The sequence below is a fragment of the Numida meleagris genome, chromosome 3, assembly GCF_002078875.1.
Source record: "Numida meleagris isolate 19003 breed g44 Domestic line chromosome 3, NumMel1.0, whole genome shotgun sequence".
NCBI lineage: Eukaryota > Metazoa > Chordata > Aves > Galliformes > Numididae > Numida > Numida meleagris.
The window spans coordinates 53,501,841-53,646,019 of NC_034411.1; the positions used below are offsets into that span (position 1 = coordinate 53,501,841).

At 41.2% G+C, this 144,179-nt stretch overlaps 3 protein-coding genes and 2 long non-coding RNA genes across 9 annotated transcripts; 2 read left to right on the plus strand and 3 right to left on the minus strand.

Moving 5' to 3' along the window:
* Window positions 49,352-65,101, plus strand: CITED2 (Cbp/p300 interacting transactivator with Glu/Asp rich carboxy-terminal domain 2). 4 transcript variants are annotated; one of them, XR_002436757.1, is made up of 4 exons: window positions 49,352-49,627; window positions 50,187-50,992; window positions 62,536-62,599; window positions 63,859-65,101. XR_002436757.1 is itself a non-coding variant. In XM_021391341.1 (2 exons), the coding sequence occupies exon 2, from the start codon at window positions 50,194-50,196 to the stop codon at window positions 50,902-50,904; it is 711 nt and encodes a 236-aa protein (XP_021247016.1). In that variant the 5' UTR covers window positions 49,352-49,627; window positions 50,187-50,193; the 3' UTR covers window positions 50,905-52,266. The 4 variants fall into 4 exon arrangements, 1 of the variants encoding a protein (XP_021247016.1); XR_002436756.1 differs by having other exon boundaries at window positions 62,539-62,599; XR_002436758.1 differs by lacking the exon at window positions 62,536-62,599.
* Window positions 64,267-97,090, minus strand: LOC110396055. The gene is made up of 3 exons (XR_002436761.1): window positions 95,374-97,090; window positions 74,656-74,743; window positions 64,267-72,520 (listed from the first exon to the last, which is right to left on the minus strand). It is a non-coding gene; the product is annotated as an uncharacterized LOC110396055 (long non-coding RNA).
* Window positions 72,848-104,852, plus strand: TXLNB (taxilin beta). The gene is made up of 9 exons (XM_021391342.1): window positions 72,848-74,635; window positions 76,495-76,586; window positions 81,194-81,364; window positions 87,679-87,873; window positions 89,484-89,603; window positions 94,596-94,670; window positions 100,183-100,275; window positions 100,489-100,584; window positions 101,687-104,852. Exons 1-9 carry the CDS (start codon window positions 74,218-74,220, stop codon window positions 102,458-102,460), a joined length of 2,034 nt encoding a protein of 677 aa, XP_021247017.1. The 5' UTR covers window positions 72,848-74,217; the 3' UTR covers window positions 102,461-104,852.
* On the minus strand, window positions 81,342-87,649 carry LOC110396054. Of its 2 annotated transcripts, XR_002436760.1 has the most exons (4): window positions 86,226-87,614; window positions 86,030-86,107; window positions 85,052-85,162; window positions 81,342-84,661 (listed from the first exon to the last, which is right to left on the minus strand). It is a non-coding gene; the product is annotated as an uncharacterized LOC110396054 (long non-coding RNA). The 2 variants fall into 2 exon arrangements; XR_002436759.1 differs by having other exon boundaries at window positions 85,052-86,107; window positions 86,226-87,649.
* HECA (hdc homolog, cell cycle regulator) lies at window positions 117,381-128,966 on the minus strand (the record flags this gene model as incomplete). The annotated part of the gene is made up of 3 exons (XM_021391990.1): window positions 117,381-121,776; window positions 124,625-124,779; window positions 127,916-128,966. Coding segments are annotated over 3 exons (1,371 nt in total), but the record flags the coding sequence as incomplete, so codon positions are not given.

Sequence of the window (144,179 nt, forward strand, 5' to 3'; positions counted from 1 at the left end):
GAAAAAGAAAAAGAAAAAGAAAAAGAAAAAGAAAAAGAAAAAGAAAAAGAAAAAGAAAAAGAAAAAGAAAAAGAAAAAGAAAATTATTGTTGAAAATCTCTCCTTTTGCTCAGAAAACAGAGAAAATGGGGAGAACCCATGAAGAAAAATACAACACTCTTCCAACCAGTGTTAAATAGGGAGAAAGTGAAACCAAGCTGCCAGCAAATAAATGAACAAATGCTTTTCAGAAGCCTTAATATTAACCTTAAATTGAGCTAATGAAATTATAAAGATGTTTCCTGCTGTTTGTCTGAGATATTTGTCCTTTTATTTGAAACATACGCTCCATAAAAGGGCATTGGTCTCAACATACCTCCTTTCAAGCTGACAACTTTTCTCAGAAGAGAAAAAAAAGAAAAAAAAAGAACAAAACAGGTACACTAGAGAAAAACTAAAACTTATGCAAAAGATCCAGTGCATCTGGTTACAATGCCATTGGGGTTTTTGTTTGTTTGCTTGCTTTTTTCTATGTTGTTAATCTTCAGGGGGGGAATAACTATGTCAAAAACATATTTCTAGATCCTTGCTTCCTGTTTCTGGCCAACCCCTCCCTTCTTTTATGTTTTGCAGTTCAGATAAGATAAATACTTTCTGATTTGTGAACTACAAGCTTGTTCCCTCCTAGTATCCCTTGTTCTTGTGAAAATAAATTCTGTATGCTTGACTTTCTTTATATGTCATGCACATTCTGAGTTGAGAGATTATTCTAATGTGAACCCTCTGGATCTGGTTGGCTGCGCAGCAGTGAAAAGAATAAGTGGATTACAAGCGGCTAAAAAATCAAACTTAAATGCTTAAGACTACATTAATGCATGCGTGCAGTGCACTTCACAGGAAAGTCCAATGTATATGCCTTCTGTAGAATGGTATATTCCACCTACGAACTTCCTAGGCTTGCTGTGTGTGTGCCAGACAATTGAAATCAGCTAGTGTGGAAAATGTTCTTGTTTTTTCATTTCCTGTGGAGGGTTTTGGGTTAGGGTTTTGGTTTTTTGTTGTGTTGTTTGCCTTTCTGAGGTGTTGGTTTGTTCTTTTTTTCCCCTCCTTGAAGGTATTAAAAATGCAAAAGAAATAAACTCACCGGTTCCAGTCCCTCAATAGACAGGGTTACTGTGCTTCATACACATCCTTGTTTTGTGTTTGTCACCATTTCTGAGCTCTGTCCGTTAGAGCATGAAGCAATCTGTTTTATCACCAACTCCTGAAAGCAGTGTGAACAGCCTGGGATCTGTTTTAAAATACATTTTCGAATTACATACACACTCATGTTGTCTCAGCTTATATGAAAAAAAGGAAAGTTCAGAGAGCTTGTAGCGGTAAAATTTAGAGTTAGTTCTTAGTTCTTCTTGATGTGCCCTTTACTGTTTTGGGCTAGCAAGCAGGAAAGCTCTGTCACTCATTAACTTATTGCTGAATGTCCTGAACAACTATGTAAGCCAGAAGTGCCTGGAAGGGTTGCTGCCAACACAAGGGACTTCATTCCTATAAATGTTTTGCAGCCTTTTTTTCCAGGCAAGGAATCTAGGAAATAAAAGCCCAGATGCCACAGCCCTGACCAAGATGAACCTTTACCCTTCTCTTATTCTTATGTGGATGGGAACAGGGAGCTTTAGAACATGTGTTTGGAGGAATGTTTCCCCTGCTACTTGCATGTCCCCAGATTTCCTCAGGAGCTGTTAGGAATCCTCACATTGGAAGATGTATGGTCACTGTGACTGCTGGCACGCTGAAAGGTTGATCAGGGCTCGCTGGGACCATGATTCTCTTCAGCCTGCAGCACTGAAGTTAGGTGACTTTGTAGCTCTCAGTGAGACTATTTTGAAGCTGCATGAAACAAATCACTCTGCAAAATAATTTCCACAGTCAAAAGTTGGAGATATTAGTCCATAAATCACGTCTGTACTGCATTCACTCCCATATTCTATTTGTCTCCTTGAAGACATTCAAGCAAACCTAGACTTCCGTAACCCAAACAGTAAAACTAATGCCAGCTATTGCCTTCTAAATTAATTTAAGAAGCCTGCTTCTTTGCAGTGGTACTAGGACAGAAGCAAAGTTGTTGTGATGATCAGATTCTTCAGTTCTGAAGGTACAGGCAACAAGACATCTGGATTTCTGATGTCTGCTGTTTCTGGTAAGCACTGATATTCTTTTGAGAAGTCTCATAGATAGGCTTGCCAATCTTCATGTTACTCCAGAAAGGATTTTGTGTTCTCAGTTACACCCTAAAACACAGGACTCTGTAGGAGTAATGGAAAATGACCTTTGCAGTGATGGTGATGATGTAAGGCAGGAATATATATAAAATTATATAGTGTGTTGACCAAAGCTAAGCTAGTACCAATACAGATCCAGGTCTTCAACAGTAGATTAATTTTAATACAGTAATAACAGAAAACTAAGTTCATAAAACACTGCAGTATATTCTTACCAAGATCCTAACAAAACCTTATGAAATACCAAAGCGATCAGTCTTATTTCATTTTTGGATAAAGTAGCAGGTCAGGTGGCTTGCATTTACTGTAAGAAAGCATTGTCTTATTAAATGCATCTGAACAGCCCTTTCACCGAGCACTGCTAGTGGCGGAGTGGCTCCAGGAAAAGTACCTGTAGTTCCCAGTGCAAACTAGTAGAGGCAAGTTCACAGCAGGTTCCCGGACACTGTTTTGTCTAAAGCTACTCAGCCATTCCATGCAGCAAAGCAGTTACATTAGACCTCCTATTTTTGCTGTCACCAGAGGTGCTGCATTGCTGGTAGAAATGGGGAGAGATGGGGAAAAATTTCAAAAAAAAAAAAAAAAAAGAAAATACAAAGGAAAACCCTAACCAGAAGCAAGGGTATGAAAGTAATGGTTCAAGACAAACAGCTCCAAAGCAGTATTACTACTCTCAGAATCCTTTAAACATGAAAAAAAAAAAAAAAAGCATGAATTCAAATTAATCAGTTGTCTTTTAAAGGAGCTAAGGTAGCTCTCTGACTATTACCTGTGATTTTAGAGTGCATCTCAAATGTGTCATTCAGGCTTCTGAAGACAGGAAAGATACAAATGAATCACCTGGTTACAAATTAATCACCGCAGGATTAGGGGTAAAAATTTCAAAAGCATCTTAAAATGACATCAAAATCTAATTCCCATTTTCTGAATTGACTTAGGCAGTTACATCCTGAGTCTAGTCAAAAGTCAATGGGATGATAGCTCCTAAATCACTTTAATGCATCCAAAAATGTAACACAACACTGAGCCCCTCTGCAGTCCTATTTGCCCTTCAGTGGAGCGTCCCAGGCTTCTGCTTTTTCATCACTGATTTCAGTCCTCATTTACCATATGTTGTCCTTTAATTTTCATTAAATATTTTGAAAGATGGAGGTTTCAAGCAGTGAGCTACTCATTCATTCATCTTTCCTCACAGAAACCTAGCATCACTAAAACAGCAATTTCAGAATATTATTTTTAACTAATGAGAAAGGAAATGTTTTTCCTGATACTGACAGCAAAATCTGTCTATCCATTTTTTACATTTTACATCATGATATAACAGGTCCCACTGGCACATTTCAGACTAAATGTATGTTTTGGTCTCCTTCCATTTACATACCCTTCTCATAAGTTATTGAGCAATTGAAGGACAGCCCAAGTATCCTCTGAATCCTAAAGAGGCAGAGCAATAGTTGAGCTATCTGGATGCTACTACTCTTCCACCAACCAGATAATGGTAATGTCGCTTTTCCACATAGGGGAAATCTTTGCATTTCTCCATGTCTGTCCCCTTCCACCTTGCATCTGTCTTGTCCATTGTTGTCTTGTCCAACATGCAACACCATGCTGGTAGAGCTTCTATCATGTCAGATGCCACTGTGATACAAGCTATAAGAAATAAACTAAGCAATACGCATGGTTAGATTACACCTATTTACAAGAGCACATGAATATAAGATCTGGCTCTCAGATACAAAAAAAAATTAACTTCTAGTGCTAGTGAATGACCAGTTAGACAAAGATATTAAGATGGGGCAGGGAAGCAGCAAACAAAAGCAAAAATCACATTCAGATGTGAAGGAAAATGATATTCACAGTAAGTCAGCAGTCATCCTGGCCTTCAATTCTTTTTATGATTTTTTTCCTTTGTATTTCTTACTTTTTAGTTCTTTTGCCCAAGACTGGATATTTTTCACTCTTTTGTCATCTTACTCAGGGAAACACAGAGGACTCAGGGAAAAGGATCAGGGGAAAGGAAGGGGAAATTCCTATCCTGACATTTATTTCTTCAGTGACCTTGACAAAAGTCACTTAATTTATTGTTTCCCTGGCTGTAACAACCCAAATGGCGATGAAAATTAAGTCTTTTTCTAACATTCATGGCTGCTCTGTGATTCAGCCCTATCTAGTGAGCCAGATTGGAAACCCTAGACGAAATCAGCACAGATGTGAGCCATAATTGTTATTGGTAATGTTCGTCCCTTTTCTGGACACACTTTCTGCAGCGGTCAATACCTGTTCAGAAGCCAGCCATGGTGGGCAAATAGCAATCACCAGAACAAATGCTGTGCCCTTTCTCCCGAGCCTGTTGCATCTCAGTAAACTGCAGCATCTCTGGCAAATGGAGAATTCAAGGGGTGGTCCCAAAACAAGGCTCTGGAGGGCTTTGCATTCAGAATAAGACACTATGGGAGTATCATGATGACAGCTGCACTTACATCACTGAAAATTATTATTCTGATCCGTGAACACAAGCTAAGCCGTAAGAATGGTCTTGTAAGCAAGGTCTGTTTTAATAGAAACGTAAGTATTATGCATTACAGTCTATTATAAATTGGTTGTAATTTTCTCCTGACACTCTGTGAATTAAACTAGTTAGGATACCAAAAAAAATAACAAATGCCACAAAGCAGAAAGCAAGCTCAGTGTCTGAAGGTTAATGATTGCTCATGAAAGCTACAGAAATAAATTATCTGCCTAGGGACACTGTCACATGATCGGCACAAAAGCTGCAACAGCCGAAAATGTTTATGTAGAGAAAAAAAACACTGTCAGCACCACAGGGCCCTTCCCCCACTGCTGAAGCGGAGTCCCAAGCCAAACAGCTGCTCCTGACTGCTTACATTAAACTAATTTGTGCTGCAACATTGCAGCTGCTTAATTTTTAGACTGAACTTTATCACCAATAAGTGTTACAATAACAAGTGATGCAGCCCTATCTCTGAAGAAATATCGAGTTCCTCAACAACAAAGGCAGTTCAACGTCCTGAAATTTGAGAAAGTGAAAAAAAGACAATGGCCAAAAATATATTTTAAATCATGATGACCTACTCTTGCTTTTACTGGGAAAGACTAAAAATGCTGCCTTGCTCCTAAATTAATCCAAGGTCACACTGTGCTCCCCAGTGCCCGAGCCTTGTCCCAAGCCACCAGCGGTGGAGAACCACATCCAAGTCTGGTGGTAGCAAAGTGGAGGCCAGCTGAGGAGCTGGGGTTTCAGGGGTCACCCAGCCCCCCAGCAGGCCTCCCCCAACATTTTGGGGTGGCACTGCAGGGCTAGGTCACCCACAGCCTCACATCAGCCTGTCCTCTTCTTTCTCTGGATGGCTACTGGGCTGCCACCCTGGGGTTGTTGCCTCAGTGCTTGCACATCACTCCCACCACAGATCCATCGGTGTCTCCTTAAAACATTTATTACACTCAACATTTAAAAAGAAGTTTATAAAAAAAAAAAAAAAGCCTCTCTCATTCATATCCTAACAGCTTGAAAGCCCTGACCTCCTCCTCACCCCTTCTTCTGCCTCCCCCCATGAAAAAATTTGTTTAAACACAGTCACATAGGAGGAAGTGTTTACAAAGAGGCAGCAGAGTGGTGTTCCTTGGGTAACAGAAGTGCTGCAATTACAGAATGTCACATGTTGTTCCTCCCGTCTTCCTCCAAATTATTTTTCTTCTGTTACATGCAGGGCTTCATCTTTTGCAGAAGCAGACACTGACCTGAACTGGTTGTAATTTCTGCCAAATATGCAGGCACTGTTTTGCTACATTTTGGAATTCAGCAAAGTCCATGTGTCAGGCATTTGCTTGCACTCAGGAAACGCCAGAGCTCAAGACCTCCCCACCCCCTTCCCGCCCCCAGTGTTTGGAATGCACAGAAACTTTGCAGTTTTTAATTAGTTTTAATATGATTAATATTTTGAACCTCATATCTTGTTACGTCCAGTATGCTTGTTAAATTAAAAAAAAAAAAAAAAAGACCATTTAAATGTACTGGTCTTAGTTATTAAGAAAACAAATTGAGATTAAAAAAAAAAATAATAATAACCAAAACACAACACCCAGAGAGCAGTTATTCAGTTTGGAAAAAACTGTGGTTGCTTGCAGTGCTGATGGGGGTCACAGATAGACTCTTTGCCTGTGTCCACGCACATGGCTTGGGAAAAGGAGCAGCAAAGGAATTTGGTAGTGCAAAGCAAGGGGTGCTCCAGCAACACACCCCATTTCCAGTCTTTCAAAAACCAGCTAGAAGGAGATGCTCAGTGAAATGATGGCTTCCTTCTTTTAAATGTAAAAGCATACAATAACTCCAGAATTCTTGGGAGAAGGCATCTAGAGGGTGGGTGTAGCTTTTTAGTTTTTATCAAAATAACGTCAGTCAGACTTCTGCCCACCAGCAGGAGTTCATGGTATCTGGATCATGGTATCTGGTATCTTTCATTCCAACCCAAATGTTTGAGTATAGGGGTGATCAGATAAACAGGTCCTGGGGGACTCTCACCGCTATTAATAGAACAAAGCTGCAAATGGAAAAATATTTTAAGAAAAAAAAAGTAAAGGAGAGAGTAACAAAGCTCTTGTGCCCTTACCAGATCTTCCTCTCAAGTTTGGCCTTTAGACCTTTAAAACTTTATGGATTTCTTAAAAGAAAACCCCTGAAAGAATAATGTAGGTGATAAGACTCAGCTACAAAACTGGAACTCTCATCCATACAACACCGTGGAGCGGCATGAGAGGACAATTGCAAGCAATGTGAAAGAAAAGGAAGGAAAAACTACAGGAAGGAGTGGTTTGGACCAGGAGTTGTAGGACAACTAAGGTCATTAGAAAAGGAGACTACCCTGTGTTTAGGGTCTCTGTGGCTGAAGCTAGAAATTAAGAGGAAAACAAAGGAGGAATCAAGGGGGAGAAAACACATCCAGAGGAATATAGCTAGAAACTTGTTAAGTTGGATTCTTCAGTAGGACAGAACTTAAATATTCAATGGGACCAAAAGAAAATATGGGGATGCAAAGATAACCTGCAGAAAAATAGAATTCTCTCTTTCTAAAATACCAGAATCTCAGAATTTCTTTTTATATTGGAAAAAAAGTAACAATAAAAAAAATTACCTACTGAGAGTGATCTGCTTTATAAAACTCATAGTGAAATCTCCCTCCTTTTGCAGTGACTGCAGGATGGGAACAGGCACTCACTACCCCTGACACAGGAGCCAGGTTCACCTCCAGCAGTGCATGTGGGCGTATGGCTCTGCACACCTCACTCACATCCACACTGCGGCCTCAGTCAGTGAATTGCTGCAAGGAAAGGTTGGTGTTCTCCTGTCCTCCAAATTCTCTCCTAAAACCTGAAAAGGTCCCCAAGCCAAACACATATGTGTCTATAAAAAAATTTGGTTTCACTGAATCAATATTTTCCAAAACTTTTCAAAAAAATTCCAGACCAGCATAATATTCATGAGAACAATGAATACTCAGTCAAATCTGAGCACATATACACATTTATACAAATCACTTATGATTATACAGAGTGACCTTTAACTCATTTCTTTAGCCTTTTCATCCAGATGCACTCACACACTGACAAACTATTTTCTTTGTAAGTCAATCAGCCAGGAAAACTGTTTTCCTCTATTTGCAGAAATTCCTATGCTCACCATCCAATAACCTTGTCATTGTGGACTGACAAGGCAAAACAGCACATTCAGTAAAAGTCATGTGAGAAATTAACTGTGTAAAAACTAACTTTATCATGCATCTTTGACCTCTGCATATTAGTCCTGCTCCCTGGGACTTAGTTTAATATTTCAGGGTCATAAGAAGTTCCAGAAATCTTTGTTTTTCTTCCTTCCCAAATTGCTTCTAAGGACCAAGACAGACAAAACCTATCCCAGAGAGAATTCACATTAATAAAAATCATAACTTAAAGCAGAAATTTTCCAGCCTTGTAAAGTAGAAAAGGTAATTGAAAGGAGAAACCCCTAGTTTCTCAACAGGTCCTTGTGCTTGCATTTAGCTCTTAAAACTTCTTAAAATATCAAATTCCAAATCCCCAATATTCAAAAATTATTTTCAAGGATATTTATGGCTCCCTCAGAGGCCTTGGATAGATATACAGGTGGAAACTAACACAGCATTTACAAGCAGAAATAAGTACTTTTATTTTTTTTAAGCTAACTACTTTGAAACTATTTTTTCTGTTGGCACAGTACGTACATCACAAGCAGTATATGAAGTGCTGTTATATAACGGTCCTATTGATATAAGCATGAGATGCCCTACTGTATTTAAATCATTAATAATGTCCCCAAACCAAATTCACACTGAATATAAACCATTCCATGATATAATGTATCCTCTCTTTAAGTATATGATAAACATACAACTCTTCTGCTTGCCACATAACAACAAGAAATTACTCTTTCCATTTAGATCCTACACAAAATGTACCATATTTATTTTCCCCTTTAGCGTGAAAATGTGCTATTTTATTTCTAATCATCACATAAGTTGAAGCAATTAATAAAGTATGCAGTAACTTCTAATTCAGAGCATCAGTGGTCATAGTTACATCGTTTACATGCATTATCTTTTAGAAAGACAAGATGAGAACTACAGTATGTGAAGAACTATTGCTGTAAAGTTCTTGTTTTGTACAAAGCTGAATGAGTTTCAGACATTAATTTTGTGCTCAAGCTACTTCAAAATGTTTAGCAATAAAGAAATAAAAATGTTTAGGAATAAAGGAGTAGTAGGTCTTGACTTCTCTTCTTTGTCTCCTAAAAGAAAGAAGTAATAAGGAATAAAATTATCCACATAGACCTGTCTGTTTCAACCCTTTGGACAGAGATGGAGAATTTCAGCTGTGGCTAAGCCATGCTAACAGATGTAGTTTTCCTTAATGGTCATAAATATTTTCTGGGTCCTTTATTCAACATCTGGGAAAGGTATGGCTCAATTTGTCCTTCCCATCTCATCTCTGCCTACCTAGCCCAAGCCAGGCTCATTTCCTGAGGCAGACCACATGGGACAGCCATTTCATTCACATCACAGTGAAGATACTTAGGTTCACATTCTTGCCTCTACATTTCTGCACTTCATCTAAGTTTACTTTTAAAAGCTCCCAAGTTGTGCAGCAGTTGTATCTTCCCTCTATTGTCAATAGGGAAAGAGAAAATGCTCCAGTGTGCAATTTGGCCCATACAAATCCATGTTATAGTCCTCCTAGATTTGCTCATCTCACTCCCTCTACTGAAGAGGAAATCTAGAAAAATTAAGCTCTGATCTTTGACAACTTAGTTAAGAAATAGATCTATTCTCTGCCTCTAAGAAAACTAGTTGGAAAGAAAACATTCAAGGAAAGTGGAAATTAATTTTGTAAGATTTTTCTTGAGACCTTGTTCCTTTTATTCAGATCATATCTAACTACAACTAGTAATGTCATCTTCAGTCAGAAGTTTTGAGCTGTCAGCAACAGGATGTCACAGAACTTGTTGAAGAAACTCCCTTCAATAATCCAAGAAACTTTGATAGGCTCCATTTTGAGACCTCAAGGTACTGCTTCATGGAGGTACATTTTGATCGGCCATTCAGAAGGTAATAGGGACGTACAGTGCTTTGGGGCAGAGATCTGAACTATATACATATATTTATCTTAACAGGGAAAGCACAAATGAGTGAATACGTGCTGCAGTAGCTTCTTGAGTAGACAGAACAAGACAAGGTCAGGCAGGAACCTTCCACAGAGGACTGCAACCTCTCAGACATAGAACCTTATTTTATACCTAAGTTGGAACTGAGAAATTTCTAAGCAAGTCATTTTTTACTCCTGTAACAAAAGTACTGGAAGTATAACATCCAAAAGTTCTTTTCAGGATCTCCCAAGAAGGAAAAAAAAAGCACCTTCTGGCAATCACTTTCACATCTGCTATGAACCAGGGTGGCTCAGCTGGGTGAACTAGGTAAAACTATGCCTGAAAGTTGAACAGACCATTCACCTGTACTTTATCAATAGCCTCTAACTCCAAAACTAATAACGAGTAATGTTTGGACAGCTGGCAACATTATTGGAGTTATGCCATTGATTCTGGAGAAACATTAGACCCACATCATAGTGGGGTAAGAAAATACCTCTTCCTAGCTGTTCTTCAGAGTGTTAACCACAGAAGTACTGCAGACAACCAGCCATGGCTTTCACTGGTCAGAAAAGACAAAAGTCTGAACATATGGTGTCTCTAAAATGGACTCAACAAGCCCAGAACCTCAGCGACTGCTAAAGATCAAAACTCAAGGAGTGAAGACACTGACTTCAGAGATGGTTACATCTTAATGCTCCTTGTCATTCTGAATGCAGTAACTGAAAATTACTAATCACGAAGATGAACTGGCAGATATTTTCAAAGTGTTTTTTCATCACAAGACCATCATTTCTAAAGAAAGATGCCTTTAGACACTTGTATGTCTTTGCTGAAGGGGACCTTCAAAAGGAAGAGGAAAAGTCAAAACAGGGATGAGGAGTGTTTTAAAAAAGCCATATCACATATATGTGCACAAACACTGAAAAATCATTTTAGAAGAATTTCAAGACACAAAACCATTACAATTTTAAATGTTTTTTTTATTATTATTATTGTATTTCTCACATGAGTGGTTATAATTTTGGGGGCTATAATAATGTCATGAAGAATGATCTATGAAGTGAGTAAGAAAAGTAAAAGATCTTCTCTCTGTTTAGAAATTCCATCAAATCACAGTAAGTCATTAAAACAAAGAATGCAAAAAAAGAGGAAATGAACACCAGAACAGTCTCAGAGTGAATGTTATCACTGTTGCACTTAGCTATTTAGAAGAAAGGGGTTATGAAAAGTGCTCTTTAATGATTTTTATGCTAGCATTTTTGAACAAAATCTGGACCTTATTCTCAAAATATTTATGAGGAAAATCTAAAAATGAAATAAATATGTATAAAACTTCAGAGGACCCCTTTTTATCTTTTATCATTTAAAATAGAAGGCACGTGTATGTCCAGGTCTGGGAGAGGACTAAGTATCATATAACAAATTATGTACATGTGAGAAAATTAAGTTTTGCCATGACTTTCGTAATGGAATCTATTTTTTCGGAAATGTTGACTCATCAAAACTGAAGTCTTGTTTGGTTACAATAAAGGCAAATGTTGGCACACTCCCAAATCAAAAATCTGTAGAAAAAAATGCTTGAATATCTGATTCCATATTTTTTTTAATTACAAACTGTATTTTATCTTTTAAAATAACACTTTATTAAAAATTATTTATCACATTTTTAAAAACTTTTTAAAGTCAAAATTCTGTTCTGTCACAATTTCCCTGCTATCCATCTTGCAATTCAGGTCTATCTAGTCCAAGATAATGTGGGCACATGACTTAAAATGATAATTTCAAGAAGAGGCTTGTGCCTTCAAAATACATTGTTTGACAAAATAAAGCATAACAAATAAATATGACCACGGTATTTAAAGACCCAGGCCCAAAACTGCTCTTTAATCCAGAAAAAATCTACTGAATCCAAAGTCCCATTTTCTGGCTGTGTACAATCCCTCACTCCCAGACTCATTTTTAACCTGTCTTACTGCACGCTTTTTCATCTGACCAAAGTATACCATGAGGAAGTAGTGTAAACATTATACATGTCCAAGCAACCAATATCTACGAGCAGGCTATGAGACTATGGCACCTGGAGTCTATGGGAACATTGAGTCTACAAGTGCCTTATGCCATCCTTATGACAACACATCAAATTCTCTCAGAAATGATGAGTATTGCCCATGAAAATGTATTTTAATACACCAGGCTATACACTGAGAAAAGCAGAAGTGGAAAAAAAAACTTGCATACAGTACATTTTTCAGAAAAAAAAAAAAGAATGGTTTACTTCAATTCCTGCAATCTCATAAGTTTTCAAAGGATAAAGCATATTCCAAGTAATATGCTTTCTCTTTGGGTCAGAATTGTTTATAAGGAGCACCTTCGTCTAAGACTGGATTGCTGACGTGGTAACACTGCTCAGAAGAAAATTCCTTCCTTTGCAAGTGCAGTAGAAAATGGCCTTCACCACAAATTGCCACCATCCCTAATGAAAGTGGCTAGCTGAATGGCTAACGAGACCTCTCATCAGGGGATGTTAATGGAGAGGAATCAACCTTATATGCAATAAGTGAACAATCAGGTAATGGAGTCAAGGAACCTTATAGGCAAGGTGAAAAATAAATGCCAGGGACTTGAGAAATCTAATCAATGCCTGATTAAGCTAATTGAAGCCTGGCCACTGAAAATTAATGATTCAGAAAATTGCTCCCAGAACAGAAAAAAAGCAAAGATTGCTGGATCTCACATAAGAAACAGAAGGTTCAAATGTGAAAGCAGTTATCAAGAGATTAATACCTGATACCCAGGGTACATAAAAGTTTGCTGTCTCACCTTTCGCCACATTAAGTATATTGCTTCCCTGCTGCTTCTTCAGCCCAGGCACCCACCAAGTCTTTGAAGTCCATTAGCTTGATTTTTTTTTAACCGTAAGAATAAAGGGAGCACTAAAACAAAATGAAGAGAGCAGTAATGTTCTAATTACTCCAAAGTGTCTTCCTTTTCAACTTCAGTGCAAACAAAGGGCCTGTGTTCAAATTGCAAAACATAAAGTAGGAGTGCTAAAAATAGCTATGGCATGAAAAGCAAAATACACTCTAGAATGTCTCTAGACACAATTGTCCTGATCCTGGCCACCAGAGTTTTCCTAAGTAAAACTAAATGTTCTTTTACATACCCTTATTGATTTGGAGGGCTTAGCTATCATATCTTATACCTATTGATAGATCTATGGTTTCCTGGATCTCACAACTACTAAGGAATCTGCAAGGGGTAATTTTTAAAGAGAAAGCCTAGTATCAGAAAACTTGCATTTATTACACAGGAGTCTGCACCTCTACTTGGGAATTTTTCAAGGCAGTACAAATAAAAAAAAAAAAAAAGGTTGAAAACTATTAGGTAGACCTTTGGCACAGAGAACTGCATGAACTAGTGGGTAGGCAAGCAGGCAGCTTTAGTTCTTTCCAGACACTAGTAATCCAGGCACTTTGCTGAGCAATGAACAGTGATACTCCAGTTTTTAAAACCATTAAGATGTAAAAATAGTTAGAAGTGTACTTTTCACTAAGTTGAGCTTTTCTTAGGCCCTGAAATCCCAAACCAAATTCTTGTGGTTTACATGGAGTTCTGCTAAGCCATGAAAAGTAGATTGTGGACAGTCTGCAGGAGCATATCAAACAGTACTACAACTCATCCATTAAAAGTCTGATGAGAAGAAAATGCATGCTTTTACTAGTAGCTGTTGCATTCTTAAACGTATTCTGAACTCTTCAGATTATATGATCTGCAGCTCATTACTCATTTGAGATTTTTCACTTCTTTGCACTTACCTTTTTAAAAGCCACCCATGACAGAACTGAAGGTGTGACTGTATCCTTTGGAAGGGAAAGATTTAAGGATCACAACTTCAAGGCAATTCTGATTTTAGTCTGCCTTTACGGCAATATTGCTGCCAGCTTTGTGAGTTCCTGCTGAAGTGCGTCCTCATTTCTTTGACCTTGATTAAATGACTTTGGAATATGATTTTATACCTCACTGGTCTTCCATTAATAGACAGACTAACTTTCTTCTGCATGTGTAATCCTGAGATACCCCAAGTGTTATTTTTCCCCCAAGAAAAAACAAAGTATTTTTTTCCATTTTGTACTCTTTTATCAACACGATGCTACTTTCTCAAAATATGACTTTGCTCAGAACATCAAAGATCCTAATGTGTTACTATGCCTAACTCAGCCATGCCCTGATGCCTAATGGTGTACTTGCATACGATTAATATGCAGCTAAAGAGATTCCCAATGCTAGCTGAAAGTGACACTGCTAAGCAAGTCAGCAGTGAAAAGGAGGAAATGGGTGGGGTTTAGGCATCAATGCAGCTCAGAGAGGCATTTTGCCAGGGACTGTAAATCCTATCAGAACAAAGGGAATGAAAAATTCACTCCTTGGAATCTTGGAAATCTACTGATTTGAACAGATATTTTGAATACAGAGAATATAAAATCTAATCTGTCTACTGTGCTGATTCAGAAGGAAGACCTGAATCTCAGACTTCTACCTCCTCTAAACATCTTTTTCAGGAAATTTACACGCTTTCGTTTTCTTAGCTCACACTTTAAAAATGGATCCGTGATTATGTATACAAACATATAAACTTGTTTTAATTGATCTTGTGTTTCATTTACACATTTAAAGAATCAGTGAGTTGCAATATTCCTTCAAGAAAATTGTGCTGAATTTTGCCTGCCATATCATCAAGTGCTGTTTTTCTGGATTTTTTCTTTTTTATAACTGCATTTTTAATTATCCTATCAGTTAAGTTGCCAAGAGCTGAAATAAGCCTTACTGGTCTGTAATTCTCCAGGATATTATCAGGACTTTTTATAAAGTACAAGATTTGCTGCCCTCCAACTTCTGCCTTTAATAAGAGAATGCATACTTTAATTAGCAGCCATTTTACCCTTAAGTTCATTAACATCTCCACTTATGCTTTGTCCAGCTGGAGCTTTGTCCAACTTATTACTTTGCTCCCTTTGGACTCTTCAGCAACTTAGACTGTCCCCTTCTTGTCTGGGTGGAAATAAATCCCACATCTCCATCTTATTAAAGATGAAATTCCTTGACCTGTCAGTTGCTAAAATGCCATCTCTTGAAAAAGGATCTTTTCGTCTGTATCTGCCTTGACTTAATCTGTCAGCTACCACTGCTCCCTCGTTTGGGACAATCACAGAATCATAGAAATAGAAACCATACATAAAAGTCATACATAAAAATCCTTCTAAACTGCAATAGCTTCTATTATGTCTCTAACATTTTATTTTATTATTTGAAGACTACTGAAGTGAGTCTGCCAAGAGAACAAGGCAGAACTGAGAACTATATCAGCCTTCCCTCCTCAATGGGTAAAGTACTGTAATTTAGAGAAGTGGAGCTCAAAGGTTATTGGAGTAGCCCAGGAAAAGCTCTTCCATCTATTTGCATCTGCACATTTGCATTCTTCATTTCCCCTAAGTTACTGCCCTGAATCAGGATATCTTCTTAATTATCAGTGCATCAGGTTTCTCTTACATAGCTGTCCAGCCTTTGCTGTTGATTTAGGAGGACATCAGGTCAAAAGCCAACTAAACATCCTGTTCCAAAGTAACTAAGAAAAGCATTGGCTGCTGAGCTGCTATCAACTCCTTCTTCCAGACTGCACAATCCTCCTTTCCAATCTGCCAAGTGCTATTGCACAAGAAACTCTTTCCTGAAAATATTGGTAATTTCAAATATAGCACTATGTCACTTTGTAACAGTTCCATGGAAAACCATCAGTTTCAATTACCAGGTATGGTTGCCTTCCCCAGCTGGCATAAGTCTGCCAAAGTTAATCAAGTAAGCCTCTTTTCCAAATCAAGTTCGACATCAACAAGCTCTCAAAAAGAACCAAAGGAATCTCACCCTAATAGCGTATTGATGATTTATTCTCATGAAGTCTTCAGTCTTAAATATTCCTGGAATAGTTTCAGCAGGAAGAATTGGCTGTTCAAAGAGAACGAGTATAAAAGGACAGTCGAAACGATCAAATTAAAATTCGCACTTGAATTCAAATGACTGCATATAATTTTTTTTCAGTGTTTAGTCAACTGTAGTGAGATTTAACATTGATGTAGCAACCTACAGAAATGTTTATATTGTGCAGGTACTGATGAAATGTAGCACAGTAAGACATTTACATGGAGATTTAAAAAAAAAAATAAATTTGGAAAAATACGATATGAATACAGCTGAGCTAAATATTTCTGTTCACTACAGTCAAAAATCAAACACTGTATCAGAACTATACAATGAATACACACATCAATGCTATGATATATAACAAATGGAAGCTTTTGTTGGTTTACAGTGAATTTCACATAGTCTTTACCCACAACTACTTTGAGTGAAGTGGACAAGAGTAAGTTGCAGATCAAGAGCTAAAACAAAAAAAACTTCTAAATTTATTATAGCTACACTTTTACTCCATGCAACAATTACAAAATGCCACTCATGCATGAAATGCCATCTTAGAACTGATAAGATCAATTCCTTATCTAATTTTAGCTCTTGTCATTCCTCTTTGCCATACTCATCACAAAAAAAAAAAAGGCCAAGGAGAGGTGGGGGGTAAGTAACATTTAATAAATCTATTTTTAAAAAAAGGCGTGTATATATATGTTAAAATAATAGGCTTGTCTAAAAACATATTCATGTTTATGTGTAAACAACTGAATAGTTAAAATGAGCCAGCTTTGCATATGTAAGCAGCCTTATCAGAGTCCAATGAGATAAGTTCCAGGGGTGGATCATATTTGGAGACAATCTTTCTGATAAGAATTTCAGGGATCTCCTAGAATATGCACAGGAACTGAAATATAAATGTAAAATAATTACTAAGAATGTGTTCCACCTGAAATAGTAAAAGATAAGTCTCCCATCTGAATTCATCTGTTCCCAACAAAGAACAGACTCTGATTCTCTTAACAATTTCATGGTGTATCCTGATGTTACTGCAAGTCTTGAGAGATAAGGGTTTTCCTCTCTTAAGGAAATCAAGTTATTAAATTGGTCAAAGATGACTCTACCAGGAATGTATTCAAGTCTCCTGTAGTAATTACCTTAGGAATTTGTTTGAGAATCACATACAAAATTTTGCTCAGTTTTCACAGATAAAATATACTATGTACTAAAATTCCTAGGATTTTAATTTAATAAAACTTAAATAGTACTTAATTGAACAAGTTATTCTCTGTGCAGAGAAGAGCTCTGCAAGATCGACTCATTCTTTTACAGTGCATTACTTAAATCACCTAGGAGATTTCTAACAGATGATGAAATCTAAACAGGAGCAGGAACTTCAGTTATCTTTGGATGAACATATTTAGTTCCACATTCTATCCTAGCACCAAGGAAAATAAAACAGTCTAAACACACTTCAGTTTCATCTGCGCAATTCATTTGACATATTTTGGATTTAAAGAAGCAGTACCAAATATTTTTTTATTAAAGCTGCAGTTATTTTCATGTTTCCCTGTTTTTAACCTGCTTAAAATAGAAGTCTGTACAATTTCTTCTTTTGCTATTTTCTGACATAAAGTAACTGCAGTTAGAATTTGTTTAGAATAGACAAATGAGTCAAAGTTATAATTACAACAAATTATAGAGCAATCTTCTGTTATACCCAATATCTTTTTTAATCATTTATTGTGTTATACAGTCTCCCAATTATCAAGAGACTCCAGAAAGACTCTCAAGATGTTGTGACAGATTTTTGTTTGAGCTGTTTACGCTGAACTCTAGCGAGACAACAAAAATCAACAAACAAAAAGGACAAAATCATATGTTTTCCTTTTCAAAGAATATTCTTTCCTTGTAAGAAAAAAAAAAAAACAAAAAAAAACCAATGGATCACACCCAAACCTTACCAAAAAAAAGAGCTGATAATAAAACGTATATGGTGACAAGTTAATAGAGAAAACGTGCATAAAAAGAGGGTGAATGTTCAGTGAAACCTTGTCTATGCCCAGTTTTTCAATGCCTTTAGCAGTTACAAATATATTTTGTTCTATAAAATTCCATATTTTTTCAAATCTTGTCCAGATTTACATATAAAAAATGACAAGATTTTTAAAAATATGGAACTTTAAAGAACATATCTTGTCCAGGTTTACATTTTAAAGATGACCTTTCTTAATTTTCTTTATTTTTTTCTGATTTGTAATGGCAGAACTTTTCATAATCTATAAGCTCAGTGGTTAAAATTATTTACTGTGTACTATCTAGTTTTAAGGTCTGAGTACATAACGAGAAACTAACATTCAGAAATATACCAAGGGGAGCTAGCATGCAAACAAACTCAGCTCACAAAAAAAGTTTTGTACTAAAGCTCAGAAAGTTCTTGACATCTAGTGGAACTTTGAAGTACTAAATGAATATCTATCTCCTACATCTTCCTTCCCATTCCATGTGATGTTAGCAGTGTCAAAAGAGACACTGTGGTGTCTTCCCGTTCTTCCTGCCTACATATCAGATGGCTCATGGGTTTTCACTGAAGTGAGGATCTTCCTCACACACATGCAGATAGGAAAATGCTTTCCTATCTGGCTGCATAAAGTGACTTGCAAAGGACATCTGAATCCAGAGGTAGTAGAAGTTATACTAACATGTGGAAAACATTTGGATGTCTTCATTTCCAAGAACAGTATACTGATTTATTCTATACAACTTTGTTAATTTGAAGTATTGCTTTTCTTTATTGGCAAGGAAAGCTTTGCCATCAATTCTTTATGGAAGTCAACCTGCAACTACCAGATATAAGGACAGAACTTCTTCTCACCCTGGTAAAAGAAGATCTATGCATGCAGAATACAAGCAGCTCTGACCTACTCTATCCTGTCAATACCTGCATGTTAAAGTCTGAATTAAGATTATGCTAGTAGCAATAATAAAGAATTGGTGCAATATTTACCAAGGTGAACTGTGAGGAAAATGGGAAAGGCATGCTTCTGTTTCAGCACATACAGTTCTTAGAAGTACCTTCGAAAACAACTGAAAAATAAATTGCTTGGTAGTGAGTATGTTCAGAATGGAACCTCCGTGTAGGAATATGAACACACTGTAAAAGGGAAGAGAGAACATGTACGACCACAAATAAAATAACAGACACATGGTAAATAAATCTCCATCTGGAGCTCTAGTTTTAGGAAATGGGTACTGAACTGTGGAAGAACAAATTACACTTACTTCCAAATATTTTCATATACAATTTTCACACTGATATAAGAACAATGTAAACAGTTGCTAAAATAAATCACCGTTACTTCATTTGCAGGCTCTCTGACGTAGATGTTTCCTTCAACTTTCTGCCATGTGCCCTGTTCATGTTGCCCATCTTATTATGTTTCACTGCAGCACTCAGTGGAAGTGGGGATCCCAGTGCATAGGTCCCTAAAATGCTCACAAATCTAAGAAATTAGACCTGTCAGAATACCTTACACAATAATTAGGCATATCAAAGTACAAGAGAAGTTAAGTAATCAAGTCAAGGATTCCTTGACATTTGTCACAGAACCATTTATCCAACCAGCAATACAGATAAGCTCTTGTATTGTGATTCTCAGTACAAAATGCAATGAGGAACAAAAAGAGGCATACACTAGAACATCCGTATAAGATCACTGTTTAGTTGAAAAGAAGTCATATTCAAAGATTAGCACCAGGAAATGAGTGCCAGGGCTAGGCAGAGGTGGGTTCCCAATCTACCTATCTACATGCACCTTTAGGTTTCTGATCCCAACATTTAAGGCACCATTTGAACATTCAGTACTTCTGCTAATAAAGTCAATAAATGTTGTTATGTAGATGCAGACACAACCAACTAAATTATGACCAAGCACAACTTAGAAAAAAAAGAAAAAAGAAAAAAATCACTGAGTTGCTATACTTCCACCTCTTCCTCTCAGGAAAACAAGTAAGTAAATAGCAATATATAAAGAATGATTCTGGTTGCCCTGATGCTTAACAGCTATGGAAGTCTTCTTTGGTTCTCAGATTTAAATTTACCTGTTACTTGTCCATCATAATTTCCAAACCAAGGTCACATCTCCATTCCTCTTACTGTTGCTCTTCTATTTAGTTACAAAATATATACATGTAAAATTTATCTGAGTAGAAACTAGAATGCTACACTCCATCTCTCCAGGTGAAAAAAATCCATTATCAGGTTCCTATGTAGTGTTTAGGCTCTCACTTCAATCATGCCCCTGAGGATAAATGAGAGAGGACAGGTCACAGGCAGATGCATTTTAAGAGCCTTATTTACATCTAAGTCCCATGTATAGAGAACTGGGCACCTGACACAGTCTCAGGGGGGACTTAAAGGACTTAAATGAGGCATAAAATACAGAGCTGCCTAGAGACAGCCAATAGGAAATATCAAGCTTGGAGCTTCAGTGGAATTCCCACTATCTAAATATGACCCACAGTCCTCCTGTACCTTCCAGCATCTTAAAAGAAGTGTCTCTATCAAGTAATGAATCTGAACTACTAGTACATCTGTGCCAAGCTAGACTGCACTACACATAGTTGCCTACTCAGGTCCCAAGATCATGTAATCAAATTAGTATAGAATGTGATTCTTGTTAACAATTCCTGTCATGCATCAGGGCAAGCATCATGTATGGAATCATATTATGACTGTTACAAAAATATAGCTATAAGACTTTAATAGGGTTATACTATTTGGGCACCTCCACATTGCATTCCATTCTGAAATGTAGATAGGCTAAGACTTATCTAACTTCTTTTTCTTCTTTGTTTATATTAACACCTCTTGGTACTCTAGCAAGAACTCACACTCTAGGGTCCACAGAACACTTCAAGAGTGAATACACTTGATTTTAAAATATTGGGGCCTGACTCCAGGAAATTTTCTCAATCCAAATACACTTTGCTGAGTTTAAATTCAAAGCTTGGAGCGAGGTCCACGGGGTAATGAACTCAGGGGCTATTAATCCACAGCCTACAATTTGTAAATGCGCAGGATACTGAGTCAGTAGAAAAAATAATTTTAAACATCTGTGGTATTCTTTCAATCCCACATTAATTACACTGCTCAGATTGTAATGTTAGACAGAAATTTCAAGTCTCTGTACTGCTATGTTGAGAATGCTGTGCTTCGTTTTGTGTTTGTCACTGCTCTGCTGCAGTAGGTTTCCCGCACAACGCAAGCTTACGTTCAATTCTGTCCTACATTAATTCCACTGCTCACCTTGCATGCTTTTTCTTTCTCTCTTTGTCTGAAGTCCTTCTGAAACTCTTTGTTACACAGCATTAATTATTATTATTACTCTTAAGACAAAGGCTGTGTATATACCCCCACATCACTCCATCAAAAGGGTGATATAAATGAAAATCTAAATAGGCTGTTTAATCCTTTTGAGAAGCTAATAATTATTTTCAATCAGCAAAGACTATTCTGCCATTTCAAAGAATGATTAATGAGAGCAAATGTGTTTGTAATTTATTAGCAGCAGTTTGTTGGGGGGAGGGAAAAACTTAGAAATGGCAGCCATAGCATCAACATCTGATGATGTGAAAGCACTTCTGCTCCATATTATAGAGTCAAACATGAGGCTGCCTCTTTTTTGATTTATGCTCTGTACAGTGATACCGAGTGCCTGGGTTTTATTCATGAATGGCTTTGTAGTTATTTTTTTGTGGAAGTGTCATGCAAAAAATGATTCTTCCACTATGTACCTCTGCCATAACACTCGTTCAGCCTTCAGTATTCATCAGAGCATGTTTTTCTAAGAACGGAAGTATATCTATCACAATAAAACTGGAGGGAAAATGCAAACAAGGAGAAGGAAAACATAAGATTGACCAGACTGAGATACAAGCAGCGTTGAATCCCTATATCATAACACTTGGTGAAGTAACTTTATGGCCTGCGCACAACACGGTGTCTGAGTACTGTGGAGATTTGAATTTGTCTCAACACCTGTGTAAGAAGAGAATATACCTGTGTCATGAGCAGGAAACAGAGGTATAGGAAGGCTAAAAATTCCTTAAATCCCATTATGTTCCTACCTGCTTGGTGAGTTACCTAAGTACTTCTAAAATATGACTTTTAAGATAAGACAGTCCTCAAAGAGGACTGTAATGACTAAAATGGAACCTAGGCAGACCTTATGTGCCTACACTGAAAATAAACTCATCTGGCAGTTTCCAGATTCAGATGTCATTTGCCATGAAAGTGCTCTCTGGCACAGAACTTCTCCCCCAGCCTAAGATGGAATGAAACCTAGAAACCAGAAAGGCAATTCCTACATCAAAATCAGCCAAGAACTGAATTTTCCAAATTAAAACATGCAGCATTTCCAAGGGCAGAAAAATTCAGCCTATGGTATTGCATACATTCTACTTAGAATATAGAGGCAATGGATTATCTGCAATATGGGAAAATACAGAAAAGCCTCAAGGTCCAAAACAATAACATTTTTGCATGCAAAGAGTGCATATTGGGAACACTGACCAGATGATCTCCAAAGATCACCTGTAACCTAGCAGGTCCTTTGCTTCTATGATTCTACGCTTCTGCTCAGACCTTCTCGTAGCCTGAAAATTAGGAAGGTGCAAGTTTGATCTGATATAAGAAGGATATGAGAGATATGACACAGAGACTGACCTTCAGTGTTCAACACAACATCCTCATTTTGAGGAAGCAGTGTCTGAGCTAATGAACTGTGTTTTTCAACTTAAGCAATAGTTACTGCACAAAGGAGAAATGAATGAAATATTATGACCGCTTTGTGAGAAATCAGAAATACATATATATATATCATTCCAAACAAATTCACCTTGCAAACCTGCCAGTTTCTGTTCAAGTCAGCCATAGCCCATATAGGCACTGAATTTGGCAGTGTTATGTGGATTATCTTTTCCTAAGAATTAACTATTCTTGTAGCATTTTGCCTGGATGTTCGACACAGATACACTTCCCTCTCCAACTAAGAGCTGGAATGCATAGATTCTTGTTCCACTTCACCTTTATTCAGCCAATTTATTTACAGTAAACAATATAAGGAACTACTCAAAATTTTTGTTTGATTGATTATGAATCACAGGTTTGGGGTCCTTCTTTTACATCACAAGGTAGTGTCCACAGCTGGAAGCAGAACACAGTCCTCCTCAGATCAATGGTCTGCTCTGATATGACAAATTCTGTGTTTTCATTCTGTTCCCTTTGATGCTTCTCTCTTTTCTCAAGCTTCATCTTGTTTTTATTCTATACATTGTATTTGGTTGAATTAGACTACAAAGTCTTGCAAAAGACATTGGATTGAACAAGACTTCAAAAAATGGCTTAGTACATCTGGATAGCTCAGGGTTTGAGTGACACTTTAATATAACTGGATTTTTTCAAAATGATGGACACCTGCTCTTTGAAAATCAGGCTTCTCTTCAGCTGTATGAAGATAAGCACCACAGAAGCAATGCACCTGAAACTAATAGACACTTCTGAAAAATCCTGTGCCTTTACCATGACTGATAGAGAACCGTGTGCAGCATTCTTTTAAGAAAGAGCCACATTTCTGATTCAAGGGTAACAGCATCCCTGGTTTCATGTGCAACTACCTCTCATAGTGCACAGCTGTATTAATCTATTCTGAATAAATGAGAAGAGTGCTAAATTTTTAATGAACAGTGTTTCTACCTGTGTCAAGATAATGAAAGAATATAAAGCTCTTCTTAGAACTTTACAGAAAGCAAGAGTAATTAGGTGCTAGCAGCACCTATAACCTTGGGCTGATTGCATCCCCACATTTTGTGCAGAGAGGGGATTTTTTGTGTGTGTGAATCTATTCTTCTGAAAGGAAAATGATTCGTCATTGTTATATTGCTCAGGGGAACAGTGTCAGGAAAAATGAAGCTCTAGCCCAAAGATAGCTCTGTACTCCCACTGTTCCATAGGAACACTGAGGTTTACAGAGCAAGGGACAACAGCTATATGCTGCAAAAGAAAGTGACCAGTTTCTGAATATTCATGTAATTACCACTTGTACTTCTGCATCTTATAACACAAAAATCTGAAGTGTTTTCCTTACCTCACTGCTAACATGTTGGCAGGGGAATGACAAACAGTATTGAGGCAGGATTCTCATGTCCACCTTGGCAAAAGCAGACTATCCTTTAGCAAGTTTCTTGCTCTGCCTTGTCGTTCCAAACACCTTGTGGTGACACGGCAACTCTTTGCTAATAAACAAAGTACGGCATCCTGTCTGTGACAGGACACTTGCATGCCTCTCTCAAGTCAACATGGTGTCAGATTTCTTTCGTCCAACTTTGAAATGCAACATCCTCCCCAAGAAAGTATGTGTGAGCAATGATCATGTAACTCACACCAGACTATGACACTAGCCTGGGACAAGTCACATTTATGAGGCAGAATGAATGTTCACCATCCTGCTGCCTAATGAAATCAAAATATGTGAATAAATCCAGTGCTAATGGAGAATACCATTTATCTGAGCATGGATTATTAAAAGACAATGTTTCCATTTCCCTGAGTTGTAAGAAAAGACCTCTACCTTGGAGGTCTGCAGGTGTCTTGGGACTGCTTAATTGATCCTTGAAAACTGCTGTGGATACTGAATTTGGAGGACTTGCTGGCAGCATCAGCACTGGCCATGATGATGTGGCTCTGACAGCTGGACAGGCCAGATGAATGTCTTTAAATGTGAAATAAAGTAATGATCTTTCTCTGCATGCTCAAAATGCTTAACTGGACTACAGTGCAGTATTTTAATGGTGAGGGAATAAAGATATGAGGGGACATATTGAAATAGGTTCTACTTATCACTCAGAGCAGGTTTATCCTGGTTTTCAAGAATGCAAGAAGGAACACAAACCAGCTATCTCAGCTTACCACGGAGACAAAAATAATGTTATCAAAAAGAAAAATTCTCTCTAAAACGTGGAAGGGTAGTGACAGAGAGGTGAAAGTATGAAAGAGAAGCTGATCTCAATTTGTTATGTAGGACATGTATAAGAAGAATCACTGAGACAAAAATGGGTAAAGGGCATAGCAGTGCAAAATACTGTGGTGTAGGAATACTTACTACCGAACTAGCAGAGACCTTGACAGAGGACATAAGAATGTCTGAAGACCTGAATTAGGTTTTTACACAATCCAGCATTAAAATAAGTAGATAATGAATATATCCTAAAATGTGGTTTAAGCATGTCAGGGAATAAGAAAAAATGATGCTGATATAGCTTCTGCCACCATCAGGCTCAAACAACAAAGACATATGTAAATTTAAATGGACAAGAGTCTGGAATACTGTTGATTCTAAATAGCTGACACGTGACAAGACTCAAAGATTACGAAAAGCAATTTGTTGAAAAATAAGGACAAAAGTGCATGCTATCATAAGGTGTGTATCATAATTATAGAAAGATTCCTGTTTTAGCCTTACCTATTTAAAAAAAAAAAAGAAGAAGAAGAAGAAAAGAAAGAAAAGAAACGGTGAAAATAGGGAGCATCAAGGCAACACAGAGGACATAAATCTTTAGCTGGTGTCAATAGATAATAAAGGTTTTTGGAAGGGTGGGGATGGCATTATTGTAGTTGTACGGTGATTTCACGCTGATAAAATCCCTCATGTTTTATCTGACAGATTTTAAATACAGAAACCCAAGACAGTTCTAGAAAGAAAAGTTATGTACATGTTCTGCTTGATTCAGAGGGAAGTTACTCTGCACATCAATCAACTATTCTAATGAATAAGGAATCAGACAAACTATACAGAAGTAATTTTCTATATTCAGAAAATCTGTTTTTATGGATAGATGCTATGGCAGCAGCTCTGGGGAAAGGTTAGTTCAACGTATATTTCATAAGAGATTTGAGTTTGACCATGTAATTCAGCACGACTTGTATTATACAGATCAACTGTGCCAACACTACCCAGTGCAGACAAACTACATTAGTGAAGACAAACAAACAAATATTATTACTGTAGTTTACTCTGAGCGTTAACTGCCTACCTTGCTGCAGTTAGATGTCCCCACTGCAGATTAAACCTGATGGGAAATACATCAGTTCATAACTCATTGCAAAAAGAGCCTGAGTCAGTCCAGGTAAAACTGTGGAGTCTTCCATAAAGGCAGAAGTGATAGGCAGGTTTATAAATAAAACAAAGACACGTTGTTTTACAAAAGCATACAATGCCAACTTAAAGAGGGAGATGGGATCAAACCACAACAGAAAGAGACTAGCAATGTACACTGCTGTCTTCTTAAAGCTTTTGTCAAAATGTGTTTTTCTTAAGCTTAGACAAGGCACGTTACCTTTAATACACTCTAAACTGACTGTTTAAAGCCTCACAGGGAACCTAGACTCTACCAGGTTATCATGGGTTAAAGTTGGTTTCACATGTTAACATCACACCTTTAAGTCTTTGTCTAGACAGAGCATTAGAATAGATAACTTGTTTGTGGGATGCAAGTACAGAATTAGATAACAAACTGTTCCGGTAGGCATAAAGAAAAAGTCAATGTTCTGACAATGGATTGCAGAAGACAGAAGTAACAAGTAGGGCTCCTTGGGGATGCCTGTCTAGCTCTCTGCTCTTTATTGACCTTGAACAGTGCTGCCTGAATGTGGCCAAAAATATGTGATAACTGGAAACATCATGAATGTCTCGTACACTTAGAGATGTTTCATTTATCCACATTTAAGTTAGAGGAGACACACTACAAAACAGCATTAAAGCACCTGCACTGACAAAGGTAATGCCATCGTGCAATGCATTTGAAAAGACTTTTGGGAGCACATCCCCTGCACCATTAGCTTGTATTAATCTGAGCTTCACTGCACATTCTTTTCCTGTGCTCAGTGAGAATGCGCAGCCAATTTGTCTAAGCATCTGTAGGAGCCAATTTACCTAAACACCATGGGAAAAGATAGAGGGAATGTATAAGACTCTGAAAGAACAGCAGCACTTGAGTGTAGCTGGATTACTAAGAAGTTGCATTTACAAATCTGATCTTCAGCCTTTCATCACCTGACATTTGTCAATCTAGTAAAGAGGATGTATTCCTAAATTACAGAATCACAGAATGGCTTGGATTGGAAGGGACATCATTCCAAGATTTCAGTCAAGAAAGCCTTATTTAAAACATATCTTTCCTGATCATGTTAATGGGCAGACAGATTCAGTAAAATGTTGTTGCATGGAAATAATTATATTCTGGCTAAATCGAATCAACCAGTGTCTGATTTGCATGCCAAAGGTAGTTTAACCATATAAAAATACATAGATGTTTTTTGCTGTGCACTGTATCCACTCTTTTTTTTTTTTTTTTTTAAAGACTGTGTAGCAATTCATCTAAGGCAACATCTAAACTTTGTCTGTTGTGCCTCAGGCATAAAATTAAACTAATCAACAAGTCAGGATTTAGGAAGATATTTCCCCCAGTGAAACGTTCTTTGCTAGCATTGCAGCAAAAGCTAACCTGTGCAGTTTGTTTCCTCTGATTCCAAACTTGCAGTTTTCCTTTTGCTAAAACTATCAGGGCTTAGTATTGGATGTGCTGGATTTTATTTTGTCTTTCAGTATAAGTGACCATTTGGGCCCTAAGTAGTTTAACCATTCCAAAGCATATCATAACAACATATTCCCCAGGCTTTCAAATCATAGTCTGTCACACCCATGGAGATGTGGCAGATAATTGGGTGTTTACCTGCTAGTTCAGTATCCTTATGTCCAGCTGAAACAACACAGGAGAGGTGAGATAAATGAATAGTGAAAGCTGATAGTCAGGTTCACATCTTTTGTCCTTGAAAAAAAAAACAAACAAACAAAAAAAAAAACACCACAAAACATTCGTATCTATTTAGAACAGTCAGGAGTGAATAAATGCACATATAATTTCTCACAGCTTGAAAATCACCTGTAGGATTCTCTGTGGTTATAACATGGGCAGAAAACCCCAGAAAACTGTTCAAACACAAAGGGAGTTTCCCATAATGATCCGTATTTGAGATCCAGCTTATTAATTGCAGCACGGTTTATCTGACGGTACCTCCCTCTGATTCTAAAAATAGGACTGTCAAAAGGCATTGCTGTATCAGCTGGTTCCTCTCTACAAGTTAATCTATTATACAAGAAAAGGACTTTACAAATGACTACATTAAAGACATCTAATGAAGTCAAAGCAGCTGTTTTAAAACATATTCAAACAAAATCCCGTCAATGAGATTTGGCCTCTGAATTTCATGTTGTACTATTAGGTATGTAAAAATGGAGCTTTTCAGGGAAATGAATTCTTCAATTTAAGTGAAAAGTCAGGCTATTTGAGCACCTCATTATACTCTGTATTGAAGATCTTTCTCATCCATATTATCCTATTAAGGATTGCAGTGATACCCACAACTGCATTCACTGGTGTAATAAAGGACATAAGCAGCACTCATACCAGTGCTTTTGATGCTTCTGTCTTTATTCAAGCTTAGTTCCTATTTATCTCAACAGAAATTTTGTTACAGGATACAGAGTTAAGCCGTGTGTTTTTAACCCAACAATATACTGCATTCTGTAAAAATGTAATTTACTGGGCCTTACAAAATATCAAAGCTTCAGATCGTTATTAATTACTGATGCATGCATATTATTCCTCCTACCTACTGACAGATCTTCTTTGAAGCAGAATGGGTGCATTTCCTTCAGGCTGTTCTGCCTTAAAAGGGTCAGCTTGAAAACCGCATCTTTGTCACGCCTATCAAGTGTGGTATCCACAACAGTAAAAATAACACTTTAGGCTACAGTAACTGAAAGAAGCAACAAAGAAATATATACCGTCTCTTTGACATCTGATTATGCGCCCATCCTAAACAAGCTGGTATAGACACGTCTTCCGTGTTCAAGCTCGCATTTCTCCTTCATTCAACACTCTTCTGCATTTCATCAGGGGATTAAAAATTTCCTTAATTTTTTTTTTTAATAACTGCGAGTATGTTACTTAAGCGCACTTCACCAGAAAGTGCATACGTCTAACCAGAAAGTTTAACGTTGCAGGAGGGTCCCTTTTGTTGTCCAGAATAAAAAAGAAAAAAAAAAATCAGTCTGGTGGTTCTGGGTAGGTTTTGCTCCAGAGTGATAAAATGGGGGTATATACATTCCATTCCAAGTTATGAAAGGGATATCCATTGCATTGAACACAAGACATAATGCTTAGGAAATCATTTCTGTAAGGGCACAAGCCTGCTTTAATTGCAGACAATTTGAAATCTGATATTAAAATCAATGGGAGTAAGTGCAAATACTTATTTATGTAGGAATTGTTTTAAGACATTGTACTTCAGCTAGCAATTCTGACACCTAAATTGCTATTGAAAGGCCTGGGAGATTATTCCGAGTTGCAAATACTTACATACCAGAAGAAAATGGGAAGTCCCCATGATTTGCCTTAATTTATCCCTTCCAATTATCACTATTGCCTTTTACGAAAGTTGCAGTACCGTATCTGGCAAGACCTGTTAACTTAGGCATGACTCACCTAGAGTAATAGTAGTTACAACATGTAAGAATGTCGGAGATGATCACTAGTAAGTATAAACAGGAGGGAAAAGTCTGCCATAAAGCAGTTAGTTACAATCTATCACAAAGTGCAACACTAACCTTATTAAATACAAAACATCAAATTAATGATGGCTAAAATACTCCATTTGTGTATTGTATAATAAATACCTATTTAAAAGTGGCATTGTCATGATGCATAAAAAACAACCAGATGGAGATATATAATGGGTGTTTTTTCAAACCATAAATGTGACACAAATTAGTACACTTTTTGTTTAATTTAGCTCCATGACTTCTTTCCATCACTTTCTGCTTTTTCTCTCATACTCCTTCCATTTCCTTTTCCTCCCACTCCCATCCCACCCTACCCTACTCTTCCTCTTCTTGATGCTCCCTGTCTACACCCGCTGTGTTCATCTTGTTCCAACTCACATTCACTGAACAAAAATACTTCCACAGTAGTAAAGCAAACAGTACACCTCATCCTCTAGCCACGGCCTTCAGAGCCTTTTATTCACTGCTTTTTTGTTTCTGTACACTGCAAAGAAGTGCGTAAGTACAAGTACCAATTTGTTTGTTCGCATGCTAAGTTGGAGAACGTAAACAACCTTTCAGGTAATCCCTTGGTGGAATGAGTTACTCACCTGACAGATACCTTAATTTCAGCACTGTGACCAAGTGGGTTGCACACAGGACTGGAAACAAAGGAACTTCTAAGTGCAAGAAATAGCTTTAATGAATTATTCTCTCAGTGGATCCTGACAATTCATTAGTCCTCTTTGCCTCAGATTATCTGCAAAGATTGGTGTAATAACGCTTTGCTTGCCTTCCTCTCAGGATTTGTGAGAGACAGTCTGACATCCATATTCTTTTCTTAGATATATACACACTTGAATTTCATTTATTTCATTGGGAGTTACACTGTTTTCATCTGAATGCAGAACTCAGCCCTTCTCATTCAAGATTATGATGTTCTCTGAAGATGTAGAACTCAAGTTTTATTATTCTTCTATTAAGAGACATATACAAAATCAAAACTTGAACAGAAGGCTGTTACTTCCATTAAGTAGAGACATGACAGGAAAAAGCAACTAAGAAAAATGAAAAGTGGTGTTCCCCTTAAATAAGAATAAATCTTTGTCCTGGAATAGAATGTGGAATCAGAAGATGCGTGCTTTCAGGGGAAAGTATGTTAAGTGCTGAAGACATTGACTAAATTGTTCAACAACACTTCATGCTTACTTAATGACTGATTACTCAGTAACATTCCCAAGGTCAGCAAAACCTTGAGTATCTGTCATCCTTATCCCAGTTCCATGAGTTAAAGTGACCAAAATTACCATAACTTTGGACAGCTGGCATTTTTAAAGGTTGTGTCCTTTTTTTATATTGTTTATTTATTTAAGCATAGTTAAAAAAAAAAAAAAAAAATCAGTATTCCACCCATTCCAAGCTAAGCTGTAATAAGCAGCACTCATCTCCACTTAGACCTAACTTTAACTTCCCAAAATTTAAAAAAAAATCTTCAAGAATCCTGTCTTCAGTCCCCTCATTTCTCCTCCCAGAGAATATGTACTGGAAGAGGCTGCATGACCCAAAGGTCAATAGATTCATGCTCAGGCAATAAATGGAGGAAGCAAATTCCATGGTAATAGATTCCTGACTTAGATGTGCCCTGCATCCAGCCCCTCATCTGACCATTAGCTCAAGCTTCTCAGGTATCTCCAGTTCAGTATTACCACAGATGGAGAGGAGATGTTCTTTTTGTTAACTAGGAAAAACATATTTATGGCTTTAGGATGTAAATCTAATTCTTTATCTCATAACCGTAAACATATCAAAAGGCAGCACAGATCGCAGAACAAGAGCTTTTCACTGTTTGGCATGGGAAACAGGAGAGCATGCACATTTTGTTCCAGCTGGAGCTCTAGACAGCCTCTAAAGCGTGGCACCATGAAGATCATTTTGCCATGAGCTAATGATGAGGTTTTAATGCACAAATCTACTGAAAGGAAAGGTTAAAAATGCCAAGTCATTTTTAAGTATTTTTCAGCTTTTGGACATTAGAATCAGCTTAAGTAAGGATCTATAATAAAAGCAGTACACGCTGCCTCAACTAACTATAATTTTAAATGGTTCGGTAAAACATAACATGAAAAAAACAAAAAACCTGTTCATACCAAAAATGCTATTCCTAGAATTACATTGGAGTGCTGTGGCATTACAGTATAAATTTATATCCTCACAGGAGTATTAGAAAAATGGGTAAATAAAAATGCCAATTTATACATACATGAAACATTTTTATTGCTAAAATGAAGTGCTTATTGTAGAAACCAATTATTTAGCTATGCCACACTTTAGATTTTATGAACTAAATCTATAAATGACTTGGGTGCCTAACTCCACCCTTAGGTACCCCAGGTTAACATTTCAGCATTTCCTTCAACCCATGAATCCCTTTCTAATTGCTGCTGATATTTGAGGGGATAGTAAGAGATGAACAGCCATCCACGAGCCAGAATGTGAAGCTGCTCACAGCCCTACCCTCATGCTCAATCCATACTGGAAATCTCACTTTCAACATTTTTGGAGAATGTAAGAGAGAGCAACAAGATCAGGGCACACACACATATGCTGGGAAATACATTCTGAAGTGTCTCTGCCCAGTTCATTGAATGAACTTGAACCCATTCTCCTGTTTTTCTGGGTAGTGGCCAAATGTCAAAGCTACTCTACTCTCATACTATTTTGAGAATATCTATCTCAATCTGTTCTGCTGTAGCTGCTCCGCTTTGTATAAACATTTGTACAGTTACTGGAACGAGTGTGAAACTGAGTTTCCTGAATGACAACTTTAACCAGTAGGTTAGTCTCACTGGCTCTCTTTCCCAATGGAATGGAACAGCCTTCAGTAGGATACACTTGCCCAAACATACTGAAAATCTATATTCACATGTTGCTCCTAATCAAACCAAACACAAACCTGAATATTGGCCTACTATTTTGTATCCTCCCCCACAACACAATACAAAAAACCTGTGATACACTATTTTCCAAGGGATTTCATGAGAAATTATATACTAGAATGACCTCTACTCAAAATTCTGAGTAGAAAAAGCAAATCATTCCAGCAGAGTGCATCCAGGGCTCCGTCAACACAAACAGGTGCAGAGCCAGAGCAGCAACTTCTTGATCTGAGCACCAAAATGCAGGGTGAAGAAATGCACAGCGAAGAAATGCACAAAGGTATTGGTCACATCCACAGTGAGCTAAGCATGGGCTATCAGCTTCTCACAGAATGGTACAGTGAAGACCTTGCATAAAAACAGCATGACAGATAATTTGGCAGCCAGCTCACTTACTGGAAAATTCCCTGAACACACCAACCAGTTTCCAGAATATTCTTGTTTCCCATCAGCCCCAACTCAGGAGACTCTCATGGTTGTAACAGGAAGAGGTTACCCTGTGGTGCGCTGAACCACCCCAATATTTAAAAGCTGCCCAGATATGCATTTGTCAACAGCCTTAAACTAACAGTATTTTGCTTTTAATCAAGAAAATTTAACTCAGATTTATCCTGAGCAAATAAAGCTATTTAGTGAAAAGTTGTTAGGTTCTGTGAGATTACCTGTTCCTATGATAAAGGAGTAAATGTACTTCCTCACACCTTTGGCCAGTAGAGCCAGTATTCAGAAATATATACGAAGACTAACATCAAACATACCAGTCAGCAACAGCAAGAGATGCCCATTTTAATGACCCACTCTTGTGTTCACAGGACTGAATATTGTTGATAATGGAAGATGACGATGGTGGTGGGGGGGGTTATACCTGGCAATGAAAAATTAAGTCATTCTCAAACATCTATTCATTCCCTGCCAGGAGGGTACTATTATCCACATGGAAATAGCAAGCAATTATTCATCTGCTCTAAGAGCCCTCTTCTATAGAGCACCATCCTGTGACCACCCTCACATTAAATTTGGGCTTGTCTACACATGGAGCTGTTCCTGATTAATTGTTCTTGATTAATGTCATGTGTGGCCAGAGCATTCACATGTGGTATTAATCAGAAATAGCTTTATGTGTGGACAAGCCCTTATACACACTAGTAGTCCTAACAAGATCAGCAGGATTGGCCCATGCTCAGCACCTCTTGGGGAAGATGGCTCTTATGTAATACAATATAATATGCTCCTCATTCAGTCTGTGGCTCCAGCTATAAGGCATTCTCCAAATATTTACCTAACACCTTGTGAAGAACAATCCCAGGTGCTTTTCTTAAAGACAATGGTACTTGCCTTTAACAGTGCTGGAGGCAGTTGCTCAATTTGGAGACAAATGTGCAAACGTTCTTTAATTGCTCTCTCTTCTGATGTACATCCTTACTCTCATGGAACTAGAGGGACAAATCAGTCTTAAGCCTGTTCAAGCTTGGATGATTTTTGCTCAGACAGCAAAGAAAGGGGAATTGAGTTCACTTAGCTGACTCCACATAAAGCAGACTAAGGGAGCACTTTTCCCACCAACAGCCTATAAACTCATTTCTTCCTAGGTAACCACCAAATGTTGCATACTCCTTCTTTCTTTGCCCTGGTGTTAAGTTCTCATTCTTTTGAGTTCTTTTTACCCACATATTTCTGATGTATGGAGACATCCTTCTTTCTCAGCAATATTTTTTTCTTTCATTTTTTTTTTCCTCCAAGCTAGTTCAATTCTGTATTGTATTATAGTGAGCCAAGCTGTTATTACTCCAAGTGCCACAATTCAAAACTACTTTCTTGAACAATTATTTACTGTTTTGGTTTTGGTTTTGGTCTGCTGGGCACCTACACTCAGTTCTGGCAGCAAACAGAATTTAAAGAATAATTCTCAGCAGAAGTTATTAAACCAATGTCATCTGAGCACTCCAGTTTTGTTATTTATATACACAAAACTAAAGCAGTACTTAAATTTACTGGCCATGATAAAACACACTTATTTTGATGGAGACTATCTCATGAATGTTTTTTTTCCTGGTTCCATACTAAGATGTTTCTGGTTTTATGATGATTCAGAAACTGAAAATCGATTTATACAAACATTAATTAAAGAGAACACTTCTGTAAACTTAAACTGTTGTGCTCTTACCCACATTTTCTTCATTTTTGTAAATCTTATTTGTAAAGTTTTGAGATCTGAGTTTTTCTGGAGGGTTGCAGGTCAGATGGGGGTTTAACAGCCTGTTTATTTCATACTGTAAATGATACGTCTGTGTGTTAGCTGTGGCTTTGGAATTCTCTTTTAACAGTATATCACTTGTTGTAGACCAGGTGTTGACTGGTCAAATTACAGGAACATGAAGTATAATTTGTACTTGTCAGGCAGGCAGCTGCTTCTTAAAGGTATTAAGTACTACCTTTTTCACCTGATTCAGTGAAAAGAGATCTAAATGTGTGGTGGGCAGTTACACCCTCCCAGTGTGCCTCCACCTGCATCACCCTGTGGATGGTGCTTTGTTATCTGAGCACTGGAATCGTGATGGGCCCAGCTGGAAAAGAAGAAAAGAAAGCAATGTGGGAGGAGCAGAGCTCTTAGAAACCATTCCTGGTTTTGTAAATAGGAAAAAACAATTTTAATCTGAGGTGATGTAGTTTCCAAGTGATTAAGCCAGAGAGAAATATTAATTTATTCTTCCACTGAATAAGAAGAGGCATGCAGAAAGTCCCTAATGCACGCAAGAGGCCAAACTGCCAGATAAGGGAGCCAAAATTATATTTCAAAAATCACTTGCTATGTTAATAATTAGCCAGTAATATGGTAATTTGGTAGGTGCAGGTCAGTTAGTCAAAGCTGTTGGTACTTAAGTCCCCTATATCTGCTATTCAAGAAGCCAGGGAGATTTCAGACTGGGTTTAGTCCTGTCCCCTGAACCAAGTCATTTAAAAGACTGCTTTCTGGCTTGAACTGTCACTTGCTGTTATTGGTGTACAAGCAGAGTGAAGCTTCTGGTTTAGTTTCTCTGAAAGGAAATAAAATTTCATTAGCACATACCAACACCACTTTGCAAACTAAAACAGAGCATGGTAAGCAGAGGCAACAAGGGAATTAACTTCAGAACTGCATTGCTGCTCCAATCTGGAACACTACACATAGCTTCAGGCACCTAAAAAAAAAAATTCTTGATTTCCAAAGAAGCCAAGTACCAAAAGTACCAATAGACCATTTATTATCAGAAACAAAGCCATGTTAAAATGACCAATTAACTAAAGAAAAAAAAAAAAAGAAACTTCATCCATTCTTTCTAATGACTCATATGATAAATCACTGAATTAGAAAGTTCCTAAGCAGTTTTTAGAGCAGAGGACTGGAGGCTAAATATTCAGGCCAAAAGCTACGAAGGTGTAAGGATCCCAGCAGCTGTGTGGATGGTCAGTGCACACTGAAATTACTCGATCTCAATGAGGTGCCTAAGTAACTTCATGCATCCTGTTTTCTTTTCCACTGAAAAAACTAGGATAAATAATTTTGTAATCTCGGGTTAGATTAATAGATCTCTGATTAGGTTGTCATATAATAATTTTGTACTTAATCACTTCAAATGCAAAAACAACTGAGAGACTTTCAGACTGTAGATAAACCAATGCTACACACACTTTTTTGTTTATTTAATGGATGCTGCATAAACAGGGATTGATTTTGCAGCTATTGCACTTGTACAGCCCTTAGCTGGGGCAATGGGTGCTTGTATGGGAAGAACTACCATACAAGCAGTCCTTATAATGCACTTATTGACAAGATTAAGCCTCAGTTTTCCTTCAAAGCCATTACAAGTTGCATCACCATTTCAGTGTTCTTGGGTGGCTTCTGTACATTTCCAAGTGTGGTGTTAACAAGAAGTTCTAAAAACGTGTATAGCAAAAGCCTAATGCTATTAAAAAATAAATAAATCCCATCAATTGTCCCCTGTACAGGATGTTGCTCTTGGTGATCTCTCCAGTATTATACAACTGCCTCCAAATTTAAATGGAAGGCAACACGATTTTAAAAATTGGTTTGGACGAAACGCTAGAGAATGTGTTACAATGCAGGGAATCATCAGGCATAAGCAGTGCAGATGCCTGTTATGAATGACGTAACTTGTTATTTGCATCTTGAATCTCTGTGATATAATCTCCACTCTAGTTTGCAATTATTAGAGAAATAAATTAATTTCTTGGCTTTGAGGAAGTTGTGAGAGGAATAGAGGAGTGAAAAGAGTAAATCAAATTTTGTAGAACCACGATTCCAAAAATAATTCAAAAATGTACGTGGGAGAAAAGGGTAAAGGGCTATGGAAAAGAAATTAAGTACAGCATTCAGTTAAAGAAAAAAAGTTTGCATTGCTAGAAAAGTGTCAACAAATTTCATTCCAGCTTGCTTGTTCTGTTTCACTATTGTTTGCCTTTTAAAAAAAATATGTATTTACTGTTCCATGCACCAATTATGAATTCTTAGCAGGCCTTCCTTCTAGAAATTTAAATTAGATAACAAAAATAACCTCAAAAGCAGAGAGAGATTTTAAATAGATCACCGAAACCAACTGCAAAATTCTTTTATAGTAGGGGGGAAGGGTAATGCTTTTTAAGAGTGCCTTAAAATTAACCTGAGTACCATTTACTTTCAGCATGTCGGATTTGGCAGTTCTAATATGAGGTTAATGTGGAAGTGAATGTAAAAAGTTTTAAAGCTTTTTATTTGCCAAACTGGAATCCCATGAACTAAAAGCTTTGGGAAGCCATCATATCAAGTACCAGACAAGGATTATGTATAATGCTCCAAGATGCATGTTATTGAGGGAATAGAGTCAGGGAAGGAGTTGCTGCATCTCTTCTTTCTGCTACCTGGAATAATGAAATAGTTTTCAGAATACGTGTTACTTGAGGAGATCAGCAATCCTGCTATGCAGCTGCTCCATTTGGTTTGAGTCAGCAAAATAAGTGATCCAACCTTGCCCCAAAAAAGAAGACTCCCATCTCTCTCCTTCCTTTGCTGGCACAATGGTCACATCTTGACCAGAATCACAGCTGGTCTTGCATATTTAAACCTCTTATCTTTTGCTAGCAAAAGCCAACAAATAGTAAACAAAACAACCTTCAAAACTGCAACATCTGCCAGTTGGGGCAGAGTGGCCTTGTCTATACAAGCGTATTTTCTGGCGTCTTGCAGGACTGACAAGGCCAGTCTAACCCCATCTGAATCAACAGTGAATGGAGTACAGAGTTAGATGAAGCTCTCTGGCTGCACATATTTTATACCTTGCCACAGAGTCTTTGCGGCCTGACACAGTGGTGCTAAATTTTCTAGTGACTGCTTTATCTCCCCCAGCACTCCCAAAGCTTCTGCTGTGAGCTGAGCCCCCACCCATTACCACCACTTAAAAACAGAAGGAAAAAAAAGGAAAACAAAAACCACCACGAATAAAAAAAAAAAAAAACCAACTCAAAATCCCATAGGAAAGGAAGATTGTCCTCTAGTGAAAAGGCCTTAATTTTGGAGCAGCTTTGCTCTTCCATTGCTGTACTGCTTCTAACACAGTGTCACAGGTTTATAATATGCTCTGCTATTACTTTTTCCTGTCTTTCTAGAAAATAATTTTCCATTCTTAATATGCATGAATGAAGAGTTTGGAAAAACAACAACAGAAAGCAGGACAAATGCAAAGTAAGTGTATAAATCCCACCACTTCTTTCAGCCAAATCCATCAGTTTAGTGAACCCAATTCCTACAGATTTGGGATTTGGGAGCAAAAGATTTGGGATTTGGATTTGGGAACTAAAGAAAGAGCATGCATTTGTTTTGCACAACACTGGTGTGAAAAAGGATCCCTCACAAATAAAACAATGATAGAATCATAGAATGGTTTGCATTGGAAGGGACCTTTAAGGTCATCCAGCTCCAACCCCCCTGCTATAGGCAGGGACACCTCCCTCTAGACCAGGTTGCTCAAGGTGCCATCCAGCCTGGCCTTGAATGCTTCCAGGGAGAGGGCATCCACAATCTCTCTGGGCAACCTGTTCCAGTGTCTCACCACCCTCACAGTAAATGATAAATGATATTGTCTGACAAAAGCAAGACTCCAAGTGGGTGCTCTGTCAAGCACCCAGTATGGAAAGGGAGTTCAACAACTCATGAGCTGCCAGTCCAGCCTGGCCAGGGGCCAGCTCAGCCCTTCTCCTGCTTCCCACAGGACACTTGCCAGCCCCAAGTATGCCTCCTCTGCCCTCTGGGCCACAGCTGCCCAGCAAGAGGAGAAGGAGCCTGTGGGCAGCCACTGTGCTGCTGAGAGAAGAAGTATGGAGTCAGGAGGTGATGCATCCTGCCTGCCCACAGAGAGCAGCAGCCGCTAGTGATAGCTGCTGAGAGGCCTGTGTCAAAACTAGCCATACAACAATGGGATCCTTGAGTTAAAAGCGAAATCTCAGACAGCCCTGGGATGTGAGTACTTGGATGCATTCTTGTTGAGAAAACGTGGCTTCTCCATTTTATTTCTGATGCTCTCAAGTGCATGAGAGAATTGCTTCTGAAGAGATTGCTGCTTGCACAGAAACAATCAGCCCTTTGGGTGAGTATGGTTTATAAAGTAGCTCCCCTTCGCAGCAGCACTGCAGTAAAATGTGCCTGGAGCTCACTTGCCTTGGTGGGACAAGGAAATAACAGCATCCTTAGCAGGAAGAACTTCTGGGTCAACAAACAATTTGTAAAAACAAAGAAGGTTTAGAATCTGAGCAATTTTGTGAATTGATAGCAAAATGCAAGATAATGGGTAACCAAAGGAGCCTACTTAAGCAGTTGAAAAGGCTTTGAATAAGACCTTTCACGGAGGGCTGCCAAGGAAAGCTATTTCTCAGAAGAAGAGGGAATAACCTGCCTGTGGTGGATGAAAATTTAGCACCTAGGGCTGGAGTAGGAGTAACGGCTCAGTTCTCTTCGAAAACTTCAGCCTCCTGGATCAATGCATACAGCAATGTTTTTCAGTATACTTCCTGAGGGCATATCAGAAAGGATGGCTGCGCAGGAGTAGCAGAGAGACGAGGCTGGTGGGTGGGGAGACACCTATGAAAGTCTTGACAAAAACAAGTAATTGAGGAATGCCATGGCAGATGGGATGCAGAGTAGATAAGTGCAGAGTAATGTGCGTTGGAAGACATGATTTAACTACTTGTATACACAGATGTGTTCTGAATTAATTGTAATCTTTCAACGGAAAGATTGAGGCATCAGTGTGGACAGCTTAATGAAAATGTCTGCTCAGTGTGCTGCAGTGGTCAAACTCAGAAAATAAGCTGTAATAAAAAAATGGAAGACAGAATATACTGCGATGGGATTATGTAAGTATTGATAAAAAAAGTTTCTCTCAAGCACACTTAAAGGGCTGTGGAAGAGAAATATGCCTACAGAGGAAATCAAATGACCTTGTGGAGAGCAGCCCTACCAAGTCCTGGGCTATTTCCCCTGTTACTGACTGCAGGGCATCTTAGGCTCTCAGCATCTTTACACAGCAAAATGAACATTTTTAAGAAAAAATACAAGAAGTTTATACACTGAGTGATGAAATAGACATAGCATGCCTATGTAAATTTTCAATTTAAAAAAAAAAACCACAAATGGACATAGCTTATCAATCTGTGGAAAACTAGTCATAAACTTTTAATATGGCAAAAAGCTTTGTTTACCACCAAAACAGAGGAGACTTAGACATACAGAAAATAAACAAAAATGCAGGAAGCAGTCTTTCAGCTTATGTAAATTGAGTTAGCCCATTAACTGCAGTAATCAGCAAAAATGATTATATGAGCCAGGGAGGTACCACACTGTCTGTTGTACAGAAAATAACACGAGTATTCAGCTTACAACGTTCAAGACTCAGCAGTAAGACAGAAGTCCTTCAGATTTACATCTCCATCAGTGATGATATGACTGCCTAGGTGCATTGCTTTAAAGGTTTGCCTCCTCAGTTATATGACCACAAGGGAATCCTTCTCAAAGTATGGTATTGTTCATTGCCGGATGCATTATATGTTCTCTAGAAGATATTGTTGTTGGCATTGCTAGTAGGCAAATACTGAACGTACTGTACCAGCAGCCTTTTTCTGTGCTCTAAGAACCTATATTCAGGCATAATATGTGTGACTGAATTTCAGATATCCTTTCAGCTATTTGTTCTTTCTCAAATCAAGTTCCCTTGTATGGTGCTAATAAAAAATGAGCCAGGGATAGCTAGCCATAATACATGAGCAGCAATGAACCTAACATTATAGTTAAAAATAGCATTAATCAGAGCTATACAATCAGTTTAAGCCAGTATTTGTCACTGAGCTGTTTGTTTTATTCTGCAAGCTACATAAATATTCCCAAGCAATCAACTAGCCTTGAGAATTTATACACTGAAGACAATGAATGAAATGTTCATAAAACATTGTAAACTGGCAGGAGTTTTATCCTCAAATATGATGACTTTTAGAAAATCTCTAAATGAAAATGCAGAGTAGGGAGTATTTCAAATACTCTTGGAGGAGCGCAAGCTACATGTACATGGTTAGTAGTATTCCTGCCATGACGCTGGACTCGCAAGGAGAGGTATGAAGAGCAGGCAATCACAGGAGATAGAATAATAGGCCAACCACTTTGAGGAAATGTTTCACCAAAGATGCTGAAGACAATTTCAGACAAAGGTAACACCTCTAACAAATACTCCTCCTATTGCTACACAGTTTCCATACCTGAGAAAACTAGGATATTTGTTTCATTTTAAGTGTATTTATATCCAGGGAAGTTGTTGGATTTAACAGTTTCTGTATGAATGGAAATTGGTTATTGGAATGTCAGAGTCTGGAAGGAAGAAAGAGGTTGTGGATGGGGTTATGCGAAGAAGTTATCAAAGGACATCGCTTCACTATAATGGATCATATGTTGTTAGACTGTTGCAACTCACTGGATGATGGTTGTTTTCAAGGGGGGGTGTTGCATATAGCTGCAGGAAATGGGCTATTTGGAAGGAAAATTGCACTGATCTTCCTGGGCAAGAGCTGTGAGGATTGAAAGTTTGTAAGAATAATTCATCCTGGAGCAGAAAGGAAGTAAGTGCCTCCAAAGAGTCTTGCAGGGGTAATTGGTAAGAGGCACTGGGAGTGGAATATTTAGGACACAGAGAAGGCATAGAAGAGAGGGGGGAGTTTTGCTTGGGCAGGAATGAGAGCTTAAGGAACTGCTGCTGGGAGGTTGTTGGAAAGCAACTTTATTTAATGTGACACTGAACGTTCCTGGGTGGGCCTTGCCTCTGTTGAAGCTGATGGTGATAACGACTTTCTAAGCGAGATCATGGTGGCCAGGGTCCCACTCGTGAACCAAAAATAAAGCAGAAAACTAGAATAGCTTTAAAGTAATTTGACATAAATTATCTATGGCCACAGTAATAATACTCATATATTCGCAGCAAAAAGATCTCTGCAAGGCATTTTTTAAGAGGGGGATATTACTTTTCCCATTTTACAGGAAGACAAACTAGGCTCTGTTTGAGACTTTCACAATGAAAAAGGAATTTGGGTGCTTAAGACAGAATTTCATTACACTACTAGATTTGGGAAGGTGGGGGAGAAGAGGGAGAACAAATACTCTGGCTCCTGATCTGCTGATGAGACTACTAACTAGGCTGTTAAAGGACTTGTTTTCTTTTCTGATTACATATCACCATTTGAATCCATCAGCTTCTCATTTAAAAGGAAAAGAGTGCATGCTCAATTCTAGAGTAATTAGGTAGTGTTGGTGTTATGCACTGGAGCTGTAAGGTGCTAATTTATGTAAAAGGCAACTACTAGTATTATTAGCGCTGGAGTGTGATATCATCAGGCTGACGCACAAGAACAGCAATGTGTGAAATATCACGCACATCTCCTGCACCGTCCTAAAAACTTCTAGCAAAATTAATCAATTGAAAAGAAAATCACTGTATCATAATTTTGCAGAACTCATATCACTATGCTTGATTGGAAAACAGCATTTATCTTTGTGTTTCCAAGTAAGGAGCTACAAAACTTGGGTTTTAACTAACTTGAGGAAATCTAAACTGTTTTGAACTGATTATATTTACTTTCTTGGGTTTTTGTTGTTTTTTAGACATCCAGATGTACACATGTCAGAGCAAAACTTGAAACATACTGAAATTAGGTCTGTCACTTGTGAATCGCACAGCCCAAAAAACAGCTACTTGCACAAGTGGAAATAGCATTGGCTGGTGCCAGCCAAAATGAAAAGCTGAGGGAAAACAAGAAGTAATCCGCATGGAAAGTGAGTAACTAATCTTGAGAGGAATAACAGCAAGCCTTGTCTGCAGCAAGCACTCAGGAAGGGAGAAGCCTAGATAGGTATCTTACACACTGAGAATGGCCTGTCTGTGCGAGATTAACCCTTGCCACAAAGAAGTGAGATAAGATATCCCCATTCCAGAGAAAGACGATGTGAAGTACTGGATTGAGATGAGGCCCAACTTGAAACATGAAGCCTCAAAATAGAGGTTTGGATTACAGGTTTTCAAATAAAGAAATGCAGTGAAAATCCACTGAAAAGATGGGTCGAACTGCAATGATTCATGGATCCTTCATGCTTGTAAAAGGAAACAAAATGGAGAGGGCATATGCGAAAGAAGTTAACTAAAATGGTGAATGCAATTGGAAGGTTTACTGCTTATAAATTCCCCATGAACCGCAGCATATTCTTAAAGGTCTGGAATGAATGCTGCTGCCATCACCACACAGTACACACATTACAATTATTTAATTTAGGAGAAAATCATAATCAAATCAAAGGAGAAAATGTAACTGAAACTGCAACTCTCTGCTGACTGTGTGTGACACATGACCAGCACCACAGCTGCCTGTAACCCTTTACCATCATCGAGAGGATTAAACTACTTCTCCATTTATTTAAGTAAAATTAAAAGTGCCAAGGATGCCAGAGAAGACTTAGCAACCATCGTGATTATATTATAGAATGAGTTTGCTACATAATACAACCCTGTTTCAGCGCATATTTGTTTGCTGTTCACTGAACCCTTGAAGAGCCCCATGGGAGTCAGTATTTCTCCTGTGATTTAGAAAGATTCTGCTGCATGAGGTCCAATGAGCATGCCTAAAGTATGTGCTTACCCATATCGAAATTGTTGCTCAGTACAGTAACAGCACATTTCCATTATAAACATTATGTTAATTTCACTAACCTTTTATTCGTATTAGAAATATTGCAACTGTAAAGGGAAAACATGGACTTAATCAATGGAATAATACAATCACATTTCAGATTGGATACTATTAAATTCCAAGCGAGACGCTCACACAGTTCAGTGTCTCAAGTGGACTGTCGTGCTGTAAAGAGGCAACCACCTGGAAACCCAGCCCCATAGTTGTCTTTAAGTTGAAGCAATTTGCTCAGTTGGTGGTCTGAGAAGTTAGATTTTGTCACCCTTACTCATACTGAGAAGTATTTTACTTCCTGCTTAGACTCACTGATTTGAAATAAAATATTTGTACACACACGCAAGAAAATAGGGTAACTGTGTGAAATGATCTGCCTAAAAAATGTGACTGTTAATCATAAGTATAAATGTATCCTGGTCTGGGACTTATATTTGTAATCATAAATCTTTCTTTTTTTTTGGAACTCCAATTCATTCTAATAACAAACTTCAATTATTCTGTGGACTTCATATAAATTACTTGTTAACTACCGGTTCAATCAATAACAGAATGTATGCAATGAACACTTTGGGTGTAATCGTCCAGGTCTAATACATACTTAGAAGTATGTACTCTACCTTCTAACAGTTTTTAATTAAATAAAGCATTTCATTCTACTTGAACATTTTTAAAAAGCCTTTGTTGTCCTAAAACAGTGTTATTATTACTTGCCTCAGTGGCCAAATGGAACAAAGTTGTGTTCATAGAGCCTAGCTGGTGACTGCTTTTAATCTCTGTGCTAAATTTGAACCTGGTGTCATTTGGCTTACTGCAAAAGCTACTACCTACCACTTTCCTGAAGCGACATGAATGTTTTCCTTTTGTTATATCTTTTTCCCACTGATGCCCAAAATAAAAGAGTCCAAAAAACTCCGTGTTTGGATTCTGTGTGATAGAATACAGTGGGATGATGCTTGATCAGTGATTTGTGTATTTATGAGTTTAATGTTCTTAGTAAGAGTTTCTGTTTTTTACAAAACTTTATTTTCAAAGAAAATACTTTGCAATAAAATTACACTCATGGATGAACCCAATAGCTGATTATGTAGTCCTGACGCCCTGCTTCGAGAGCACGTAACAGCAAAATGATGCAACTTGTCACCCTTCCCAAGACTTTCTCACACGCATAAGACAATATCGATGAAGGGTGCAAAGCCACATTCATTATCACCATTACAAAACATAGCAGCATATTACTATCTTGAGCCATCTAAACAAACAGGAAAAGGTGGGTGGAGAGAGAGAAAAACAATTTACATAGCCCATGTTCCTTAATTTAGAAGACGTTTTTTTCTACATCTTTGGCTCCTGGCACACAAAAAAGGGATGTAAGACAATGAAACCCTCTAACGCACTTCCAAACAGCTCAGAAAATTCCTTGCTCTGGGTAATTCTTTGCTTTTCATAAAGATTTATTGCTAACAAATAGACAGCTAACCACTATTGTCAGCAGAATAACCACTTCTAGTAAGCACGGCAATCAATGACATCGTGAAGCTAACAAAGAAAAAACGAGCCCTGTGCTGACTTATGGAGATCACACACACTCTGTCTCCCTACATTTCCACCCACTTTCCCACACTAGCCAGGTGCAAGGAACATAGTACAGATTTTCTTTTGCTTGGACATCTTTCCAGTAATTCCTTCAAACACAGCACCACCAGTGGGGTCATCTCCTCCACACCTGGGCTGCTGACCAGTACACTGGGTACATCACCTCACTGACCTGCAGCATTCCCAAGGAGAGAGGATTGTTGAAACAGGAGGGCTTATGCCTGAGCTCTGTGGAACACCTGGTTGGCATCTGGAACCAGCTGTGAAGAGCTGTGATGGTTTTAGGATGCTTGTATTGAATGAATTGGACCAAGTTAATTCTATGTATTCTGCCACAGTCTCGGTGCTAGTCACACAGCAGAACTTGCCAAGGTCATTCCTTCCCACCTGGATACTTGGAGGATCTCATGCCCAGGCCCATAGATAACCTTGTGTCTATCCCAAACCATTTAAGAATAATAGGTCTCTCAGTAAATACATCAGAAAAAGAAACACCTCCTCTAGTCAAAAAAAACCTGCATTTTGTCCTATAGGCAATAAACCCACTGATCTGAAAAAGGGAATACAGGGGGAAAGGCATGCTGAGACACCAAAATGGATTTCTGTGCTTCTTGGGTACCCATTTGGAACAGAGTTGCCAAGTTCATTGTTTTTCCTAGGGATGGGCTGCAAAACAGGCAGCAGCCATGCAGCTGGTGGAGCCGAGAGCTGGAGCCATCTTGCACCACAGTTGTGTCTTCCCTTCCAAGTGCCAAGTGCCCAGGGAAGGGTGGGATTGAAGGAAGCTGTGACGAGGACAGAAGTGAGAGCAGCCAGAAAATAATGGCTTGTCTTCCAATACAATAGCTTAATCATTTCTACAGAAAGGGCATTTCTTCCAGGATATCATTCCAACATAAAATTTCCTATCAGATAACCCTAGCAGATGTCATGAACTGGGTTTTCCTGACTGCTTTGTGTCAGCGTGGGAGGGAACACATAGAAACTCACCTCCAGGGGTGATGTGGGAGAAACAAGTCACAGAAAGTTACAGATTATATTTGGAATTGCAAAAAAAGAAGGATGTAGAGATTCAAATCTCCCAGAAATTCATTGTTCATTTGGTTCCAGAGGCAGATCCCTAGAACTGTAAGTATTCAGTTGACTTGAACATTTCCAGCAAATATCTGGAAAGACACCATCTGGGATTATTCTTCATAATTTTCCTTTCTGTTCCAGCAGTGTTCCAGCCTGGAAGGAGTGAGCAGGGCTGCAGCCGGAAACCAGACTATTCCCCTGTGATTTTCTCATATAAAATGTTAACACCCAAGCAAGGACCATTTTTCCTCTCTTTTCCATTGCAGTGTTTAATAGTCCTCAGTGGTTCTTCCTGAATAGGCACAGCAATTGCTTTCTGATTTCAGCTGTATTCGAGGTCCTCACTCAGGAGAATGTCTGTAAGCTCTGCTGCTCCATCCTCACCCTGCCCACCTCCTGCATTCTCCAGCTACACACTGTTTTTCCTGTTATTTGTGGATGCCTTGTCCCTGGAGGCATTCAAGGTCAGGCTGGACGTGGCTCTGGGCAGCCTGGTCTAGTGGTTGGCAGCCCTGCACTCAGCAGGGGGGTTGAAACTCGATGATCATTGTGGTCCTTTTCAACCCAGGCCATTCTATGATTCTGTGATTCTATGATTATTTGACTGAAGAGCCAACTCAGGCATGCAGATGCCTTTGTAGACTATGGGTGACAGGATAGCTTTAAATAAACCTGGCTCAAATTGGGAGTGGCATGCACGAGATCCAGCTTGCTACCAGCTCCATGATGATGGTCTCATGCTTTGTCCTGCATTCCCTTAGCTCTCTGTCACCAAGTCTTCCAGCCATTTCCTGGAAAGCAACCAATTGATTGTGTTCCTATTGTGCTACAGCCACAAACAATGTAACAATGAAAACATGTCTTGTACCACTCTGCTGAGCTTTATCTAATTCACACTGCAGCCCCTGACAAAGAAAGCTCCATCATGCCTGCTTCATTTCATATAGGCTGTAAATACCTGAAGATGCATTTTGTATGAGTGAGGTGTCACAGAGGCTGCAGCTTGCCTTCTATTGCCTCTGGCAGTCTCTTGCCAATTCTCCATAACTCACTTTGGCATCTGATACCAGCTTCCAACATCTGAAAGCTGAAAATAGGAAAGGGCATTTGCAGGGCTGTGATATGATGTGTGCTTGGCTTTAAAAAGGATCTCAAACTCAAAGCAATGGAGAGCAAAAAGGCATACCGATATCACCATGGATATGTGACATTAAACAAACCACTTGTCATGATACACAGCTGACAACTTGCCAAATGGAACAGGATCTTATTATTCATTGTTTTGCCCTGGAAAACCTACACAACTACAAGAAAGAAAAACCTCCAGAAAGGTAGTGTCACTCTTCTGACCACCCCAGGCCAGACTGGAGGTCCTGCTAAATAGTTTATCCAAAAAGCACCTACTTACATCCATCAGAAGAGCAAAACACAACTTTGTGATGGCATCCTATGTAATCCCTGCAGGAAAGAGAGCTGTGGGGTGAGGTCACTTCCTCAAGGTAACTCTGGCACTTGTGTAATTCCCTGTCCTCCCAGGGCTTTAATTCCATCTTTGCCATGCCTCTCAGCTGGGGTTTGAGTGGGGTATACTTCTGGTGTTTTGTATGTGTAAGGACTGCAACAGCCACGCAGGGAATTACTCTTCACAGAATCATGGAATCATAGAATTATAGAATATCCCAAGTTGGAAGGGATCCATAAGGATTATTGAGTCCAACTTCTTCCTCTGCCTCCATCACAGTGGAGAGAGGTGGAGCTGCCCCTCCTTTTGGTTTCACCTCCTTAATTCGCTGTGGCCAGGTAAGGGCCTCACCCACCCAAAAGGGGGCAGGAGGGCTGCCATATTGGCCCACACTTCCAAGCAACCCCTGTGCCCTTTGCCGACGTCTCCCCCTCAGAAACACTGCACCTCTCTCACCGCTGTGTCCTTGCACAGTACATGCAGGAACAGAAGCTCCAGCTCAGCCTACGCGATAGCTGCTTTGACCTCAAAAGAGGAGCAGCTGATCCCTCGTGCCTGGGGAAGGGTACTCATGTGGGCAGCCAAGAAGGGAAAGCAGAGAGGAGAAAGACAGGTGAAAGCTGAAGTCAAGGAAACCTCCAGCTCTCCCCTGCAGCAGGCCTCCCCCATCCCACAGCATCTGTGTGCTCCTCCAGCACAACCGCCCTCCAGAGCAGGGTGGATTTGGAGCGGAGGTGCCCTGTGCAGGAGTGCTGCTCTCAGGGCAGCTAGGGCACGTGTGTCCCTCTGGGATGGCACGGGGTAACCTGTGACAGGAGGAACGGGGGACATGCCCAGCCAGAACAGTCACATTCACAAAGCATTCACCCGCATTCTCTACGTTGTGTTTTCCTTTGCCATTCTAAGAACACGGATCATAAGCAAGAAAATGGGCATCACCGGACGGGCACCCGCCCTGCACACCCGGGGTGGCTGTTACATTGTAGGGCAACACGGGTACGGAGGGAAGCCCGGAGGGAGGGATGCGGCACAGGGCTGTGGAAAAAGGTGGATCTCGGATCTCGCCGCCGGGAGAGGGGCCGGCCCGGGGGAGTGCCCACGCGCGTCCGCGACCGGAGTCGGACACCTGCGCGGCGGCGGCCCGGGGGGGCGCGGAGCGGGGCCTGTTTGAGCGCGGGCGGCGCTTCCGTACCGCCCGGCCCCACGCGTGTCCGCGGCCGCGCGGTGCCGGCGGGCAGCGCCCTCCTCTGTGGCATTGCCGGGGCTGCGCTCCCCGCCGCGGAGCCCCGCTTTGTTCCCGGGGGAGCCCGCAAACACACGTGTCGGCCGGGCAGGGGGAGTGGGGCCTCTGGATGCTGTCCAGAACCGTCCTGCGTGGCTCCGCGCGTGTATGTGTCTGCGCGCGCGCGTGTGTGTGTATGTGTGTGCGCTGGGTGTTGGTTGGTTTTCGTTGTTTTTTTTTTTTTTTTTTTTTTCCCCTCGCTTGCTCCAGGTTTTACTTCTGGTTGCCTGTAAGGGTTTTGCTCCTCCCTTCTGAAATCCTATATTAGCTGTGGCCAAAGCTGGGTAAGAAACACAGCTCATTGTTGGCAAGTGCCGATGAGCCTCGCAGAGGAGTGAGGAGCGGCGCTGGGGCTGCGGCAGCGGCAGAGCCCCGCCGTCACGTCAGCCCGGCAGAGGAGGGCAGCGCGCTCTATGCGGGGTGACTGCTGCTGACTGATTCCACCGCCACCTTTGAAGGGAAAGAAGAAAGCGGCCGGGAGGTGAGTGCGGATGTTGGGCAGCTGCTGCGGTGCGTCCCTTTTGTGTGCGGCAGGAAAAATACGACCGCTCAAACACGCGAGAAAATGTGCTCCTCAGCCGCGCGGCTTAATCTCCTTATCTGTGTCTTGCGGTATCTGAATTTATTTCTTTTTAATTGGGACTTAATTCCAAAAGTTGCTGACAGCGGCGGGGTGGGACTTCCCGGTTCTTTGCTCGCTCTCCGCAAGTTGGCGGAGCGCCTTTGAGCGAACCCTGCTTCTGACACACGCCGGGCTCGGGAGGTGCGGGGCCCCCGTCCGGGAGGAGGCGGCTGCGCCGGGTGCCACGCTCCGCCGATGGTGCGCACAAGTTGGAGCGGGCGGGCGCGCGCGCCGCGCGCCGGCTCAGCGGAGGGGAGAGGGGTGTTCGCAGGGCGGGCGCCGCTCGCGTTTCTCCCTTTGTACTCCACGGTGAAGACGCGGTAGGAGATTCCCCCTGGAAGGAGGACGGCGAGCGGCGCGGCCGCTCTCCCCGGGCCGGTGGCTGAGGGACGTTCTCTTTAACACGCTCGCTTTCCAGGTGGGAGATGGCGGAACACATGATGGCCATGAACCACGGGCGATTCCCCGACGGCGCCGGCGGGCTCCACCACCACCCCGCGCACCGGCTGGGCATGGGGCAGTTCGCCGCCCCCCACCACCACCAGCAGCAGCAGCAGCAGCCGCACGCCTTCAGCGCCCTGATGGGAGACCATATACATTACGGAGCGGGCAATATGAACGCGAGCGGCGGGGTCCGGCACGCCATGGGGCCGGGCGGCGTGGGCGGGGGGCACCCGGCCGGCAGCATGCCGCCCCCCGCCCGCTTCAGCGGCTCTCAGTTCATGCCCCCCCCCGTGGGCAGCCCGGGAGGGCAGCTGAGCGCCAGCATGCAGCTGCAGAAGCTCAACAACCAGTACTTCAGCCACCACCCGTACCCGCACGGCCACTACGTGCCGGACTTGCACACCGGCGGCCACCCGCTGAGCGGCGGCGGACAGCATTTCAGGGACTGCAACCCCAAGCACGGCGGCGGAGGCAGCGGCTTGCCGCCCGCCGTGCCCCACGTCCCCGCGGCGATGCTGCCGCCCAATGTCATAGACACTGACTTCATCGACGAGGAGGTCCTCATGTCCTTAGTCATCGAAATGGGGCTGGATCGCATCAAGGAGCTGCCCGAGCTGTGGTTGGGACAGAACGAGTTTGACTTCATGACGGACTTCGTTTGCAAACAGCAGCCCAGCAGGGTGAGCTGCTGATTCATTTCCAACAAACAAAGGACTTTCTAGCGGTGCGAGTGAAAACATTCCCCCCGACGCGGTGTCTCACTTTTCGCTGCCCGAAAAGGTGAGAATCTGGAAAGCAGAGTAAACTATGCGCTTGGGTAAAGTCTTTTTCTTTCTTTTTTTTTTTTTTAATTGCTGCCACTTTTTATTTTTGTAGCCTCGACATTCACGTGTCCTCCTCTCCCGCCCCCCGCCCCCGCCCCCCATCCTTACCCGGTCCCCCAGGGGATCGTTCCCATTGAACTGTGCCTTTGGGCGCTGTTTGTCCCCCTCCCCTCTCCTTATTTCCTCGCAAGAACGTGCCCATCACTCCCACCGTGCTGAACAGATAGATGTTAATCTCGGCAAACTGCTTGATCTTGGGGATTTTGGAAACGACGGTTTCCAATGACTCGAGCTGCATTCAAATTCTGAGGGAACAGGGAAAAAGGCATTCGTTGGTTGCATGAACTTTGAAGGGCAGATACTACTGCACAAATGCTGCCATCTTGCTTAATTTTTAACTATGCATCGCAGTGCAGACTAATAAGTACATTATTATTTTTTTTTTTTCGGATATGCTAAACTGGAAGCTTAGCAGATGTGGGCCAAATCTTTCTGGATCAGAACAAGTAATACTAATACTGAGTCTGCTGCCCATTCCCCCTCCCCCATACGTACAGACAATAATATGGTGTGGATGGAATGCTGACTAGTGGCAAACGTTTCACAGGTCTTCTTTCTCTCTCTCTTTTTTTTTTTTTTAAATTTTATTTCAAGTTCTACTTATTTTCTGTCTTCAGCATTTTGACACTGTGCTAATATAGTTTATTCAGTACATGAAAAGATACTACTGTGTTGAAAGCTTTTCAGGAAATTTTGACAGTATTTTTGTACAAAACATTTTTTTGAGAAAATATTGTTAATTTATTATATTTTAATTTGCCAATGTCAATAAAAAGTTAAGAAATGCTTTAGTTTTTCTAGAAGTCATTTACCAGTATTTTTCTTCAAAACTCCCCCCACTGTCCCTGGTAAGTAGAGCATCTCTCTGTAGTACCATGTCGTTGTTCGAAAAGACATTCCAAGATATAAGGTACACTGCACCCCTATATATGTCATGGTGAACTCGGTAGGTGAGCGGGATTTAAACATACTTACAGCATACAGCCTCATACGTAGCATTGTAATATGCCTGTCAGTGTGGTTTTATGAAATACAAAGTTGCCGAGATGCGACTTTCTTGTGACTTGCCAACATACTTGCTTTAAATGTAGTAGTCCAGAGTTATGATGCATAAAGTATTTATTATATTTATCTATTAAACTTGTAATTTTATAAATCCGCTTTCATTTATATAGTAGACTTTTTTCTTTTTGTATATTTATTATCTCGTCTGAAAGAGCTACTTTAAAAGATTGAGTGTTTGACAGGTAATAACTTCCTGTAACTTGGGGAAGGAGGGTGGTGGGCTTCCTCCTTTCCCTAGAGAGGGTTAAAAGAGGCGAGCGCAGCCCAGATCTGCATCACATCAGCACCGACCTCATTCCATTCCTAGAGACTTAGGAAGGAGCTAGTGTATATTCCTAAAATATTCCACCGTGGGACATCTCTAACCCCTTTCTCCCATAGAATTTCTACTGCCTAACCCCACTGAGACAAATCCATATCCACCCACTTTAAATACTGGGGAGAAAAAAAGCCCCTTTTTGCAAGGCAGATGCCATCTTGCTCCTCCAGTGCCAACTGTTGCAGGCTTCTGCCCTCACTCCGCCTTTGGCAAAGCTGACGTGTAAATTATTGCTTCAGCGAGGACTGCAGGATCAGGCCCTGGTAGTACACGTGTTCCCAAAAAGTTCCCCATTTCGATGCAGGACCGATGCCACCATGCTTTCTTTTCACTTAACTTTTTCAACCTTTCAGCTTTGAGTTTATTAGGAAGAAGAGCAGCATGGTGGGGGTAGTTAAAGTTTAAACCTGGGCACATAGACAGGGGAGAATATCACCACACCATGGGAGTGTAAACAGTGGAGTTTTTAATCCAGTGGGGAAAATAAACTGATTACTATTGATAAAATCGTCCCAGCTGGTAAGTAAAGTGTTATTTGGCCTTTTATGTCCTATATAGACATGAAGGAGTTAATATGTTTTATGATGGTAAAAAAAAGAATACTTGTACTAAAATATTAACAAAAGTAGATATAAGGAAGTGAACACTTCTGGGGAAATATGATGATAACATGGTCCCTGCAGTTGGTAACAGTCCATTGTTAAGACAACCCAAGAGCTTAAAAATGACAGTCTGGTTTCAGCCAGTGCTTGCTCATGTTGTGTGACAGCAAATTGAACATCAAATGGGAGCATTTAAAATAACATAAAAGAGTGTTTAGAAGAATACAGGTGTACTTCTAAGAGCCATCGCCCAACTTGCCACCATATAAATCCCTTTTCCATGTTAAGGCTGTTTGTTTGATCTGCACACTGCATTGCTCTCTTCTGTAGAGCTCTGGAGGGTGGCTCTTCTGATTCTGATCAAATCCTTACAGAGCAGATTATCAAATTACGGGCATACCAAACAGCATCGATGTTTAAATCTCCTACAATCTCCCAAAACAAAAGGAGATATTCACACTTAAATTATTAAGTACTTTTGCTTCATAATGTTGATTAAGTAAAAGAATCTTCGCAGTTGAGACATCACTACTTAAGTCATAGAATCATTGAATGGCTTAGGTTAGAAGAGACCTTAAAGGTCATCCAGTGACAATCCCCTTTGCCATGGGTAGGGCTGCCACCCACCAGCTCAGGCTGCCCAGGGCCCCATCCAACCTGGCCTTGAGCACCTCCAGGGATGGGGGACCCACAGCTTCTCCGGGCAGCCTGGGCCAGTGCCTCACTGCCCTCTGAGTAAAGAATTTCTTCCTAACATCTAACCTAAATCCTTTTCCAGGAGCAGACAGTTTAATGGGCAAGCTGGCAAAGCCTATTGGTGAATAACTCTGTAAAACTCCTGAGAGCTGCTGCTTCTCAACAGCAGCAGCCACTGAAGGCTTCAGCTTTGGGCTAGGCATTGTCAAGGATTTTTGCAAATTCTTAAAAGTAGACCCTGGGGAAATTTGCAAAACAATCATATTGCCTACATTGTCCCTTAATTTCTAATGAAGAGTCACATCCCATGGGATATTACATTTCTGTATATTCTTATGCATAATACCATCTACTGAGCAATATTGGGGGCCTGACCCTCATCTTCCTGAGCTGAACCCCATGGCAATGCTCCCAATGGCTCGCACAGCCGAGGCAGCAAAAGCCTTCGAGTTGATCCTATATTGCTTATAAATAACTTAACATAATTTATTATTTGAGCCCAGTGATCAGTGAAAAACGCACAGTGACCCAGTTTTCCAGCTACCGTCAGATAGTGGCCGATGACACTGCAGCTCGGTGTCCCATTAGGTTGCTTTTAGCACAGGAAACTTGACCTCTGTACTTTGGCTGTTTTTCAAGAACTTCGAACACGGTACATGAGATCTGCTCCTCTTTAAGCCACGTCCATAAATAGCCACACTGCTTTATTCGCTACCGAGATCAGCCTTAAGCTGCCCCAACACGCAAGACACGCTGGGTGGAAAAAGAGGTGCTGATGTGTGCCCTCCTCTGCCTATTCCTCCGGGTCTGAAGAAGGTACGGACGGCCGCTGGGCACGACCGTTCCCAGTGCGGCCGCAGCAGCACGCCGGGCCCGGTGATACTGGGGGCACCAGGCCCGGCCCCGCCATGGCACCTGCGCGGGGCGGTGCGGCGCGGCGGCACCATGGCGCCCCCCTGTGGGAGACCGCCAGCCCTGAGGGGGCTGCCCGGCTTCGCGGCACCCAGACCGAGGGGATGCGGGGCCTCACTAAATTTCTTACTGTGGCTTTTAGAGAAGGAGCAAACCAACCTCGGGAAAACATGCCTGTTGGTCGCAGGTTTTATTTAAAAGCAAACAAGCAAAACAGGGGAAAAAAAAAAAAACACCACCATTATATAAACAAGGATTATCCCCCGCTTAACTTGTCTTGCAAGGGGGGTTGGAAAATTCCAACATCTGGATTTGTACAGTTCCTTTCATTTGTTTCTTCTTTTACTTTTTTCTTTTCTCCAGGAGATGTCTTACACACACCAGATCCACCAGGGAATTTGGGTACCAAAACGCTGTGGATCACTGGTGTTGGGCCAAAGGCTGTGTCATGTATTGGTGGTGCCACACGGTAACACTTCCTGATGGCACAAAACGTTTCTGTAGCTCTTTCTGGCTGTGAGGCCCAGCAGAGCCTAACATGGGGCTTGTACCAAACGGCCCAGTTCCCCTTGAACTGGAAATTTCACAGGAACTAAAGTAGGCAGGGGCATGGAGAGAGGGGAAACGGTGCCAAGAAAAAGCTCTTCTTAACCAGAAATGGTGCCAGAAAAAGCAGTTCTCATCCATGACCTTACTGCTATCCTTCTTGAAGCCTTCATTTCCTTCAAAATGCTTTACTGAGGGGTTATCATAGATCGGAATAAGAAGTGTCTGTGTTACAGATCAGGACTACGTGTACTGACCTTAACCTGATCTATTTCTGTATCATCACTCTTAGGCCTAGAAGTGTGAACAAGGTCTATGTGACATTGGCAGGAACTGTTTAAATGATAATACTTTTTTTTTTTTTAATTCAGACAAGTATATTAGATTAAGTTGCATGTGCATTAAAGCTAAGCTGAGGAACCAAAGGAATCAGGAACCCACACAGTGGCATTTCCTCAGGGTTTCCTGGATTCTAAGTGAATCGTGTTGTCAGTACAGAGGAGGTGTTTTATAACTTTTCTTCAAATATATTTACACATCTCAATATGGTGCCACTATTGTGCTCACACACAAGAGAAAGCTGAGTCTCAGTAACTGCAATGATAATGAGATACATCAAATGACTGAACAGATGAGCCACGGTTATGGTAGGTTCTCTGTTATTTGCCTCATTTTAGAAGGAAATTTGCAGCAGCAGGTTTTTAATAGAAAAGGATCAGGTATTTCAGTCCCAGTCCATCTGCTGTGCCCTCCCCCCATCCCCCTTAAAAGATTACACAGAGGCAATTTGATCACAAACCTGAAACAGACTTTTTCAGACACATCTTTAGTATACTTAAAACAAGTAAAAGTTGTTTTTCTAGCTGATCACTTCTCTCAACCTTTTCTTTCAGAAGGACATTTTGTTATTTCAGTCCATTGCAATGTTCATCTGACAACATATTCCCTGCTTTATCAAGAATAAAGTAAAATAAAATAAACTTTCAGAATTGTCAAGCTCCTAAAACTCTGGCTGAAGATAACAGAGTACAAAGCATTTCTTAATCACAGAAGCTAAATATTTAGCAGATGCTCGTCACAAGGAGATCCTGGAGCTGCACCTACTTATCTGCAGTTCTGACACTGAGCCTCCTAACAATTGCTCTGTGTGTGTGATACACACACAGAGCCTGCTTAGCAAACATGAGTACGCTGCCAGGGAGAGAGAGGGTGGAGTTGTTGAAAGTCTTTAAAACGTCTTATCTGCTTCTATTTAAACAGAAGTAACACAGAGGATTTCAGATTTCTCACTCTCTTTACCAGGATAAGTATTTAAAGGCTCGCAACTCAAAATGTTTTTTCTTCTAACAGTATTATTTAGTCTAATAATCGATATTATCTGTCTACAAACAGGTCCTCCATCAGCTTTGAATGAAGTAATATATATATTTTGAAGGCAAGAGTGCATTCTTGGAATTTTCGAAAGACAGATAATTGCACCAAGCCTCTCCACACACCTGTTTTGTACTGAAGCTTAACCGTGTTAGTTCGGGTTGCTCTTAGGCAGGCTGCCAGGCTGCTTGTCTGCAGGCTGCACTAAGGCTAGTGTGTGATCCAGCAAGGAGGTGAAGGACAAGGTGTGTACATGGCACAGAGATGAGTATACACATTTCTAAGTGGTAGGGAGGGAAGGAAGGAAGAAAAGCTACAGTCACCACAAAGAAAGTTTTAGGGATTAGGTGTCAGGGGCACAGTCCCATTCCCAGTGCATCATCACACTATAAGCTGTTTTAGCCAAAACTCAGACTTGGAGCCTGTGCTTAGTCCTCCTTCAAAAAGCCATCTTCACTATTTTAAAACTCCCTGCAATCCAATAATTTGGACTCATGTTGTAGAGCTCTTTTTCTGTGGCTAAGAGGTATCACAAACACTGTGTTTTCTCTTGTCCCCACTTGGGTTTAATCAGGGAAAAAACAAGCTATTGAAGGCGTTTTGAGGGGGTGGTGTGTTTGCCTTTGGGATGCATGCTGATCTTGTGTGGTTGCAGCTGTGCAGGGGAGGGTGACAGCTGATCCCACATGTCACCTCATGTGTGACTTTGCCCTACAAGGCCAAGAGCAGCCTCTGATGGGCATCTCACCCCATGTCCTGCTTTGTGGATGGGGAGCAGCTGCACTGCACTGGAAGCCAGCAGTGCCCATGGTGGGACTGCTCTTCCCTTGCTCTTGCCTTCTGAGACAACGTCCTCTTGCCAGACCATTTAATCAAGCACTTCATATTAAAGGCAACAACACAGAGATAGTCATACAGAATTTTCAAAGCAGCTGTTTAAATTGCTGAAATGTACTTGAAGGTGTTTAGGTTCAAATCACAATTTAAGTACTGAAACGGAGCAGGAATAATTTAACGTGACAAGTGAGTGAAGGACTGCAGAAAGGCTGCAGTACTTCGCGTTTGTCCACTAGGTGTAGCTGAAACTCTGCATTTCTTATTGATTAATGCCGAAAAGAGAAGCATTTACTTCATGGCATACATTTAAACTGAATGGAAAGTCGTCAGAATGAGAAGTGGTAGATACTTATAGAGTAGAGCCTTCATCTAATGAAAGAATTCCACCCCAAGCATGCAACGACACCATCACAAAAATAGATTAATTTGTACAGGGACTCTGTCTCCTAACTTTCTAATCCAGAAGTCTTTTTGACATGATTCCACATAAATATCACAGGTAGTGAAATGTTCTCCATAGACAGAAAGCTACTAGAAAGTCTGGTTTCATTACATGTTTTTCCCAAACACTATTACCAAAGGCTCTATTTAAATAAAGAGGTTGGCTCCACAAAACAAAAGAAACAAACAAACAAAAAAAAACCCCAACCCCACAATGGTGAAGTGAAGCACTTCTAAATCCCAAATCTAACTCTCCATTTCTATTCTGGCCTAAAGAATAGAGGTATGATACTTTGTTTCCTTGTTCCTCTTTCAGGCCTCTCTACCTTTCACTCTACGTAACAGGTTTGTCCTGAATGGTATTCTCATTGCTCTGCTTAGAGAGAAGGCAAAACAAGGGAAGTCCTGGTGTATAAGACAAATTCAGGAGGCTCATTCACCATTTGGTTGATTTCTTGTACAATGAGTTTTCAAAAGGCAATGATCTTGATTTGTGAATTGTAAAGATTACGGGAATTATCATTCCCCTGCAATTTTCACCAAGATCTAGGCAGATGATGCTCTGGGTCTAGTTCTGGTCTTGATAAATGCTTGGGCAGAGGTGTTCAAGTCAAAGATCCAGGCTTGACAGACAGATTACCCAGTAAAGCTACACTCTTGGGATCCCTTTTGGAGTGCAGGCAGTACTTCATGCCAAGACTGCACTGCACACTGAGTCTAACACAGTTATTCTGGTGTTCCCTTAAGCCACCCACCAGTGTCAGTGAGCCTGAAAGTGCTCTGAGAGCATTATTATTTAAAGATGACAATTCACAGCTTAGCCATGGCCTACTGTTTTGCTGTAAGCCAATCTCTGGTCTCATAAATCCTTCTTGAAACTCTGGAATGGTAACACTGAACCAAGTTAAAACATCCCAGAAGCACAGTATCATAGGTACAGACATTAACCATCCCTTATAACTCCAGCACCTCCTGTTAAAATCATAATTTAAGATTAGATTAAGTCAGAGTTCACAACCACTGTGATGACAAGGGGCCTACCCAAGGTCCTAATTAACTGAATTCACATATACTGTATATTTGAGTATACTCTTAACATGGCATTTGGATCAGGATGGATTCGTATATTTTTCAATCCATATTTGCATCACCCTGGTAGCAGGCAGCCTGTACCTACCAAAAAGGAAAGGAAGGTAGATGGAAAGCCATTACAATGTTTCTTGCTAAATCTGATCAACTAACTTTTTCCTAAAATGTCTGTGGCTTTGTTTATTTTTTTTCCCCTCAACAAAAGTGAAGAGCTCCAAACTGCTTTTGGCCACTGGCTTCTGCCAGCCTCTTTCGTTCTGAGGAAATTGCATATTACTTTTTAGGGAAACTTAAGTAGAGGCATGCTGAGGTCTTCATTTTCATGTATGTCACATCTTAGGGAGATAGGTACTTTTCTCTTTCTGCTTGTTCTGCTAAAATAATGAAGTATATATCTTATTTAATATTCCAACCAGTTCAAGTTTCCAGTAAAACATTCATTGTTATCAATGGGTTTCATACTCCACTTCAGAAAGGCAGGTTGCCAGCTTATACTTGCTTGTGCAGCAGTTACTGAGTTCATGATTCTTCAGCATGTGTTGCCTGAGATGGATGATCATGCTGAAATGCTGTATTTTGCTCTTCTTCCACCTTTTAGTCAAGGTTACCTGGAAAACTGATGACCTGTGCATATCCTTGACACCTGACAGTCTAGGAAGGTACAGAATGACAGAACAGGACTTTGAGATTGATAAAGTGTTAGAAGGATCCAGCTCATCAAACATCTTGTTGGTGACATAAAAGAAAAGAGAGAGCAAGCCAGCTGTAAAGCAACTGTGCATTCTCCTTGTTTGCTCACGGCTGACACACAAGTATTTGGTACTTTCTCAGCAACTTCTTGCCTGACATGCCCTGCAATAACTTTTAAGCTTTTTGTAATTGTTTGGCAAATGAGTTAGGAAGAACAGTACTAAACACAGGAATTTTCTTTTCCAAGCTCTGGTTGATGAAATAGTCCCCAGCCTTAAAACACTGGCTATTCTTCTTGCTTACTCTACTGGATGATCTTGCCGTGATCAAAGATTGCACCACTTTTCTTCCACCATATTTAGCTTGTGTAGACACTGGGAGAACTCTCATGTTCCATGTGAATTCCCTAATACCAGCAAAATTGCTCACTTGGTACTGCTGGATACTGGGAGACTTCTTTATGCTACTTATTCTGCACAAAATTTGTTCTAAGGTCTGTGTGAAACACACCAATGTAGAGAAATAGTCACCACTGATCTCTTTCCAACAGAAAGACTAGACAAAATAGCTCTGCGTAAATGTATTTCCTACCTTAAAAATCTTCTTAAATGCAACACTTAAGGTGCCTGACAGGTTTGTAGAAAAAAATACTGAGATGGAAATCCACTGTCAACTACTACGGCCAGTGTGGTCCTTCTCAGTGCACAAAAGAGATCATGAGGCATTTTGAGAGAAACAGACCTTGTCCAGGTAGCATGGAAGAAGCACTGGAGGAATGAACATAGATCCAAATGCAGTTTTTATATGATTCCAATCCCATTTCTTCATAATTTAACTGGCTTTAAGATTTAAGAATTTTACAGGACCCTCTTCCCTGAGAAATAGAAGATTCACAGGAGAGAGTGAGTCTCTTGCTTCAGTTGTTGCTATTTTGTGCTGGTGTGGTAGCTTGAGGTACAAATAGGGAGCAGGAGACCCATGCTAGCGGAGCACAAGCACAAAACAGAAAGGTGGCCCTGTCACTGGGTAACTTACTCACTGGCTATCCTATAAGGCAGGTGGGAGAACAAATGATGAGGAGAAAAAAATATGAGAAAAAGTAATATTTGCTAGTTATTAAAACAACAATACGACATCCTAGGATTTTACTTACATTGTCCTGTATACATTTTTGTGAGGTGGAATTCCCCTCCATTCTAAGCAAGCAACTCCAGTCTTCATGTAAAAAGCAAACACACCTCAATTAATGTAGAAAAGCATCTGAACACATCTTGTTTCCATCTGCATGACCTTCAGCAAGTCTTTATTTATTGAGCATTAACATCTAACATCGTATGTCTCAGTTTACTCTTTCAGGTAATGAGTATAATGTGCTTTTTGCTGCTCAAGGTTGAACTTGCTTAATAGATTACATTAGATGCTTGCAGGCAAGCTACTGCACAACTGGAAATCACTGCCACAAAAGTTTTTTCCTATAATTTCAATTCAAAACATTTGCTTTAAATATTTTAATCATAGATAACCATGATCTGTAGTAAAACACATTTTAGCCTCAGAAAACAATTACTGGCAACCAAAAAAAAAGGTGAACAGGGACTACTAACGTGTCTTCTAATGCTATAGGAACACAGATGATATTGCAGACAGCTGATGTTGATTTCAGAATATCAGCACAAAATAGAATTATTCTCTCTGGTTCTATGAAGGGTGCTGAACAGCTGATTTTTCCCTGGTTCAGCAATTCCCAATACTCCAACTGCTTTGGGAGTATCCAGTTTGCATAATCACTCTGAAGTAATTGAGAGCTGAGATCTATACCATGCTACCTTTCAGAGTGCTTTAAGAAGAAAAAAAATAAATTTGTATATTAGTGGAGTTTTGTAGACATATCTGAAGGTTTCTAAGACTGAATTTTACAAATACATCTTTCTGTACACCCCTTTTCAAACCTATGGTCCAAGTTAGGGACCAAATTTATCTCTCACAATAAATATGGCTTGCACAATTGCATTTTTTATGTACACAAAATGAAGATTTGCTATATTCTATTAAAGTCATTGACATTGGTGTCACTTCTGTCGTACTTGTCTATCAGCTCCAAATAATATAAAAGTCACTCTCATTCAATCTTTTCTTTGTTCATCCTTCTATCTATCGCGATTTATTTCTCTCCTTTGTTTTTACTCATTTGGTCTCCCAAAAGGTAGCATGTTTAAGAAGGAAATTCTTCCTGGGCTACTAGAAAAACCTTACCCACACATACAACTAAAACTGTTCAACTGTTTTAATCTGTTAATGCCAATATACCTTTCTCACCCTTTTGCATTTTCCCTGCAGTGATTCTTTTTCCAGGCATGTCTTAAAATAGGTCATTGGTGTTTACACCAGCAGCCGATTTAGACATTGCACAGTAGTACTGCCAGCTCTGCAAGTCACTGTGTGGTTCTTCCTCAACTAACAGTTCATCAGCTACTCTGTAATTATCCTATAAAATAAGGGTCTCATTACAACTCATTTCACTATTGTTGCCTCTATTATTTCTCTTTCTGCATGCCTTTAACTTCCAGCACAAATGGCACCATCGCTTCCAAGTTTCATTTAAGTATTATCTCAATCTGTGTCCTTACCATTGTATCAGCCACTGCTCTTCCAACCCGTGTTCTTAGCTAAGTTAGTCATTACCTTAGCACTGCTCAGCCCCTCATACCCTCAGCTTCCTTTGGATTGTCAGCAGAATTCAGACCTCATCTTTTTCAGAGAAAGATGTTTGGATCCTATTTGGAGATGCTTTACTGCCCGTGTGCAGCTCCTATAACTGAGAGAGCTAGTCTTCAATTTCTGATTTGCTTTGTTCTCCATTCTGCTCACCAGCAGGTGTTCCTCGTGAAATCAATGGGAGCTCCACATACAGAGCAGCTGCAGGGCCAAGCTCTTAGTAAGTCTTTTCCTTTCCTAATTTTTTGCAAGCCAGATCAAGCAGCAGTCTTAAAAAAAGAAAAAAAAAGTGTTATATATCAATAATAAAACTAGTGCAAGTGAATGTTACTAGCAAACTGAAGGGGCTAGAAAAGGGAAGGAAAGAGGAAAAGCACCTTTATACAAGTCAGTTTACACTATCTTACAGGAATAGATAACTTTCTTCTCTGTAAGTCATTCTTGACTGATGTACAGTCTGATATGTGATTTACACTGTGATTGCATCTGAATAGAGCCCAGAGATTTCCCCTGGTAGGATCACAGAATGTCCAGGGTAGATAGTTGGCTGGGCCCAACTCTACTCCCACTATCTTTTGATAAAAGGTCACTTCTAGCTGGAGGGACATCACTTTTAGATTAGATTAAAAATAAACAGTTTCAGTATGTAGTACTTTTTAAAAGTTTCAGACTAGGTTTTATGTTAGCTTAAAATGGTGTAACTCAGCAGCAACTTCACTGCAGTATAACTGGAATCAGATAACACTGCTCTTTTCCTTCCTAATAAATTATCCGAATATAGTGGAAGGTTATTTCCAAACTGCAGAGGTGCATTCAGGTGTGACTACATGCCTCACCTGAGGGATTCCTTTACCTCATGTGTCATTTTTCATGTGAATCTCTTCTCCATTTTGCCAAACTCTTCAAATAGCACATAGCATAATGTATTTATGGAGAGTCTATCTCTTGGGCAAGCTGAAGCAGTGGAAATTGCCTGTAGAAAATTGAAACCCTGATAATTGATTTTGCTTGCTCTTAAGGTTTCAAAAGACTTGAATCTTTCCAGGAATAAATCAAAAACTGTTTAGTAGCAAACCACGGGGAATTCCTCCAGATTCTTAGACTGGTTTCCTCGCCAAAACTCAGAAATTATATTCTTACTGATGTAGATTAAGAATTAAATTATTTGCTTAAATTAGTTATGTCTAATGCCTATTGGGATTTTCTGTGTCACCTAATTTGGCTGTGTTATTAACTGCCATTTGTAGCCAGGATCTTCGAGTTGTAAAGATGAAACCTGGCAAACCTTAGGTATATGATAAACCCTTCAGGCCATAAAATCTTATTAGAAGGCAAATCACAACCTCTCAACCCTTTTGAGATTGATTTGGAGCTAGGAAATCTGGAGAAAAATGATGCTGTATGGAGCACCTGCTTTGTGCATGCAAATGTAAACATCTTTTCTCCTTTTTTTTTTTTTTTTTTTTTTTTTCCACATAGGACTCAGCAGGGGAGAAATGATTCCCAAGAGGTGTCCGTGCAAAATGTCTGCTTGGTCCAGATGTTTACAACACTTCTATAGAAGTAAATTAAACCCAGCGGAGATCAGTCTTGACAGACCTGGCACTGGGACCTCATAGGATTCTTCTCACAGCACTCTGTTCCCACAGCAGGGGAACACTGCCAGACTCAACAAGCTTCTGACTTCTACACCACTGCATACGTAACACTGTGCTTTTGTGTCTCAAGACCTTTGTGAGAGCTATGTCTGAACCACATTATTCCTATACGTTATACTTTCATTATATATCCTACATATATGCATGTTACTATACGTATGGTTTATTATCATGGTATAAGTGTGTTATGCAAATGTACAGTAGCACAGGGATATTATGGTACATAATGGTTTAAACAGAATGGATCAATTTTATTTTCAGTATAATGAGGTGAAACAGTAGAAGACAGGAGACCTGGGGAGGCTCTCTCACTGTCCTGCAGGCCTAACCAGTCTATATGGCTTCCAGTGGTTGTCACGGTTCCTGCAGAAATAAAACTTTCATTTAGGAGGAAAATGAAAAACCCTTAAAGGTTTTTAAGAGACTTTAACTAACACAGTACTGTCTGGAGGCAGAGTCCGCATTTTTTTAAAAGACCTTAAACATTTAAGAGGGTTACTCTAAACTTGAACTTAGATCTTTCACCAAAACCTCCCCATGGCACACAGAAGGAATACCCCGTCCTCCCAAACAGCTGTTTCAATGCCAGAGACTTTAGTGTTGATGGGAGAGGGGAGCATCAGTGAGTAAGAGCTGAACGTTCCAAGTGAGGAAAATGGTCTTTGGAAAGAAAAAGATACAAATAAAAAGGGGGGAGGGGAAAGAAAACCAGAAGGCTTTAATAACAATGGCTTAATAGTAAATTAGTCCTTCTACTTGGTGAGGCTGAATTCACTGAATGTCACATAGAAAAAAATGAGAAATTTAGGTGAAAATGTACTCGTTATTTTCCGCCTGGTAAGCATATTTCTTCAGTAGCTTTATGCTGATGATGATTATGTTTAATCCAGAAATAAGCTACAACATGAGCAGTTTCCATGTAAAATTACCAAAGACATAGGTGAAAATGCCACAATACTGGTTGTGGATACATAATCCATCTCATGAAAGACAGTTGAAATTCAGCCTTACTACATTAGATTATCAAGAAGTGGTCTGTCATTAAAATGGGAAACATACGTTTCTTTCTTGCGGATTAGTGAAAACTTTTCTTTCTCTTTCCCTAAACAGGGACATAAAAAGCCCTAGGCATTCCAAAAGCAGAAACCTCCGAAGCAGTGCAGGTTTCATAGAGAGCACTTGCAGCATGTTCTTTCTCCAGGTTTCAACATAGCTCAGCACATGTAACCATCCCAGCATGGAGATTCAGAATGCTTGCTGTTCTCAGCATGCACACTGACTGCATGACAGGTTCAACATGCTGCTGTAATGTCTCCCTCTCTATTCTTAAGATGGTTGTTTCTATTCACAGGCCAAACTCTAGCAGATCCCTTTTACAATCATTGGGATCTGCATATACATGCTACTTACATGCTCAGGAGCAAGCATTTTATTTGCCTCTTTCCATTCCCTGTTTTCCTTATCGCATCAATGAGAATAATTCAAGACACATAGCTTTGGATTTCTTGTAGCTAATATTTATAAGGATGGCTCTGTCTAATTTCCTTATCGAGTTATCGGTGCTCTCCAACATCTTCAATACATGACAAAATGAGTGCAAAAATGAGTGAACACATAATAGTCTTACCATAGTGAAAGAACTGGTGATGCAGAACTTGTCTTGCCTTCTGCTTACCAAGGAGTGGGCAACTTTCTGCAACTCAGCTGTTGCTTAGCTCTTGGTAAATCAGTTGTTCATTTTGATCACAGAAAGGAAAATGAAGAAGGGGCTGGAGCAGAATTCTCCAGTCAAAACAGAATGAGCCCAAGAAGCCTGTACACTCTTATCTTCACTTATATTCAGTTCGCTCACTGTGCCGTATCACAAACAACCACAGAGTTTTATCTTCTCTCAAAACATGCCCAGCCAGTTTCCAATCCCTCCGAAAGATTCCCAGCATTTCAAGCACCTTTTCTTTGTCCTTAAACCTATGACTTCCTTAAGAGCACTGCTGAGCCACCACCAGTGTCTGAAGAAGGTTTAAAGAATTGTTTTTTCTTTAAGCCACGTAGTCCATGCGTCCTCAGATAATATGAGCTGCCTTTTCCAAGCAGGTAACTATCTCCACAAAGGAAGACCTTTAGTCCTCTGAAGAGAAAGACGAGGATGCTCTCAACATATCAAACATCTCCGAGCCAGTACTTCTTGATATTGAGCTGCCCAGTGCTGTACTCTCTTACATCCTCATGAATCAGATATTGTTACAAAGCATTTCCAGATCCTCCAGTGCCACACAATGGGTCAATTTAAGAAATTACTCGGAATCAGTGTAGTATATACTTATTTTTCCTCCTATTGTTGCTCTGAGCTTCATTATTTTCCACTGGAGCCAAAGTCCTATTTCTCTTCTCATAGCACTGCCTGCCACCTCCAGCACCAGCCTATCACTTCCCAGTTGTTTGCATTTTTGTGCATTAAACTGACCTACATCTCTCCCTAGAGAGTAAGCAGCAGATGGTCCTTAGGCCATCTGGCATCTCAAGATGCTGCCTGAGCGACTTGTGGGCCACAGCAGTGGGAGATGCTGGTCACTGGATAAACAGCATGCAGCTGAACTCCCTGGGGAGTGCTTGGCTGTTTATACACACAACTTCAGGCCAGAGTGAGCCTGCACGGTAACATGAAGAAAGTAGGTCAGGCAGGTTACCTTGGCAGCAACAAAAACATTTATTTGAGAGCTCCTAGATTCAAAGGGAGGACTGCATCAGCTATCTCTCCTAGCATTCCAGTGGAAGAAATGGGTCCATTCACTTGAGGGATACTGTGGTGGCTGGGGTTGGATTATTTGCCCCATGAGGTGGCTGGGGAAGGTGGGATGTTCAGCCTGGAGAAGCAAGAGCTTTGAGGGCTACAAACTGCAGCTCCACAGTACCCACAAGGAGGTTAACAAGAAGACAGATATAGGCTCTCCATAGGGGTGTAAGGTGGAAGGACAAGAAGCTGAAACAAGGAGGTTCAAACTAGATATAAGGAGAAACTTTTTCACCATGAGGACAGTCAAGAAGGAGGACAGGTTGCCCAAGAGGTCACACAGCTTAATACTAAGACTTAATACAGGCCTTGAGAGACCTGGTCTGAGCTCATAGCTTAGCTTGCTTTGAGCAAGAGGTTGGACGAGAGACCTCCAGTGGTCCTCCTGTAAGTCTATGGCCACAAATGGTTCAGGTTTATAACACATCCAGCCCAGATCCCAGGCTGTAAAGGGCAGTCACAGGTGCAAGCGCACACTGTGGAAAGCTACCCCAGTCTTCCTGGGGTAGACAGAAGACTTAGACAGAGTTTGACCAGTCCGTGCTTAATAAAGATAAATTTCACAGAGGACAACACATCAAATCCTTGACGGACTAAGTCTTAGCTTTCAAGAGTAGCAGCTGTATATGAATCCTTCCTGTATCTCTTCTTTCTAAGGGCCTGAGTCTCTGACCTCTTGTGCTATCTCTGTCAGAGAAGGGAATAGCCAACATAGCTAGGTTATGCTGCCAACTAGCAGGCAGCCTCCCTGCTCGCCTATCAGAGCCAGTCCCCTGCACAGTGTGCATTCGGGCTCTGCAGTGGTTGTTCCTGCTGTGTCACTCTGTCCTTCCTCCTTGCTTGGTCTTCTTGGTGGCAGGATTATAATCCAGTGTCCTGTTGCTGTCGTGCTCTGGTTTGAGCTTTCTGCCTGACTTCTGCCTGCACTTCTCTTTGCTCTGGTAAGTCTGACAAACAGCTTCCCTGCTGTCACTGCTGGTGGCATGGCACAAGGACTTTAATCTAAGTGCTTCCTTTTGAGACAGTCAACCCACTTTCCTTGGAATAGCCTTAAAAGCCTGGGCACTGTGTGGCACGTGCAGAAAACAGGTGAGCATGGGAGCCCATTGGTGAAAGGAAGAAATGCTCTAATGAGTGACCAAAAAAATGTAAGCTGACTTGGGAGAGCTGGCTTTTGGGTGCAAATAGGAGCTATGGCTGTGACAACAAAAACTGATGAGATGCCACATGAAACACAAGACAGTCTCTGGGTCAGAAAGACTCTGGGTCCGGGCTTTCTCTATGCCTGCAAGAAAACATGCCACCAAGCGACCTGTTTGGTTTGGTTTTGTACTAGAAAATTGTGCATAAATCACAATGCTATTCAACTGCAGCATGTAGTTGATAAAGCTGATTTTGTCATAGCATTCTGAAGTAATATTTAGAACAGCCTTTAGGCTATAAGAAGGCACTTCTGTATTTCTGGAGGGTAATTGGAGCTACACCAGTGCTGGCCATTTCAGAGTTTAATGTTTGCTTCTTTGAGGTGTTACTGTAGTTCAGTCTGGTGTTATGCTGAAGTAAAGCTTTAGGTTTTATTGGCATATGCAGTCTGGTGTAATTATACAGAATACTTTGTTTTAGGGAACTTATATGTGTATGTGAATTTTGAGCAAAAAGTGTGAAATACTATTCCCTGTTTTAGAAGTGCTTAAAATAACTCCTGGCTGCAGAGCAGGTGCCATGTGTCTTTCTGTTGGATACATGGGGAGGCAGGTGCTAAATATAGGCGAATTAGTAAACCCTCCAGAAGTTCAGGCTGCAAGAAGGGAAGGACAAAGAAATTCCTGTGAGAAGGAAGGGTAAGTGCTCTGTTCAAAAGCAATAAACAAAATTCTGTGACAGCACACAAGCCCAAGCTAAGGACCTGTGTTTTTATGCTGTCTGTGCTGGGATAGAGCCTCCTGTTGCAGCCGCAGCTTCACCCAAGCAGTGTGAGGTGGACGGGCGTGACGCACTGTGAGGGGTGGTTTGTCCAGCAGCAGCAACACACCTCGTGCATCTCTCTTAAATCAGGCATGGACTCTTGCTTGACCAGCCTTTTGCTTTGGAAGCACTGACAGATACCAAAGCGCGGTGAACACAGATTGTGACGTACCTGTGAAATACTAAGGGATATGGTCAGATCTAAACCAACTCAACACGTTACCTGACAGAACGTGCACACTTCTTTCTGTTGCCTATGCCTATGCTGTGTGGTTGCCCCATTTGTGCATCCTCTCATCCTACCTGCTGAGTGTGTCAGCCCCGGTCTCACTGCAGGACAGCAGGTCTTGCCATGACTCCTCCTACAGAAATGCATTGGCCTGTGCCTGGCATCTGTCCCCTCCCACCCGAGGCTGGGGCAGTGTTCCAAGGAGGTCCATCTTTCTCTAGGATTATGCCAAGTGTTTACTGAGGGAGGAGAGGAATGGAGAAGAGGCTCTGTGACAGCCAGCACAGAGAGGCAGTAAGCTCTCAGGGTGCTTCCTGGCGGAGGAAGACCATCCCTACAGCTAGGCCCTGGATCTTCCTGGCTAGGTAGCAGAGAGCTGCATTGCCAACACCTCCTCCCAGCTGTGACTTGCAATGCTGTCCCCACAGACTCCAGCCTGGTTTTCTCTAACTTTGCTGATGATGGGGACAAGTTTAGGGTTTCACACTCACGCTCAGAATCAAAGTGAAACACACACACACCTAGGGTCTGGGCTTGAAAGTTAGACTGGCTATCTCAAGCAGACACAGAGCTAAAAACTGCAGGGCTGATGTAGAAACAACATTGTATGGTTGTATTATTTTCCCAATCAAAGGAATATCTGTAGGCAGCAACTACAACTGTCAGGGATCAAACTTACATGGAAAAAGTCAGGGCTGAGAAAGATACTAATCTCTAGGCTGTAGAATGGGTCCAGGGTTTGGGAGTGCAGGAGGAAAAGAGTAAACAAGACCCGACACTCAGTGTCAGTCAGATGACTGGTCAGTCCTACCCATCACCATAAAATGAGCTAAGGCCCTATCGAAAATTGAAGTATGTAGAGACAACAATGACAGCAGTAGGAGTCACAGAAGCCAACAGGCAGATAATCAAAAACTAGGCTCTGTCTCCCTTCCCTCAGTCTGCTGGAAGTTAAGGAGCTGAGGAATTTCTCTGCTGGGATCAGTCACCTAATTTTTAGACATTACAGTGTCTGAGACAGCATTAATGTAAACACTTTGGGACTTCGTTAGACTGGCACTGTAAGTCTTTTATGGCCTGATAAGACAGAACTCCTGATGCATATCAAGGTTAAACAGTTTGGAGCAAGAGCAGGACCGGGGATTACTGCAGTAAAATTTCCCAGCGCCAAAGGCTGTTTTCAGAAGATGAGAGCTGCTCTGTCTTCCTGAATATAAACTCTCTCACACTGTGGAATCCATTACACAAAACAAGGTGCTAAGTCTTAACAGACATTGTATTTGTGCTGAAAGCAGTTATCAGATCTCTGATTTAGCCTAAGGGAGCATGAAAGAAAACACTAAAATATTTGCTTGTCTGTGTAAACATGATCCCCAGTATGATACAGCAAGTGACAACCCTTGAGTCACTGGGTATTTCTGTGGTTTCTGTCTGCTTACCATTTCAGGCTGGTGGCCTTAGCCTCAGCACATGTAAATTGCTGTGGTTTCAGAAACTTATTATAACTAATCCCCTTCCAGTCAGGAATGATATAGATTATATCAGGGAAGATTTCCTGTGAGGTCAACTTTTGTTTTGTTTGTTTCCAAACATCCAGTTTCTCTTCAATTCACCCACGTGTTTCACTTATTACTGAGAAACTGTTTATAACTCAGTCGTCACTGATTTAGAGCCTACCGTGTTTGTAGGCAGACTCAGTGATTCACTTAGGAGGAAAACTTTAGCCAGATGGCGCTGCTTCGTGAGTGATGCTGTCAAGACTTGGAAGAGGGCCATGAGCCAGCAGGATGACATGGCTGATGGGAGCAGGGACTTCACCCCAAGGAGCCATGATATGGGTTAGGGTCAGGATTGGGTCTGTGGGGCAGTCAGGGACAGACACAGCCTGGAAATCCACCAGCACTTCCCCAGTGACAGGGCAGGTCCATGGTCAAACAGGGAAGCCCTGCTGGTGCGTTCAGGTCTGGGCCAGAGTCAAGGGAGGTTGAAGATGTACATGGATGTGTTTGGGACCTTGCTGTGATGGAGGGGGCCAGTGGTATGGCCACAGCTGAAAAGCAGCACCCAAGGGAAAGCGGGGGCAAGTCCTGTCTTCTGGTGCTCTTCACAAGAGCTCCTAGTGGAGAAGAGCTGACTTGAGACACAGCCAGCCCACTTCACTTCTTCAACAAGACCTCAGGGGTCCACCCAGAGTCTTGACAGCAGGAACATCAACATGTGCCTTCTTACAAAGAGAAGGAGATAGGCAGAAGAGAAATTTGTCTTTGGGGATGAAGCATTTGTGATCTAATTCTCCTTCTGTGTCGAACATATTACAAAACAACTTGGCTTAAATTGGGGATATATTTCATGAATTTTTTTTTCCTGTCTAGACAAGAACTGATGATCCTGGATTTTCTAGCTGATTGATCGCCAATTGCCAATTATCTCAAATTAATGAGTACAATTGTAAATACTAGTCTGTACATGTCAGAAACAAAAACATATTTTGTGAAGCTTTTAGCTTAGCATTTACAATAATATTACTGAACTGGAATCAATTGGCTGTCAATTAATGCTAGTTAAAACAAGATCACAAACTCTTGCCTAACCTGAAGTTACTTACCTAAATTGCACATGTAAGGTCTAATCTTTCAATATAAATTAAAGTCAATAGGACATCAAATCAGACTGATATGAGTTTACAATCACTTTTCAGACCATGCCAAAAGTAAGAAGGAAAGAGTCAGATGCGTCTGCCTGATGGGGTCCATGAGACCGTCTCCAACTGTCTTTCCAAGCCATTGCTGTTGGTGAGTTGTGGTTGGAGGACTACTGGGGCATAGTTCTGTAGATACCAGTTTTCAGGCACATCCTGAGCCCCACTCAGACCTTTCAAATATAGTCCCACAGGTTTTAGAGATGATGAAACATAACATTTGAGTACCGTATCCATAAGCCTGATCAAATAACTCACCAGTCAAATCTTGAAAAATATTAGCCTTAATAGTGACAATCACTGCAGTACTGAGAAGTACTTTGACTGGGAGACTTTAGCAGCAAACACTATGTTATATATTACAATAAATTACAACTCTGTTATCATATACCACCTTTGGCCAAGTTTGTTTATGATTCTGAAAGCTGCAGAAATTTAGACACCATAGAAAGTATACGTTACAGCCAACTGAACAGGAAACAAAATGCCTCTCAGTTAGCTCCATATTTTCAAAACAAGTTATCTTTTCCAAATTAAGAAAGCAGACTCCTTAGATCTGACAAAGCAATCTTCTTCCTGTTCTTTGTTTCCAGTAAGTACCTGACTGGCATTATTGTGAGTCATACCATTACAAGAAGGAATGCTGAAACACATCATCTACCGCCTCACTGTGCTCACATCCACCGTTTGGTCTCCATCAACATTCAGCAAGCGTCGATCAGTGTGCCAATTTCATGCATTTGCTTCATCTGCACTTCCATGTCAGGCACCATTCTGTCAGTCTGCCCCTCTGCTGCCATCTGTCACAAGGCAACAAAGCGTAATGGAATATTGGTGGGAAGGTTCAATCTCTTCTGCCATAGCACCAACATCCGCCTCTGATGTTGTGGGGAAACATGATTAAATAGAAGGCATTGCTTCCAGAGCAGCCCTCATAAAATATATAATATAGTTAGTGTATATAAAGTAACACCAATTATTTTAGTTTTTTATGTTTTTTATTAATGTATGTAAAAAAGAGAGCAACAAAACCATAAAACTAGTGGGATATGTGACCTTGTTTCTTTGAAACTTACACATCAGTCCAGTTTGATGGCAGTAGCTGCAGTTCTCAGTGAGCTCTCAAGTGTTCATCAGAGATTTTTGATGAAATTTTACTCTTCGTGTGTTTTGTCTTTGAAAATAGTTGTTCACAAATGTACATACTGCCAAAAAGCAATGATATGAGTAAGGCATGACTGTGAAGTGATTTCTCTCTGGTAAGGGAGGGATTATGAAAGTCTGGTAGAGAGACATGATCAAATTATTGATTGCAACTCTGTATGTTTCATTTGAAAATTCACAAGTAATGTATTTATGTTGACTGAAAATGGAGTTGCAAATGAACCAAAAAATCAGTGATTTTTTGGCAATCTTAAAACCTATTAGCAAATTCCTTTATCAAAACAGAAAGCACAGCTGCATATTTTTGCTGTTCACAGGACTGTGTCTAGCCAGTGTATCAAAATCCATAAAAGTATCTGCCATCACTATGAGTCGGCACTGCACTATGCCCCCATGGGGCTGATAGCGCACCGATGTTCGGTTGGCACTGAGGGGCTGGGCCACTGCCATGATGGCATGGGGCAGGGGGCGGCTGCAGTGTGAGCTGTGCTGGGCTGCATGCGGCCTGCATGCTGTGGGTTGGGCATGTCTGGAAAAATGCAAAGTCTCCATTGCAAATTGGGAGCCAATTATGTGATATTCAAACCGGAAACCACCATAGAATAACAACTTGTGTTACACCTGGTTGATTTTACAACACTGATTTATTCCATACTTTGTACTTTATCAAACAAGCCGTCAGCAGGGGACTGCAAGTACAAGAGAAAGGTGGTTTATAGTTGTTTATCTTATTATGAACTGTTTGTTGCTGTTACTATGTCACTGCCAGGCAAGGCCATTCACATATCAAGCACCATGCTGGGCTCTCCAAGTGCACAATCTTCAGTCCTCTAGCTTCTTTTAAAAATTTCCTTTTTCCTGACTATTGACTTAAGATGTGCTGATGGATGAGAAACAGGAAATGAAAGCAATGCAAATCTGAAGTGAAGCTGTCCGTGTCAGTAGCCAGTGTTGCAGGTGAAACTAATCAAGAAAAACAAGCAAGTGGCAAACAGTGCGTTCAGGGAGGGAAATACTATGGATGGCCCTGGTGCCGTTTTGTGCTTTATCACTAGCGACAAGAACAAGCGGTCATGATCTGTCAGTGTTATCTTTGTGCAGGCTTATCCTACTGGCAGGTGTAAAATTCACTTCTCTCCCAACAGGTAAATTACCTTGGTAGATTGTTTCAGTGTGTTGTATTCATCAAGCCAAAATCAGAGGATGAGCTGCCACACCAAATCCCACACCAGATCACTCACATCCTGGCCAAGCCTTGCGATCATTGAGAAGACGAATTTCTCTGCTTTTAAATTAATTCTGTGTTGTTTTGCTGTCAGGTACTGCACCAAGCATGGAGAATGACCAGTTCACTGAGCAGCAGCAGCAGGTTCCCACCTTACCCAGGCAGGACATCCAGGGGCAAAGCAAGGAGGAACCTGTCCCCAGCCCGCAGCCCCTGTCCCCCACAGACCAAACCAGCGCCCAGCCTGAGGCAGCCACGTGTGACATCTCAGAGGAGCTGAGCCGGCAACTGGAGGACATTATTAAAACCTATGGGTCAGCAGTGAGTCTGATGGAGAAGGAAGGCACTTCAACAGGAACTGACAAGCCAGAAAAGGGAGATGTGGGCAGTATGGAGGATGCAGAGTATGAGAATGCAAATGAAGAAAGTGAGAAAGACAAACCAGCTCCTGGATATGCTTCAAGATCGAAGGAGCCCAGCACCAGCAAGGAACAAAAGCTGGAGAAGAAAATCCTGAAAGGACTAGGCAAGTGCTTATGTACTTACATAGCTGTTCTGCTAACAGAAGTAAAACCTCCATGGACTTCACTCTTCCCCTTGTTAGGCCTCTGCCATGGCTGATAGGGACTTCTAGCTGCCATTGAAAATTACAGCATCTGTTATAACTTTATCTAATTGATAAAATTGTCAGCAATTACCAAAACGATACAGTAGGGTTTACCAGACATTAATCCTTGTACAAAGTTGAAAACTTAGGATTCTATCACATGCCTGATGACTAGTGGTCCACTCAAACTAGTGGCCAAAGCTGCAAGTCTGAAGATACACTGAAGAATACTGCTTCTTAGACAAAGGGACATCTGATCTCTTGTTTATACCCCTGTACATTTATTTATTTTTCTACTTCCTCAGGTATAACTTCTCACTGATCATGATTGTGCTAATGGTGCTACTACATGGAGTGGCCAAGAGGGAAACTGCAGAACAAATTCACTGCTATGCTCTGTTCATATTTTATCCAGCAGACTCATCACAGACTGTTTGCAATAAGTCAGCGTGCTTGTTCTCCCTAAGCACAGTCGCTGGTCCTCTTGGCAGGATCCTCTTAGCTGAGCTGGAAAGAAATCTATTTCTTAAAATCCTTTCTACTGGACAGCCACTAGAGAGCAATGTAGCTGCATCCCAATCTAGCAGATGTGTAGTTTATTTCCGTTTATACATAACTTCCCCTGATTGTCATACCTCTTTTCTGCACGAGAACTCAAACCCAACAGTAGACTAATCCTACAGAAAAATCACTGCAGAATGTGCTTAGAGAAGCAGGGCTCCTTTTCCATATTCCTTGGATGTCCATGTAAAATACAGTTCCCCTGTTCCAATATCCTTGGCTACGGTGCACTTATTGGTACCTCTCCAAGATGAGTGGAAACAATACCAAAGTACAGTTCTCCAGCTGCACTTGCAACAGTTTTTACTCCATGATTGATTTTAGCTCCCTGGAATTTGTTTATACCAGTGCTGTAGGGATAACTTTTCTCCACAAGCAGTACTTCTGGGCTGCACTAGACTTGAAGTAGAAAGCATCTATCCTAAATAAGAAGGTGAATTTTCCCTCCCAGCCTTTTGGGAAAGAGGCATGTATGGAAAAGTATTTCCAAGCCCATTATACCACAGCCATCCTCAGCTCCAGGGAAACCAGGGACATTTTGTATTCTAAGAACAAGCAGTATTCAAGCTCCAGCTCATACTGAGGGCTGAAATGAATACCAAAAAGTATCAGCATGAAAGCAATGCACGACTGTCTACACAGTGATTTCATGATGTATGCCAAGATAATTATTAGACTGTGAATGCATTGTCTCTGGTATCCATACTCATTACACCAAGTCAGGGTACTGATTTACACCACTCCTGATTTACACCAGCCCAAACCTGGCTATACGAGTGTGGGTTGAGCAGCACAAGAGTACACCAGCTTCTACCAGTTTGCTCCTGCAAAGCGATTTTTCTGGGCCTTTGGGTGCAGGCCCTTTTTCAGTAAAGTGTACTACATATGTGACCCAGTCATGTTACAAAAATATTAAATGGAAAAAAAAGATTATACAGGAAAAAGACATTTCACTTGCCAATTATTTTTGCTGGAAGACAATACATTATTGAGGTATGAAAAGGAAGAAAATTCAAGCATGCTTTTTCTTACTGGGAGAAAAAGAACAATAGGAATTCACAGCAAAGATGGTCCCCTTCCTTCCAAAACACTCCTGACTTCATTCATAAAAACCAAGCATACTGATTCATACATAAAAAACAAACACATGCAACAATTTCATAACAGTACATCAGGTACAAACTATCTCTACCATCAAATCTCCACTTCTTTTTAAGGAAAGGAAGCCACCCTACTGATGCAAAGCTTGAACAAGCTGAGTACTCCAGAGGAGAAGCTGGACCTATTATTTAAGAAGTATGCTGAGCTGGTGAGTGCTGCACAGGTTCTCTCCTAACTGTCTATAGAGGAAGGTATAAAAACACACCATTCAGCATGGCCCAACCCCACATAGTAGTAGCATCTGTCCTGCTAACTTTATAAAAGAAGTAATTGTCAGGATTAAATAATCAATTATGAGTGAGGAGAAGTGGGGGAGGGAAGTAAAAAGTGAGGAAAACAGGCTAGAATTTGAGTTAAATTTGGAAAGGGCTAAAAAGTTGATAAGACAGTATTTGTACTTAAAGATAGATCTGCGTAAATATTTCTGGTATAAGGAGGTATAATTGAAAGCACGGATTCTCTAGGATACTACAGTCATAACAACAAAAAGAGTCTTTATTAAATCTGTTTATTCATTTTTATTCTTAACATGTCTTTCATATGTTTCTATACCATTTTAATACCATGAGCATAATATTCCATTTTTCAGGGAGAAAATGATTTTATTCTAATCCTCTAAACATCTTTCCCTTCTTCAAGGGATGTATGTTTCTTCTGTTGTACAAACTGCTTTCGTTAAGAGATTATTCATGATTATTTTAGACTAAATACTCATTTTGTGCATCCCTAGAGTATTCACTGGTGTTCATCAGATCTTCATGTAACAGGTACTGGAACAGTATGATTAATTTTTAATCCATAGTTATTTAACAAAGCTGTTTGCTTAGGTAAGTTAAAGAAGATACCCAGAAAAAAAAAAAAAAAAAGCAACATTTTCTCTAGTGGCATTTCTTGAAAAAAAGCACAGTCCTCCTTTTCTTTGCACATACATCAATCCTCACAGCAAATCTGCCTTTCTTCCTCAGGCCATAGGGATGTAACAGGTTTGAGTCCTCCGCAACCTCATGCTGGCACTCAGGCACTGCCAGTGTGTCCAGATAACTAAAAAAGACAGAATAGATTCCTTCAACGGGTTAAGAAAAATGGAGCTATGAAGCTGTTTTACACTACCACACCAACCCACACAGTGGAGATGAGCTCAAGCCCCCAGCAGCTCAGAGCTGCTGGCGCTCCTGCCTTCCCCTTCTGCAAGGAGCCCTGCATACCTCTGCACGTGGGCATTCCTTCACCTTGCATATCAGTCATCTGATCAAAGTGAAAGCAACACGCAGTATGAAGTGTTAGAGTGTAGAAAATCAGAAAGTAGAGAACTGAAGCCAATCATCAGAGAAACCAAAGCATAGTGAAATGAACAGTAAAAGCCCCTGAACCATAATGTTACACCTGTAATGATGACCTGACTCCCCTTCTCTGTTCTTTCCACAATGAAGATGGGTTATTTTCAGATAAAGGATTTTCTTCTCAGCAGTTAAAGGGTTCTATGGCCTTAAGCAGTGGAAATCTCACAAACGAAATGGCTGCAGCATTTTACAGTTTACTGAGACTGAAAAATGTGCCAAGCAGAACATTGACTTTGTAATTGGTTTTATGCACGGATGTGTCCATGTCTCATCATAATGTGATGTTCAGCTTTCCTTTTTTTCCATGTAAAACTCCGTGATTTCATAAACTGGGCTCTGGCAGTTTATAATTGAGCCCTTGCCTAAAGGGACTTCGTGCCCACAAATTAACTGAAACAGGACTTCTCTGATGTACTCTCCTTTGCATTCGGGCATTGTTGGAGCACTGAACATGGCCCACATTGCCAGTAACCCATGAAGGAGAAAGGAACTAAAGCAAAAATGCATTCAGTTTTGACATCCTGTACAATGTCACTAAAATAAATCCTCTAATTAATACAATTCAAGGCCTGTGGGAAAAACCCTTACACTACTTACGCAGCACGGCTTGTTAGCAGACAGCTCTAGGAGTTACCACTCTGTCTGCTCCCTCTTGCCCATCTCCATCACACACTTCAAGTCACTTTTTGCTTTTTATTTTCCAGCTGGATCAGCTCCCTGGTCCAGTTAATCACATGGTGACATGAGCACTTCTTGCAGCACAGCTCTGGGGAGAGTGCAGCACTGTGCCACGCTGAGCTGGGTGCTGGCCATGGCTTCAGTGCATGAGGTGATGCTGCTGTCTCTGACTGAAGATGCTGCTCATACGTAGGGATGCAACATAGCATTATGCCCACATCTATATGCTATATGTTATTTATGTCACCCAGCTATATGCTATTTAAGTGTTAGCACATGCCCTGGCACAGCCTATAGTGATGAGTACATGCAAAAATAGATGGCATCAGCAAATAGCGTGGGATGCATCCCCGCTGGTATGAGTGAGGCCATGCCTGCAGGGATAGGGAGGAAGGCAGTTGAACCATTTGGACATAAGCTGTGCCCTACTACTTGCCACCAGAGAGCATTTTATCTGCTAATACTGATGTAGCCAGAGTGGTTGGGGCTGGTAGAGAAGACTGTGCTTTATTTTAGCTTTTGCCTACAAACAGTCATTATGGAATTCCTTATGAATGGTTTATTTTCAGAAGTCCTGAGTGTCTCTCAAGTTCTGGGTGCAATTATACACTGGTACATAGACATGAATATTGTCAGGATGCACTGGGGTCACGATAAAACTACTTTTTTCTTTTTCTTAAATTGAGAGTTTATCTAACTAGGTCAGCCATCAAAAATCATAATTCCTTCTACCTGAAGTAAATTTTAGCTGATATTTCCTTACTTATTTTTAAAAATTCATCTCTGGTGCTCTTTTGTCATTCCTATTTACCAGTGAATTTCCTTCTTTGGTGCAAAAGTAATGCCATGTCCTAGATATTTCTAAGAACTTTCAAACCTAAGTTTCTAGAGAAAGACATTTTTAATGAAAAAAAAAAAAGAGCAAAAAAATTGCTTGGAAGCCTTTTCGTATCATGACTAAGAGCTATTTCATTCTAAACCCCCTACCTCAAGCACAACTTGAGCAAATCATCTAAAATTTAGACAAAACATTATCTACTAAGCACAGGCTACGCATGAAAAATGTGAAGCAAAAAGAACCTTTTTTGTGTTTTAAAGGGGAAGAAGAAGGGGCCAAAATCAAGCTTAAAAAGGAAAACGAATCTCAGCCTTAATTACAGAGAGGCTATTTTTCCCAACAATACTAGAAAAATTATTTCAACTTGATTAGATGTAGAGGCCCCTATTCTAATCTACCAGGGTAAAAATACACAGAACACATGCTGAAAGTTGAGCATAAATTGTAAATATCCTTCAAGCTGGTGATTGCTTTGGTTTGTGGTATGACTAGCTGTGATCTGATTGATAATACACAGAGCACCGTACTATAAGTATATATTACAGAACATCTGCAGAAAACAGATCCTTGGGCAGAGAAAGTGTAACATATTATTCCTGCCTTCTGTCTTTCCAGAGCTCCACATCATTCCTCCGCACTCACAAACTTTCCCAGTCATACTGGGGTTAATAATCAATACCAGTAATGTCATATTGTTAAATAATGTGTCCTAATAACAACTATTATTTTTAAGGTTTTCATATTGCAACTCATGAATAATTGGAAAATACCTGAACTTTAGAAATGTCTCATAATGCACACATGTCTGTAATAGAGAGAGAAGGGCTGCTGCAGGCTGGGATGGAAGAAGAAACCTTTAAAGCTTCAGAGGTGAAATAATTCTTGGACATTTCTGTTACGGTGTTAATTTGCAGTACAGCAAATTTCTCCAACAGCTCTAACAGGCACGTGTTGGAGTAAATGACTGGTCTTTGTGGGGCTGCTATCAGTAATTCTGATGCTCCCTCTCATCCCACCTCCAATGTAATGCTCCCTTCCAGCCCTTTGGGAAACACAGGTGCTACACATCTGCAGAAACAGTTCCCAGTTTGTATACTCCTCAGAACTTATGTGGAGCCAAAGAGCCAGAAAGAGGTTTGATTCACTGTAACCCATCCCCATGACAGGGGCCTTCAGGAACACAATTGACAGATGCTCCATGAGGAGCCTGGCAAAGAGGAGGTGCCCACTGGCTGTTCTGGGGAATCCTTCCCTGAAAAGCCTTGTCCTAGTTTGGCTGGGATTGAGTAAATTTTCTTCCTAGTAGCTCATAAGGTGCAGAGTTTTGTTTTTAGGATGAGAATAGCGTTGATAACACACCAGTGTTTTCAGTTGAGCAGCACTTGGAACGAATAAAGGCTTTTTCAGCTTTCCATACTGCCCTGCTAGCGAGGAGGCTGTGGTGCACAAGAAGCTGTCCTTATCTCAATCCACAAGTTCTGGCACTTTTCAATTTTTTTCCCCATCCCACTGCAGGGGTTAGTGAGTGAACAGCTATGTGGTATGTAGCTGCCCACAGGGTTAAACCACAACAGGTCTTCTGCCTCCAACAGCAGCAAAGCCTTTGCACAAGTTCTGTCCTTGTTCTCCAGCACTTTTTCAGCTGTCCTTTTAAATAGTTTTCTGGGTTTCTAGGAAATCTGGGAAGTTCTTTTTCATGAAGCTGTAAAACAGAATGAGCTACTATTGAGTTATCTTATGATCTGGAGAAATCTCACTGAGTAAAGAGCTACTGACTTAACAACTGTTCCAGTTCTTAACACTAAAACAAAAATAGTCTCATAGCTGCCCTTCAGATCAATTCACTGTCTTTTCTTTCCTTCTCCTCTCCACTTGTTTTAATTCCCATTCCCTGCCCAGCTCGAGGAACATCGTGCTGAGCAGAAGCAGCTCAAGTACCTGCAGAAGAGGCAGGCCCAGATCACCAAGGAGAAGGACCAGCTGCAGAGTGAGCACAGCCGAGCCATCCTTGCTCGCAGCAAGCTCGAGAGCCTGTGCCGAGAGCTCCAGAGGCACAACAAAACCCTCAAGGTGAGTGCTGGCCTCATCAAGGTACCCAGTAGAGTGGGAAGAAGGTGCCAATGCCTTCTCACCTTGCTTCAATACCAAATTGTAAGGGACGTTTGAATCTACACAAATAATGTATTCTCTAGTCTTTATTCCAGTTTACATCAAGGCCCTTTTTTTCTTCCTTTGGAAGTGTCCAAGCGCTTCTGAGTATTGAATGCTTTGTAGTTGTTTTTTGAGCTGTTCAGCCTGGAGGAGGTTCAGGAGGGATCGCATCAGTATCTATAAATACCTCAATGGAAGGTGCAAAGAGGATGGATCCAGGCTCTTCAGTGGTGCCCAGTGCCAGGGCATTCATGGGCACGAACCAGAACACAGGCAGTTCTGTCTGTGCGAGTGGCCAAGAACTGGTACAGTTTGCCCAGTAGAGGCTATGCAGTCTCCTCCTTGGAGATCTTCAAAAGCCACCTGGACAACCTGCTCTGGGTGGCCGTGCTTGAACAGGGAAATGGGATCAGGTAATCTCCTGAGGTCCCTTCCAACCTCAGCCGGTGATCCTGTGATTCCAAGTTCACCAACGTTACCTGTAAATCCTTGTCATGTTACCAGGTAGATCAGCAAAGGGAAAACTAGTAGTGCCAACAGACCAGTTCTGCCAAATTTGCTGTGGCTTGTCACACTTTCCCTCCCAAAAGGGTCAGTCACGCAGCACCAGTCTTGGCTGCCACACCAGCTCTCAGCCCAGCTCCAGCATGATGGCATGGAGGGGCCAAATGTGGAGAAGACAACTGGGGAAGGGTGTTTTTTAAGCTTTATCAGGTCTTCTAGAAGGTATCTTATCAGATCCCCAAGACTGCAAATGTGAATACAAGTGTATGGCCAGAGAAATATGAACACCAGATTTGACATACAGGACTCATAGAAATCTGGCAACTGTTTTCACATTATTTGAGCACTCAGGCATTTTCAAGTGATCTGTGATGTCTGTCAATCAGGACACTTGCTTCAAGACATCAGTCTTCAAGACAGGAAGGATGCTGACGCTGTGAAAGCTGTCTGGATTTTGAGTACCAGTTCAAAATGGGAATTTTCAGGAGTGTCAAAAGGCCTGGATCCATATATCACATCTGCCTATTCCTTGGTGCATCGTGCCATTTAAATGTGAAATTTATAATATGACTATTCTTCAAAAATCTTACATTCAAGAAATACATTGTTGTATTCTTCCTGATCTTCCTGTTGTGATCTTCCTTTTTAATTTTCAGTATATGTCAGTGACAGTGGTGTTATACAAAAAGCTTCTGCTTTGATCTATTAAAAATCCTCCTTTATGGGGATAAAGTTATCTGCAGAATTACACACATGAATTCTCAGCAACAAGAATCTCACCTGATATAACTTCTATTAACAGATATCTACCATTTCTACCAGCTCAGTATGTTGATAAGAATATGTCTGTGAGAGGGAATGGCCATGTCTAAACAGAAGCAGTGCATGAGTAGGTAGACAGCAGTTTAACAGGTAGGAGAACTAGAAGCAGATCTCCATGCACTCAGTTACAGTAGCTCAAAACCGTCAATGTCAGTAAAATTCATGCCTGCCATTTGTACAAAACCTGGTGTGTACTGAGCTATACCTCAGTATCAATCCGCACTGATCTACCAGACCTTCTTTGGCAAAATCTCTCAGTAGAAATATAAAGCAGCTTTGAAGTGATTTAAGACTTATGATTTACGATTTAAGATTTATGTCCAAGTCAGTGGAAAACAGAGGTATAGAGAAAAACTAATTATATTCAGAAAACATGTTTGGAACTGGTTTTGTTGAGTGACTTATACTATCTCCCCAGCTACCATAGGCTTATTAATCACACTATTAGAGAACATCATCTTTCATTTCAGCTTGCACATAAACAGTTTATAATGCACTTCATCTTTATATTTAGGAAAGTCTCTTTCCAACATCTTCACACTTGTGGGGCTGTTTTGCTTTGTGACAGTGTCTCCTAAATAAAATCAATTTCTCATTCCGTTCTGTTTTTTTTCCCCAGTAGCTATGCTGGAGAGCCAGGAAATGCCCAAACCAATCTTTCAGTAAGAAGAAGTGTTCAAATTTTGGCCACTTCTTTCTAAGGAGCCAGAGAACTTTTAGGAAACACTGAATATTTCCTTTCCTCTGGTTCCTATGTTTTTAGCATTTAAAAAATAAAATAAAATAATAATTAAATAAGACAGTATGACACAATATATTGGCAGAATGGATTAGGACTGAATTAATAAAGACATTTGATGTTTTTATCCATTTTTGTCTCTAACACAATTGTTGGAATATTTGCCTTTTAGCTTTAACTTCTGGAGATCTGTGACTCTCCAGAATCTCATCTTCTGTTTGAGTGTAATTTTCTTTTGCTTATGACTGTACTGAGAGGGCCCAAAACAGGAGAATCCACCTTGTGTTATTCTTAAAACTTCATGCTTAAGTAATTTTTATTTTGGCTTTGGCAGAACAGAGAAACTGATTCATAATTTTTTTTAGCACTTGGGATTAGCACTTCTGATTATGTTCCAAAGAACGGAAAATAAAAATTATCAGAAGCTGTGTCATTTTAATAGCAAAGGAGAAACCTGGCTTGCCCAGATCACAAACGTCCTCTGACTTGCCATGTGGTACATTATATGCACATCACGTCATGTAAATGTCATCTTCACTCATCTGCTGTGTGGAGCTCCCATTAATTGGAGATTGGTGCAGCCAAGTGGTGATGAATATGCAATGCGGAGCTGCACTGAAAATCCACAGTGCATCAGAGAAGATAATTTCTGGCTAGTGTTGGATACTGGCCTCAAAATTTCACTTACTTACAGTCCAGCTATTCAGATTATTTCCTTGCAGTTACATTTCACAGCAGAAAACAGATGTTTAATTTTCCCTCCAAGAAAAGCAGAATAAATGTTCATGAAATAACAAAACATATTCCCACTGCAATAGAGAAGAGCTCCGCTAAGAGCAATAGCAACTCATTTCTCTGCATTGTGTTCATGTTCTGCCAATTATCTGACAGTCTGGTGGCTACTTAATGTCTTGTAGTGACATAAATATCTCAGGTCTCCTGTCCTTCCTGCTGCAGGCATTAAGCAATGACTTCCATACAAATGTCACAACAGTCAGCAGCTCTGATTATGGGCTTGGCTCTAAACGGCAGACCTGAGGCTCAGACCATGCTGCCTGCGAGTAAGGAGAGCTCACTGAAAATGAGGAGTCTGCAGTCACATTGCTTCTGCCGATAGGGCTTCAGCAGATTAACAGTTGTCTTGATTTGTCCTGCAGAGAGATGAGGAACAGAGATAATGTTGCCCTTCTATTTGCAGATTATTTCACATTCCAGTGCTAAATCCCAAACTACAAAATATCCCTGTCTTAAATTTACAAGGTTTTATTCAATGCATTTTTACATTTTTAGCAGTAAAATACAGGAGAGTGATAGCAGTACTGCAGTAGGACACAAGAATATACCTTTTATAGGGCAGATAGTACCAAGATTACGGGCAGAGGAAACAGAATAATAGTTTATGGCTGTATTTTAGTCCTTCACAAATAGAAATCTAAAAAGAATTTACAATGCTGTTTTTGTTTGTTTTTCTCATTAGAACTGAATGCTTAATTTCAAAGTGTTTAAAGAATAAACAGAGAGTGCGACAGAGTGATTCTCACATTATGAATTCACCATGGTGATGCCAAGAACTCTTCTGCCCCAAACACACTCTGCTCTGCTCCCAGCAACCAGGCAAGGCAGGAGCACTGGGCTCCACACAGCTAGTGCGGCTGTAACAGCAGTAACAGAGAAGTCAGGGCAGTCTTCAGTCCTCCAGGATGGGGACAAACTTACTTTTAAAGAAACTTATTTACAGTATGGGGTCTTGAAATGGGAGAGACTAAGGCATCTACTGGAAAAAAAATGGGCCACATTATGGGGCCAGGTCTCAAGAAACAGCTGGGGCTGTAGCCTTGTGATGATGATAAAGTCTGGGTGATGCTGATGGCCTGGGACCTGTCAGACTGTGCCTGCCCAGGTGAGGAGGTGAAGAGAAGCAGACTCTGAGACCAAGTCTGTATTACCTTAGGGTAATAGAGTCTAGAGTCACTCAGTAGTGGCAGTGTCACAGGCAGCTCAGTAGTACAGCACAGCATCGGGCACAAAGAGCTCGTTTCCCTGGCACAGGGACTCTGAGGAGCATGCCGGGGCACACCCTAACTCCCACAGGCAAATATCTTTTGGCTTTTTCTCCAAAGCAGAAGAGGTCAAGATAAATAATCTGCCATGCAACAAGATGTTTCTTGGTTTTCAGCATCCTTAACTATGAATCTCTGCATTCTGTATGTGCTCTTTATTCTACTCAGAAGGATGAGCAGGATGCAAGATACTCTATGTAACACATGCCCTTTTCTTAAAAAAAAAATATTTGCATGATTACTATTCTCTAGATATCTAATTTCACCTTGTAACAGAGTTGTTGAGTGTGACTTATGTGCAAGACACTGATTTTTCATTTTATATTCAGCTGGATTTATTACTCTAGTGGGCTTTAAATCACAGCAATGACATTGTGCTATGACACTGTTTGGTCCATTGAAACAACAAAATATTTTTGAGGGTGTTTCGAAGCCATAGAAATAAGACTCAAGACATACAAGTTTAGTTTCTCACACTGCCTTTGACTTCTTGAAGTGAGGGCACCTTGTTGCTCTTCTCCCTGCTCAGGGGTGCACCTATGCCATGGAGAAGAAAGAGGCATGAGCAGTTTTTAAACAGCATATGAGAGGTAAAACAAAATTCTGATTTAACTAAATCTATCAAGGAGCTCAAGTTTTTGTGTCCAATTCTCACTCCAGGTTTTGAAGCAGGAATCTCCTCCCCCTGGCCATTGCCCAGCTCTCTCTGTAATTCTTCCTCTTCTGAGTGGAAGTCCTTCTAGAGTCACACATTGTTCTATTCTGCTTGTGAGCACACACACATGTTCTTGTGTAAAGTGCAGAGCACAAACAGGATTTTGGAGTGATTTCTGCCCATTACTGTATTATTAGCAGATGGCTCCAACAGTTTTCCTTCTGTCATCCAAGGCACTGCCATCTCTATCACATCTTGGCAGCAAAAGGACAAACGTCCTCTACCTTGAGCAGCAGTTGTTCAAGATCAGTCTTGTGATTTGCATGCTAAGTAGAAGCTGGGGCACTTGGTATTCAACTTACTTTAAGAATAGGACCTGAATCAACACCCTTTCTGTCACATTTACATTATTGAATTATACCTCATTTGAGTCAGCAAAAGTTTTATTCAGATGTATTTACAGAAAATATGCATATGCAATGTTATCAGAGATTTTTATGTAAATGAATAGTTGAAATAGTTGAAACCTTATTAGAGTATGCCATTTGCATGCTGTGGAGAGATTTCTTAAAAAGGTTCTGGCATGATTTGTAACAACAGTAGATATGATACTAGCCATTTTGTACGAGGATTACATTCCTCATAAGTGCAGGCTGCCCTGAAAGTAAACAAGCAGGAGATAAACTTGTCCATACTTCTTGACTGAAAGCAATGAATCTAGATTATTTCCACATTCTCTTTCATAAATAAAACAAAATCCAAAACAGAACTGCAATAACTAGTGAAAACATAATCCATGAACCTTTCTCCAAGCCATGTTCTGATTCTCTGCTTTGATTCTTTGAGAGCCAGCCCACAAGCTTTCCTTGATTCTACTCCCTAGAAGTTCATCCAAATATCAGTGTCAATTAGAAGGTAACGGAAGGAAACTTGAGGAATGTGAAAGGATTCTACAGAAAATGATTCCTGTAGAAAAATGGAAATCCCAAATTCCAAAAACTTGATATGAGGATTTCTAGTTAAAAGGGAGCATTTTAAATGGGTGAATTTTAAATTAAGTCAAAAAGAAATTTGATAAAAGGGCTTTTGATGACTTTCACTAAGTATCTTCTTCCAAAGCGAAAGCTGTGCTGCAGTTTCATGAAATAAGGCATGCATGAACATCCCCTTTCCCAGGATTACTTTGATCTGAAACTCTGCTTTACACCCATCTTTATAAATGCAAATTCTTAGTTCTATAATTTTTTCAAGACCACTGTATAATTTGCTCTGTAAATTTAGCATCATGCCTAATGTTGGAGCACATGAAAGCAAGAAAATCTCTGAAGAGGAATACAAACACAGATAATCCTTCAAAGAGTAGCCTTGTGCTTCTCTGAAACAGTATCTTTTTGGGACCATTTTTATTATGCATCTTACTTACACTACTGTCTTCTCTCCCATTTAACAACAGGAGGAAACAATTCAGCGGGCACGGGAGGAAGATGAGAAGAGGAAAGAAATAACAAATCATTTCCAGGGCACTCTGAGCGAAATCCAGGCTCAGATTGAGCAGCAAAGTGAGAGGAACATGAAGCTCTGCCAGGAGAACACAGAGCTGGCAGAGAAGCTGAAAAGCATTATTGACCAGTACGAGCTGCGGGAAGAGGTGAGCACAATGCCCACAGGGACCAGCAGCAAACCCAGCTCCATGGAGGGAAGCGGAAAGCACTGTGAACGTGTCATTCCCACTGACTATCATTTGGGTATCTCATGGGTAGCTTCCGCTGTGCTTTGCAGTCCAGTCTGGGCTCTGTGTGCACTGAGCCAGCAGGATCCCACATGGAAAACGTGGGTTAAAAGCTGTCCTGATAGCACCCTGCATGCAGTACTCACGGCAGATCTCCTGGTGGTGGGGAGAGGGACTGAGGTTCCCATGCATCAAGATGGGCAAGCTGCCCGCTAAGCAGTACCCCTGTCCACTCACTGCTCCCCCAAATCCCAAAGGACCCCAGAGTACTCACTGAGCACCTCCCAGTTCTATCCTTTTGGACAGCCTGGCCCACTGCCAGATATACTTCTGATCCCCCCAGACACAGGTTGCTGAGAAGAACCTTGGTGACTCTTCCCCACAAACAAAGCTAATAACAAAGGTAAAACAGGCCCTTTGCATTGGAATAGACTCTTCTTTGCAGGAATAACGTTTACAGTAATATCCAGTAGGTAATAGACGAATAGAAAATTACATCTTTAAATATAAACATTACAGCAATTCAGAAAATTTTGACACAAAAAGCCCTCTGGAAAATTCCCAAGCTCCCATTTCTGTGGTGATTTTATGACAAACGCTAGCACATATTGCAGTGGGTCTTTTTATTGTTTCCAAATGTGCTTATTGCGTGGCTCAGTGCAACCAGACAACATTATCATACTGAATAAAACATGAGTAACCTGTCCTCACAATCTGGAATGCCCGATACAAGACCCTAATTTCTAAATCTGTTGCATCTTGTATGAAGTCTTGTGCTGAATGAAGGGAAGGCACATTCCTGTCTTGTGGTTTCTATGAAAGGAAAATGTAAAGCAGAAGGATGTGTTCAGAATATTGAGCTCTATCGAAATGCAGTAGCAGTGAAGAGCGCTATCAGCAGCACTCACCTCCTGAAAGTCACTGTGGAGCCAGAAGTTTTACAGGCCATAGGAGACCTCTGGCTCATCTGTCCCACATCCCCTCTCATTTACCCAAGCACTCCAAGCCCACATTATCCATGTGAGGCCAGATCAAATGGGATGTACTAGACATATATTTATAGTAGGAGCTGTGCACATGCTCCCTAAGTACTGGAGGTGCAGTCTGTCTTCACACATTTACCCACACGGTGGCTTAGAACCATGGGCTGCTTAGCAGTTCCAAAAAAAAGCACATTCCCCCACATGTTTGTAATTGATAGGCAGTTATACGATCTACAATTATGTTGGATTATACAGATGACTTTATGTGCATATCATGGGACTGGAAAAGATGCTGAGGGTTTGTTTCTTTTTTCTGGTTACAAATCAAAATAGATGATGTAAACACATTTCCTTTCCTATGCAAATTCTGGCACAGTTTGTTCTTATCAGCACCATGGCTTTTTCATAACTGCAGTGGGTTGGGAGCCTTCCTGTTTTGCAATATTTTTGTCTTATACGTGTCCCAGTAGATAGCCGTGCATGCATGAGCATGAAGGTCTGTACATAAGTAAACCTGCACATTCAGCAGAATCTATTCTCTTGCAGCACCTTGACAAAATATTTAAGCACAGAGAACTTCAACAGAAATTGGTGGATGCCAAGTTGGAGCAGTCTCAGGAAATGATGAAGGAAGCAGAGGAGCGACATCAGAAGGAAAAGGAATACGTACCTATCATGCTAATCTATCTATCTTTTATCTAACTTAAGGCCAAGATGAGCCCTGCATGCTATCTCACTAATATATTGGTTATTCCACTTTGAGCCATGATACAGAAGCAGAGTAGCATAAGAGAAGGATTTATTACTATTGCCAGTGCTTGATGTAAAGGAATTGCATCTGGAAGGCTACTTTCAGGAGCATTTATAGATTTTGAAGCAAACTGTGAGCAGTAGGTTACAGCACAGACTCCTCCAGCAAACTCACCACTACTCCTCTGTTGATTTGTTACGACGTGTCAGATGATGCCACCAGTTTTCAAACAGCTCTGATATTTGACACTCCATCTCCTCACATGCTGAATGATTACATTTAAACAAGCAGAGAGGGCAACAAGATCTTTTGATTGAATCAGTTGAAGGCCAATATACTGCCAGGCTGAGAGCCTCCCCAGATATCCTCTTGTCTGCCCAGTTTTATTAAATGGAGGAGACCAGGAGCTGCTGCAATCAAGTCCACCTTTTGGGAGGTCCTGTGTCAAATCAGGAGTTAGACACAATGATCCTTGTGGGTCTCTTCCAACTCAAGATATTTATTTTGTGATTCTCTTCTGCAGAGCCTCCCTCTCCATGTTGGTTCAAAATGCACTTCCTCAGGCTACCCAGTATTTTTACAACTACCTAACATCTACCAACATTCCCCACTAGCATATAGACCCTTTTCTCAGCAGTGGCAGCAGCTGAGGCTGTGCATAGGGAAGTTCCAGGATCTCAACAGCTGGAAGGAAGCTTTAGTCCTTAGCAGTCCTCTGACTAGCTCACGAGTTGCATCAGAGAGCTCTGAAAGGATTTTTATCCTGTCCCCATGTCTGGAAAGAGATGCATTAGCACTGGCATAGCCTAAATATCACAAAATTATAGAATCACCAAGGTCAGGAAAGACCTCCAAGATCATCCAGTCCAACTGTCCACCTACCACCAATATTTCCCCACTAAACCATGTCCCTCAGTACAACATCTAAACATTTCTTGAACACCTCTAGGGATGGTGACTGTGGATGAAACTATGGGATAGTGTACAAAGGAAACACAGCAAATACCACTCACCAAAAATTGTTCATAAAAGCATTTATCCTCTTTTTCTGTATTGGTCTGGTGGTTGGGACACCCACTCCCACTCAATCACAGAATTGTAGAGGTTGGAAGGTAGCTCTGGAGATCACCTAGTCCAACCTCCTGCCAAAGCAGGTTCCCTAGAGTAGGTTACAAATCTTTTCGGCTAGCTAAAGACTGAGGGGGAAGAGCAGCTGGGACTTCTCCAAGTGCACATCTGCATGCCTCTGTATGGCAGTGCGTGGTCCGGTCTGGCTGTGCCTGCCCTTTCACTGTGGGGTCTGTGTAAAGCCAAAATCCCAAATTTTATTCATGACAGTTGAACCTTAGATTTACAGATTCAAAGCCCAGGAAACATTTCCAATATATCGATTACAATAAAAAACAAATTTGGGCTTACTTTACTACTGCCACTGTGAGTCTTCTTACTGAGTCCCAGATTTCAGATACTGAAAAAATAAAAAAAGACACAGAAGGCAGGGCATTGGCTATGTGGAAAACTCACATACAGCCATGTATCAATGACTCTTCTTCCTCTGCTCAGAGAGTATGAGCTTTGGGGCTGTCTGCTTCTGTGACTGGCCCAGTTTGTAGCCAAACTTTCTCTTTACAACTTATTCAGCACAGATATGCATAGTTCAGTTATTTTCATTTCTTACAAAGCAACGAAAATAATCTCCATCTACATACATACAGGAGTGGGAGATTTCCTTTGTGGCTTTGCTGAACGCATGACTAGCATCTATGAAATAGCGGGTTCAAAAACAAGCTACAAAGCCTTTAAGCTGTGGGTGTATAATGATATGCACCATGTTCAAAGACTTTTTTCACACTATTGAAGCTAATGCTCAAAAAGGCTTGCCTTTGAGGCAGTCAGGTGATATATTAGTAACATCACTTTGGAGCAAGGTAGCTTTAGCTGGAAAATTGAAGTGACTGGCCAAAAGCCATGCAATGAGTCAAGACATAATGAGCACATCCCAATTCATCACAGGCAGCCCAGCACCCAGAGAGCTGGCCTAAACTAGTCTCCCACCTCAGTCATAATGCCAAGCTCTTATTCCCACCCACAAAGCTATTGTGTGAGAGTATGTATATATATGTATGAAATCAAGACGTTTTTGACTGAGTCCTTTCATTTAGGGGTACCTCTCATCAGCTCAATTGCACAGAGTCAGAGCCCTACCACATTTCAGCATCCTGCCCATACCAATTCTCTGCATACCAATTTTTTACATCCTTGTGCATGAGTTTTGCTGCAGGACTTTTCAAATGTCTTTAAATGAGAATTTCGGTATTCTTTTATCTATTTGATTACTCCTTGGAGGCTCACTTTGATGTTTTCCTATGCAGTTCTTCCATATAGGAATCTTTGCTCCTATACAGAATTTCTTTATCTCATTTAGGGAAAGATGTCCTCTCCTGCAGCCCCTGAACATCACAGCTCAATACGCAGAACCCCTTACAGAATTGTCCTATTGCTTGCACAGTTCACTCTACACACACAGCCAGAATGTGGTTCCCTGTGCAAGTAGCAATCATCCATACTGCGTAGATTTCCCAAAGGGTCAGCCTGATCTAAGGACGCAGTTTTACCACCATCCCATAACTGCTCAGCACTACTTGTGACTTCCTCAACATACCATATGTTTTAAGCACTCATAAAGCAAACTTTGAACTGTAGTTAATTGCAGTTTAAAGCCTCTGTAACTTTCAAGTGTATGACTGAAAGGTAATGATCAGATGTCTACATAATTGGAATTTGCAAAGTATGGCAGCAAAAATGAGGGAAACCTAATTTTCACAAAGCCATTCCCTAGATCTATGTCATTAAATGGGAATGAATGTTCTTGCTCTTTTAGTCTTGAGCATGATACGACTGCCTGGGCCTCCAGCAGCTATCACAGCTCTAATGATATTGTATAACACCACCACACTTCACTGAAGTGCTGTTTTGTAAACACCACATTCAATATTTATTTGTTTCGTTATACTTCAGCCTCCTTGTTAACACTTCATAGCCAATTAATAAATGTATCAGTTCTCCTGATGCAGTTTCTCTCAGCTTGGTTTTTGCAGATGACCCCAGGCTTCACATTAATTTGAGCAAACCTCTCTGAGGCTTGCTTCCCCTACAGAATAGTTTATTAACTCTTAGATTTTAAATGGCTAAAGAAGTTATATGGGTCAATAGCAAAGAACAATTCAATTAGCAAGCAAAAGAAGTAATTTTTCCTTGCCTTCTCTGCCTATCTTAAATCTTTCATACTGTGGCAGAAGACATGGCAGGGCAGGTGTAACATCTTCATTCTCTCAGGCACACTGGAAAAGAAGGTAACCCTAGACAAAATTTAAGGAGTACAGACAAAAGCCCAGTTCTTGCAAGTAATGTCTGGCCTAGGTTTGAGTAGCTCTGGATGTTTTCAAAGCGCTTTTCATTACATCATTTGATCCAGACACCTCTGAAATCCTCAAAACAAAATAAATCACCAAAAAGAAATCAAATCATTCTCATCTGGGAAACCATAGATGCTAATAATTCAGTGGATTTGCATCAAAAGGCCAAATGGATGGAAGAAATGTTTTTCTAGTTATATATATATTAATATATATACACGTAAATATATATATTTATATACAATAAATCTAATTCACTCTCTGTGCCACAAATAGCTGGAGATGGAGAGAATTCATTATATTGTTCAATCAGCATTTGTAAGGTATATCCTCCTCCCTTTTGCCAGGTGGCATTCAAGTAGTTTGAATCAAATACTTTCTCTACATGTGGTTCTACTCACCTTTCAATTCTAATACAAATGGATTCCACTGACTTACACAGCAATTTTCTGAAAATACTTCAGAGTCCAGCTTTGCTATTTTAAATGGTGCAATTTAGTCCAACAGAAGAAATCCTGTGGCAAACTAAATTTTTTATATCTTATATCATCATTTCTTAAGTTATCATTCGCATTTTTTTTCCTGAAATACATTTGGCCTACCCAGCAGAAGTAATGCTTGATGCGTATTTGGTAGATAATAGACATTTCTTTAACACTTCAGTAAATGTTTTGTTTCCTGCTTTCAGATCAAACCAATTGCTAGACTATTACTATGCACTTTGGAAGTGCTGATTTCAAACTGCACTCTGGAGAAGAGTCTATGCATCTCTTTCCTACAATTCCCTACCCTCAGCTGATCTTCCAGCATGCAGCCTCTGCGTCCAAATGTCATTTTGCTAATACCCTGAAAAAAGGATAACATCTTCCCAGGAGCAGCCAGGGATGAAACTGCAATCAAGCTGTTCCTGGGCTGCCTTCTTGATCTAAGTGAGGCATTTATCACCCTGAGCTGGGAGTTTCCTCCGATGGCATGTCAGTGCAAAAGAAGCTCTAAGATAACAAGATGCCGGAGGTTGATTTTGTACGACATTTGCTATGCATTCCCTTTCTGAAAGCTTGAAGATTTTTTTACACAAGTCTGACTGTGAACACATCTGTAGGCTAAGTATTGATCATTAATGCAAAAGAAAACATGCCGTTCACAGGAAAACAGGAATTTAACCTCAGCTGTCTTGAAGTGACAGTACCAGAAGGTACTGAAATCACTCTCCTCAAGTCACATGAAGATATGGTTAAGTATCATACTTCTTAGAGCATACTATACGGCAAGCTTCATTCTACACAGGTTTTGAAGTAATATTCAAGTATCCTTCTCCTTAGGATAGCAATAAATATTCTATTTTGCCTAACTCCTCCAGCTACATTTATATGAGAGTTAAATCACTACTTACTAAGTCAGCAGCAACAGAAGCACATCTAGCTGGAGGTTGAGGATTTCCAGCTGATAAAACAGAATCTAACGATTTTCTCTCTGTTGCTCAAAACACAGCTCCTGAATCAAGCTGCAGAATGGAAGCTACAGGCCAAAATGTTAAAGGAACAGGAGACAGTCCTGCAGGCACAGGTGACGTAGGAGAGGTGATTGCATGGTGTGTCTTTGTTTGCCCACTTTTAGCCCATGACACGTATTTCAGGTAAAGTATCCAAACTATTTTCTGTGAATTCTTTCTGCCTTCATTCTTCATCACACAAACTACTGTGAAGCCAACAGTAAGGCAATGCCCCATACTGCAGATCATGCTGTGGTATTTATGAGTGTTTACAGTACTAAACCACAAAACAATAAGAGTGCCTTGGCTTGATTAATTACCAGAAATATCCTGCATGCATGTCTCTAATCCAGCAAAGTGCTGAGGTACAAACATGAAACACATTCACCAAATTGGAACTGATGTGCTATGCAGTTTTCTAGTCTGGGGTGTGACAACAGAGCTTTTATCAACATTATCTTGAATTTTGCCAGCTGAGGGCTTATACAAGGGGCCTCTAGGATTTCAGTATTAAAGTTAGATACTGAAATATTCTATAAAATAAAATGATTTCCCCAAATTATATTAAAAGTCAGGGTGTAGCAAAAGGCAGTAAAAGCAAGAAACAGGCAATAGATAAAAAAAAGGTTACCTCCTACACTTTGAAAGCAATGCAATAATTGACCTTAAATGCAAGTGAGAAATCTAAATGATATGACAGACTTTCACATCAAAAAGAGACAGTATCAGTAGATCTTCCTACACTTACAAAAATAGTCACATATCTTTATCTTCTACCTCTCTGTGAGAATGGTCCCTCCCTGCAGAGTTCTGGGGCAGTTGGTCCTGCAGCCATTCAGCTCCTCACCCATCAGCAGGGATATTCAATGCCCTTGCTCACAACTTGGCATACTGCTAAGTTATTCCAGTTCTGCTCTTGCAGATGATCCAACTCTTATCTGTCGAGCAGTCAAGAAGGTCTGGTGTTAAAATGACAACCTGGAGACATGGTAGGAGAGCTGTTGTCCTTTGCATGTTTTTTCAAAGGCTGAGATAATAAGCAGGTAGCACACTAAAATATGTCACATGAACTGCCGCAGACACTTGTTTGACAGGTTCTGCGATCAAACCTCAAAGGCCTCCAGCTGAGTTAGTCCCAAATGCAGATCAATTTTCTAAGTGGTTTTAATTACACTTTTATGTTCAGCTAGGAAGAGTTTTGTATGCAGGCAGAACTCTGCAGCCAGTTTAACAAAAGTGAAGGGACTGATAAAAAAAAACAGAATATATTAAGCATACATTTGAAATAGAATTGTTTATAGAGAAAATCCAGTCAAACAAGCCTGCAAAGGCATTGATAATACATGTGCCCCTTGCAGACTTGCTTAGATTAAAATTAAGGGGTTCACGTGCTGATGTGAAACATGCAGTTAGGTATTCTTCTCAAGTATGTGAGCTCTGGCACCTACACAGCAGCCCCCACTTGGAATTATTGAGAATAATAACAGTAATAAGTACTATTTCCAGCATGGTAGCACTGATGGACCTCCCTCATGGACCAGACGCCACTGTGCAATCACAAAACAGAAAAAGCATAAAGAGCTCCCTGATTCATGAAATAACCAATAAATAATAACAGAAGGACAACTGCATGGATATTATGAGAATATGCCGGCCAATGAGACAAGAAGAAGCCATAATGAATATAGCCCTCACAGCCTGCTATAGCAAGTGAGATACCACTCCACTGTAGAGGAGGTGATGGACACCCTACGCTTCCTTGAGCTGCAGGAAACCAGAGGACATCAGCTTCATGTAGGCTGGCTTCTGGTCAGCACGGTGTACTTGAGACAGCCAAATCCAGCCTCCAAATAGCTACAGGGATTTGGCTCCAGCTCAAGGCATGCACTCAAACCATGGCGGTGCTTCCCAGAGGTTGCACACCCTTCCTGGGAGCACTGCTTATACAGTCTTCTTAGGCTCCACATTTTGAAACAAAGCAAGAAAATAAAAGCTAGGCCTTTAACTTTTGGTAGCCAGCATCACACAACCACTGGTCTATAGCAACTGAGAAGTAGGTGAAGGAGCCCAAGGGGAGCCCTCGCTGTAGCACTGTGCTGGGGTCAGCCTCACAGCCTCGAAACATGCAGGTGCCGCCATTTCCTGAAGATGTACACTCAACCCAGAGGAGCCTCACTTGCTGCATGCACGGTCCTCATCTCCAGGACAGCTCACTCCAAGTGAGAGACAGCTATCACAGCCTGATCCAAGCCACCGTAAAAATTTCACTTGTTTATTATTCAAATGTTCTCTGTGCTCTGGTACTGCCTAGGGCCCCAGCAGAGACCAGAGCCGGCCCTGCTCAAACTCATTGTTTTTCTTATCTAATTAAATGATAGGTGAAAGTTGGCAGGGGGAGCAGAGACAGAACTGAGGTGTATGAGGAGCAGGTGAAGTCATTTTTTCAGCCCAGAGCAGAGGAGCTGAGGGGAGGCCTCTTAGCAGCTGCAGCTCCTCACAGGGAGCTGAGGGGCAGCGCTGAGCTCTGCTCTCTGTGACAGCAACAGGGCCCAAGGGAACGGCATGGAGCTGCATCAGGGGAAGAGCAGGTGGGGGTTAGGGAAAGGTTCTGCACCAGAGGGTGGTGGGCATGGAACAGGCTGCCCAGGGCAGAGAGCACAGCCCCAAGCTGCTGGAGTTCAAGGAGTGTTTGGACAGCGCTCTGAGACACAGGGTTTGGATTTTGGGTGGTGCTGTATGGAGCCAGGGTTTGGGCTCCGTGATCCTTGTAGGCCCCTTCTAACTCAGGATATTCTATGATTGTAAAACAAGGTCTCTGTCCAGACTGTCATGTCTCAGCCCCCTCACCTCGCAGCAGATGGCTCTATAGAGCAATCAAGTTGACTGAAAAAGCCCACTTGACATCAGTGTCCCACCTATATGGTGGCACTTGGGCTGCTAAGGTAAATCTTTCCAAGTTTCTGTTTGTGTATGAGTCACTGCCCTGGCTGTAGCCTAACAGAAATACACAGGTGTATGCTGTTTGTCAGCGAGCTCCAATATCAGCGGCACAGAGCTCTGCAGGGATTAACCTGCCATGCATTTACCAGCTTGGCAGGGAAGGGCTGCAGCCAGTGGTGTGTTCACAGCCACCAAGACCCTAACTGCCTCACTTAAACTTCGCTTGGGCAAATCCACACTACACTGCAATTATGGCAATGACATATTCCCAGAGGCACCATAACAGCTAATCAGAATGAACATAAATCATAATATAACTATATCCAATTTGAAAAGCGGGATTAAACCTACCCATTATTAGCAACATTTTCTACATCATCTTTCCTCAGTGACTGAAAAGTAATGTCAGGGGAGGTGTGCATTGGCTGGCACCATGGGAAATAAAAGCTCCTGGTTAATCATTTTGTCAGCTCCACACAGGTGTGGGAGAGGGCAGCCAGTCCCACCAGCTGCTTGGAGCCTCCAACTCTTCTGCACCCACCACACATCATGCCAGTTGCTCTAACGAGGGCCATCAGGATGGGCTGATTAACTGTACAACTATCTCAGCATTGTTGGGGTGCCAGGGACCAGAAAACCTCTGAGATTATTTCAGAACAGCTGATATCTGTACTTTCTAGAGAGAGCATCATGCATGATTTTGGAGCTTTGGAAGCACTTTTCCCACCCAGGAGGAAGGGAGGAAAAAATAAAAAATAAAAAAAGGAAAAGGAAAAACCAAGAGAATTTGATATAAAAAACAAACGTCAGATCTTTAGAACAGATTTTTCAAAAACCATTCACAGACTTTAGACGAAAAAACAGGGAAATATGGCTTACTGACAAAGTGCAGCCACAGACAAACATTCACGTGGGTACCAGAGGTAAACCGATAGCAAAATACAGACCCCGCCTAGTCTTAAATGCTGCCACATTGCAAAAGATATTTTTTCTGTTCTTCACAAAGTGAAGTGAAGCTGGCAAAAGAGGATTATTTTCTCTGCCTTTGCTGGCCTTGCCTCCATCTGCAGCACACACACGGGCTGCAAAGTAGAGATGACAGGGTCCCCACTCAGCTCCCTTAAGCCACAGCATGGGGATGCAGGTTGGCCTCATGCAAAGGTTGGGCTTTGCTCAGCGGCAGGGCTGCCCCCATGTCAGATAACACAGGGGAAGAGTAGAGAACATAGAATCATAGAATGGCTTGTCTTGGAAGGGACCTCAGGATCATTAAGCTTCAACCCCCCTGCCGCAGGCAGGGCTGTCAACCTCCACATCTAATACTAGACCAGGCTGCCGTGGGCCCCATCCAAACTGGCCTTGAACACCTCCAGGGACGGAGCGTCCACAACCTCTCTGGGCAGCCTGTTCCAGCACCTCACCACCCTCTTGGTAAAGAACTTCCCCCTGATATCCAATCTAAATCCTTCAACTTAAAACCATTTCCCCTTGTCCTGCCATTATATACCCTTGTATAGAGATGACTCCCCTCCTGTTTGTAGGCTCCCTTTAGGTACTGGAAGGCTGCAGTGAGGTCACCCCGCAGCCTTCTCTTCTCCAGGCTGAACAAGCCCAGCTCCCTCAGCCTGATGCTCCTATTCAGTGGTAGCATCCAGTGAAGTGCATAGGAGTATTGCCTAATGCCATGGACTCGAGCCACAGGGCAGGGATTGCAATGATAGGAGAGGGGAAACTGTGGCTGCAGTGTGATATGGTGAACTATGAGTCATAGAATCAGTAAGATTGGAAAAGACCTCTAAGATCATCTAGACCAACTGCCAACCCCTCACCACCAAGCCCACTAAACCACGTCTCTCAGTGCCACATCCACATGTTTCTTGAACATCTCCAGGGTTTCCAAGATGCCTCTTCCCCAGGTCTCTCAGACTTCAGAAGGAGGGTAGCCGGGGAAGCACCTGGCTCTTACCCAACAAGCCAAGCTACCTGATAAGCCAAGTGAACGGCTGCATGAATCAAAGCTTAGTGCTAGCTCAGGCACTGCTCTGAGTCTTACCTATAGCTGACCCCACTGCCCAGTCCTGTGCAGCATCAATGGTCAGACCAGTTCTGGATAGTCCCTGCCATGCTCTGGTAGCCCAGTACACTAACAGAGATGGCTCAGTTATCTCATTGCCACTTTCCATTCCGTACATCACTCTAAAGAAGTCAGCCGCTATTGTTTACAGAGCTTGTGAAGAAAGCAGAGAGCTGGAAATATAGTAAGATTTTAATGCTGCCCTCCTGAAGCCTCTAAGGAGTTATTTAGAGAGAGGTTTCCAATAATCTTCCACTTCTAGGGAATTCTTTCGTTTCTGGGCAACCAGCACAGAGACATCATAGCTACAACGTTCATGAGAACTCAGCATCCATAATTCCCAGGTCTTTCTATTCTTCATTTTATCTTTCTGTAACAGACAACTCATAATAGCTTGCAATCTTAAAAAGATACACAGAATTTTAGGTCACTTATGTTGGTGCTTCATGGTCTCCAAACATTTATATGTCCAAAAACAACACCTATTTTATTATCTTCTACTGAAGTAAGGTATTCATTTCACTGCTCTGGAAACTCTGAAATCACTGTTTTTCTTTTTCCTGTTAATGTAGATCACTCTCTACTCTGAAAGATTTGAAGAATTTCAGAAAACATTGACGAAAAGCAACGAAGTGTTTGCTACTTTCAAACAGGAGATGGAGAAAGTGAGTAGCAGCTTATATCTGAACTCTGTTCTTGACCCTCTTTCATTTTGATTTGTCACACTGCAGTAATTTTATCTGGGATTAGGACATTTCTGGATGTTTTGGAGAGTAGAATTATGACTACAGCCAAAGACCTGAGTAAAAGGGCTGCCCTAATTCCATCTGCAGTGTAGGATTGCTGTTGTGATTCAGCTTTTCTTCCTGATTTCATAGATGACAAAGAAAATGAAGAAGTTGGAAAAGGATACAGCTACATGGAAATCCAGGTTTGAGAACTGTAACAGAGCGTTATTGGACATGATTGAAGAGGTGAGCAGGCTTTTTGATGCAACTCTTCCACTACATAACACTTTAATTGGGAGATGCAATGAACCAAATCTGCCAAAAGTCAATTAAAAAAAAAATGTTGAACCTAAGGATCATTTTTTCAAGTTATCTTGGTTATTGGATCTTAAAGAAAAAAGACTAACATCACAACTATCGGGACTTTTGGATTGTACTGAAATATTCATTATGTACATGACAAACTGAATTATGTAACTGTGAATTTTAAGTGCTCTAAAAATGCACGATAGTGAATGCTCTCACATAGAAGCAAATTGGTATTAGTTCACTTCGTGCTACTTTCTTTCTGCATAAGAGCATTCATTCAGAGAGTTAATGTGCCCTAGCGAATGAACTTTGAATTCCCTCCTGTTAATTTCTTGTGTAGGCAAACTCTAAGAGCCAAAAGCAAGTACTGTGACTCACTATAGTTTTAACTATGCTGTCACAGGGGCAGCGTAGAGGAAATCAGTAAGCATGTTGGAACTCAGATAAGATAAGAGGCTGCCTAAAGTTTCAGCCCAGATTTACAATGAACTTGGACTGGGTCTTTCTGGTTAGTTTCATAGTTCTGCACTATTGTCATTTCTATGGATTTTGATATCTCTTGATTCCTCATTGGGTGTAGGAACAAGAAAACATTCAAATTCAGGCAACTTTCACAGAATCTAGAAGGAAAGTTGAATAAAAAACATAATACAGATGTTTTTCCTCAAAAAAAAAATCACACTCAGCCTCTCTGAAACTGAGGTTCAGGTAGGATTTTGCATGCATTTATGTAGGAAGGTACAGTATGTTCTTCTGTCTACAGATTATCAACAGGTGTTCCTGCAAATATTTATGGGTGAAATTGATCTAAATCTGTGTGGCCAATGCTAATGCGGTATAGCAATGAGGGCTAATTTCCTCTTGCAGCCTCAGTACCAAAGATCGCAGTTATTACAGAGCAGTTAGAGAAAGCCAGGCACCTCGCAGAGTCCTGTGAGGACTGCCTAGATCTCAAATTGTTTCCTAATTGCTAATTCCACCAATGAACTGCATGCACACAAACTCAGTCCGTGCCTTTGTCTAATGTTTCTGACCACAGAAAGCCATGAGGACCAAGGAGTATGAGTGCTTTGTGCTGAAAATCCAGAGGCTAGAAAACCTTTGCCGGGCTCTGCAGGAAGAGAGGAATGAATTGTACAGAAAAATAAAACAAGCACAGCTCCCTGAAGGGGTGAATGGAAATGACATCTTAGAAGAAGACGATGACGATGCCAATACAAACCCTTCCTCCTCTGAGCAGGCAAGCATTGAGCTATGTGCTGCTGACAAGAGCATGCTGCAGGAGCTAGCTGAAGCTTTCAGGGTGTCCCACAATGCAGAGGAGACCCTCCCAAGCAACAGCAGCAATCCAGAGACATGTGATGTTCAAATGTGTAAAGCCATCTCTGTGCCAGAGCTCCCCTCTCATCTCACCTCACAGTCAGAGGCCGAGAACTGCTGTGAGCAGTTCAGCATGAGCACACCAGCACCCCCTGAACACATGCCAGCATCCACTGAAAATATGACAACACCCACCGAGAACATGCCAAAGACCACCAAAAGCATGCCCATGCCCCCAGAAAAGGTGCCAACACCCACAGAAAGTGTGCCAATACCTACAGAAGGTGTGCCAACGCCTCCCAAAATCATGCCTGAAACCCCTGAAAGTGTGCCAGGACCCATGCAAAACACACCTGCTCCCCTTGGAAATATGCCAGCATCCATGAAAAGCACACCAAAAGCTGCAGAACATGTGGATGACCTAGCAGAGCTGTGCGTCCAAGATCAGCCTGCAGAGCAAAAAGGGGATACAGACATGGAAGCAGTAGATTGAAGACACAGGAGTGTTCAGGCCCATGTTAGACAAACCACAGTTCTACTTTGTTCCCCAAAATTGTTTGTTTAAAGAAAAAAGTGAGTGCTAAAATACAGTCATATGTACCTGTAGACAAACATAATGTACTTCTCTTTGATACCACTAGCCAATTTTAATGGGTCTGCATATTTTGCTGTCCTTCATCTGAATAAAGCATAATATTTTCTTAATGATAGGAAAATCCAACAAAATTATGGTATCTTTTTTCCCCAGTCAAGTCATCTCCTTCAACAAAATAATTTTGAAATGCTGAAGTTGCATGTTTCAAATACCATTGCTATTCTTATAATTCATTATGAGACTTTAAGAATATACATATCTATTTGGTATGACATTGCATAAAAGATGGGCTACTTGGAAATGCAGAGATCTCAACAAGTGAGGGGAAAGGAATCCGTGATTATAAAGTAAAATCGTGAAATCATCAGTGTGGTCAGCCATTGATATGACCACAGCCATTGAGCTGCAATAACAAAAGGTGATTTTTTTTTTTAAAGAGTAAACAACCACTGAGCACTATGTGGACTGAATACCCACTAACTCATAGCCTTACCCTGAATTTGTCTTTTTTGCTTAGTACTTGACAAGAGGTTTTGCTTTCAACAGGACAATGGAAGAGAGATCTTTTCTAGATTCCTCATAAAATGACTGAAAATAACAGTAACTTCTAAACTGATGGTAATACCTAAGGTAGGGATCACAAACTTCCTTCTGCATCCAAAAGAAACCTGATAGTTTGTCATACCATTTGGGATCGTGATCCCAACAGAGAGGCTCCTGCCTGCTACCAGCGAGCAAATGAGCTCAGAAGCCTGGAAGTTCGGAAGCTGGGTGCAGATTTCAGCACTTAGGCTGAGGCAGAAGGCAGAGAGAGACTACACCAGGTGATACCCCTGTGGTGATGCTTCAGGATGGTGCAACTCCTCCCAGCCACAGCCACATGAACCTCTGTTCATGGAAGGTTCCTTCTGACTCCACTGTACATGCTGATGCAGCCAGGAGAAAGGCAAGCACACTTATCTGTCACCCTGTTCAAGTCAGTAGCCCTGAAAAAAATACGTACCAGGAAAGCAGGAATCTCTGTTCTTTCTGGGGACCAGCTGTATTCCCATTTTTCTTCTCCTCTAACCAGCTCTTCCTATCGGCTTATCAACACACCATTGCCTAGTAATTTCTCCCATGTGTCAGAACTGCCAAGCCAGAAATGCTGATTTTGACATCAAGAACAAGGATGAAGAAGGAAGCAGTTAAGGGCATACCAACCAAGACAGCTGGCTGGTATCAAGCAAGGAGAGTAAGAAGGCTCTGGGGAAGAATGCTAAAACAAAAATCCTGTTGGCACATTTCCTGTTTTTCATCTTCTTCCTCTGAATTCAGTCTAGGCCTTTTGGATCCTGATCTGAATAGCTTAAGAATCTGAAAAGGGCAGTAACATGAGATATCCAGATGCTGGAAAGCTAAATATTACAATCAAACAAACCCATGGCTAGAGACAAATCCCAAGCAGCCCCTGTGGAGAATCTGATCATTTAAGCCAAAATTGAAATATAGCTGAATTAAGAGAAAAGATGCCACCTGTGGCAGAATGTGGGAGACTGTAGTCACACATTCTTTCCTCCACATCACCCTCCAAAAGTGAGGTTTGAATCTTTGCTTCCTGCCAGCATGTCTGCAGCCGGGCTGAGTACGTCTGCATCTGCACTGCTCGTTCAGTCTTTGAGAGCTAACTCAAATATACAAAGCATGATTTGCAAAGGTTGGTTGTTCTAATACAGACTAACAAGTAGCTATTAGAGCTACAGTTTCCAAATGTAGATGCCTTATATTACACTGACAGGACTTATTTCATGCCTTTAATCACCTGAAAGGGGATCATGTAAGTCTTAGTTATCTTAAGGTCCTTTTATAAGTAATGGAGATAATAGGCGTTTCTTGAAGACAAGTCATCTTGTGGTAAAACAGACATCCAAGATGGAAGAAAATGACTTTCTCTTCACTGATTCTAGAATCAGCCTAACATAACCATCTTAAATTTAAAATGACAATTATTATGTGTCTAAATTAGTTAGGTAAGAGGAATCCTACCACACATTCAGATTCAAGGCCCTAAGCAAATCAACCAAGACACTCTGAAAACCAAGACACTTATGTGCCTGTGAAAATGTTAGCTTATAACAAATTTTTATCCTAAGAAAGCAAGCTATATTCACTTGATTTAGTTTCTATTGCCTTGCGTCTGTGGAAATCTGGTTTCCCTTACAAGTTCTGTTTGTTTTCGTAAGAGTGGTTTTAAAATTAATGTAATTTATATACCTTTTCTTTTTCTTCTCCTGTTTCTTGATCTCATTTGATTCTGTTGTCAGTTTTGGTATTTCCTGCATGTAACCAACTTTTTTTTTTTTTTTTTTTTTTAAAGTAGGCCTTTGGAATACCTTTAATTGTTCAAGTTGTCTAATACAGTCAAATATTCAATTACATAATGATAATGATTGACATGTCCTTGTAACTTGGTTCCATTTTGCATAAGCATTATAGTTATGTCTTCAGTTACATAATAGTTGCCTCGTATCTTCCAACTTCAGCATGGAGACAAGGATCCTACTGATAAAAAGTTTCTACATACTCATGATTGATTCCTACAGCCTCATCCCTCATGAATAATTACACAACCTCCTGGGAAAAATCACTCCCACTCTATTTCTCCTTCCTCATTTTGGCCTTATTTAACTTTTGCATCTAAAACTGCACTTACATACTTGCAATTCTCATTACTCTGTGAGCTTCTACCCACATGCCAGTTGCTTCTGCTCTTCCACGCTCTCTACTGACTTGCACTTCATCCCAGCAGTTTCTTCCTCATTCTCAATACTTATGTACAACACTGAAAGATTTTAGTATGGGACTTGGCCTCGTGTGTTTGCAAGAGATGGAAGAACAAAAATGCAGGGAAGGTTCTGGCTGGTCCCAGGCTGGATGGAGCATTTACAGTTACACCATGGGGCAGCTTACATGTAATCTTGTGGCCTGTAGGAGGGAGCACCCTCAATAGAGGCAGAAAATCTAGAACATTTTGTTGTGTACCTGCCCACCATCCATAATGTCAGGCTGGCAATTTAAGCTGACATTACCATCCTGTGTTATTCAGTTTTCCCTCATTCTTCTTCACCATAAGCTGCTGGCCTCCTCTTGCTGTCTTCCTGTACCGGTGCCCTCTGCAAAAGCTGCCTCTGCATGGTAGCAGTATCCTCGTGAAAAGCCTTTGGGATTGCAATCTGTACATTCTGAGGTGCTTCCCTCATTTACCATTCAAGAGGCAGGAACCCAACACCCTTCTGTGGTGACTGAAATGCAGTAAGCAGCCGTGACGCATGCTACTTCCCTACTGTTCATCCTTATCCTGACATTGCCAGTCTCATCAGTCCGTGTTCTGTGGTTGCTCCTTCAGTCTTGCTTATATTTCACATACTTCTTTCCCATACCATCAGACACAGATGTGAGGGGAAGAAAGGTGGTGATGGTAGCTGTATCCTTCTGTACCCTCATTAAAACCTAATCATTGCTGTACTTCTTCCAAACCAGCAACAGCCTTTGATTTGCAAAAGCTGCAAGCGAAGAAACAAAGTATGTGTTCCCTGTTCTGCCTCATGTCTGACCTTAGTCAGCTCAAAAATTTAGCAGCTTCCCTGCTGAACATGTAAAACAATATTTTTCAGCAACCCATAATTTATCCAAATCTGAGGGGATTTTCAGGATGACAGCTATAATCACATCCATGACACTATCATGACATTCTCACCTAATTTCTGTGGCAAACCACAGATATTTTTGCTATCTTGATACATCTTACCGGTGAGAGCTTGGAAACATTACAACCCAGAAAAAAATAGATTTTAGCTGTGGTCTGAGAAAAAGCTGATGTTTCAGCTTAACTTTCCCCACAAAAACTGAAAAGAGGTAGAAACAGGCATGGAAATATATAATCCAGATGACAGAACTTCAGCAACAGTATAGCACAAGACAGGGACACATATAATAAGGTGCAGTGTTTTTGTAAGCTTTACTGTTAAGGTCAGCTTTAAGATTTCTTGGTTGTAACCAACCACAGATGATACTCTCACCACCTCTCTTTGCTATGAGCAGAGTTATGATCATCAGTATGGAATTCAGACTTTTTTACTTTATTAAGGAATTACACTAGGACTTGCTTCTCTCCTGGGCCCGTAAGATATCCCTGCACTGCCATTCTCACTAACCTTCAACCATCACAAGTGCGTAGCCAAAGGGCAATCACAAAGAGCAGACAAGGCATGAGGGAGGGCAGGAAAGGGCGTTAGAAGTGGCATTTGCTGAGCTCGTGGACTTTCCATCAACTGCTGACACTAACACAGTTCACCACTTTGCAATGCTGTCTTTCCTACTGAGAAAATGCTTTTCACATCCCTTTCAAAGATGAAGCTGTGGCTGCCCAGCAGCCCCAGCCACTCATCGCACTTGACCCAACACAACGAGTCAAGTTGTCATTGCTGGTAGGATGCAGATGACTGAGCATGGCCTAGGCCAGCTACCCCTCCACAGGCACTGTAAGACGCAGCAGCAGGCCTTGCACTTCAGGACCAAGCCTTGGGGGAGAGACAGCAGCAAAAGGGAAAAAAGAAAAGAGACAAGGAGGGAGAGGCTTAACTGAATGTCTGTCTCTGACAAAATTACTAGGATTCACCTTTGAGATGCAGGTGAAGCACTTGCAACCCAGCCTGAAGGAAGGGCAGCTTTGGCAAAACATGCTACAATCAGCACAAAAAAAAAGATTCTGAAGTTGGACTAAGACATCACACCTTGCAGCCATGAGTTATAAGACTAGAAAGAGATGAAGAAAAATAGGTCAAGTTTGCTGAAAACTAAAACATGAGTTTAAATTCAAGAAAATAAGTTCAGAATTAGTAAAATACTCCCTTTCTTATAATAGCGAAAAAATGTTCAGGAAGCCCTCTTACTTGCATAAATTGCTTTATACATTGATTAGCAAAACACATAGCATACAATGCTTTTCATCTCAGAGGATCTTAAAATGCTTTCCAAGCTGTAAGTGTTGAGGAATGACTTCACTCCAGAATGGTGGGCCACCTGCTCCACCGTAAGGCAACAGCAATGCACAGCAGAAATACAGAGTTGAGCAGAGGCTTTCACTAGATATAAACCTTCAGACCAGAACCCAACCTCTGCATGTCTGGCAATAAAAAGAAACCTTTTTAATGACTAGTTTATCTCCTAATTGCCCATTTTCTGTATTTTGTCCTGATAATTCTGGCACTGCCATCAGCAGAAAATAAAGGTCAAACTCTGCGGGTGTAAATCAGAGGAGCTCCTCTGGAGCCAGTTGAGCTACACATATTAACATCAAATGAGAATCCACTCCAAGGGGCTGAATTACTGTGCCATTAGCAAGTTCTCTCTTCCTGTGCAGCAAACATTTTACCCAGCCGGTATTTCAGGGGTCCTGAGAGAGGCAGAATGGATTTACTCAATTAGAATTTGGCCAACACGTTACACTTAATAAACCTACTTCTAGGAAAAGTGCCAAGAAGCAATTTTTATTGACCACAAATGGCCACAGCCTCAGCCTTGCAGCTTATCCAAACACCAAGTGCTGCCATGTTCCAGCTAACATCCTTTCCTCAAAGACGATCAAGGACAGAGCACAATTTGTTGAACCACTTTGCCCACTTCCTGCAGCTCTTTGCTCTTTCTCTCACTTCTCCCACCCAATGGCAGGACTAAAGCCATTCAGTTCACTGCAGCTTGCTGGAGGTGCCTTGTTAAAAATAGAACAAAATATGATGAGTTTTAGGTTTCATTTCACTCCAAATCTAGGCCAAGTCTGACAAGATGGTTGGAGCTTGCAGTTGTCACAGCTCACTGTCATTATGAAGACGGAAGTCCTGTCCCAGCACTGTGTTACAGATCCACATTACTAAAACAAAAACAACCACATTTGTTCCACTGCAGCTCCCCATACTGGCTTACAATGGGGTTAGAGTGCTAGCATTTCACTCAGTGCAGAAACTGAGAGGAGCCAAGGGCTTTTGAGCATCCATGTGCCCCTGCACATCAGTAACTGGTTATGTATTGCTCCTCCACAAATCATTCTTATTGCACATCACTTCCAGTTTGTGAAGCTCTCATTTTTCTAGACCAAAAAAAGTTACCTCAAATGAAAGGTTGCAGCAACGACTGCCTTCACAGTCCATAGGAAAAGATTGTACAATAGCTTTTTTTTTTTTTTTTTAATCGGCACTTGTTGAGATTCATCAGTTCTCTGGAATTTCTCTTTCCTCAGTCAGTGTGGTCCCTGTGCCCTACAGCAAACACCAGAAAGCTTCATCCTGCAAACTGCCAGGTAGTTCAGTTTCTGAGAAGTGAAGTTGCAAGCTGAACACCTCCAGTGTCACAGCAGCTGTACAGAGAAAAAAACCTTAAGCAAGTCCCAAGGGGAGAGTCAAGTTGTGTTAGCAGCTGTGAAACATGATGACTATCTCTTCTCTGGGGTTACCCCCCCCTTCCACAGAACTAAAAATGCAATGTTAGTATTAGCAGCAGCATGACTTACAGCTTCCTGCCCCATTCAAGGCGTCACTCCTGCCAATGCACTGCACTCCCTGCCCTCCCCAGTGTGTAGCTGTGCTATAACTAGGTCACTCAAAAAATCCGGGAAAAGAAAAATCATCCTCCATGTAAAGAACTTAAAGTATCTCATGAAACTACAACCTAAATTCTAGTCACAATAACAGCTAATTGAACTTCATAAATTATTTGCTTGTAAAGCAAAGGAGGCAAATGCACACAGATGTGCATTCTTTGGTTGTTAACTCCGGAGCATAATGCTGTTCTCAGAGTTAATGCTAGCATTTCCACTGATTATTTTGCAGAAATCTCCTCTACTCAGGGACTGAAAACTGAACTTGAAGAGGGAAATTTGTATTTTAAATACTAATCCCATTCAGTACAAAAGACAAGGAAGACACAATAAGCATTTCACTACGATAATGACCAACTCCACAGTTCAGAGCTATGCATTACTTTTGTTGGTAAAGGAAAAAAGAAGCTTTGACGCAGACACCCTTGGTTCTCATACCTGAGAACAGATCACATGCCAGCAGCTTGGCAATTGCTCAAACTTCATGGATCTTTTCTGTACACCCAGTCATTCTGGTAGATCCTAGCTGGCAAATTACCCCAGCTGAGTACTGAGTTTCTTTCTTTGTTTATCAGATTAGAAATGTTATTTAATCAAAGTCTGTAGACTACATAACACAAAAGACTCACCTTACTCCTGCTTCAGAGGCCAAACAAAATGAAAAGGAAGCATTCATTTCAAAAGAAGGGAGAGGAAAACATACACACACAATCACCAAAAATAATGATGCAGTCCATGAAATCTCTATTAGAAAGTCTTTCACTGTGGGTTGTGTTACCTCCTGAAACCAGGGTCATATCTGAATTACCTCAACTGGAGACCATTTTGGTTTTAAATTTTTGTTGCCAAACCACTGCTAGACCATTGCTCCAAACCACACCTGACTGGCGCTACTCCAAAGAGCCTGTGTGGAAATGTCCTGACAACAGAGATAGCAGCATGATGTTGGGTTAGTAAGAGAGGTACCTGCCAGCACAAGAGATGTCTTAGCAGCAGCTCTCTGCACATGCCTAGGTCAACCAACTTCTCTTTGCCTATCATTTGCAGCATAATTTAATACATCCAAATCACTTTGAATTATAAATCAAAATAATCTCAACTCACAAGTATGGTACACAATGGTATAGTATGTTCACCTGTCTCCCCAAAGAGGAGACTGAGCTTTTCCTTCTACGAAGGACCACATTTACTTTGCGTGTGCACAGAACAGTGGCTTCTGTTAATCCACCTAGGTCCTCCACACCTACAGCTTGTCTGCCATTATCTATCTTTATGTCTGTATTAAACACACGCTAGTCAAGATCCTTGATGGAACATAGCTTTGGCTGTGGTTACCAGTGAATCAACATATACCACACTAATATCTTAATTACATACTAATGTAACATGCTACATGTAACTCCTGTAGCATGTTCTGTCACAGCTGTAAAGCATGCAGATCTGTAGGGTTGTGGGGCACACTGCAACATCGCCGGCTGCAGCAGCTGGAAGAGACTGCACAGTTCTGCACACTTGTTTCCCTATTGGACTACCTTTGTAGTGAAATTTGTTTTTCTTCTGTCTAGGCTTCCTTAGCGCAGTCCATGTCCTTGGCCTCTCACTTTATCACTATGTATCCCTGTCCCCTCCATATCCTACCAGCAGGAGCTGAAGAAAAAATATTCCCCCTTGAGCCTTCCTGAGGATGGACAAACCCATCCCTCTCAGATCTTTTTTCACTGAGACGACATGGGACACCCTTACTTCATGACAGGAGAGTCCGTGCTCAGTCTTAACTACAAAAGTGAATTTCCCCCCTTCCTGCTCCAGCTGCTGATACATGATGGAAGCAGCCACTCCCCCCTCATTTTCCCAAACCTCACCACAACTTAACTCCTCTGATTTTGCTACTCAAACAGCTCCAGTGATCACTTCTTAATTCAACCTGACAAAATTGCATCACTTAGTATGAAAATGCTCAAGCAAAGCAGATCATTTTCACCTGGCTTTGCTTGGGAAGGATGGGGAGCAGCTGTGCTGGCAAAATCCTCATCCCCTGCAGCTCCAGCAGGACATGTGACACAGCACTACTTGAGTTTTGTCTCCCACAACTTCAGGTTCCTACTTAGAATTACAGAATAATTAAGGTTGGAAAAGACCACTAAGATCATGTGGTCCAACCATCAACCTACCCCCACCATGCCCAGTAACTGCCCTACCACTAGCTACCCTTTTCTTGAAAACCTGCAGGGTCAGAGACTGCACCACCTCTTTGGACAGCCTGTTCTGTATGGCAAAACTAAAATTACCCACCCAGGAGATCCTGCCAGTGCCCAGAACACTGGGAGTGAGCCTGGCCGTGAAGGTGTGGGGCTCACAGTGCAGATTATGTGTTCAGCATCGCCATGCTGCCACAAGAAGGGGAAAAAAAAAACAAACAAAAAATGGAAACATTCTTGGTTACCACTGCAGTCACAGATGTGGCTGTTTATATGAAGAAAGATGTTCTGGGAAGTTCCCTTTTTGGGGGAGCATACAGCATGTCTGTGGGCCCATCATACATTCCCTGGGATCTTGCCATTCCTGTGTTCTCTTTTGCTTATTTACATGTTATATGATCGGGGGGGAGGAACAAACCATACTCCATTATTAGCGAAACAGAATTTACAGGCAAAAAAATATGTTCACTAATTTGGTATAAATGAGAGAGAACAAAACTTTTCCCGATTTTGACTTTTCTAGGTAAAGGCCTAAGGACTTCCCAAGAGCTGGCCGTTCTAATATTCAAACAGTAAGCACTCCTCATAATAAGATGTCAGTTCTCTTCTGAAAAAAACACTTGATGAAGTTCTCCTGAGTCTTCAACAAATCTTTCCAAGTTCTGAGCAGAGCAGTAATTGTGAACAATATTGACACAGGTGTATGAAAGTCCCACTTGTTCTTACTTGCCAGGCAAAACATTAAAAGGATTAATACTAAAAAACTGCAGCATCACCCAGAACTCAGATACAGCTCACTCATGTATTGCTGTCTTCACCAAGAGAAAAAAAAGCAAGTTTTTTATAATCCTTAGAGGTTAAGAAACTTAAGTCGGTCTTGTAAAGTCTGCCTTGTCACACCTGCCTAGCACAGAGAAGCCATTTTTTGAAGTGCTCCCGACTGGGCATTTGCCAGGGGTATTGTAACCAGCAAAGTTTGAACAGTAAACATGCAATGGCCATTTTGAAGTTCACTGGATACACATTTTTGTTTTGAAAACTTCTGCTGAAATAACTAAGCTAAAAAGTGCCAGTCACAACTGAAGAATAGCAAATGATTAACTAACACTTAGCATGAAGATCTGGTGAGATGTCTGTGACTTGGTCCGAAAAGCCGGGGCAAGGATAAGACATCGCGTAAATTCATACACTTTGTGCCCTTGCACTACTGACTCCAGGATTCAAAACCTCCCCAAAGCACCTTCCTCTGTGCCAGTGCAGTGTGTACCATGTCAGCCAGAGGGAGTCACAGCGCTATGGAGGAAAGTCAGGCTTCCTCCGAGGTCCTTGCTGCCCCACCACAAGTTTTCAAAAGTGCAACACAGAGGCTTCTGGGTCTTGTTCACACAAACTGATGCAGTTAAACCAGTGTGACTTCTTGCACACAGGTTTATCATGAGATAAACGTGAAGAAAATGAGAGTTTGCAGTTGCACACCCACTTCAGAGTTTGGCCCACTTTCTCTGGCTTGACTCCCAAAGCAATGTTTCCACTAATAAGCTGCTGAGTGCAAGAGGAAAAGAGGATACAGCAGGAGTCCAGCTGCTCCAGGGGTAGGTGTGTTTGCAGACTTGGCAGCACGGCAGTCATGCCATCAACCCACAAGCAGAGCGGGCCTGGGCTATCCAGCACTCCTTGCCTGCCAGTACATTTTCATTGGCAAAAGTCAGGCTCAGAGTGTACCAAAATCCACACAAATAACAAACTTCCAGCAAGGCTTTGCCAACACCGCCATCCCAGAGGAGAGAGATGGAAAGCCGTCACCTTCCTGGACAATACGGGATTGAAGTCCAGAGGTTCTCCTCCCTTCTTGAGGCACTCTTACAATGGGCTGTGTCAAGTACTGTGGTATTAACCCATACTGGCTCTAATGATGGTAATGACAGGAAGGAGAGATCAAAGTAAGCTCTTTGTACTTGAAAAGAGTTTCTCCCAAGCCAAATTTTATATTACATGTAAACTAAACTAGACATCAAGCAGCTTGTTTGAACATCTCCTAATCTTCCCCAAAGTTCTAATTCCCTCCAATCTGTTGCATTAGGACACTCATTTCTCTCACTGTGCTTTGTTGTACACTGCCCAGAAGGGTGTCTGCAATGTTAATTGTCCCATCACCTCTTTTATTCTGCATGCCTTCAGCCAAATGTCTTCACTTGACTTTAGGAATGAGACATCTGATTATCTTCTTCCTATGAAAGGGATTTATGAGCATAGCTCCTCATTAACAACATTATAATTATTAAGAATTCTTTGTTAATAAGAAATCTCCCAAACACATGACTAATTTATAGTGCTCATTCTCCACAATACCTGTACTCTGAATTATTGATGTCCAGCAGTTAGAATGTCCAGCACTGGTAGAAACTCTCCTCTGGCATTAGCAGTCACACCATCCTTTCCCCAGACTTCAGAAGATGAAGGGCAGTTCCATTACCAAAATCCTGGCTTGGCTTCCTGGCACTGCTACAAGCTACACCTTTTTCATTTCCTTCAGCCAAAAATGGGCAACTTGTGAAAACTACATCTGTCCAGTGCACGACTAAGAAAGCAAAAAACCTCATGAGAAAGCTTTGCGGTGCAGGGGATGCTTTGTGTACCCCTGGGCAACAGGCATGTGGCAGCGTGGGCTGGTGAGTTCTTTTTTTCCTTCATTTTCCACACAAACTTCAAGATAATAGTCCTAAGAAGGAAGTCACAGGTGAGGGAGAGAGAACACGGAGGCAAAATAATCCAGCTCAGTCACACCCATGCTGGTGCTCACCAGGGCCAGCTTCCACGCCTCCGCACTGCAGCCAGGAGCTGCAAGCACAGATGCCAGGCCAGTGCAGTCTGTCTGGAGGACCAGGTCCTTCTGCCCCACCTGTGAGCATCACTGCAGCCCTGCAGAGCTGGGCACGAGCCAGCCCAGGTGGGAGGAAAGAACAGTGCAGCAGGGGAACAGAGACTCTTCCAGATGCACCCAGAAGCGCAGATGCTACCAATGGGAAGTTGAATTCAAGAAGGTAAAAACACTACCCATTTTTAAGTGAGGATTGCATACTAAAACATTAGGAACAGAGCTTGATTTGCACTCCCAACAAATCTGGCTGCCACGCTGACTTGAGCAGTGAATGACAGCTGAGGCAATATGTTGCTACTGGCCATTAGCTTCTCACGTCCTTCATGAAGGTACGCCAAGGTCTTCAGCCGCTCCCATTCTGCCACCAGCCAACACCATGCTGGCTGCACCGAGGGGAAAGGCTGCCTGATGCTGAGGAGACTCCCACACAGTTCAATATATTCTTTGGCAGAAAACTGAGATTAAAGGCAAGCTAAACTCAATAACTATTTGTGTAACTAGAGTATCCTGGTTACAAGGCTTGAAACCATAGCAATCATTTAAACAAAGCTTGAAAGAAAAAGAATTCTCTTGTTATTAAAATGCTGATCTTTGATTCTGATTCAGCTCCTTGATCTTCCTATTGTCCCAAGTCTCAGAGGTGCTGTCTGCCTGCAGGTTTTATAGCTCAGCTCAGAGCCACCGAATACCTCAGCTAGTATTTGTGCCTTGTGCTAACAGAATTATGCTTCCTAAACATACGAATATGAAAGGATCAGATTGTCACATGGTGATTCACAGGTTTGTGAACATCGCACAAGTAATCGGCTAGTAGTGATGCTTCTTACAAGGCTCAGGCAATTAAGCTGAGCCTAATATTAATCACATTCCAAAGAAGCTATTACTTAGTCTGGAGCCAAATTCATTCAAAACCTCAGAGACTGAAAATAAAATGAAATAAAAATAAAAGAAGGAAGCATTTGGCAACTATATTATTATTTAAGTCTTCTTGATTTTACGGCTGTACTACCTTCCGTCTCCAAAGACTCCATTCCACAGTCATGACTCTTGTATTAATAAGAGTCATGCAGGCATTACACAAAGGGCAGCACTGATTTGTTATTCTCTATCTGGATAACCAGGGAGATTTTTATTTTGAAAAGATCCTGCTGGAGCTTTGTATTTTTTTTTTAAATGCTTGTTAAATGAGTATGTAACCAGGAAAACGGGAAGATGAAGCAGTAAGATAGATGTGATCTGCACACGTGTTTTTCTCACAAGAAAGCAAGTGCAGTGCATGTTTAACAAAAGGGAGTAGCTTCAGGGTTACACTACATAATGTAGCCAGATGTAAACTCTCGAATATATAGCTCTCCCGGCAGGTCCACTAGAAAAAGGAAACCTTTTTGCTCATGGGAGGAAGGAACAAATTTCTTCTTGAAGCATAGCTTGATGGCTGCTCCCAAATGCCATCACAGCTGGCTTAGCCCCGCAAGATTTGCTCACATGAGCAGTGCATCAGGCTGTCACTGGGTCAATGAGCTGTGCCAGCAGCTGTAATTTCTCTGCATAACCCACTGATGTTAGTTGGACATCACTGAATGAAAAGAGAATATTCAGCAAACCCAGTGACTAATACACATATTTAATGCCAAAAAAACACTAGTGTATCAACTCAATGACAACACAGCAGCTGCAGCTGTAACAGGAAATCAGGTTTTGTTTTATACGGCCAGGTTTTAGTAGCATCAGGATGAACAGAAGTTGTTTCAGAAAATTGTGTCAGAATAGAAAACAAATGCGAATATAGCTGTGTGAAACCTGGACATATATTTTTAGGTACACACACCCACACACATATGCAGACTGAATAGCTCCTTCCCCATCTGGGATACAATTAGGGATGCCTCCAGCAGGAACACGAGCCCAGGCATGCTTCTGATCCAACTTGCCTGCGCCTCCCCTATTTAACTGCATGCTGTATCATGTAACAGCTTGAAAAGTTTGGGGTTTTTTCAGTCTTTTTCTTTCTTCAGGTTCTTCGGTGATACTCGGTTTCTTTTAGCAACACAGTAATTACCATTCCAGATCAAGCCTGAGGTTCTGCAATTTAATGCTCAATACCTTATGCCTCTCCAAACATGGCAAAGACTGCAGTAATTAATCCAGGGACAGTCTCTCCTTCATGTTAGTTCTCATTTGTTTTACCACTCAGGGTTAACCATGACCTAAGATCCCTGTAGCAAAATACCAACATGGAAACACTTCATTCACTTGCAATTACTTGATTGTGGCTTATTTACATTTCCACCTCATAAATAGATCTTCATGCAGGTATCCATAGCTCTTTCCACCATTAACACAACACATGGTTATTCACATCAGCCACATCACCCACTTCCAAAATGAAATCCGAACAGCTAGGGCTGGCTCTTTACAGAGCACTCCCAACCTTCTCATCACACCTCATCTCATCTGAGCTGCGGCACTCCTTCACCCATGACAGTATTTGCTTTACCTTTTCTAAGTCTGGATTGCCTCCATCCTTCATGTCTCTGCGGTAATACGCAAAGGCTGGAAAATCCTGCTGTAAGCATATGTAGAAAGCTCTGCGAAAATGCATGACGATTAGTCAGACTGCTGAGAAACTCACATGGGCAGCAGGGGGATGTGAGGCTCCCTCCTCTGCAGCAGGGCTTCAGAGATGAAGAGTTCAGTTGTAACACAGGAAGCCCTTTTGCCAAGTACTGCTGTATTGTACTCACCCTCTCTGAATCCCTTCTGAGATCTCTCAGGCACCAGAGGGCACACTTCCATGAAGAGGATTCAACAAAACACACAGGATTCAGTGCTCTGCCCTCTATTCATCCCTCCTGACAGCACACAGGCGCCCCCGGGAAGCAGCTCCCAGGCCACGCTAGGCCGCAGGAAGAGCATTTCAAATGCCAACAGAGTGAACAGACCTCTGTTGTGCTGAGGGACACGTCACACACCACAGCTTCATTTCAAATGACACTAAAAAACTGTTTTCTTTTAATATTTGAGGTGAATATATTATGTCTCTCTGTACAGGGCATGTGTAAGAAACTAGCCGACAGAACAGAAGAGCGGGGAAAGAAGAACCCACACTACTAGCTGTCTGGTATTTATTACTTTTTTAATACAGAGAAGTCACAACAAAATATTCTCTAACAACACACGCAAATGATATCATAACCAAGTATTTTAATTTCATCAACATTCATTTGCTATGTACATATTCTTTCATCTGCAAAAGTGCAATCCAAGAATGTCTCAACAAGAAACCTTTACAGACAAGTGTATTTTGAGGGGTTTTCTCACCAGTGGCCTTACAACAACGTTTGTCCTCAGTTACCTGGTACAGCAAAATGAAGAGTACATGAAAACAAAACAGAACTGTGTTAGATGCCTCCCTTGTAGGAATATTCCCTGTTTTCCCAACTAAATTCATTATGAATACACTGCTCACTACTGGACACATTAATGCAAATGGACTGTAGAATAGCCTATGGGCTACAGAACACTGTAGTTTTCATGACTCTGCGGCATTAGATAGAACAAGAATTTCAGCCTGTTCATTTTGGTAGACGTCAAATTATGTGTCAGCATGTAAAAGATGTTCATTTTGTTAGTTATGGTTATCAAAATTTACTTTAAAATGTACTACTGATGGATGGATTCATTTACACATCCAAAATATTAAGTCTAGCTAAATGCAAGCCTCTCCTATGGAAAATATTGTTAGCTACTGGAAAGAAAAGCATTTGCACATGCAACTCCTATTACCATCACAAGGAGTATCGTGCATTTCAGAAGAGCAGAATGTACCTCCAAATCCAGAGGACTGTATTTTCATTTACAAAACATACTTCAGGCACAGTCTTTAGTCTGACCACAGGCCAGACTAAAAAGAACACACAGCATCAGAAAAATGAAAGGTAGTGAAGGATAAACTTTAGCCAAACAAGCAAAGCAAGCAGCTCCTTACCTAGAGAAATCATTTCCCTTTTGACACGTTTAAAATCTCACTGACTCTTTCCAATGGTCATCGTGATAGATAGCAAACCAAGTGCTGTCCAGTTCAACCTCTTAAGTAGCTATTAAGTCCCAAAGAAGTTAGCTTTGCCCTTGTGCTTATGCAATGCCAAGCCAAAACTTTCATAGCCAAAGGGTGGGCCTAACTGCTTGATTGGAATCTGATGCATCTAACAAAATCTTACACTTTGCAGTAACCCATGATCAGATTTCAGTATTAGCAAGAAGCAGAGAAAGCATTCTCTACAAACTGGGGGCAAATTAACTTTGGAGGAAAAGTTCAGAGGGTCTTTCTGTTAAGCTAGTTTCCATCGAGGATTATTTTTGCCGTTCTATGTTTGCTGCTAGCCTCCAGTTGAGAGATGTGCTTTACAAGTAAACAGGCATTTCCACTAGTGGCAGCAAAGACTCACTTAATAGCAGAATTAAAAGGAAAAGATGAATGAGAAGAAAATTGTTTTCTTTGATAGATTTGTACATAACTTCTTGTCGCTGTTAAGACTTTATATAGGCATTTCCATTCCCACTTTCTCAGTCTGTTGCATTCTTGGTTTTGACTCAAATATACTGTACAACCTTTCATATGCTTGTGTTTTTAAAAAGTAGCCAAATTCCCTTTTTCCACTTCTACTCTATCATGATTGTCATACATACAAATCTGGAGGGGCATCTAAGTACTTAAAGAATAAAATTATAAATTAAGCTACTCTAAGGAAAGTAGATGAACAAGTATTTAGAAAATCTCCAGATCCCACTTCTGTCCTACCACGTGCATTGCACAGTGAATGCTACTGTTTTGTTATCCATGTAGTGTACGTGGGAATTAATACCCCAGGCTCAAGGCTTGAGTGACTGGCACTCAAGATCAAACACAACACTTACATAGGTCTCCTTTGATTTTTCTCATTACATGAGTTTTGTCTTTGCTGTGTGATTTTAGACTGCTGGAATAGGCCAGTACTTGTGCTTTCAGTCTGGGTCTCACAGTACTGCCAGATAATGCAACTATAAAGCACCCTAACTCCATCAGGTTGTGGGAACACACCATCGAAGCTCAAGGGCCCAAGTTGTTAATTCAAACTATAACTTGTTTGTTCTCAGGGAAGTCTGTAGCACACGGCTAATAATGTTTCATCTGCTAGCCACCTTCTTCCAGCCCAGGTATGACTGGGCCAGATCTTGCTCCTGTGGGCAACAATTGCAGTGCTGGTACCACTGCAAATGGGGTAGCTGTAACTTGGTTTGTGGTAACCACACCAGAACGGAGTTATAAATCTCTAAGAATTTTTCCCACAGTTTGTCTTAAAAAGGAAACAGGATTTTCCAAAGCTTTTACAAACACACTCCCAGGGAACAACTGCACAAAACCCCAGGGATACGCTCCAGACACAAACACATGGACAAGAAGTGAGGACAGGGTGAAGGGAGTGCTAGCAATGTAGGATAGCTGCAGCCTGCTAACATCACTGTTCTGGCTCACCAATGTAACTGCACAAGATAGCCCAGACCTATCCAGATGTGAAAATCATCAGCTTGAGTTGGCTGGCTTCTAAGGATATTACCACTCAAGTTAGGAGTAAGTGATCTTTGCCAATATAAGCCCTCTGTGCAGCTTGAGTATTATTTGAGGAGTGTCTAATATTAAAAAGGAGCTAATTCTGCAGTGAAGACAGCTACGAATAAAACTGTGAACTTGGCATTTTTTATGCACAAAGAAACATGGATATTCAGTTCAAGTCTTACGTGCACATTATTTTCTTAATTTAGCAGAAAACACAGTTCTCTGCCCAGTGTATGCAATGCTTTTTTGGCTTCTGACTTTTTTGTCTTCTGTCCCAGGATGTGCAGAGTATCAGGGTCATTTTCAAGATCATGATTTCTACAGATACACTCTTTAAGACTGTAATTTGGGGAAAACCGAAAAACTTCAGAAGAAACAAAACATAATCCCATCTCATAAAGAGAATCAAACCCCACACTTCAACTGACCAATCATTCCATAAATACACTGTGGACAAAGAAAGACCTTGCAAAAATCTCCACTGGCTTGGGTAGCCAAGTAAAAGATCAGTGACCTATTAAAAATCTTATTTAACCTATTTAAAAACTTTTATTTATGGAAGGAAAAAGTGGGGAGTGAAAAACAAAACTTGCAGATTCTACAGGGCCAATATAACACAAATTCACTGCCTAATGCACAGACTACTATACACAGCACAGAGGCATGTAAAAAGTAAATACACTAAGTCTGCTTTCTAAAAAGTCTCCAAGTTTTTAGACCCTGGTCTTACTTAACTTTTGAAAGACAAAGGTGCAGCAATTCACTGACTTAAAAACCAATGCCATGTGTCATATTAGGCACCTCTCAGCTCTTACAGGTCTGACAGCCCAGATCCCACTTTGTGGTCCTCTTTCCGAACCAGTCACACCACAGCCCGCAGTAGGTAGCAAAGCCCCAGCCCCAGCAGACACAAACAAACATCCCCATTCAGTTCAGCCTGTTCCTTCCACTTATCATGAGGTCCTAAAATATCTGTGAAGAAATACCTTTAAATAAAGCGTTTTAACATATTCAGCTTGTTTTGGTACAAACAAATGACCCCACTGGTAACATTACAACACTGGTGGAAGCAGCACTATTGCCATACGATCAGTTAGTGAGGGTAACACACATCAAACGTACATGGCAGGAAGACGCTATGCCAAAAAATAATTGAAGATTACCTTTTCTGGCATAGATTTACATTCACTTGTCACAATATCTTAGTTTATCCCATCTTGGGAAACCTGAAAGAAAGCCCACAAAGATGAACACCAGTCAGGGGTATGTATGCTCCTGCCCCCACTGGGACCAATGCAAGAGACTTGATGAATTCAACACTAATGGGACAGTTTCTTTCCAAGGATTTCCCATTTCCACCATGCTAGAGGGACAACAACCCTACACAGTTACCCACTTTCCACCTGGACATATATTTGCATCCTGTATGTCTCCCCACACCCTTCTTATCAACTGTATTACAACAATACAAAAAATAAAACCAAATCATTTCAGCTGAACTTTACCCCACACCCGGGATATATTCAAGGCCATTAAAATTGGCTTGCCTCCAGCCTTCACAGAGATCTTGTCAGGAGGATTCTGATTTAACAACATGTATATATACATATTCATATGTACACAGACAAAGAAGCTGCTCTTTCAGTTAGAAAAGAAAGTAATTTCATCACAGAATGAATTCTATAAAAAGATATGTAATAAAGTTGAAATACCCATAAAATAGCTATTACTAAAGCAAAGCTTTCGTCAATAAGCCTCCAAAACTTTAAATGAAGAAAATGGCTTCACGAAGTGGTAGTCTAGATTTCCACAGTGAGGACACTGCTGGACGTTGCTGTATTCGGAGAAATACTGCATGCCAATCCGTACATCTATTACTGGCTTCCCACAGTGCTTACAGTTCAGTCGAGCCTTAAAAAAAAAAAAAAAAAAAAGGAAGAAAGAAAGAGAAAACAAGAAAAACATTTTTGAAATAACCAGATTCACTTCCATTCCTCGCCTCAGCAAGAGACGCACCACCCTGGCCTCTGGTAGTTAACAGCTTCAGTCAGGAAACCCGCAGCCATGGCGCCTGCCAGTAAGGACGTTTTTCACCCAGACTAGTAAATTACAGTCATGCAGATTTTTTTTCACATGAAAGAACATCTATAGCCCATAAAGTCTAGAGTTCAAGTATCATCCACTGTGACTGACAGGTGGTTTAGAATTTCAAAGCTCATATATGCATAGGGCTGTTTTGTGTTGGTTCACCTCTGAACAAATTCATGTCCTCGGCATAAGAAGTGCTGTCTCAATAAATCACAAAAGAAGCCCTGAAGGGAGGAGAGAAACTTCACATGCGTGCCATGCAGTCCTTACCCTAGAGCTCCCACCGTGTGTCTGTCTAGGTATCAGCACTTTAATCCTTTGGTTTAACAATCTAATCTTTTTGGTTTAACAAATATATAACTCAACCTACTTTATCAGTATGGTACGGTATTGTATCACTTAAAATATCTACTTAAACATTTATAACACACACCAGGTTACATAAACTACAGGTCACTTAAAGCACAGAAACTATTTTACAAAACCAAACTGAGGAAGGACCAATATTAACTGAGCAGATAGGAGAAATAATTAAAGATGAAGGCTAAGGGCTGGCAGAGCTATTCATGTTCAGCATTAACAACAACAAAAAAGTCTTCAGGAGACATCTAGCTGAGAAATACAGCCCATTTCCTGTACAGAAAGCTCAGCAGGCAATACAAAAACACTCAGGAGAAATGGAAGAGACTTAAGGTCACAAAGGAGGTTAAGAGTAAAGATGACAAATGAGCAGCGAGGGCCTGATACATACCACAGCTTAACCCCACAGCCTAATATGCCAGTGAGAGCTTCAGCTCTTCATTGAAAAGAACAAATGATTTTCTACATCACCTTTGATTTAATGCATTTTCTTGGGAGTAGAGGAGGAAGAAATTATTAAAGTACTACTGCTGTTTTGAGACAAGACTCGAAAGAAAACACGAAATCCTCAGATATCTGCTCTGCTTAAAAAGCAGAAATTCTAAGAAATACAGTCTAATGGGGAATGGTTTTACAGTATTTTCTTTTTAAAAAGTGTGTTTTTTCCTCTTGCTGCAGTTCAGCCCATCAGCTAGCTGCTAGCAACCTGACAGTGGCTGTAGTTCATTATCCTACAAGCACATTCATGGAGTACAATTAAATATTTTGAAATAAGGTATGAAATTATTCAAAACAGAAATCAGCAAAGCAATTCAGAGTTAAATTATATACCATATTTAAATGTCATTCCTCTGTATGCATAGAATCATCTGTAACAATCATGGTGAAACAATATTACGTATTACCCAGCAATCAGAGCCGCTGAAGCTAATGGTTTTATATTCAGTTCTATTACTTACCTTGTACTGTCACACTGTCCATTAATCATACAATTAAGATTCACGTATAATGAGACCTTAATTCTTGTCTTGCACGTTCAATAGAAGCAATTCAGATTTAAATTTCCTGCTTTTTATAGAGCTAGCAAGTCAGCATCAATGTTTTATAATTGAAAGTCCCTATTTTAAAATAGGTAGAATTTCAAGAAGCACAAAAATTGAGGTAATGTCTTTAGTTATAATCACTATCAATGTCATTTTTTCTAGTACCAGGAACTCCACTTGTCTTGTGAGCATTGGTAGAAAAGTTAAATTTAAAATTAAATTGTGTTTCACATCCTGGCAAAGCTATATTGCAGATGTCTCTTGCATTGCCACATCTTTAAGGCCAGGGACTGTGTACCTTTTGAGCCTCACTCAGAAACAGGAGTGCTGGAACTCTGCAGTAGTAAGAAACAAAGAGACTGCAAAGCTTTGTGGAGAGCATTCACAAGACCATGAAGCGGTGGAATGCAAACATCTTGGCAACCATCTGCTCTAAGTCAGTGACAAACCCTGCATGTTTGAAGGCAATGGCTGGTCCTTGACGTGCCATAAGGGACCACCAAGCCATAGCCACGAAAACAGCACTCAGTGCTATTTCCATGGCTCTCTACTGTGCACCACATCTACCTTCACAACAAAACTGCTGAGTTTCCACTCCTCAGAAAGACAGACCCCTTGGATGCTGATAGTCCTGCTGCTTCAAGCGTGTGTCTACCTCAGAGTATCCTGAAGCCTTGACTCTTTCCTACCCAACGCATAAATTAGGTGAGCATTTAATAAAAGTTAAGCTACTTGAGGCTGCAGCAGAGTACCATCAGCACAGTCAGTCGCAGTAAAAATTAAGGAGAGATGGGTAATTGCCATGCACAAAGACGCTTCAGATCTTTCAATTTTCTTGGCTGTTTTACTACATTTATCTTTGGATAAAACAAAACTCAAGCAACTAGAACCTTGAATACACAGATCACCTGCTAAACAATGTGCAAGTACCACTGGAATTGTACATGGTGCCAAAGATACTTCCTAGCGATCATCCCAAGCATCAGCTTTAATTGTGAATGCATTTTAAGGGATTTATTTAAAAGAAAAAAGAAAAAAAAAAAACAACCAAGCATTAACCACTGGCCATTATATTAGCTTTTGTCTAGCTATAGGCCTTTGTACTCCATAAGTTAAGATCAAGGGACAGGGACTCAGTCAGCTTTCTTGTACTGTGCTCATAGGCTGCAAAAGAAGGGTGAAGGAAGGATGGCAGAAGAGAAACACAAACCTTTGCTTTATTATTGTCAGTGGAATTTCACCTTAGGAGTCTTATGTACAATACTGACCTGACAACAGGGAGATGCTGCCAGAATATCATAGGTATACATAGTTCCCAGTTGATGCCAGCTTCCATCCCATCGGGACTTGCACTTAATGCAGATAATTTTGTGAACCCCTTCTAAGCAGTCTACACAAACAGCATAGAGATGCATAAGCCTTCCTGTGGACAGGAAACACACTTCTTAAGGAGACTGTAACAGAAGATTAAAACAGACATTTCCCGCAATGTGTTATTTGCCCTTTAGTGATAGAAATCATACCTTATTAAAATCTTATTTTTAAGAAGAGCGAAAGATAAGCAAAAAATGCTTCTCTATGGAAAATACATAGGACTTCACTGAAGCTGTTTTCTATAGATGTGAAACTCAGGAATAAGTCAACACTGCCCATCTCTGATCCCCCCATTCCTCTATTTGCTGTAGACTTTAGCAAAATACTTAATAAAAGTTGCTTAAACCATGTGAGCAGATGCCAGGTTATTAAGCTATATGATCAGCTGCAGTTTTTCCAACAAGAAGAATGTGCCTTAGCTGCATCCCCATCTGACAGAGAAAGTGTAGAGGAGTTAAAGATTTTTAGCAAGCTGGTTACAGGCTCATTTAGCAGCTTGCCAAAATCTTCCCGCAAGCAGAGAACTAAGGAACTAATATTCCTTGTGGAAAAAAAGTAACAATCAGATGAGCAACTTTCTTTCCTATACATTTTCCAGACAATTCATTGATAGTAACTGTATTTAAAAACATTATATATTACACAGATTTTAACATGCCATACAAACCCACAAGTCTATCAAGCTCTACCATGAACTTAAGCTCTGTATACACAATGACTTTCAAAAACTGATTTATACTGCCTTCCACAAAAATCAAGTGGTTCAGATTTTAAAACAAAATACCTTCTCTGCATAAATGTCACCGAACACAACAATGCAATATCCAAGATGCGAGCTTCTCACAAAACAAAAACCCCCATGCAAATTACAAAGATCTCAAATCTAGACAGGTCTGATTTCTGATTCTGATTGAATCGATCTGCAGTTTAGTAGTTGGCTATTATAAGTGGACTTACACAGGGTACTAATTCTGTAATATATCATATTCTGCACAGCTACACAAGAAGAAGTTAAGAAGTAATGCAGTTACAAATCAAATACAAAGCAGGACTGACTGCATACAGACAATGCTTTGTTGGATTGCAATTTGTGCTCATTAGCATCAAAGCACTGGACACATCACAATTTGTAATTTAAAGAGCACGCAACTCATGTACCTTTTCTACATAAGCGGAATAAAATATTAACAATTTATGATTTGTTCATACCAGATACTTCAAAACTAATGGATTACTTTTAAATCTTTTTATTTTTAAATCAACTATTTTAGAAAAATTAGAAGGAAAACCAGATTCTTCTTAAGATATGTATACACAAAAACATTTGCTGGTATGAGCTGGTAAATTGAGTTACTCCGTAATAGAGTGTTTGGCTCTAGAAAATGTGATGTGATAAGACTGAAGTGCAAGTATAGTAAGCTCTGTTCCTAAAGTGAACAACTTGAGATTGGAGACTTTCAAGCAGCTCTATGTTCAAGCATCTTTGTGTTGTATAGGAGGACAAACAGTATTCGTCATCTGAAGTTCTGCTTCTGCATATTAAAATGCTGCATTTCCCTACCACTTAATTTTCAGGATCCTTCCTATGCTACAGGAAACAAGACTCTTGACATCTTAAACATGCCTGAAATAAAGAAGTTATTTCCTTTACTGAAGAGAAAATAACACCCTGGAACAGCACCTTGCAAGCTTAATTTCATTTCAAAGCTGAGAACAGTAGTTCTGATAATAAACCATTTTACCCAGGATAACGAGGTAAAAATTTTAACAATTAATTATTCACAGCACTTTGTCTGAACAAGTTTTTTTAGGTGTACCATCAAATGGGTAAGGAGCAATTAATTAAAAAAAAAAACATTTGGCAGAGTTTCATTCCTAGTGGCAAACACGTTAACAAGTGACAAGTTCCACAGTTACTAAACCAGCTATTAGCACTGGTAAGATCACAAGCACATTGTGCGTGCCTCCTCACAACAGCCAATAAGCACTGTTATCTCACAGAGGTGTATTTTGTTCATCTTTGAGATTTTTCAGCTTCTGCATTTCCCTCTCACTTTTTCCCTTTAAAGTACATTTGGTAAGACAGAAATGATAATGTTAGCATGAATACAGGTCAGTGACTTAGCGCACAGTGACTTAAATAAAGAAAACAATACAGTGTTTGCTGAGCAAAGGAACATTATTACATAACAGATATTATGACCATGCATGAGATATAACAAATCTAAGTGCTAAAATACCTCCTCTTAATGTGTTCCCATTACACTTTTCAACACAGAGCTTGATGTTCTTGAGCACTAAACTAGGAATGGTTTCTCTGACTTGTATTAGCCATACTGGCCGCCAGCAGACAGCAGGACAGATGTGTTTTGCCCTTCTCACTTAGTTTGGGACATACTTCTCGGGAAGAGCTGAAGCTCATCCCAGTCCAAGTTTGTTTGTTTCTCTGGGAGGAGAAAAATAATAGATGTCTTGGCCCCAGCTCAGCAAGGAACTGGGACACGGTCAGGGTGTTGGCCAAACAGGCGGGAATTTGAAACTAAGTCTAAATCCCTCACTACTCCATCACCACTTCTTCCCAGAACAATAAAAGCTTACTTTCACTATGTCCAACCTCTCCAGGCCACAGAAATTGTCCTTGCCAGGCCTGCACTAACACAGGCCAGACTACAGTCCTTGCCATGCAGAAAAGCACCGTCTCCAATAAAACGAAACTGATATTCTCTAGTCTGAAAGCAAATGAGAGGCATGGCTGGCAGTACAAACATGACTTTCATCTGTGCCGCAGCACAGCATGCTGAAATGTTAAAGGTTGTTTAAAAGGTTGATGTATGTCTTAGAGTAAAACTCACAACATATAAATCAGTACATACACACTGTAACAGGGCGGCTGAAAAGTCTTCCTGTAGCCTATCTAGAAACCTGGTAAGATATCTCCTGGTTGTAAAAAAAAAAACAAAAAAAGAAAACAACACAAGGCACAGATCTTTCTACACAGTATTTGTTTTTTGTAATTCCTGCCAAGAATTTCAACCTGACCCACGCTGTAATTTGAACATGACTCCAAGTTTTAGAGTACGACTCAAAAATGCAGAATCAGAATGAAAATCTAAAATGGCGGGTGGGGTATGGAAAGTAGTCCCACCACCAAATGAAATCTAGCATGATGGACAGACAACCTGTACCTTGAAGGTGACAGGGAACATCATATTCAATTTCATCATGTCTCGATGGGCTAAGAAATAGGGTTCCATCCACCAGCGGAAACTGTTCAAACACTGGCAATGCCCTGTGGCACAGTGCACAGTTCACAACATTCCTGTGGCTGGCACTAAGAGCAGCAAGAATAAACTTCCGCAGGTCCTCCCCTTGGCCCACTTGGGCATCATCTTCCATTCGCACATGAAAAGTATTCAATTTATGCCTGGGTATGTGAGTGAGAAGCTCGGACAGGTCAAGCCTTCTCAAAAACTGCACGGGGGCATCGAAGTGTCCCGACCGATGTGCCTGCAAACCAGCTGCCCCATAATCGAAGTGCGCATTCCTGAACATTCCCCCTCCAGCCATGTTCTTCTTGTGCGGCTCCAAGTGGATGGCGTTCTTCAGAAACTCTCCTAAGTATCGCGACGAGCGGGGGCCGCTGAAATGGGTGGGGGCGAGGATTGAGTAGCCGGTTGGTGGAGACTGCCCAGGAGAGACACAGGGGGAGCGAACGGCATAGCTGCCACCAATGACACTCTTCTCTTGGGAGTTCTGCCTGTCCATTGAATGCCTTCGCTGGATGTCGTGACTTAAGCCCTTCTGTGGCTTGTTGGCTGGCCTGCCCTTTTTGGCCTCTTCTGCTGATTCCACCATAGACCTCCCTGTACTCTTCTCCAACACCGATTTCTTCTTCTTGTCATCCTGCATTCGTTTCACCTGGTACCAGTCAGTGTCCTTCTTTAAATGACCCTGTCCGCACCGACAGGAGCAGAAGCGAAAAGCGAGGTCGTATCCTTTCTTTGTCCACATATTCTGGCGACACTGCTTCTCATTCCAGCTCCTTGCTCTGCCGATGCAATTGAACTGGACAAGAATGCTGCTTTCCCACTCGTAGAAGCACTGAAGGTGCATCCAGGTGCTGTAAGGGCAGTGCTCATTGTTGCATATAACCTTCTGGTAGTCATCCTTCTCAAGGTCCACTGGCCTTCCAAAGCTACAGATCAGTGGAGTAGCACAAGGGGCTTCTGTGGAACAAAAGCAGACACATTAATAACGCAGGCTGTTGGCGGCCTGCTCACCACACTGCTAGTTTAAATGTTGTGCCAAATACAAACATGAGTTCTTACTCATGTTCCACGTTATCAAAGAGCCCACAAGCGTTAGGTCTCGGTCAGAACAAAAAACAGTCCCTGACACACAGACAAAAAAAGTTAAGTACATGGAAGAAGGAAGCAAACAGACAGTACAAACAGTTCAGTATTCAAAGACAAAGCACCTCAGAAGCATTAACCCTCCTCAAGGCTCTGTGGACATCATCGCATAAGCAAGCTTTAAGGAGAAAGCTTTGTGAATGTTTCCGGAGGACTGCTTCGAAGCCTGAGAGGCAACATGGAAAAAACACAGAGATGTTCGTTTGAAAAATAAGAAGACAGACTTTGCAGTCACAAGGAAAGGCATAAACTGATCTTTTCTTTAGGAAAGAGCAAGAGACAGGATAGGGAGAGAAACAGGAAGCAGTGGACTTTGAACAGCAAGACAAATAGCTCATGTTTCTTGTACGGAAAGGAAGACCTTTGTTACATTTTCAGGCAAACAGAGGACATACTACCATTACTGACCTACTTGACAGCTAAATTTCACAAACAAAATAGTTAACAACACAGACTGGTTAAAAAGCCAAATGCCACATGGTCTTTTATCAGCAAAGCAGCAGCTGTATCCTTGAGCAAGGAATAGAGTATTTCAGTTCTTTCCCTGTAACAGTATCAAATACACAGATGTTCTGTATTTATGACCAATTACGTTTTCCCCTTCCTCACCTAAATACCACAGGCTATGGAATACTCCAATTGCTGTCTGCACAGTTGCAGCTGGAAAGCAAGAAATTTTCATTTTGATTTTCCACCGGACCTTAAGTGAGTCTGATCATGAAGTTTTTGGATGCTTAGTCAAATATGACATGGATCTCTGTTTTTCTAACTTCAGCAACAGAAACACCATTCCAGTAGGGCTGACAAGCTGCCTTTTTACCACTGCTTTACTGAATTCAAATAATTGCAGGCTTCTTCAGAGTCTTCCCCAATCAAGAGCTCCCTCACCCAGCAGGAAGCAGCATAGCAGTCTCCCTGGAGCTCCCCAGTCCCAGTCAGAGCCCCAGGACTTGCAAGGGAGACGCACACCATGCCTCATCACGACAGCCTGCTGCAGACTCATTATTTTTCCCTAGCATTTCAAATTTCTGCCTAATAAGCCTGGAAAACAAAACAAAACAAAACTTGCTTGCATTGCTTTTAATCCAGTTCTTGTAACTGCTAGCCTGAATAATGCATCATAATTTGCACAAGGGTGATGGGGTTTATGCTGTTACATTCACTTTTACTCAGACTTTCAAAAAGATACAGTACCCGTAATCACCTGCCACACAGCAGCAATACATAAAACATTTTGCAACAACAGGTCATTGGCATGCTAGTTGTTTTGCCCCTTTCTAACAACTTGATAAAATGCTAGAAACAAACAAACAAAACACCTTCAAGGTAACTTTCTGAAAAATCAAGATCACAGAAGCTCTTCAGGCTTATTTACCCAGAACACATGGGCACAAAGAGCACAAGAAGATTTTCCCAAGCTGCTCCCTGGAATAAGCTACATCCTTCATCTTGCTTCTCTGCCTCTGCTTCAAACGCCTGAAACAGCACAGATGCAAGGAGAATTTGCTGCAATACCTTTCCTTCAGGGACTGGACTATAATCTGCAACAAAGACACATTCTGGAGAATGTTCTTCTGAAGCAGAAAAAGCCTTGTTCAGTCATAAAAAGGAAAAGAAGACAGATTTCCAAATGGGAGAGAACGGTGCTAGATAAGAGAAGCATCCCCTCAGGACTCTTTGGAAGTTCCTTCTATACAGGTAACATTCTTCCGTGCTAGTTGTCTCAGGTCTCTGAAAAGCCTGTTAAGAATATGCAGGCTTTAGGTTATCATCTGAGAGGCATGGATTTCATTGGCAACCAGTGACTAATTTTTCTCCATGTTTTTACTCCCTATTATTCAGCATAAGGACAGTGGCTAAGAGCAAAAGCAGATGATAACTTATCTGCTCTGAATCAAAACCTGTGAGGCTACCAACTCACAGAGATCTCCATATGTTCTCACAGTGTCACCTTTGGTTCAAGTCACACTATGTCACCAAGCATCTCTGCAAAGTTTTTCTTCGCTGTCAGTCATTCTTTTATCATATCTAGGATCTGACAGCATAGTTTGCAATTATGGCATCTGACGCAGTTTATCTCAGAACAAAACAAACAAACAGATAAACTGAGACCACTGAAGGCAAATCATCATGTGTAGCAAGATTTAAGACGTACCACCACAGACAGCTCTTGCACATTTCCTACATTTACCCATTCTAGTACGTATTCTTTTACACCACTGCAAGACGGCAGGAAGAAAGGACATGCCAACAATTCACTTATGGTCCCCCTGTGTTTCTGAGAGTAAATGTTCTAACAGCTGCACATATAATTATGACAGCCAAGAGTGTAACTGCACAGACATGTCTAGAGATCCTCAGTTAAGACTGTACACTTGTTCTTCCATACTGGTAATGCTAATTGACTAGAAGAGAAAGGCATTTCGTTAATGAGACTTTAAACATGGTTCTGGTTTCAGGTGAAAAAATACATGATCTTTAACCCTCTAAGAAGTTTACTGCCTCTTCATGATGTGGACAAAAACTGAGATCAATAAAGGGAGTGTCTGAAATACAGAAAAAAAAATAAAACCAGCCTGTGTATTCAACAGAAAGTATCCATAATTATTTGATTATAAATATGTTCTGTATGTCTAGAGACACTTTAAGGTGATTTTCTTTGAAGTGATTTTCAACAGATTTTTCCTCTTTTCAATAGTCCATTAACAAGACTGCAGAATGTGATGTTCTCCAACTCTTCCTTGAAAACTTAGATGCCAGATTTACTGAGAACTTCCCACCTAATATAACTATGAGGAAGGAAAAGATTTATGTTTTTTATGGTGACGTCTTTTTTTTTCCACATTTAACTTAATTAGATGACAACAACTTTTTCAGACACTTCCCTATCTGATCTACCTACTCAGTGTAAACTGGCTACACATCAATCATCGTAGCAGAAGCAGGTCTAGCACGGCTGGAAGACAGCAAGAGAGCAAACAAAAGCCTTCTCCCAGGCAAAAAACTCCACTCAATTGTTAAATAGTAGCACGGAGGTTTCTCTGAAAAACATCATTACCGAGAGGAGCAGCTGCTCCTTAAAACCTCTTCTGGGAGCTCGTGAAATTTCACTGATGTCCCTGCAGGAGCATAGGAAAGACTAGAAAACCAGCAGGTCTCTCTACCACACTCCTGCAGCACAGTAAAGATAGACTAGTCAAGTAATCTGCTCAGGTCTTTTTTTGCTGCTTTCATCGACAGAAGTTTCTTATTACAAAGCCTGCTGATTTTGAGGCATTGATAAAAATGGTGCAGCATTTCCACAACCTGAAGTGTTACCTACATAGATACTAGGAGGAGGTGCTTCACTCAGAGGGTGGTGACGCACTGGAACAGGTTGCCCAAGGAGGTTGTAGATGCCCCATCCCTGGAGGCATTCAAGGCCAGGGTGGATGTGGCTCTGGGCAGCCTGATCTAGTGGTTGGCGACCCTGCACTCAGCAGGGGAGTTAAAACTAAGTCATCATTATAGTCCTTTTCAACCCAGGCCATTCTGTGATTCTATGATTCTATCACGGCTAATGAAAGTTGTTTCAGCATTAAGCCCTAACACTTCTGTGGTACCAGCATATTTAAGAAGGCAGAAAACTCCACTAGCTGAAAAGTGTATAAAAATGACTGAGCCAACATTCAGTTCAGTCTAATATACCAAGTTTCATCAGGTCTGTCTGTGCAAAACAGACTGTTAAGGACTAAATATCCCTTCAAACTTCTCTTTATTCATGCCTCCATCCAAACACAGTCATGCCACATGTTCCTACATAAAAAATAAATGAGCAACAGAAAGCAAAGCAACTTTTTTGTGAAACTTTACCAGTTCACAGCAATGGATATGTCACATAAGCAAGAACACCAGTATTCCAATTACTTAGTATGAGAGCCACACTAGTAAACATGAGCAGCTCTTCTCATCAATTCACACCCTTGAAAGTGCTCTAGATTATTTCATCATCATTTTCTAAACGAGACAAAGCACTTATTATGGAATTACAAAACTAAACATTCTTGTTATCAAACCCTTCTATTTCCCATTAATTAGAAATGCATTTCAAGATTGTTCTTCAAAAAGACAGACACAAGATCATCATGTTTGTGTTTTATAGTAACAGTATTGCAGTTACCATCACAAGATATTCACTAATAGGGGGAGCAAACTGAATTTCAGGCGAGCCAAACTACCCATCCATACGTGCAGTGCCAAGCTTAGGTTTGTCACCTAAATATAAATTGATTCCAAGCACCTATTATGCCATCAGACTCCTGGTTTCCAAAGTTAAAAAAAAAATAAACTGCAGGAAAAATGAAAGACTACCAGGTATCAGAGAAGCATCCACTCTTCTGAAAGAAAGCCTAACTGATTGTAAAAGTATCTCTATTTTACCTTTCAGTTTCAAGATGTTTCTCATAACTTAAGAGAACAAAACAAGATAGCAGGCAGTTTTGTGCAGCAGAACAGCTTTGGTGTGCAGACCCAAGTGCACAGCTGTAATGGGCAGGCTGCTGATTTGGAACTACAGCTGCACACAGACTCTTTCAAGAAGTTATGGTTCCACATAAAAAAGAAATGTTTTCTCATATTCCACTATGGTGATTTTCATCAGTAATTCTGAATGTAGTTTTAAGGGGCAGCTCATAAATGTCCTCTAAAATAGAAATAATATGCAATCATTCAAGGAAATGTACATATGGGCAAGGATTGCTCACTGTTTCAACAAGATTATATTTTTGACAGAACTACCATAAAATTAATTTTTCTTTCAAAAACAAGAACGTGATGGAAGATTGCAAGGAAGCGAGCTGGTTTGGGCATTTGGCTTTTTCTCAGTTTTTCCACTCAGGTTTAAACATCAGTATAAGTCAGGAACAGAAACAAGATAATCTCCTTCAACATAAACCACATTAACCTGTTTCTATGCACAATAAAAAAGAAAGACCTTAAGACAGTATATGAAGCCCACCCTTCCCTTTTCATGACACAGATGAAAGCAGCAGAACATCTGTCTGAGGAACTCTTATCTGATGAAGTAAATGGAGGAGAGTGTTGTTTACTTCTGTATACACATGCAGCAGAAAACCAAAGATGCAACCAGCAAGCCAAACACCATGACTCTACGGCTTCAGTTTCATGACTGCTCTCATTTGTTCTAAATCCTAGATGGAGGTGCCTAAAGCAAAATTAGCTCTTTCCTCCATGTTCCCACATTATCCATTGTGCAAGCACCAGAGGTTTTCAGTCAGTGAACAGAAACAGGTAATTATTTCATGTACTAACCCACGTAGGTTTCAGCTCACCGAACAGACATAGGACTGTTAGTAAAGTTCAAATGGCAATACTAAGAATGTGAGGCTGGATGCAGAGGAAGGAAAAGCGAGGTTTTGGAAGAGGCAGCCCTACTATCACCTTAAAGCAACTGTGAGAAGACAATAGGTTGTTATGGATATGGAAACAGAAACGTTCAAAAAAAAAAAAAAAAAGCTAAGGCCTTGGCACTGAGTTAGTTGCAAGACAGCTACTATTGGTTGCTTTTGATCTACCACCACTCTAGTATCTCACCATCTATGTCAAGGACACTTTACTTGCCAGCACGTTACCTAGGCCAGAAAAGGTAGCTATGCGACACATAAGTTGCACTTGAACCTCTACTACCACTTTTGCATGAACAGTATTCCATTCATAGTCTTACACTGCCAGAATCTGTTCACTCTGCCAACCTGAACCAGAGTTGAGTCATTTCTATGGAAGGCTACTCCCCACCAACCATTTGCATGGATCTTCACAATTTCCTCTACCATCAGGATAGCTTTATTTTAATTGAAGTCAGACGATACTACTGTGCTAAGACTGTAATGCAATTGGAAAAGCAAAAAAAACAACAACCGCAACAACAAAATAGACTAAAAACTTGCATTAATTGCCCAATGTGTTTGCTTTTGTAAACACTGGAATACAATTTGATATGCAAAAGATTATCAAGAAGTGACAAAACAGTACTGCCATATTGCGTAACGAGTTAAACACCATAAATCATATAGCATTGCAGAAATGATCGGTTACCTTCCAAAGAGACTGAGCGGAGCAGGAAGAATACGATGGGAAGAAGTATTTCACAAGTGGATCCAAAAAGGCAAGCATGGATGTTCAGTGTGGCAACAATGATAAATAACAGCAAACAAACACAGATAACACTCAGTGGTGATGACTGATGTCTATCCAAAACTTCTGGCAATCTATGCAGACCAATGAAGATTAATTAACAGCCATTCTCTAGGAGGGAGGGGAAGAAACAGGACAGCAGTACCTGCTAAACCACCGCTCCTTCTGTGTCACGAGACTCCCTATAACATCCTTGAAAAGAAAAGCCAGCATCAGAAGTCCATCTTCAGCAAGCAATGCAGCAGCACAGCTCAGGCTGATGTCACCCCTGGTGCAGACCCACCAGCATCACTCCCTAAGAACCCCTGATTGCAGACGAGCTCTCATCACAATGGGAGTCTGGCTCAAAGCTTTCTATAGGTAACCACTTGCCTGTTGACAATTACATGCTGAGCTGGGAGTTGAATTCTACCCTCAAGAACCAAGTAGCAGTGGTCAATATTTAAACACGGAAGGGACTTAAAGAGATCAAAAGCTCTACCTGCCAGCTTACCCTATGTGCAAGATGTCATGAGCTCTACTATGTGAGTAGTCACATGAGGTGACCACCTTTCCTAAGGGAAGATTTTGGGTAATCTGGTGTTGCTAAACCCTGGCCCATCCAGAAATGAGATGAGTCTAAACAAGACTCCTGGAGAGCTCAGCAGTGCTAGAACCATCTACATACACTTCACTTATGTTGATTTCATGCTTGGCCTCCAAAGGTGTCTCTTCCCCAGAAAAGCTGAGAAAGGCCTAATAGCTACATAGCAGTTGGAAGATGCAATGGAAATCAAGAAGGCTTAAGTCACACCTGTCATGTTAACGCCTTCTAACCTGAAGCACTGCCAGAACAAATGCATGTTTATGAAATCAGCAATTAGGACATGATACAAAGTTGGTGTTGTTTGTGGCTCTCACTCAATTACTTACACCCCATTCAGTCATCACCTCACCAAAGTAAGTCAGAAACTCAAGAGCAAAACTGTACAAACTAAGAAGGGGAGGCACCTACACAAGCACAGTTTTGCAGTTTGCTCACACAGCAGCCATCCGTGCTCCAAGCTGGATCAACTCTGTCAACACAGATGGTCATGGTCCCATCATGAAAATTCATACGATCTTACAGAAATCACCAAAATCTATATCGTTGTTATAATCTAGCTGAACTAGCCAGCTTATTTCCATTCAGAATCTGTCATCAAAACACAAAGAATAACTCAATCACCAGCTTAGGCTTTTGTTCTGGATGTACAGAACTTTCCTGCATAGGAAAAATCCTGCCCTGACTTGCTGCATATACTTACACAATCCAGGTGAAAATATCACTAGTTCACCATATTGGAGAGAACAGACTCAAGCCTCTCTATCAGCATCACAACTAATGCCAATGTACGTCTGATACTGCCACATTAATTCTGAGTTGGCATCACCAGGCCAAGTAAGGATTTTTACAGTGACCTCTACCATTGTTAATGCAGAGATGGATGACTATCACAGGACCAGTGAGCATTAGTATGTTCTGAACCTTGGCTGTGGTTTTGTCCACACATGAATCATTCTCACAGCAAAGCACTTCCACCATGAAATTATCTTATTGTAGCCTTCCAATAACCTGTAATACCCTGAAGTGTTAGAATAAACTAACCCTGGTGCCTCAAAAATATCCTTATATCTAAGATATCCTAATAACTAAAACAGATTCCAACACACCTGCCTTAGCAAGTTTCCAGTAGCAAATTACAACTCATGCTGAGAATAAAGGAATAAGTGTGATAAGGCAAACAAAGCTGCAGGAGTCCTAAACCACACTCTGAAGTAAACACGGTGGACTGGATTTGCTCAGAATCAGAGCCGGCCAGCCTTGAGGCCCTGCCCAAAAGCACAAATAAAAGAACAGTAAAAGGAGAAAAGGTTGAATCAAATGGTATCTGCCTCTTTTTTTTTTTTTTAGTTTGAAGTCTAAGGGTGTTTGTATCATTGGTCTACACTTTCCAAGTTTCAGTATGACAGTATTTTTATTTCCCATGTGAAAATCTAAAGAAGCCGGTATAAACTTGATGGGAAGCAGGGGATGAAGCTGCCCTAGCTGCAATATCTAGCATCTCTGCAAGACAACGTCTCTTGAGGATAGAGCTGTCGGTTCCAATAGATGTCTCTCTCACTACGCTGTGTTGGCTCCCAGCCCCGCCTGTGGGCCATCTCCAGCATCTGTGCAGCACACAGAGTCCTCAACTGTACACTGCTCCCAAAACGCTCATCTGTAGCACAGAAGCAGAGTTGGGGAAAACCAAGCACACTCAACAGCCAGGCTCTGACTGAAGCTACCTCCTCTCCCAGCAAGCATTCGAGGCAGGAACAGCAACAATATCCCACTCAAGCCCTGGCAGGAGGACTGAAAGACTATGCCATTGCAAAAGAGAAAGATAAAGGTTAGAATGCTCTCAAGATAAATGTCACAGAAGTCTACTGGGAAGTGCCAGCACTCCACTCAAAATCCTGCAAGCTTTCAAAATGGAATTATCCACTCCAGTGACTAGATTACCACTTCAAGAGGCCTGTTTGAAATTATTTGAATTTCTATGAAAACTGTTTAAAGAATGCCCATGCCTTACTAATGCTGTTCTAATTCAGATACCTTGAAGATTAGCTGGATTATTTTTCCTTGAGCTAGATGCAAGGTTTACCACTATTTTTTTCCTCACATGTGCTGTAGCAAGAAAAGCAGAGAAAGAAAGATGTCTGCCAATATTCATGCTACTTTAATATCAAAGGATGCGTCAATATGCAAGGCTGTAAGTGAGGCTGAAGGAAACTTATAAACGTCTCTAAGGACTAGAAGCTGATCTGTCGCTGCTTAGATCACTGGGAGGAAAACACGGGATGAGTACAGACAAAGTCAAGCAATCAGTTCAAAAACTGCCTTTCCTCATACGGAATCTAACAAACATCAAGCCTAACCCCTACTCACACAAGCACTACACTTGAACCAGTGACTGATCACAACGTAGAACGCAAACAGGCTCTGGTAACAGCTTTGATAGCAAAAAGAACTGTTATAAAAATGAAATGAGTGTGTAGCTGTTTGTATCAAAGGATATTTACTTTATTCAGCAATAGACACGATCCTATTTGCAAAAATCTGCAGAACATGCCTTGCACTTACCATGAAAGGATGTAACCGCATAGCTTTAAAAATTCTAAAGAAAGATGAAAGTCTTTTCAAAACCGATTTGCATTGATAGAGACAGCGGAATGTGCATTCAATTGATTTCTGCAGTCATAAGAACTCAATGCAATTAGGAAGAAAAATGGTTTTCCTTAACAAAGTCTGTATGAATTAGATTTTGATACTCATTGCAACAGAAGAGAAACCTGATATTCTACACAGCTTCACTGGTATCAATGGGACACCCTCTCTCAAGCTAAGTAGTAACAAAGTTCCAATACACAATGTCACTACAAAGCCAGACTGGAGTTGTATTTTATAGGCAACAGGGAATATTCAACAGCAAATATTAACCCATGTTTAAATATTACAGCAATTTATGCTCTAAAAATACATTCTTAATTGAATATTGCACTGACAATTCTTCTGACTCTCTATCTCACTGCCAGGATATAATCTTTTTTTGTAAATCTTACTGGCTGTCTAATAACAGCTTTCAATACGTTAGTCACTTGTGCTGACTGATTTTCTTCATCATACGCTTACTCTGTGTTAAAATCTTTATCTGAAAGTAAATAAAAAACCTATAAACTTGTGAAATCCAGGTAAAGGTGTTCCTGCTCCAGCAGGGGGATTGGACTAGATGATCTTTCGAGGTCCCTTCTAATCCCTTACATTCTGTGATTCTGTAAAGAGTATGCAAAAGCACAGCAGGCCATTTTAAAGCCAGGTAACTATGGTTAAGCTCTCTCAAATCTTACACAAACATGAAGATATTAAGATACAGTTTTTAATTCTTTATTTGAGAATTTAAAAAATATTCAACTCAATGGAGTACTGTGGGTGCCACAATATAACGACATAAAACCATTAGAAACTGTTCAAAGGAGGGCAACAAAGATGGTGAGGGGTCTGGAGGGCAAGATGTCTGAGAAGCAGCTGAGGTCCCTGGGTTTGCTCAGCCCAGAGCAAAGAGAAGGCCTCATGGCTGCTGCAGCTCCTCACAGGGAGTGGAGGGGCAGCGCTGAGCTCTGCTCTCTGGGGACAGCAACAGGACCGGAGGGAACGGCAGCTCCCGTCAGGGGTGGAGCAGGTGGGGGTTAGGGAAAGGTTCTTCATCAGATGGCGGTGGACATGGAACAGGCTGCCCAGGGCAGTGGGCATAGCCCCATGCTGCCAGGAGTTCAAGAAGAGCCTGGACAACACTCTCAGTTTTATAGTCTGATTGTTGGGTGGTGCTGTGTGGAGCCAAGAGTTATACTTGATGATCCTTGTGCTCCTTCCAACTTGGGGGATTCTATGATTGCATAATATTTCTGATTGATGAGAGAAAGCTCTGGTACAGAGTACACTGTACAGAGCTGATGTATACTCCAATACTCCCACTGCATGAAATGAACCTGCTGCACATCTCCCAAGAGCACCTAATTTACTAGGAAGGCACATTATGTTTTTCGCTGTGTCCTTTTGGGGTCTGGTCCTCAGTGAGATGATCCACGGGGAGTTCCTGCTGGTAAAGGCAGCCGAGCCAAGGCAGGAGCACAGGTGCAGCTGCAACTCAGCCAGCCCAGCCCTATCAACATGGGCACCACTCGTATAGACCTTCCACTGGCACAGCAGAAACTCCACCCCAGGGAACAGTCTCCCTGTGGGACCTAAAGCACCCACCTCCATCAGCTCTCCCACTGCCTCTCTTCCCCTGGAGGATTCACACAACCAGGATCCTATATAAACCTGAATCTTGGCAATTTCATGACAGCCAACACACTTAGCTCTGCCAGTCTTGCAGTTTAAGGGCTCACCTATGCCAGTGGGGAGAAAGTATGGCCTTAAATACACCATAAGACAGTAATTTAGAGAGAGCTATGCTGTAATGTTTTGTTACTTTATCTTCGCTGTCTAAAATGAACCCCACATTAAAGTGGAAAACTACAACCAGCTTCTCCTTTTCATTATCATTTCTCCCTCTTGTTTTCTCATGGCACCAGTGCTGGAGAGACCAGAGTGACAAAGACACAGCAATAAAATAGCAAGATGCTAAGATAGGGAACAGCAAGAGGAGGAAGAGGACCTGGATCTACTGGACAGTGAAACCAAGAATGGATGCAAGGCAAAGAAAACAGTTGGAACAATGAATTTTGGAGGCAGAAGCAACTGCATGTGGGGACTGGAACAAGAAGTTTAAGGGATAAAAGGCATAAAAGCCAGACTGGCTAGAGTTAATGATGTAGAAATGCCCAAGCTCTGCAAGGCAGAAGTGAAAAAGAAATCTGCCACTCAGAACTGCCAGACCTTGTGTAAACCCTGCTGACCTTCCTCTGTTGCTGCTCTGAGCAAAGGATCCACAAAATGTCTTGCTTCCTCACACTTGCACATGCCTGCATATGAAGATCACCAACTACTGCTATTGGGAATTCCAGTAATCTAAGGGGTTGAAGTCACTGAGACACAATATAATATATGGATATAATTTTACATAATCATAGCTCAGCTTTTCCAATTTTATCAAGAAAACTAATATAGAAAATTATCTAGAAAAATACATTTTTTTAAGAAATATCATTCAATCCCTCTGAAGACAGAAAATCTAATAAATAAGGCTATTACATCAAATTTCACTTTCATTGTGCATTATGATAGTTAAATTAGTCCCCTGACCCAATGACCGGCATCTCACTCAGCAAAGAAAATGAATATCACTTCGGTCAAGAAAGATTGAGCTACTCTGTACAGAATTCCTCCTTGCTCTGAAGGAAGGTGTACATGTTTCAGCACGCTACCAGTGAATGTGAACTCTTCAGGAAAAGAGGTGAGAAGGCACAGAAAAAGAAGCAAGGGGAGAAGGAGGAATGGAAGGCACAGCTATAGAGCATGAATGTTCCTTGTGGACGCTAGTATCTGCAAAAAAGTTACAGTGCAAGATGGAGAAAAGTCATCACATCTGGTCAGTGGCTACTCTTTCCATCCCCTCAATCGACTCAGCTTGAAGCCAGAACCTCAGACTCAGAAGCCAGAGCCCTCCATAGCAACTGGACATCTGAATAGGCATAAAATGAAAACACTTCCAAAAATGGTGGCCAAAAATTCACTGATACTCTGAGTTAAAACTGTGCAGGGATTAAAGCAAAAGTTAACCCCTTTCCACTGCAAAAGGCTGCTGTAACAGCACCTCTGTGTAACACAGCACTGCTAGTCCTCCCTGCAGAGAGAAGCCTAGAGGAAGTTAAAAATTCTGTTTCATTCCACCATGTGGATGTTCGGCAGAATCAATACATAGACCACGTAACGAACAATGAAGACTTCAATCTGAGTCACTATCCCTTCCCTGGATGAAACAAGGTCCTGATGTGACTGCATAATTAGACTGTCATACCAACACCACAATGTCAAGACAAGGTTTGCAGTCTTCATTTTGCAATTTTTAAACCTGCTGCTTTCATCTCTATATACTTGTCACATTAATGAAAGAAAACAGGTTATTAGAATCATCAACTGCTTTTTCAGAGCAGAGATAGCACAGCGTAGGTGACGGGCAGCACAGGGGCAAGGGATGCAGAGGACCAGTGCTCATGGGCAGCATAAGCCAGCGCAGCTGCTTGCTCCCTCCCTGGGCAACAGCACAGGGAAGAGCCTCCCTGCACCCAACACACTTAATCTGCAACCCAGATAATCTCCCATGAATAATCGAGAGTTGACTGCAGACAGCAGAACTCCATTAACCTCATAACTCGCTGCACCAGGCCATGTCCTCAGTGAAGTGCTTAGTGACCAATTAACCTCAAGTGCACTGGCCCTCACAAACACCTCAGGCCTAGAAACGGGACCCCACAGGCCTGTGAGGGTCTCCAGGCCTACACTGAGAAGCTTCATTTCAGATTCACAGGTTTTGGAGACATCGGGGAATCTATTAGCATCATCTGATGTTTTCAGGTCTGATATTAGGAAAAAAAATTTCTCAGAAAGAGTGGTTGGGCACTGGAACAGGCTGACAGAGAAGTGGTGGAGCCACCGTTCATGGAGGTGTTCAAGAACTGTGTGGATGTGGCACTGAGGGATATGGTCAGGGGGCATGGCGGGGATGGGGTTGGCAGCTGGACTAGGTGACCTTAGTGGTCTTTTCCAACTGTAATGATTCTGTGATTCCCTGCACACGAGAACTGGATGCCCAGCTCTGCTGCAGGACAGGAGCCGCTTCTTCCTTCATCCCTTGGACCAAACCTGTTGAAAGCTCTGGATGTATCAGTAAGAATGCAATTTACAAAACTTATCTGATGGTTATCTGACGGGCAGGAGCATAGATAAAATAAAGCTCACAACATGGACTCCTCCAACCTCCAGGAGCATCTGAAATGAAAAATCTGACTGGACACAGCGATCCCGACAAACCACAGAGCAAGCACGCTCATCAAGCACTCCAAATAAATACCGAAGCCAACATCATACCACCATTGTGAGGACACAAAAAAAAAGGACTGGGGTGCCCAGAGATGCTTCTGACCACTGGAATCATAAGGAAGCAAGGAAGGAGAGAACAAAGCAGCATGTCGGGTTATGTCTCAGTAAGGCAGCTTCAAGTTCGTAGAAGCCGGGCTAGCTTAGCCAACACCCCAACATCAGGACATCACCTGTAAAGCACACATCCCACCACCAGATTGAAGTCCAAGAAATTATCCACCTCTTGCTAATTCTTTGGGCTTTTCCCCTTGCTCAGTCACTCAGTACAAATAGCCAGAATAGAAGGGAAGGAAATTCTAAACATTCTCCATGATTCTTCAAAGTAAGTAATATTTTCATAATAGTAGTATGGCAAAGGCTTTGTTAGCTAAAGTGACTCGTAATTAATTGCTAACATTTCTAATGGAGTTTCCATTAAGCAATAGGTGGGAACTGGACATCTTGAAAACTGTAGTAAGACTCTTGGATCTCCCGCTGGCTAACAGCAGCCAAGCAAAGCTACTGCCAGAAAGCATGAAGCTTTGCACTTCACCCTCCCAGTTCTTCCAGAGTGCTGGAAGGGAGTAGCTGAAGGCCAAATTCCAAGCGGAAAAAAAAAATCAAGACAAGGGGCTCTACACAGCTCATCATAAGCGTAAGACCAGAACCCAGATTCCTCCTTCTGGATTAGCAAAAAGTGTACAAAGACCCCAGCCCACCTCTAGTTGAAATATCGTAGTTTGGAGACTGCCTCCAAACATGAAAGGGAAAGCAAATTACCAGAAGAAAAAAACCTTACCAAAATGCCTCTGAACCAGAAACCAAAGCACCAATCAAGGGCTGAAGAGAATGGCTGATGAGAAAATGAAACTTGCAACTACCACACCAGGACAAATGAAACACAGCTAAAAGAAAGGCTTCGTTCCATTTTTAATCGTGGTGAAGTAAGGTAGGGATTGTTAGGCACTGGAATTTAATTTCCACACCGAGCCCTGTCCTGCTTGGCAGCGAAGCCCCCCTCTCCCCTCCAGGCACCTCACGCAGGCGGACGGCTCAGCCGCTCCGAGCCCCGCTCCTTCCGCGCGGAGAGCGGCGCGACGGCGGGCGGCCAGCGCCGGGCTCTGTCCCTCTCCCCGCCGCAGCCCCGGGCGGGCGGCCCCACGCCTCCCCGCCTTCAGCATCACCGCGCGGCACCTGCCCGGCCCCCGCCCCGCTGCGGCTCGCACCCTCCCGGCCCTCCAGCCGCAAAGGCCGCGAAGGGCC

Coding starts and splice junctions, on each gene's coding strand:
- CITED2 (XM_021391341.1), top strand. CDS start 50,194: ATGGCGGAACACATGATGGCCATGAACCACGGGCGATTCCCCGACGGC.
- TXLNB (XM_021391342.1), top strand. CDS start 74,218: ATGGAGAATGACCAGTTCACTGAGCAGCAGCAGCAGGTTCCCACCTTA. Junction 76,587..81,193: donor TTAAGAAGTATGCTGAGCTG/GTGAGTGCTGCA, acceptor TTCCCTGCCCAG/CTCGAGGAACATCGTGCTGA. Junction 89,604..94,595: donor ATCAGAAGGAAAAGGAATAC/GTACCTATCATG, acceptor CTCAAAACACAG/CTCCTGAATCAAGCTGCAGA.